General features: G+C 36.2%; 1 pseudogene; it reads right to left on the bottom strand.

The window, feature by feature from the left end:
* Window positions 1-67,156: 67,156 nt before the first annotated feature.
* On the bottom strand, window positions 67,157-68,037 carry LOC103656994 (annotated as a pseudogene).
* Window positions 68,038-144,179: the final 76,142 nt, after the last annotated feature.

The following is a 144,179-nucleotide window of genomic DNA, read 5'->3' as shown; positions in this document are numbered from 1 at the left end:
TTCAATACTGTATCCTTGCATCTAATATTTGCAAAATGCACTATGACATGACGTGGCGTAGGTTTGTCGTGGTTGAGCTTGGGAGGGGTCCTCTCTGCCTCTTGGACACGAATGTTTGTTTCCCTCGCTAGAGTAGGGAAGTTTTCAGCTACAATTTGTTCAAATATCTCTTCTAGACCTCTGTTTTTCTCCACCCCCTCGGGGATGCCGATGATTCTAACATTGCATCGTTTCATTGAGTCAGTAATCTCCCGTACCCTACATTCGTGGGCTTGGATTTTTTTAAGACCATCTTCTATTTTCATTTTTTCCTCTATTAACCCATCCTCCAATTCACTAACCCGTTCCTCTGCTTCTGCGACCCTGGCCGTCAGAGCCTCTAGTTTTGCCTGCATTTGGTGCCTCTTCTGAGAGTCAGAGCAGCAGTGGCCGAATCTCAGCCTCTGTCTCAGAACAGAGGGATCGCGGACCGTTCTCCACTGATGTTCTCGCCACTTTAACTCTGTTTCTGTTGGTGCTGCTCAACCCTGCAGCATCCCCGGATGTGCTCTCCACACCCGGTGTCCCAGCCCTCACTTCCAGGGCCGGCACATCTCTGTTCTTTGTGTTTCTAACACCACCAGCCGCCAGCCGCCCCCGCGTGCTCCTGGAGTCACCAGTCTCAGTCTGGTTCCAGTGAGCACACCAGAGCTCTGTGAGAAGTCTGGTCGCGAGCGTTCCCACCTCACGGTTTCAGTCTGCTCTCTCTCGGGTGCTGTCCGCGAGTCCGCCCGCTCCCCCGTGCAGGTGGCTACTGCTTCCTGGAGCCCAAACTCGGCGGCTCCCTCTCCCTTCCATTTATCTTCCGATATCTCTGCATGGTTTCACGGTTCCCCGCTTCGTACCTCAATACTCACCGCTGGAGATGTTCATTTGTAGAGATCCAGATGTATCTTCCTGTGTCTCAGGCTGATTCCATGGATGTTCAGCGTGGCCTGGTCCCTATCCAACTCTTCTCAGGGGACCGGCTGAATAAGGGGTCCCCTACTCCTCCGCCATCTTAACTCCGGTCCTGGAATATATCAGTAAAGTGTTTTTAGATAATAGCTTTTCAGTGGAATTTGAATCACTCATATATGATTTGACATATTAAGATATGACATGTACACTTTATAAGACTTTGTTGGCTTTTCATTAGGGCTCACTTGTACCAAAATTGGATTTATTCTCTGGATCAAGAACGGTTTTTTAAGAGGTAATAAAATTCGAATTGTCTTCAAGCTTTTTTTTTTTTTAATTTTATTTAATTATTTGAGGGAGAGAGAAAGCATGCACAAGCAGGGTGAGGGGCAGCCGTAGATGCAGACTCCTGCTGAGCAGGGAGCCTGATGCAGGGTTCCACCCCGAGACTCCAGGATCATGACCTGAGCCAAAGGCAGACAGATGCTTAACTAACTGAGCCACCCAGGTTCCCCGTCTTCAAGCTTTTTAATAAAGGATAGGAATTTGAGGGGGGGGATAGCCTATTAACAGGTCTCCTTGTTAAAACAAGAAGGTACTTCTGGGAAATTAGAAGTCAAATGGCATTAATATAGAATGCTTATGAAGAGTGGTAGGATGATGCCAAAAAGTGGGGCAGAATAAGAAACAGAAGTGTCCTGAAATTTGTGTGGACGTTTAAGTGACATCCTTGGGTTCCCCGCTTGAGTTATAAATCAGTTGAACGACACAATGGCATCAGCAGAACTGAATTTCTACTTTTTGATAAAACTCACAAAGGATAAAGTGACATGGAAGTGTGGCAATAGGGCCTTCCTGTTACTGGAGCATAGAATTAGGCAGACTTACCTATTCTCAATTAGCACTCAATAGTTGTAGGCCATCACAAATGGAGCCTTGCTTCTGTGAAACCTACTGCAAGGCAAAAGAAATATTTCTGCCTTCTGAGTCCCATTGAAAAGGATGAGGAATGAACGGAACCTTCTCAAACATTCCAGTCAGAAAATGAAGATTAAAAAGTGGGTTAAAAGACCTGGAGTGTTTTAAAGACTAGAGAAATAGAGAGGGCAGGTTTAAGCAAGATTTAAGAGAAATCTTTAATCTGTAACATGGTCAAACCTTGTGTGTTGACTTTCTCTGCCAAGTAAGACTGACTTCTACCATAGGAGTCTGAGCTTTGTTAGATGTTAGTTGGCTTAGTGGGTATTACAGAAAAATTTCTCTAGATATCATTTGACCTAGAGGAGTTTCTGGGAATGCCTTTTTACCTATTAGTTAACAAAAAAAACCCTGTAATTTTTCATTGACATTTTTTTTTTGTTCACAAAATCTTTTCTTTCAATAAGTGTCATTTTAAAAAATGGTGTTAACAAGTTGGAAAAGATAGTCCTTTTTATAGTTCAGAGGAACTGTCCTTCTTCTAAAATGAAAACATTGTTAAGATTTTAGATTATTATATAGAACAGATCAACCATCTCTTCGGTGTACGGATCCCTTTCATAAAACCTATGGTAGTTGATTATCCAGCTTCTGCTCATATAATTCTTTTGCACAGCTGAATTTTTTATATTGAATCACAACCTACATTCCAATTTTATCCAGTTTTACTCAGGTCTACCTTTTTATACTTTGATCTACCTCTTTTGACTATTTTTAAATATTTGAAGACAGCCGTTGCATCATGGTGTCACACCATCGGGTCGTCTCTTCATTGAGTATAATGTTCCTTTACCTCTGCTGCTACTCAGGCACATGGCCTTCAGTTCTGTCAGCTTCTAGAATGTACTAGATAAGTTATTATCTATAAAAAAAATTCTTTAGCTAAATTATTTAAGTAAAGCCTCTGGTATTGAAGAATTATCCTTGACTTCTGGGCTAAAATGCAGTTTGTGTAGAATTACTTGCTTTGTTTTCTCCCATATTTAAAATCAAAATAATTTTGTAAATGCATAGATATAAAACAAGCGATCAGTTTTGTTCTAGACTGTAGAAGTTTTGATCAGCTAAATAGTGAATGAGGCCTGAGACAAAATAGCTGTAAAAAGGGTAATTTTGTGCTTCTTCCACAACTTACCTATTCTTCAGAGATATAAACTTCTTTCAGTTAGAAAGCCAGTAACACATTCTCTATACTATGAAAACTATAAGATGAGCGAGGTCAATTTACTTCTTCCCTGTTCATCCCTACAAATTTTTCTTTCTACGTCTATAATATGCATCCTTATCTATATACATTCTATGACTTTCTAGTTAATGAAACATGGCCACTGGTGAAGATGTCAGGCAGGAGGGGTACAGTGATCTGGAAGATATAATGCATCATAGAAAAGGCAGCCTTTTGTGCTCTGTATTTTTGGAGTTGCAGAAAAACTCTAAGTATCTAGCAAAAGTATCAGCCTCCATCCATGAACCTGTAGAGGTCAGTCTGGCAAACTCTCCTTTCAGGCAAGGCAAATAATCATGTCTGATTGAAGTCCTGCCTACTGAGAAGATACAACTTTATAGTTTGCCTTCATGACCTCTCCAGAGTGGGGCTTTTAAGATGTAGTTGTCCGGCGTATTGGCCAGCATATCGTGTAGAATGATCTCTAAATATGGCCCAAATGTTTGTTTCTTAGTCAGTTGGTCATGGGGTACTCTCCATGTCAACATCGATGTAGTTTTAGGGAAAGGAGTTAAGAGATAATATAGTGAGAATAGGGTCTGTGGACTCATGCAACTTATTGTGCATTTAAGATCTGCTTAAGCATAATTTTGCATATTCTACTTTCATTTGATGGTGAATGTTGCTGTGTAGGCCCAAATTTAAGGTATGGTTATTCACAGAATATCCAGTTCATGATGGGAATCTCAGGTCACATGGTAACTTTGCAGGCTGTGGCCAGTCAATATCTTATTAAAGTCCAATAGTATGGCCCAAACTGTTTTTTTTTTCCCCCAAAAGAACAGCTAAATCCAGAGGATAGTAAAGCTTTGCTTAAAATCCAGTAGCTCTGTACTGTGATGTATGTATAGGGGCCTGATAAAAGCTCTATACCGCATTCCTGTCTGCCAGAGACTCTCTAAGGACCACTGGACCATATGATCCAAGTCAGAGCAGCTCTGTGTCATCCTGGAAAAGTTGCAGTACTTTATCTTGTTCTGCGTGCCATTCAAAACTTGGCTTATTTGGATAAAGGATCAGAGCAGCATCCCAAATATATGTTCTCTCCATAATCTAAAGATGCCCATTAGACACTGAGCTTTTTTCTGAGTGAAAGGAAAAGTGTCAAATACAGCAATTGGAACCTCGCTCAGAAGGGATATAAGCTAAGAACTGATCTTTACAGTTCTAAATGGTAGAAAAAAACAAAGAGAATAATATTTTGTGACATGAAAATTATATAAAATTGAAACTTGTTTCCATAAATAAAGTTTTACTGGAACATAATCACATCCATTGTTTCTGTAATCTCTATGGCTGCTTCTATATGAAAACAGCAGACGTGAGTGGTTATGATAGAGATGATATAAGATGATATACACAATATTTATTATTTGGCCTTTTACAGAAAGAGTTTACTACCTCCTGCAATATAAAATTATAGTCTAATAAATCTGGGAAAACAAAATGAAATGGGAAAAATTCTGGACAAATATGAAAATTGAAACTTAAATAGGAAGTATGAAACTTCAAATACAAGACGAACAAATATAGAATAAACTGAGAAATATTGTCAAGAAGTGTTTTCTGGGGCGCCTGGGTGGCACAGCAGTTAAGCGTTTGCCTTCGGCTCAGGGCGTGATCCCGGCGTTGGGGAAGCGAGCCCCACATCAGGCTCCTCCGCTATGAGCCTGCTTCTTCCTCTCCCACTCCCCCTGCTTGTGTTCCCTCTCTTGCTGGCTGTCTCTATCTCTGTCGAATAAATAAATAAAATCTAAAAAAAAAAAAGTGTTTTCTAAATAAGGCTCTGGATTGATATTGTTTTACAGGTGACTCCGTTTAACATTTAATGAATCAGATAACCTTCCTACCATAAAACATAAAAAGGTAACATATATAAAATATAAACATAAATATTAAGTATGCTGGTAAATAGCAAATATTAAAATTATCCCAGTTTTATAAAGTGAGTATAATACTGTATCCAAAATGAAAAATTGAAAACAACTTAATGTTTAAAATTAGAGGATTGGGAATGTAAATTCTATTGCATTAGTTAGTTGGGAAACTATTACATAGTAAAATATAGGTATTAATATAACCATACAGTATATAAATTGCTAATGATACAATATTAAATAAAAACAACAGGGTATAAAATTGTTTCTACCCTACATTGCCTCTCTGTATAAAACACATAGGGGAGACTGCAGGATTTTGAATAAACACACCAGTGCTTATACTGATCTTGTTAGTGTAATGAGATTATATGAGGTTTTGAAAAAAATCTATTTGAATAAATCTTTCATAATGTGATTATATTCACTTTGTAATAAAAGGAAATTTTAAACTAAATCCATCACTCATGTAATTTTTATATGAATTACTGATAATTAATTCACCTTTATTTTTTGGACTATATACAATATTTTACTTGTCCTACCTAAATTGCATCATGCTAATTTTGGCTTATCCTTATAGCATATTAAATATTCTTTCCAATGGTGAGTTAGTTGATGATATTAACTTTTATCCTTATGACATTTATAGATCTCATCAATACATTTTCAATTTTTTTTATCCAAATTGCTTATAAAAATATTTACTATTAAAATCAAACCACTGTCTTAAAGTTCTTGATAAACCTTCTAAATATCAAATACGGTAGATTAATCTCAGTTCTCATTTTCCTATATTATGGAGCATTGACCTCTGTCTCCTAAAATTTTCTTTCCACTTGAGCACAGCTTGTCAGCCTGTCCTAGTTTCTACTGTTATTTCTGCCACTTAGATGGAAGCATTCACTAAGGTTGTACATCTTCTAACCACTCTTCTTTTTCTGTTATTTATGTTTTTTGAGTGTCTTATTTGCTTTCATTTCTAAACATCACCTATGTGAAGATGACTCCCAAATATCTATTTGAGGTCTCTCCCTCTGAGCTCTGGATCTGTATTCATAAATGTTTGCTTGAAATCTCTACTTAGTAGTTCTGCTGGAACTTAAATTCAGCATTTCCCAAAGTGTCTTTATTTGTTGATAGCACTTTTATTATCACCTAACTTTTGAGTCATATTTGCCCTTTGTCCATTTTCCCTTATTTAATTAATTGCCATTTGGTGTATTCTATTTATTTATTTTATTTTTTTATAATAATTTTTTATTATGTTAGTCACCATACAGTACATCCCTAGTTTTTGATGTAAAGTTCCGTGATTCATTACTTGCGTATAACACGCAGTGCACCATGCAATATGTGCCCTCCTTCTATTTAAGCTGCATTTCTTGGTCTTTCTACCCAGACAGACAGTATGCAGAGTTGTTAGGGGCATGACAGACTATTGAGTTTAAGTTAGAGCTTGAACTACCACAAACTAGGTGTGTAACTTCAACAATTTTCTTAAGTTCTCTGTGTCTCAGTTTGCTCATTTGTAAATTGGGAATAGTAGTATTTTTAGCATGTATCTCATAGGATTATTTTGAAGAGTAAAAGATAATATATGATATGTGCCTAGCAGAGTGCTTAGCATAGTAGTACTCAATAAATATTATTTCCATTCCAAGTGCTATACCATTTCATTTCAGACTTTTTATTTCTAAGGTCAACTGTTATTGTATTTTGTCGCATGATGGATAATCTGGCTTCTGTAGAATATATATATTATATAATATATATTACATATGTAATATATATTATTTTATTTGAGATACAATTTTAGAGTTTTATGAAATCCACTGAATTCTGCTAAGATTTATGCCTCATAGGACTTCTGATTAAGTAAGTGGAAAAACTGCTCAGTGGAAACATTCTGTTCCTGTCCTATAGTGGGGCATTTAATGTGAGACCAGCAGGTTAAGAAGAAGCCTCAAAAAATCCAAAGACAGATGTACAGTTTAAAATGAAAAAAACAAAACAAAACACGAGTGCTCACGCAATGTCAATTCAGGCAAAATTAGTTTGGGGAGAATTTACAGATCAGAAAATCTCATAACAGGAAAACGGGAAGCTGTGGTGTAGCCTCTGGACATCTCTGCAAGGATTATTTGGTTAAGCAACAACATCAAGTAATTCCTCTCTGTAGAGTCATGTGTACTCTGGATCATGATGTACAGCAAGAGACAAAGAGTTCCCTTTTCTGTTTTTCTTTCATCTGCAGACAACCATTTTTTACCTCAGTTAAGCCACTTGCTCAGAATGAAAACATCATCTATATAATCACTTTACATGCTTCTTCTGCTCATTTGTAAATTGTTTATTTCTCTAAAAGACGTTTATGATATTTCCCTGTTCTCACTGCGTATTTAATACTACTAATTTTAAATGGTTCTATTTTGAATTTCTAACCAAATACACATTTTAAAAGGGTGATTAAAGCATAGAGAGAGTTCCCACAGTTTTTAGTTTCTTTGCATCATGGTTTCTTTTAAAATGGTACCTGGGAGATACTGAGTTTTATTGTAATCTAATTCCTTTGTGCTGTGACATATTCTTGTTTGTTTCTCTCAAAGTTATAAAAGATTTATCCATATGCCAAAGAATTGTGAAGTATTTTATGGACTTTTCAGGAAGAATGATTTAATATTACATAAAGAACATAACTTTGTAAGTTTATAATAGGCCTGTAGCAATAGAATTAAGTTTCTTGTGGAAGTGGTGACAGGTCTCATTTCACACAAATAGACCAGAGCGCACCTAGTTAAAATACACTACATTCAGGACAGGGACCAAACACTGCCCAGAACAGGCAGAGAGTCTCTGCAGACAACTGGCCTGAAGGATAAAGTGGCCAGGACACAATAGCTCAGCACATGCAGTACACATTGAAGACACTTCCGGAAGTGCCAGGATCTGCAGAATAGGGGATACCACATGGCAGGGCACTACAGGACCTCTTCTTCATAAGACCATAAGGCCCTCAAAAATAGGAGACATAGCTGAATTTCCTAAAACAAAGAAATAGGCATAGAGACTTAGACAAAATGAGAAGAAAGAAAAATTTATCCCAAATGAAAGAACAGGACAAAGCCACAGTGAGGGATCTAATCAAAACAGATATAAGTAACATGCCTGATAGAGAATTAAAGTAATGTCATAAGGACATTCACTGGACTTGAGAAAAGAGTGGACAACATGAATGAGACCCTTAACACAGAGATAAGGAATAACAGCAGAGATAAAGGGTATATTAAATGAAATGAGAAACACTCTTGATGGAATGAACAGCAGGATGAACGAAGCAGAGGAACAAATTAGTGACTTAGAAGACAGAGTAATGGAACGTAATCAAGCTGAACAAAGGAGAGAAAAAAAAGAATTATGCAAAATGAGAATAGACTTAAGGAACTCAGTGATTCCATCAAACGTCATAACCTTCATATTACAGACCCTTTAAGGGGGCAGAAAAATTTATTTCAAGAAATAATAGCTGAAAACTTCCCTAATCTGGGAAAGGAAATATATTCAGATCCAGGTTGCCCAGAGAACTGTCAAAATCAACAAAAGCAGACCCACACCAAGACATATTGGAATTAAATGGGCAAAATATAGCAATAAAGAAAAAATTTTTAGAAGCAGCAAGATGAAAGAAGACAGTAACTTATGAGGTAAAACCCATAAGACTAGCAGGAGATTTTTTTTCAACAGAAACTTTGCAAGCCAGAAGAGAGTGGCATGATATATTCAAAGTGCTGAATGGGAAGAACCTGCAGTCAAGAATACTCTATCCAGCAAGGCTATCGTTCAGAATAGAAGGAGAGGTAAAGAGTTTCCTAGACAAATAAAAATTAAAGGATTTCATGACCAGGGCCCCTGGGTGGCTCAGTTGGTTAAATGGCTGACTCTTGCTTTTGGCTCAGGTCATGATCTCAGTTGTGAGATCAAGCCCCACTTTGGTCTCTGGACTTGGCATGGAGTCTACTTGAGATTCTCTCTCCTTCTCCCTCTGACCCCCCCACCCGCCTCAAATAAATAAATAAAAATATTAAAAAAAAAAGTAAAAGAGTTCATGACCACTAAACCAGCCCTGCAAGAAATATTAGAGGGGACTCTTCTGAGTGGAAAGGAGAGAATGGAAGTGAGAGAAAGGTAGAAACACAAGAGCAGTGAAAATGAACATTTCTGTAAAAAATCAGTCCAGGAACTTACAAAAGGATGTAAAATATAACAACATATACTTAATATGGGGAGGAGAAAGTAAAGAATGGGTTCAAACTTAAGCGATCATCAACTTAATATAGATGGCTATATGCAGAAGAGGTTATATACAAATCCAATGGTAACCACAAATCAAAAACCACTAATAAATACGCAAAGAATAAAGAGAAAGAAATCCAAATGTATCACTAAAGAAAATCAACAAACCATGAAAGAAAGATAAGATTAGAGAAAATCTTCAGAAACAAGCACAAAACAAATAATTAAATGGCAATAAATAGATATCTATCAATAATTACTTTTTATTAAGCTTTTAATTTTAATTCTAGTATAGTTAACATACTATTAGTTTCAGGTGCACATTATGGTGATTCAACAATTGTATACATTACCTATGCTCATCATGATGAGTGTACTCTTTAATTCCCATCACCTATTTCATCCATCCCCCACCCTCAATAATTACTTTTAATGTTAATGGACTGAATGCTCCAGTCAAGACATAAGGTGAAAGAATAGATTAAAAAAACAAGACCCACCTCTATGCTGTCCACAACAGACTCATTTTAGACCTAAAGAGACCTACAGATTGAAAATGAAAGATGGAGAAACATTTATCTTGCAAATGGGTGTCAAAAGAAAGCCATAGTAGCAATACTTATATTGGACAAAACGGACTTTAAAACAAATACTGTAACAAGAGACAAAGAAGGACACTATATAATAATAAAGGAGACAGTCCAACAAGAATGTCTAATAAATATTTATGCACCCAACATAGGAGCACCCAAATATACACAACAGTTAATAACAAAAAGGAACTAATTGATAATAATATAATAATAGTAAGGGACTTTAGCACTCCACTTACATCAATGGACAGATTGTTTAAACCGAAAATAAACAAGAAAACAATGGCTTTGAGTGACACACTGGATGAAATGGACTTAACAGATATATTCAGAACATCCCATCCTAAAACAGCAGAATACACATATTTTTCAATTTCACACAGAGTATTCTCTAGAAGGGATCACATATTAGCCCACAATACAAGCCTCAACAAATTCGAGAAGATCGAAGTCCTATCATGCATCTTTTTTGACCACAGCACAAGAAACCAGAAGTCAACCACAAGAAAAAAATATGAAAGACCACAAAGACATGGAGGTTAAATAACATGCTACTAAACAATGAATGGATCAGCCAGGAAATAAAAGAAGAAATAAAAAAGTATATGGAAACAAATGAAAATGAAAACACAATGGTCCAAAACCTTTGGGATGTACCAAAAATTGTTATAAGAAGGAGGTGTATAGCAATATAGGCCTACCTCAAGAAGCAAGAAAAATCTCGAATAAAAAACCTAACCTTACACCTAAAGGAGCTAGAAAAAGAACAGCAAACAAAACCTAAAACCGACAGAAGGAAGGAAATAATAAAGATTAAAGCAGAAAGAAATTATATAGAAACTAAAAAAAAAAACCAAAAAACAGTAGATCAGGTCAATGAAACCAGAAGTCAGCTCTTTGAAAAAAAAATCAATAAAATTGATAAACTTCTAGCCAGACTTACCAAGAAAAAAAAAGAAAGGACCCAAATAAATAAAGTCACAAATGAGAGAGGAGAAATAACAACCAACACCACAGAAATAAAAACAGTTATAAGAGAATATTATGAAAAACTATATACTAACAAATTGGACAACATGGAAGGAATAGATAAATTCCCAGAAACATGTAAACTACCAAAATTGAAATGGAAAGAAATAGAAAATTTGAACAGATTCATAACCAGCAAAAAAATTGCATCAGTATTCAAAAAACTCCCAACAAACCAAAGTCCAGGACCAGATAGCTTCATAGGCAAATTCGAACAAATATTTAAAGAAGAGTTAATACCTATTCTTCTCAAATTATTTCAAAAAATAGAAAAAGAAGGAAAACTATCAAATTCATTCTATGATGCTAACATTACCCTGATAACAAAACCAGAAAAAGATACTACAAAAAAAAGAGAATTATAGAGCAATATCTCTGATGAACTTAGATACAAAAATCCTAACAAAATACTAGCAAACCTAATCTGACAATACATTAAAAAAAATTATTTGCCACAATCAAGTGGGATTTATTTGTGGGTTGCAAGGGTGGTTCAGTATTCAGAAATCAATCATCTTGATACATCACACCAATAATAGAAAGGATATGAACCATATGATCATTTCAATAGATGCAGAAAAAACATTTGACAAAATACAGCATCCATTCATGGTAAAAACCCTCAACAAAGTAGTATTAGAGTGAACATACCTCAACATAATATGGGCCATATATGAAAAACTCACAGTTGATTTCATCTTCAATGTAGAAAAAGTGAGAGCTTTTCCCTGTAAGGTCAGTAAGAAGATAAAGATGTCCACTCTTACCACTTTTATTTAACATAGTACTGGAAGTCATAGCCTCAGCAATCAGACAAGAAAAAGAAATAAAAGGCATCCAAATTGGTAAGGTAGAAGTAAAACTTCCACTATTTGTTGATGACATGATACTCTATATATAGAAAATCTGAAAAACTTCACCAAAAAAACTGCTAGAACTGATAAACAAATTCAATAAAGTCTCAGGATACAAAATCAACATACAGAAATCTTGCATTTTTCTATACCAATACTGAAGAAGCAGAAAGAGATATTAAGAAAATCCCATTTATAATTGTGCCAAAACAATAAGGTACCTAAGAATAAACCTAACCAAAGAGGTGAAAGACCTCTATCCTGAAAAGTATAAAACACTGATGAAAGCAATTGAAGAGGACACAAAGAAATGGAAAGACATTCCATGCTCATGGATTGGAAGAGCAAATACTGTTAAAACGTTGATATCACCCAAAACAATCTGTACATTTAATGCCATCCCTATGAAAATACTAACAGCATTTTTCACAGAACTAGAACAAACAATCGTAAAATTTGTGTGGAACCACCAAAGACCCCAAATAGCCAAAGCAACCTTGAAAACGAAAAGCAAAGTTGGAGGCAACACAATTCCAGACTTCAAGTTATAATAGAAAGCAGTAGTAATCAAAACAGTATGGTACTGGCACAAAAATAGACATAGAGATCAATGGAACAGAAAATAAAATCCAGAAATAAACCCTCAAATATATGGTCGATTAATTTTTGACAAAGCAGAAAAGAATTTCCTGTGGGAAAAGGTAGTCTCTTCAACAAATGATGTTGGGAAACCTGGACAGAAACATGCAAAAGAATGAAACCAGACCACTTTCTTACATCATAAAGCAAAATAAATTCAAAATGGATTAAAGACCTACATGTGAGACCTGAAACCATAAAAATTCTAGAAGAGAACATAGGCAGTAACTGCTTCAACATCAGTTGAAGCAATGTTTTTTTTTTTTTCTTTTTAAGATATGTCTCCTGAAACAAGGGAAAAAAAATAAACTATTGGGACTACATCAAAATAAAAATCTGCACAGTGAAGGAAACAATCAATGAAACTAAAAGGCAACCTATGGAATGGGAGAAAATGTTTGCAAATAATGTATCCAATAAAGGGTTAGTACCAAAATATATAAAGAACTTATACAACTCAACACCCACAAAACAAATAATCCAATTAAAAAATAAGTAAAATACACGAACAGAGATTTCTTCAAAGAATACAACCAGATGGTCATGAAAACACATGAAAAGATGCTCATCATCAGTTAACATCAGTGAAGTACAAATCAAAACTACCATGAGCTGTCACATCACACCTGTCAGAATGGCTAAAATCAACACAAGAAGCAACAGGTGTCCATGAGGATGTAGAGAAAAAGGAACCCTTGTGCAGTTTTGGTGGGAATGCAACTGGTGCAGCCACTGTAGAAAACAGTAAGGAGGTTCCTCAAGAAGTTAAAAATACAACTACACTATGATCCAGCAATTACACTACTGGGTATTTATCCAAAGAATACAAAACAGTAATTCAAAGGGATACATGTACCCCTATGTTTATAGCAGCATTATTTACAATAACCAGGATATGCAAGCAGCCAAAGTGTCCATTGATTGATGACTGGATAAAGAATATATATGAATATATATGAATATATATGAATATATATATATATATTCACATACAAACTTACATACATATACACACCATGAATGTTATTCAGCTGCAAAAAAGAATGAAATCTTGCTATTTGCAATAACATGGATTGAGATAGAGTATAATGCTAAGTGAGATAAGTCAGCCCGAGAAAGACCATATAATTTCACTCATATGTGGAATTTAGGAACCAAAACAAATGAGCAAAGGGAAAAAGAGGGAGAGAGACAAATCGAGAAACAGACTCTTAATTATAGAGAACAATTGATGGTCACCAGAGGGGAGGAGGATGTGGGGGGATGTGGGGGGGTTGGTTAAATAGGTGAGCTCACTTGTCATGATGAGGACCAGGTTATGTATGGAATTGATGAATCACTATATTGTACATCTGAAACTAATATAACACTGTATGTTAACTAAAAAAAAGACACAGAAGACATGGCTAGTTTGCTCTATCAAAAAAATGTTTAATGTCTTAAAAAATGTATTGAGTATATGTGGGTTGGCTTAAATATTTTAAAGACACTCCCCATACCTAATCTTAATAGGGTATAATAAATCCATGAGATTTGAGGATTTTACAGTTAGGGAGGGCACCTCAGGTGTGATTTCAAATGAATATTTGTGTAGCCACTGATGTAGGAAAATCTCTGATTTCCTGATTTGATTGTAAAGTAAGAGAATCTTTTCTCTGAACTCTTGTGTCCGTGATGAGTGCATGACTGGCTGCATGGCCATGTGACTTGTGTATTCATGTAAGGCTCCGTGCTTGAAAGGATTCACATTTGGTTTAATGTTTTTGTTTCCATTGTGAAATATAATTTTTGAAGAAGGGATCCTTCATTTTTATTTTCCTGTGGACTTTGTTAATCATTTAGCCAGTCCTGTCTGAATCAACATTTCATGCAAGTTACCCGAAAGGACAGAGCTGGGACTCCAAGTTTGCACAACATGTTGGAGGAACTCTTGTGTCTGCTTATGTAATGAATATGTATACGTGGGCAGAATCTGGTTTGAAATTTGTTTCAGTTAGAACCAATGAAGTTGTGTTAGATAGTCACCTCTTTTCCCCGTTCCTAAATGTTATTTTCTACTCAAAAGAAACTAAGAGTGTACAGGCCAAATTGGCTGAGGTCAGCACAACAGTGTCATCTAAGTTTCAAGGGCCACATCACTCATCATAGCATGGAGAAATAAAACTCCTGATACAGAAACTTTGGTAATTTTGGTGCATTTGAACTTTTATTAGAGTGTTCTTATGCTATCAGAAAACCAAGTAAAATCAGATTACAAAAATTAATTGTTTTACTTATTTTGCTAAAAGCTATAATTTTCATCTTATTCCTTAACACAGTATCTTTGTATACAGTTAAACTAGAAACAGTGGTTTGGATTGTGTTTTTAAATAGAGCACACAATTTTTGAAAGGATCAGTTTATAGATTAGGCAGTACTCCTGAATCTCAGCCTTTAAGGCAAGATTTAATTTAAAACCTTGTGCATAGAGGCCAATTACTGCCCAGTAACATTGATTGAGTGATGGTCTGACAGCTATCCTGGGAGATGAGGCATTAGTTTAAAATTTTAAAAAAATTTTGTGTAAGCCACATTTTGTTCCTCTTGGTTATGACTGTACTTTTCTTTTGATTTGCAGTTAGAATGTAGACATATTTTCCAGAATGAAAACTCAGTTTGCAGTGGGATGGCAAAGCCTCCTTTATGGAGAAGTATAGCCTGGGGACTTATAGAGGCCTGCTTTAGGCTAGACTGGAAATAAAAAAGATTATGTTTTCTGGCCATTAAGGAACATTCTATTGACTCAAATCTTTTGATCTTATTGTGAAAATGTTTAATTCCTCATTCCTCAAAACTACTAGGTGTTGTTCTACCTGTTGGTTGTTGATGCCTTTCTCAAGTACTTGTTGCCTCTTTTGTCTTTAAACATTTTTTACCCTAGTGGAATGAAGAGCAGAGAAGAGATGATTGGCATAGACTTGCTCTTTCACAGGTTTACTTAGGAAGCTAAAACAAAATTAGAATATTTTAAAATGTAACCCCCTCCCCCCCAAACTGCCCCAGTCTTTTCCTTTATCAAGGGCTTTTTAGCAATGGGAATGTGATGATTGCAGTGGGAATGTGATGATTGCAGTGGGAGAGGGCCTGATGCAGCCCTGACTGGCATTAGGAAATGCTCAATATGATCCACAACTCTTCCCAGCCCTAAGATCTACCCAGCATTTGTCCAGGAGACTGTGACTGAATTTAAAGGAAGACCTTCAGCAGCACAGATCATTTCTTTCTGACATGATGAACATAAGAAATCGTTATTATTTATTTATTGTATTTGTTGCCTATTGTATGAGATATTTCACTCTTAAATAGGTACTTCATTCTTAAACTAAACAACAACAGGAAAATGAAACAAAATTCAAAACAACTCAACTTTCCCAATTTCTTCTCTTTTGGTTGGTGTTATCATGTTGGGTTATGGGTATGTCCAGTTATTTAGAATAAAGCATACTCTGGGGGGTGCCTGGGTGGCACAGCGGTTAAGCATCTGCCTTCGGCTCAGGGCATGATCCCGGCGTTATGGGATCGAGCCCCACATCGGGCTCCTTCGCTGTGAGCCTGCTTCTTCCTCTCCCACTCCCCCTGCTTGTGCTCCCTCTCTCGCTGGCTGTCTCTATCTCTGTCAAATAAATAAATAAAATCTTTAAAAACAAACAAACAAACAAAAAAACATACTCTGCATTTTATAGCTAAAGCTATTTTTTTTTTTTTTTTTTTGGTCTTTAATCAGCTTCTGTGGATTTTAAATAACAGCATTTCATCCTTGTGTTCTTATGTTAGCTTTAGAGGTAATCAGTACTGGAGTTTTCCTTCCAAAATTCTTCCACCACTAAAAAGTCTATGAAGTTTATTAGACCTCATTCAAAGGGTCATGCAGAGAGGAAATAGAGTGCTTTATTTTAGATAAGAGCCACATATTATCATAAGAAGAACATGTCACATGTTGCATCAGCATTTTTAATAGCAATAATAAATATGGCAATAAGTCAGTGTTGAAAACATAATTTAATACTGGTAATTATATACCCACAAACCTCATCAAACTAGGCTCATACTTTTAGTTCAAGCATGCACATTTGTATCACTAAATGACTGTGGGTTTTCAAATATTCCACCAGAAAAGTATTTTTTATTCCAATGCTGTGTTGTGTCAGGTCAAAAGACTTTCTTCAGTGGTGCATTTTATTTAAGAGAAACCTTAATAAATAGATTTTATGAGAAAGTCACAAAGCTGGATGTATTTAGAAGTCTGAACTGTGACCAAGTTAAAGGAAGGAGTCTGTAACCATCATATAAATGAAAAAACACGATTGTACAATCTTCATGGCCTTCATAAAAGTGTTTTTCCTAATATTGCAGCTTTTGTGCCTTTTTTTAAATTTGAAAAACTATAGGAAAATGTAAAGAAAAATACAGTAATGAGTTTTTCTAACTGGTCATTTTTATCTTTGTGGAAGTTAAGATTAAAAAAGAGTAGAGAGGGGCGCCTGTGTGGCACAGCGGTTAAGCATCTGCCTTCGGCTCAGGGCGTGATCCCGGCGTTATGGGATCGAGCCCCACATCAGGCTCTTCTGCTATGAGCCTGCTTCTTCCTCTCCCACTCCCCCTGCTTGTGTTCCCTCTCTCGCTGGCTGTCTCTATCTCTGTCAAATAAATAAACAAAATCTTAAAAAAAAAAAGAGTAGAGAGGAGATATGCTGTTTTTGGTTTTAAACTTTTTATTTTGAAACTTTTGAACACTGGGAAAAGTTGCAAGGGTAGTACAAAGAAATCTTGTTTAGCCTTCATCCTAATTCCCCAGTTGTTAACATTTTAGCACATTGCCTCTTCTATCTATGTATCTGTCCGTGGGTTCTGTGTATCCATTTATGAATGTTTGTATGTATGTATCTATCATCTGTATTATTTTTTTTTACTTGAGAGTATGTTGCAGATGTGATGCTGTTATTCCTAGGTATCTCAGGAATAGCTGTCTCCATCCTGCTCTTCCATAACACAGTGTATATTATATATCAAAATCAGAAAATTTATATCAATACAAGAATACTTTATAACCCCAAAATACAAACGTAATAAAAACAAAACTTCTGGTAGAGGAATCAGTTCAAGATTAAGAGTTTCACTTCATTTTCATGTCTCTTTATTTTCCTTTAGGCTGGAGTAGCTCTTCAGCCTTTCTTTGATTTTTGACCTAGACATTTTAGAAATGTACAAGGCAATTATTTTGTAGTATATCTCTCAGTTTGAATTTGTCTAATGTCTCCCCATATTAGATTCAGAATATACATTTTTGGGCAGGAAAGTTACCGAAGTTATGCTGTTTTCTTCACTGTGCTTTATATTGGGAAACACATAATATCAATTTGTGCCATTACTAGCAATGTTAATTTAGTGTCTACCTGGTCTGTACTCTACAGTTTATTTGTCAATATTTTTTACTTATTAATAATTAGTATATAGCAAGCATTTTGTGGGATATTTTGAGTCTGTGTAAGTATTCTATCTATTAAAGTTTCATTAGATTTGGTATCTTTTGCTGATTTTTGTCTGAATCAATTATAAGATGGTTGCCAATGCATGATTTTTTAGTTCTATTATTTCTTCTATAATTATTAGCTGGAATTCAATGAAAAGTAAAGCTTGCTTTCTCACTCTCTTTCTTCCTTTCTCTCTCGTTCTTTTTTTCCTTTCTTTTCTTTCATCAAAATGAACTTTACATTCCTATTTTAAGCAATAGGGTAAGATCCTATTATTTATTTTAATACTCTAGTCACGTCACCACTACGACAATCAACATACAGAACATTTCCATCACTCTTAAAAGTTGTTTCTTGCCCATTTGTAGTCAGCCCTCTCACTCCACAATGCACTTTGGCAACCACTGATGTGTTTTGTTACTATGGTTTTTTGCTTTCATATCATATAATATATGGTATTATATCATATAAATGGAATGATACAGTATGTAGCCTTTTGAGTTTGTCTTCTTTCACTGCACATATTACATTTGATACTTATCTATGTTGCATGTATCAGTAGTTCATTGTTTTGATTGATGAGTAGTATGTTATTTCATTATGTAGAAATACCACAGTTTATTTACCAGATAATGGTCATTTGAGTTGTTTCCAGTTTTGGGAAATTATGAAGAAAGTGGCTATAAACATTTGCATACAGATTTTTGGTGGACATATGTTTGTACTGCTCTTGGCTAAATATCTAGCAGCAGGATTTCTAGTCATATAGTAAGTATGTGATTAATTTTATGGGAAACTGGCAAACTTTTAAAAAGCTGTGTCATTTTACATTTATAATAGCAAAGTATAAGAGTTCCAGTTTCTCTTTATCCTTGCCAGCATCTGATAACTGTCATTTAAAAAAGGTAGCCATTCTTTATTTTTATTTTAAATGCATATACTTGATCAGGCAGCAGACATCTGATGATGCAGCCACACTCCCCTATACAGTGGACACCCTCAGGCCACCTCAGTTTTCAGAGCACAGACTTGAAATCCACATACTAAAGCTTGGAGACCTTCCTCAGGAGAGCTGCTTAAACAACTTAGATTCTCCTTTGGTACTCGGAATTCAAGTTAATTCTTTGGACTTGATTACGTGTAAACATCCTATAACACGGCAGTGTGCAGCTTAAGGTCACATGTTCGGAACATGGTTGAGTTCAGCTCCAGGCTTGTCCACTTAAATTGCTTAGTCACTGTAGGCAAAGTTACCTAAATTCTCTAAGCTGCAGTGTCCATGTAAGACGGGGATAGTGGTAATACCTACCTCCTAGGATTATGTAGTGGTATCAAATTGTAGTTTTAATTTTCCATTCTCTAATGATTAATGATACAGAACATCTTTTCATGTGTTTCTTTGCCATCTGTATATGTTCTTTGGTGATGTGTCTGTTAAAATCTTTTGTCTATTCTGTATTGATTTGGAATTGTAGTCTTTCTTATTATTGAACTGTGAGAGATTTGAAAAAAATTCTGGATACTGGTCTTCTCAGATATATATTTTGCAAATATTTCTTCATAGCTTGTGGATTGTCTTTTCATTTCCTTGACAATCTTTTGAAGAATAAACAATTTTAATTTTGATGAAGTCCAATTTATTGAGTTTTTTTTCTTTTATAATTTATGCCTCTTATGTTCTGAGAAGTTTTGCTTACTCCTAGTTTGCTTAGATTTTCTTCAATACTTTCTTCTAGGATTTTTGTTTGTTTTGTACAATGGTGCAAGGGGTGGGTTGAAGATAATTTTAAAAAATTTACATAGGGCTGTTTACTTGTTCAAGTGCTATTTGTTTTGATCTTAAGGATAAACATTCAGTTTTTCCTATTAAGGATGATGTTAACTCTAGGTTTTATGTAGATACCTTTATCAAGTTGAGGAATTTCTCTTTATTCCTAGTTTTCTTAGAGTTTTTATCATGAGTGGGTGATGTATTTTATAGAAACACTTTTTCTGCCTTTATTGAGACCATCTTTTCTTATTTAGTCTGTTTATAGGATGAATAACATTGATTGGATTTCTAATGTTGAACCACCCTTGCATTACCAGCAAAAACTTCACTTGGTTATGATATGATTAGTTTTATATGTTGCTGGATTTAATTTGCTAGTATTTTGTTGTGATTTTTGCATCTATGACCATGATGGATAATGGCCAATAGTTTTATTATAATATCTTTGTCTCGTTTTGGTCAGGGTGATATTGACTTTTAAAATGAGTTAGAAAGCCTTGCTTTTTTTTTTCCTTGAAGAATCTGTGCATAATTGATATTATTTCTTTCTTAGATATTTGATAGAATTCACTAGTGGAGCCTTCTGGGCCTAGAGAATATGGTATCTATTAGTTATGAACCACATGGAAAATAGCAAAAGTCAAAGGAGTTTAGAGAACCACTCATCTTTTATTACTTTCAACTTGTTACTAGAGATTTTTTGCGTATGTATTCCTGTGCTTCCATCTCCTGGACTCTGGGCTACTATTATTGTCACTATTTCTCAAATTATCTTATAGGTATTTTCATTAATTCTGTCTACCAGTTGAGGTTACTGCCAGCTATTTAGTTTATTTGGATTAATTCTGTACTTCTCTACCAATTACTGAAGTTAAGCAAATTGCTCATAATGACAAAACAACTACAGTGGAGATCGTTTTTAAACATTGGACTTTGAGTTCATTCCAGTAGAAAATGTCATCTTTCTGATCCAAGAGCTACTTAATATGAGTTAGGCCTTTGTTCCTCTTCACTTATATTGGATAATTTCTAGATTTTGAGGAGATATAAGTAATTTTTTTATATCTGCATTTTATGAACTAGAAATTGCTCCTGCATTACTAGGTGAGCCTAGCTTTGTGTGTATTATCTCACGTAACCAATTTCCCAAAGAAACTGAACTCAGAGAAGAGCTATTTGGAGAACTGTGTTCACTTGCATGAAATTGAGGTGTTTAATTTTTGCATGATAAAAACGGCCCTTTAAAATGAACCCATACGTTGTTCTGGAGACTCATGATTCAATGGCAGTAATTGTAACTGTATGATGTAAAATAAGATCTTGGTGGCACTAAATACATAAAAATATTTACTTACTTCCTTCATACTGTTAGAATAAACCAAAAAATTTAACTCTGAGGTTTGGCTTTGAACAAACTGCTCATTTAATATTGGAATGCATGGTACTGCTCTTTCCTTCACCCTTGGTGTTTTTTCTTCAATGTAGAGAAGAATGATCCAATCTTTATTATTATTATTATTATTATTTTTAATATATCTTTGTAACAAAGAGTGAGGCAGGTAATACTTGGCAGAATATATAACAATGACTTAATAACTATATCAAATCAAAAATGCCATGCAGTGATTCTTGATTCAAAAACTCAATAAAGGCCCTAGTTTGAAAATAGTAGACAAATCCCTTTCATAAGCATGAATTTTCATGTAATCCTTGACAACATAGGTTTATTGGCAATAAATAAGCTTGAGATAAATGGATAAATTAAAATAATTTTAATAAATGAAATGTTAGGATGAAAATCTGGGATAATTTTCCTAGTCTCAGTTCAATCACTAACCATCAAAGCAACACCATGACAATGCTTTGATCAAGTTCCTAACTATAAATTAAAGGAGAAGAATGAATGTTACTCTCATTGTAATAAATATATTTAAGAAATTGTCTTAATAGGTGTAAGGTGTTATTAAGACAGCCAGGTCTTATTATAAAAAATCTATGGCCATGTGAATAAAGGAGGAAAATAGTAAAATGGTTAATTCTAAATAGTTTTTAGTGGAACTATTACTCAGTTCATAAAGTAAGATAATTAATAGGGATTGTAGATTTCAGTGCTCCCTCTTAAGTTATAGGGAGAGATGAGAAGCATTTTGGGTCTTCATCCATCAGCTTGGATCCCTAGTCCCAACCTAACAGAAGAACAAGAAAGACCCACTTCCTTTATCACTGCCTTAGAATCCTAGCCAGATAGAATGGGGCCAGGTGGAAGAAATATTTGTGTACCCCACGGTTCCTTAAGGCTCCTTGGTATTTGGCTTTGTAATGGCTTACGTTATATTGGGGGTGTGAGATTTGCCTTATAAAGTGCTTGATTTAACCATGTCCTGAACAAAAACCAAATGATAATAAGAGGAATGAATGTACTCAAGGATGCAAAATTTTGCCAAAAAAAGAAAAAATTAACTCTGCTGTGACAGCAACAATTTTTTTTTTAAAGGATGTGATATTGTTCCTACACATCAAAAGATAAATAAGATAAAATGGTACTGGTGAAGGTGTTTCTATCTGTATGATTTGGGCCAAGTTTCTTAAACTTTTTGTCTCAATTTTCTTATGTGTATTCTGAAGCTTTTGAACTTCCTCATCTCTGTGGTACTCCATGATCTGAGCAGGCCGTGATTCTGTTCTTTAAGAACACAGAACACCTTAAGAGACCTTGGGGATTTGAGGCGAGAGACATGGGGGTGTGACTTGGTGCAAGGAATAAGACTGAGTACCAAAGGGAAAATATATTGTGCATGAAAGACCTGGATTTGTGGCTATTTTTGCTGGTCAGTAAGGGAGGAAATTCTTACAGGGTAGGAATTTTCTTTATTCAGACCACAATATGGATGTCTTAAAAACGCAATCATGTTTGGAAGATTTATATTCTGGTGAAGAGAGAAGATCAGATAAGTACATGTGTATGACTCCAAATGAAATGTGAAAGGAAAAAATTATTAAAGGTCGAGTCACCTTCCCCATATATTATAATAAAGGTAGTATTGGGAGGGGAATCCAACTGTATTTTAGGAATAAGAAACAAGAAGCCACATTCCTAGACTTAATGTGTATAAATACAGTGTAGAAGGGCAGTTTTTTTGTATACTTGACAGTACAGTAGGGGTCCTAGCTGGAGTTCATTCTTGATGGTAGCTAATTTAGACATGTCTGAGCTTCTTTGGGAAGAACCTGGTGGGATTTGCCTGCCAGGTGTTTCTTTATAAGGGGAATTTAGAATTCTTTTTGAAAAGAACCCATCCTGAGGGAAGCAGTCAGCCAGATAAGCTAACCCAACCATATCTCAGTCATTGGAGTGGGGACGGGGGTAGTTCTTTTATGTGTTTTGGTAACCCTTTACAGAGATACATTTCTGGATGCAGAAAAAAATGAAAAGAGCTGTTTTCACTAAAATCTGTTTATGATATGAATGTTCAGTGCAGCATTAAGTGGGTTGCATTGATGAGATGTTACACTGAAGAGGAAGAGACACATTCTCCCTAAATCATCTTCAATTAGAATAACTCCTGTCAATCTGTAGCTTCAGTGGGTGAGGTGAGGTGGGTGAGGTGAAGATGCCACAGCATTGTAGAGGTGACAAGACAATGCAGAGGTGGCTAGTGGGAAGTCCAGAAGGGACAGTAATGGAGGTAACTGATAAACAAGGTTGCAGAGCCAGAGGGAGTTGACTGATCTCAGATACCAGATGTATAAAATGCCTCAAACGTAAGAATTAACAATGATACCCGGGGCGCCTGGGTGGCTCAGTCGTTAAGCGTCTGCCTTTGGCTCAGGGCGTGATCCCGGCGTTCTGGGATCGAGCCCCACGTCAGGCTCCTCCGCTGGGAGCCTGCTTCTTCCTTTCCCACTCCCTCTGCTTGTGTTCTCTCTCTCGCTGCCTGTCTCTCTCTCTCTGTCGAATGAATAAATAAAATCTTTAAAAAAACCAAAAAACAAAAAAAACAATTATATCCAACTGCAAGAAAAGTAACAGAGGTTATTAATGGAAATAACAAAGTTTAAAATAAAGATATAGAAAATTTATAAACAAATGATAAAAGGCATAATTAGAGCTAAGAATATTAGAGAAGAACAAGATTATTAAGCAATAATAAAAGCTTTATGTATTGAGATTTTATAGCTGTCAGTAGAAAAGAAGTGAGCAGCATGTTAGGATTAAGAATGAAGACAGAACTTTAATTATATCATCCAAAGACAAAGAAAATAATTTCTATAAAACATGTTTTAGGAAAGAATTGTGATGAAATGGAAGAATGAAAAGGCAGCAGTTGACAAGAAACTCCTAAGCACCAGGCATTGTTTTAAAAACTTAAAATAATATAATGCTAAGTGAAATAAGTCAATAAGAGAAAGACAACTATCATATGATTTCTCTCATCTATGGAACATAAGAACTAGGAAGATCGGTAGGAGAAGAAAGGGATAAAGAAAGGGGGGGTAATCAGAAGGGGGAATGAAGCATGAGAGACTATGGACCCTGAGAAACAAACTGAGGACTTCAGAGGGGAGGGGGGTGGGGGAATGGGATAGGCTGGTGATGGGTAGTAAGGAGGGCACGTATTGCATGGTGCACTGGGTGTTATACGCAACTAATGAATCATTGAACTTTATATCAAAAACCAGGGATGTACTGTATGGTGACTAACATAATAAAAAAATATTATTATAATAAAAAAAACTTAAAATATATTATTTCATGCCATTTTTTCATCAAACTATTTGCTCTAAGCACAACTACTAAATGTCAAACCTGGATTTGAACCTAAGTTGTTCTTCCTCCAAAGCCAATCTTTCTCTCCCCTTCTCTTGGAGAAAGAATAAGGGCTTATGCTAAAGTTTTAGTCAAAGGCTAAAGATAAAAGTGATCTAACAGCAGGCATCTTAGTTAAAGAAGTGAGTAGTAGCACAATCATGTTGTTGAAGAGGGGAAATGATTCTGGTTCTGATGTTCTCATTTCTGAGTTCAGAAAGACTTTTGAGGTTTGTCTAAACAATTTCTTGGCTGCTGTTTTCACTGACATATGGGAGAAAGGTGAAATAATCAACAAAATGAAGTCAGGAATTTCAACCAAATATATTTTACAATAGGGAAAAGGGAAAGAATTAGAAACTAAAGGACAACAGCATCATCACATGCCAATCCTGATTTCTCTAGGGATCTGGTTTTAGAGGTAAGCAGAGAGAATGCAACATGGGAACCTGCAGAGAGCCAGTAAGGGTTTTTGAGCTAAAGATTTACAAATGGGTGCTCTGTGAGCTATGCTTAACAGAAAGGGGCTAGATGAATATTTGGTTGTATATAGTAAAAAGCTTTTTTTGAGACATGCTTTGAAGAAATTATGTGCCTGTTGAAAAAACATAAAAAACTTTACAAGTCATTGTAATCAATTTTACCACATTGGGTAAACATTGACAATTTGATTCCAAAAAGAGCTATGAAGAGTTAAGAAATTTCAGAGAAAAGGAAAAAAATGTTTTTCACTTACTCTATAAGATAATACCACAAGGGACACCTGGGTGTCTCAGTTGCTTAAGGGTCCAACTGTTGATTTCTACTCATGTCATGATCTCAAAGTCGTGAGATGGAGCACCAGGTTAGGCTCTGAGCTCAGCATGAAGTCTCCCTCTCTCTCTGGTCCTCCTCCTGCGTGCACACTCTCTCTCTTCAACTAACTAACTAATTAAATAAAATCTCAAAAAAAAAGATAATACCACAAGACTTGGTGATATTGGTGCTAGGATAGACTAATAATTCAATGGAATAAAACTGAGAGACCAGAAACAGACCGTACTTGATTCACGACAAAGGTGTCCCTGCAGAGGAGTGGGGAAAAGGCAATTCTTCATTAAGTGATGTCAGGTCAGTTGGATACCCATATGGAAAAGAAAACAAATTTGATTCTTAAACTATATAAAAAATCAATTTCAGGCTAATCAGCCTGGTTGATCCAAAAAGTAAAATAATAAAGCTACAAGAAGATAGCAAAGACATTTATTTATCATTTTAGATTAGGCAAAATTTTCTTAAATAGGAAACAAAAGATCTAGTCATAAAGGAAAAAGATTGGTAGATTGGGCTACATTAAATTAAGAACATCTGTTCATTAAAAGATATCAGTAAGAAGTGAAAAAGCAAGCTCAGAGTGGAAGAAGATAATTGAAATATGTTTGACAAAGGTCGTTATACATATAACTGACAAAAGGATAGATATTTGCTATACATATAGTTGACAAAGAATATATAAAGCACTCTCATGAATCATGAAGAAAATCAGACAATTGAGTAGAAAAATGGGCAAGATAATGAGCAAGGACTTCACAGATAAGGTATCCAATTGGTCAAAGAACATATGAAAAGATGTTCAACTCTTTTAATAAACAGAGAAATGCAAATTCAGACCTTAATGAGATACCTCTAACACCTAGCTGAATGGCAAACAACAAAGAAATAAACATCCATAAAACTGTCAATACTTAGTGAGGTTGTAGAGCAACTGGAACTTTTGTTGTTGTTAGTGTAATTTTGGAGGAAACTGGAAGTATCTATTAAAATTTAAGACACATTCCTATGACCTAGCAATTCCCCTGCTAGGTATATATTTAATGGAATTGTGGACACATGTACATCAAAAGACAAGATTTTCCATAGCAAATATTCATGATAGCAAACCTTGGAAACAACCCAGATGTCCAGAATGGATAAATAAATGGCAGTATATTCATGGAGTGGAGTAGCATATAACATTAAAAGTGATAAACTACTGCTATATGTATCAACATGGATAAAGCTCAAAAACATAATGTGGATGAAAGGAGCAATTCTGAAAAGACTATATAAAAGAAGCCACATAGAGTTCAATAGCATTCACTACTAATTTATGATATTAGAAGTCAGGACAGATTTCCTTGAAGAGAAGGGCAGGGTGGTAATTGGGAAGAGGTGAGACTTCCAGGGTGCTGGGAAATTTTTTTCCCTGGGTAGTGAGCTAGAAGTAATAACATTGTGATAATCCAGTCATATTTATACCGAGGATTTTTGTACATTTATAGTGCTAGGTTAGTTATATTTTATTAAAAACTTTATTTAATTTTTAAAAGGACCCTAACAAATCGTAACAACATTCCTATGCTGGTGGGGAGGGGAGAGGAAGAATTAAAATGACGGAGCTGATATCATCCTGTCATTCTGTGAATGCTCTGAAGTTCCCTGTCAGAAAAGGAAAAATTTAAATGAAAAGAAGTATAAAGCAGGAAAAGAATGGTCATAATACAGGTGGAATTTAGTTGTTCAGATATTTTCATATGCTAATAATGGGAGAAAAGGAGTTAGTGTTTAAAATAAAAAAACGTCCAGATAAACCTGTAGCAATTGTCAACAAGTTCCTAAATATATCAAAAAAAGAATAACATAATCATATTAAAAACATAAAGTATAGGTTAGGGTAATAAAAGTATTTGGAGAACTCTTTAGGAGAAGGTTAAGAAGATTGACCTAGTGCCAGTTCTTATTGATTTGCCTAGGTTATGTCTGAGCCTAACCAGCAGAGTAAGTGGTTCTGTCTTTGGGTATTTTTTTGGCTTCTGCTGACAGTGGTGTAATTTATGACTGTTAGCCCCAGTTTATGCCCCTGAACATCCCATTTCCCCTGTAAACTGTTTGGGCTTGTCTTCTCTAATATTTCTCTTCCCAGGAGTATAGTCACTCCATTTTGGGGCCCATTAGTCACCACTGGCTAATTTGTAATTTTGAGAACCATCAAATTGCATAGAACTCATCTCAACAGGAATAGCACCTGTAGGGAATCTCTCTACACTAGTAATTTTCAATCCTGTTCTATTTTTAAAAACTACTGGGAAGGGAATGATTCACTGGAGTGAAAAGTTTCAAAAACAGAAAAAAATCAACCAGTGGGAACAATGGAATGAGGAAGATAAAGCAGTGAAGATTGCAGTCTGAAGACCTAGTGTTGGAAAGCAGGGATGTACAGCTGGAGAAATGCCAAAGGAGGTTGAAGGCTTATATGATAAGAACAATTATCAACATAAGGCTTAATACATCAAAGGAAAGCTTTAGGAGTCTGGAAAAATTGAAGAATAGGATAAAGCAGAGATGTTGTATGGGTTGTTCCATTATAACAAATTGCTGTTTTCAAACGACCATATAATTAGGAATCTTCCTCAGAAAGTGTAGGGAGAATCAGACACAGCCAGTGACTTGGGAGGAAAATAGGTTAAAAAAATTTTTTAAAGATTTTATTTATTTGTCAGAGAGAGACAGAGAGAGAGTGCGCGCGGAGCGCAGCACACAAGGTAGAGGGAGAAGCAGGCTCCTCGTTGATCAAGGAGCCCATTGTGGGACTAGATCCCAGGACCCTGGGATTATGACCTGAGCCAAAGGCAGACCCTTAACTGACTGAGCCACCCAGGTGTCCTGAAAATAGGTAAAGTTTAATTGCAAAGAATATATTTCTTTAAAGGTAGAAAAAGAATCAGAGCTATGATTTCTGGGCAGCAAAAATACTGAGAAAACCATACAGAGAACACGGTAATAAAGAGGAATGCTTTGTATTTGCATAACGCACAGAATCTCTATCGTATTTTCGCTTCTACTCCTTTGCAGTGTTTTAGGCTTATAATCCCTCACCTCATGAAGGTTGGCTTTGGAAGTGTTTCTATCTGCAAAAGGAGTTAAGCGATGGTAAAACAATGCAGCAGAACTGCCTGAGATTGAGTAATTCTGATAACCTCCTAGCCTTGTTACTTTGGGGAACATATTTAACCTCTCTGTGCCTCAGTCTCTTTAACTATAAAGTGGAGGTAATAATATAATTTGATTCGGGGTTTTGTCAAAATTAAATGTTATTTAATTATTAAGAGCTCAGCTGCTGTTAGTTGTTATCATCCAAAGCTACACTGCTCATTAATGGCACAGCTTGGACTCCAGTCCAGTTTTTCTGCCTCCAAATCCAATGCCCTTTCCTTGATACCTTTTTACCTTTCCTCCCAGTTGAGTTAGAATCTGTGCCTGCAGCCAAATCGAGGTCCTGAGAGTCAGAGACAAAAAGTAAGAGGGCAGTCTCTGAGGGATTGGTGCAGAGATGAAGCATGATTCAATTTCCAAGTCCGTTGATACAGATTAGCAAGCAACAGTCCAAAAGCATGTCTCAGAGGGGCAGATAGAGTGCAAGAATCAACTCTAAAATGTATGTTCTATAATGGAGATCAGGTAGGATAGTGATAGTATTTTGAGAAGGGAGACTAGTAAAAATCCCTCAGGCAATGTTGTATTTTATTACTGTTACTTTTTGGCAGTGGGGATTCAATTTTAAGTGTTTATGGAATAATGATCTACTTGCCTTCTACCTTTGGCAACTGTGACTACTTCACACCTTTCCTGCAGGTCCAATCTCATCTCCAATCTCTGTGCCAATTGTGGCCCTTGCCAAGGAGATTCTTATGAGTCGGCTAACTAGTCAAGTAGCATCAAGTCCTTCATTTAGGTAGACACAATCTGATGCTGTGCTTTGTTTCCCAAACAAAGCCCTATAATACAATAGTTGCTTGAGATTCCATAAATTTTCTTGAGCATGGTCAGAATCGATGCTAAACCTGAACTCTTGTTAATGAAACTAGGTCCCTGCTGCTTGAAGCTGTCCCTCTCTGAGGTGAAACTCTGCACCTTTTCTGTCTTGGAGCTCGGTCTGTCATTTGCTACCTAACCCACTGCACTGCTAGGACTGCTATCTGTTGCTTACTCATTTGAGCTTGTGGTTATGCTGGCCTTTTATTTATTTATTTTTTGGTATCTTGGGTCTGACTTTCTTGATGAGACCTGTCATACTGCATATTAAACATTTCTTTAGTTATGACACACATGATGTATTCATCTTAGAAAATATCTCTTAGCTAACACTAAACATTTCTATGACCAGCCTCTTTGCTTATATCCATTTTCTTATTTAATCTTCCCAACAACCTGTGATGTAGGTACTATATATATTTTTAAAGATTTTATTTATTTATTAGAGAGAGGCAGACAGAGATAGTGAGAGAGAGAGAGCACAAGCGGGGAGAAGAGGGAGAAGCAGGCTCTCTGCTGAGGAGGGAGCCTGATGCAGGCCTCCATCCCAGGACCCTGGGATCATGACCTGACCCAAAGGCAGACGATTAACTGACAGAGCCACCCAGGCGCCCCTAGGTACTATATTGTTAGGCTCAGTTTTCAGATGAAAAACTAAGGCTCACAGAGGTTAAGAAATTTCTAAGGTCAAACAGCTAATGCATGGGAAATCTGGGATTCAAAACCAGTAACTCCAAAACCTGAGATCTTAAACATTATGCTTTATGTTGATGGTAAAAGAAATAATAAAAGAGGGAGCATGTGAAACAATTTGGAAAAAAGCTGTTCTGTAAAAACAAACTATTATTAGTAGTATTAAAACTGGATTTTCTATCTTGAGGTTCATTTTCCACCAGAAATATCAACAAGAAACTGTTTGAGTTTTTTTGAGATTGTCCTGTGTGTGCAAAGAAGATGGAGACAATAAGACAGGGAAGAACTTAATATTTTTAGAAAAATATTTTATAGTTAGTATGTAGGATGCTAAATGAGAATTCTAGAGTGTGGAATGACCCACCCTAATCAAAGATTGAGATATAATCATTATAATCATATATAAGATATACAGGTAGTCACAGCCAACATTGACCAAGTATGGGAAGGGATATTACAAAATGTACTATATTGAAGATCATAAGTTATAGAGAAAGTCATTGGTCATTAGTGACTAAGTAAGTGGTAATATTAAATTGTCTTATGTATCTCATGTAGCCTTCTTAAACTTATTAAAGGGAGACCCTTAAAACAGAAAAAATAATATGAATAATAATCTGCTGTTTCAGAATCTGAGGTTTCTCATGAGAGACAAACATAAGTCTTATTTATTCTATTCTTGTTCACAGTTTTGTATAGATAATCCTTTTTCCAAATTCTGGTGAGCGATTCTAAGATGGGCAAGATATCTTTTGAAATATGTTGGGGTAGCTGTTTTTTGTTTGCTTGTTTGTTTTGTTTTGATTAGGGTATATTTCTTCCTTAAGTCACAAAATTACAGTAGGTCATGCCATAGTTCAAGCAGCTTTTGGGCCCTGATTTTAGTGTAACTAGCAAACCCTCTGACGGGGTGTGACAGTTCCTAGAAACGTAATGCAGACTTAGGTAATCAGCCAGTCATCTTTGCCATTTTAACTTTGCATTAATGCTCCGGGCACATCTTCCAAGTCATGCGGTGGAATATTCTTTGAGCATTTATTCTCATAATAGTCTTATGTAACTAAATTCTTTCTATCCATTTTCCTCTTCCATTTTAAGTAAGAAAATGAATACACAAGCTCTGTGGCACCCAGGTATAGATTGGAGCTATTTGGGGTCCTTTTTTCAACTTTAGGCCAATTGATCCTTTTTAGTCATCTTTGGCTTTATCTTTTGTGGCCACATCTGTATTGTGCTAGGCTAGATGAGGAAGTCTGTTTTGTTCCTCTTCTTTTTTCATAATGACACTAATATTTTCTTCCATTTATGGATTTATTCTGATGCAGGGATAAAGCTGAGATTTATTTGTTTGGTGAGAGGAATGTTTGGATCCCTAAAAAATAAAGCTAACTTATTTTAAGTAATTGTTTAAGTCAGCTTAGGCATAAGTTGCCATATGGGCAGGGAGGTCTAGGTAGATCCAATGGCACTTTCCTCAGTACAGGCAACAACTATTTTAAGATGAATAGGGCTGGGTTTGAGAATGAGAAGTAGAGAGTGCAGTGGTTTATACTAACAAAGATTTATCTCTTTGTCTGAAACTACTATTCATATGTAAAATAAAAAAAACCAAAAACCCCCAGTAAATTCAAAGTGGAAAATAGAATACTTTTTGGAAAGTGAAGGAATAATAACTAGTTTGAATCATCATCTGTGTAGGTGTTATGGAAACTTTTCTACCTGTCCCTGCCAATGAACATGGAATCTGACAGCAGTGCCCTGTTATTCTACTCCCAGCCCACTCTTGAGAAGATACTGCCAAAGATCTGGGTCAGGTCTTTGGAAAAAGACACATAGGTACATATGTATTGCAGGTAACTTAATAATAACATCTTAGGAAGAGAATATAAAAAAATGTAATGAAGAGGAGACTGTATTGACATTCTGAATCAAATAAATTAGTTCTTGGCTGGAGACATTGAACATACTTTCCAGTATGGCCCAACCCAAGATGTATTACCAAATCCACAGATGTGAAAGGTCACTGTGGTCATCCACTAGGACAAACATAGATCCTCTGCACATACAGTTCTGATTAGTCAGGGTTTCAGGGCAGGGCACCAGTCATTTTTACTTGATGATGATAGTTTTACTCTATGGGGGATGCTGTAGCTGCTAGATGGAGAAACAGTGGAGAGAATTAAAGGAAGAGGCCCAATCTCTGAATGAAATGTGTAACCTGTTTTTTCAGAAATTCTTTATTAGTGTAGTTTGCACAGAGTGCATTAACTGTCTCTTTCTGAAAATTATGTAAGTGCTATGTTGAAGGGTAATTTACCCTATGTTGAAGGGTAATGAAGGAAATATGTTTTCCTAAGTCGGAACTCATCCAATTTGGTGCCATCTTCTCTCAACCTCTTTGTGCCTTAGAATGGACAAGTGCCTTCCAATAAAAGCCTCTGCTCCAGCAGGTGGGAATTTTCAGGGTGTCTCTCAACAGGCCACATTCATTCTCATCTACAGCAAACCTTTTTGAGTTAATTTATTGCCTTTCCAATTTGAGCTCTGCAAAGAGAACTGGGATTTGAACCTAAGCCTGTCTGACTTTGGCAGACTAAATAAATAAAATCTACAAGTCAGAAAGACTTGAGTTAGAGACTCTGTCCTGTCACTAGCTAGTTGTATCAGTTTGATCAAGTTATTAACTCTTCTGAAGCTGTTCTTTTTTCTTTAAATTTGTTTGTGATAATAGCTTGAAAGCTTGCAGCTGGAATAAAATGAGATCAGAAACATGAAGTACTTGCCATGTGCCTGGCATATAATAGGCAATAATTAGTAGTTAATATTGCTGCTTACAGAGGATCTTGTAAATATAATTATTCTTGAAGGTTGTGTTTGTTTTTTTGTTTTTTTTTTCTTCCCTGCCCACACCATATAATGAAATCTTTAAACTCAGCAATATTTTCTGTTTTTTAAAATCTTAATATTGAATGGTTAGTATATATAAAACAATGTAAAACTAGGCATTATGAAGATAGGAAAAAAAAGAACGAAGGGTGGGATGTTAAGAAAAGTGTGTCATCTTATTTTTTTTTTTTTTGTCAGAGAATGAGAGCGTGTAGGGGGATCAGCAGGCAAAGGGAGAAGCAGCCTCCCCACTGAGCAAGGAACCCAGTGGGGACCTCGATCCAAACACCCTGGGATCAGGACCTGAGCCGAAAGTAGACGCTTAACCACCTGAGCCACCTGGGTGTCCTGAAAGGTATGTCATCTTATCTCCAAACTTCAGATTGAGTGAAATTTAGGATTTTGGAAAAAAATTTTAAATATTGAGAATAAAGTTTTGAGAGACATCCCATGTTAGATTTATGGATGAAAGTTTTAAGATTTGCTGTACACCACAAATTCCTTTGGAAGGCAAGGTTGTTGTTGATGGCTTATATTCTTTGCTTAGATTTGTTTTCAGTCTGAAACTTCATAGGGGACATTTAATAACCTATCCTGTGAAAGAAGCCTTGCCACTGGGCATTCTGTCTAAATGGATGCGTTCCATACTTAGTGGGGATTTTTAGGTGACTTATTGTTTTGTCAATGTTATCTATTGTTTTCTGTAGTCCTATTGGCTTATATTTGGTTACTAATCCTATCACATAGCAGTAGCGAGACTTTGAGTAAGTTACTTAACCTCCTTTATCCTCAGTTGCTTTTTTCTCCAGTTATAAACTGAAAATAACAGTACTTACTTTGCCCTTTTGCTGTGAAGATTGAATGAAATTAAAGAGGATGTGAAGCAGAGAAAGTAAAAAAGTACATAGATCATGAAATATTAAATAGGTGAAGGTTCTTACACCTCTAGAATATAAGCAAAATATAGAGTACCACATGCACCTGGCTATTGGTTGCATATTAATATAAATGTTAATTCTTATCAATTTCAGTTTATAAGATACTATTTTAGAAATTGTGATATTTAAAACAACTTTTCACAGGTAAAAGTTGAATAGGATTATTAACTTTTTGAAAATTCTTAGGAAAATTGTGTAGAGTTAAAGGAGGCTGTGTGTCCTAATAATAGTTAAGGAGTCAGGAGACTATTCAGGCGATTAAGCAGGAGACTGTCTTCTGCTTTTCTGAGCTATTTAATTTTTGTGCTTAAATTGGGTTAAACTAAAAAAAAATGTGATTCACTACAGATGACAGACTGAGCCAAAAATGATGCATTTTTACTCTCTAATTGATGCATTATTTTAACTCAGTCTTTAAGTCTTCTGGAATCCAAATATTATAAATTCAGGATAAATATATTTTAAGTCCTTGGAAACAATTTTATGCACATGTTTTTTCTTTCATATGTGCAGTTGGGACTTTACAGTCCTTATTTCCAGCACTTGTTTTCGACATTTCTGTGGTTTTGTATTGCACTCTACCAGATCTGTGGACCGAGAAGAATTAGTAATAATGACTATGGTAGAAGAGCCAAAAGGAGAACATTTAGCTCAGGGAATTTGTGAAATGTTCTTTATCTGAATGTGTGCCTTCGGCTGGAATATAACAAGCATTGTCAGGAGTCGATGTTGATGTATGATTTTTGGTGCCATGTTCTGTTAAGCAGGATGGAATAAAAGAAGTAAAAATAGAATAAAAGTTTCTATTTGTTTAGGGACAGGGCAGGACTGTGTAGTGTGTGTGTGTGTGTGTGTGTGTGTGTGTGTGTGTGTGTATTTCAAAGGCCTCTGGGCAGGCTTGTAATATTGGTGGGTGGAGCTGAGTTTCAAGTTTGGTAGTGATAACTTGGTATCTCCTCAAACACTGAAAAAATGGGAGCTGGCAGATTCCAGTTTTGTTGTTGTTGTTATTTTAACTATTAGCAATCATTTGCCGTGAAGCGAAAATTTTTCTGAAAAAAGAATTTGATGTTTTAGTATCCTCTAGGTCTCCTTTTGTGCAATGTGATGAAAGTTTTGATCAGTTTGATTTACCACTTGATTTTCAATAATGCAAAAAGATTTTGAATCAAGTTGAACTAAGGTGAAATCAAGATAAATTTATTGAAGGTCTCTCAGAGAGTTGGGAGATTTTTGAGATCAGGTAGAACAGTTGTCTTATTTTGCAGCTGAGAGAACCAAAAATCAAAAAGGTTGAGAGAATTGCTCTAAAATACTGAGCTAGTTAATGACAAAAATTCATCTTTTAATAAAGAAAAAATACACTATGACAAAAATTCGATACATTATTGTGGGAAAGAAAGAGTATCTATACTTACAGGGTCTGTGCTACCTTGAAAATATATATATTTATTACTTTGTTTTCTTTACTTTTATTGCTTTTGTAATTGTCATTGGAGTCCTACTTCAGGTAAGCATCCTAAACTGCCTCAAACACAGAGGAGAAACATGTATACAAGGGGTAAGAGATTTAGGAGAAGAATGAAGTGAGGTGAGGAAGTATAAGGTGTGGGTGTCAGTGATAAAGTGATTCAGTTTCTGATAACATTTTGTTGCTAACAAAGCTTATGTGCTGATAATCCTTTTTATTTGTGAAGAAATTGGGGCACATCCTTACATATCTAAAGACAATTTTCATTCAGTAATTCATGCCAATATTTTAAATCTCTTTGATGCCATTTTCAACAGCACACTTAGAAATTTAAAACCGAATCTGTTTTTCTTTTCTTTTACCTGTAGATGGTAGTATTCTGTTATAGAGAGAAGTATCTTTTTTTCTTTATGATCAATAATTATAATTGTCAGGCAAAACATCAAGAAAGGGGTTTAAACAAAAAGAAATGTTTTGCTTAAGTAGTCATCTCCCCTGTATAATGGCATTGTGCTGAAATAGAAGAAAAAGTTGATAAAGAATGGTGATATGTTCAATAAGAAGACTACAAATAGCACTACTGAATTTCTGCCTCTCCTCTCATATATTACCTGACCTCTCACTCCAGAGCCTAACATACACCTCAGTTAATAGACTTTTAACCCTGGGCAGGAAACTGTTACTTTGTTCTGAGAGCAGGTATAGAACTATCAGGTGACTCCACTTAAAGAAGTGTGGTGGCCAGAGAAGAATTATGACTTCCTTTACTTTGTGGCCCTGGTGAGAACTCAGGAGGTAAACCTAAAAAATGAGTGCCAGATGGCCATAGAAAAGATGTACTTGGGGTCCACGGCTGTATAGAAACTGTAGAAGGAATGCCTTTGAAGTTGATCATCTACAAGCTGGACTCTGTATAGCCCAGGTCTCTACCCCCATGGGGGCGGGAAAATTTGTTCTTGCATAGTTGTCACCAGACTAATCTCTGTATTGAAAATGAGCTGACTCAGTCGAGGCAGAATGGCACCCAGAAAAACACTTGTTGTTGTATTCACTCAACTATGTCTGGGTACAGTCTTCATCCATCAGTGAAGTGAAGAATTCTGGAGGGCAGGAAAGACCTGCTGAGACTGAGGGCCAGGTCTGCATCTGTGCAAGCCAAGGAAAACCTGGCAGGGCCCCACATATGAGGGATTAACACTGGCCCTGAAGGACAGGGCTCTTGGGGCTGAAAATGGTATAAACCTTAGCCAAAAAGCAAATTGGTTGGAGTGAAATAGTTTGATATGAAAATTTAATTGAACAAATGTATGTGTGTATATATGTATATTTTCAGCTACTGTCACTATATTCTGGGGTGTTAGTAATGTAGGGAGAGGCAATGTGATTAAGAGCACAGGCTGTGCTATCAGACTGACTGATGACATCTCAGCTCCACCACGTATGGTCGAACTGTCAGTATGGCCTTGAGTTTGTGGGTTTGAATCCCAGCTCTGTAACATTACTAAACTTGTAACTTGGGTAAGTTACTGAGTTTCTCATCTGTATGTGCAAAACACATCATGGAAAGTACTTAGAATTGTGCTTATACATAGTAAGCACTCATAATTCACATAATATACCTATTTTAGTGAACTTTGAGCCAGATATTACTCTAAGTATATTACATGTATTACCAATAAATGTGTACTATTATCATCATAGTTATTCTTTGGGTGCCCAGTGATTATATTTTGAAATGCTTATTATCTTTAAGTACTTCTCTATTTTCCTACTTTTTTTTTCTTTTTATTTCTAATTCATTTTCAGCCTATGATTTCTGCTATGGTTATTTATAGTAGTAAAGGAGTTGAAATAACTTAAGTATCCAGACATTATATATTGGTATTGGGGTTTAATATTTCAAAGATGGTATAGTTTGGGTAAGAAAAATTGAGGATTGCTATATACTAAGCACTGCAAGGTAAGTACATTTATCATCCCATTTAGAAAATGAGGTCTTTAGAGAACCTAAAAAAGTTAATAGCTCATTACAAAGCTGAAACTCCTGATGGAGCTAGCATTGTATCCGAATAGACTGGTTCCAGAGAAAATGTTTGTGTATGGTCATGGGACATATAAAGCTAAAAGAAAAAAGTGCAAGTCATTGAAGATGAAAAGATCAGTAAGTGTGAAGATAGGGCATGATGAGGTGTTCACGTGGATGTTGATGTCACTCCCGACTGATGGTGGATTTAGGGAAAGGGAAACAGAAGACAGAGGTTAAAGTTTTGATACCTTGATACCTACATGGGATGAACCAAGAGGTTGGTGAGTGATAATAACAATGATAAATGGAGGGTGATAAACTACTACATTATCGAAATAACAAGCTATTATTTATGGAATCCTTATTATGTGCTTGGCTTTGTATGGAACTTTTGAAAAGCATTGTCTCAGGATGACAATTCTTTGAGGAAGATACTATTATTATTCCCATTTTCTGGATAAGCTAGCTCAGTTTTACAAAAATTGAGTGAATTGCCCAAGTGTCCTGTTTCAGGCCATCTAGGATATCTCTGTGAAATGATTTTCAAAGAAGCTACCCATTTGTCCATTCCATTTGTCTGTCCATTTGCTAGGTATTAAGCTCTAGCAATATTTGCTGGGTATTAAGCTCTAGGGGTGGAAAAGTACTTTAAATCTTGGTCCCTGCCCTTGAGTCTGATGGAAAATAAGGATATGGGGACAATTAGTAAAAGCTATAGTAGAGGTGTGATTTAATTGTTTTTAAAATGAGGGTGTTGTGTTGCACAGTCTTTAATATTTCTTCCAATTCCACCTATGTTATTGTACAATCAACAAGAAGTAATCAGTAAAAAACATAAGTATACACAGCTTGGTAATATAAAACTTGAACCTACTTAACTGTTGTTAGCATAAGACTATCCATTTTCTCAATGCTATGCAGTCTGGCAAATTTGGCAGTCAAGGAACTCAGCATGAGGCAGCTGGGCATGATTTTGGATGGGAGACTCAAATTCAATGTTAGTGAAGTGTTTACAGTTTGCATGTGCATTGCAGGTGTGTGACATCACTTCCTATGACTGATGCAAATGCTGGGAACAGTGGCAGGAGTGATAGCCTGCCTTTAACCCTTTCCAAACAAGCCATCTTGTGGGCAGATGTTGACCACACCTTTTTGCACATCTTTCTAGAAGAGCCTGGAGATGAGCCAGTTTTCACTGACTTGGACCTTGGTATTAGAATGCATAGCTGCTAGTCCATAGTCTCTCATGCTTCATTCCCCCTTCTGATTACCCCCCCTTTCTTTCAAGAAACAAACTGAGGGCTTCAGAGGGGAGGGGGGTAAGGGAATGGGATAGGCTGGTGATGGGTGCTAAGGAGGGCACGTATTGCATGGTGCACTGGGTGTTATACGCAACTAATGAATCATTGAACTTTACATCAAAAACCAGGGATGTACTGTATGGTGACTAACATAATAAAAAAAATATTAAAAAAAAGAATGCATAGCTGCTGAACGTCTTCAGGAAATGGGGGTAGGAAATCAAGTGATTTCTTTTAATGCCTCAGGTGATGAAAATGAAGGGAAAATCAGCATTATTGTCTTGCTTAGGCTATAATTAGAACCAGTTGTTGAGATTGTATGATGATTTGAAATTTTTGAGGGATGGGTAGTGGAAATAGTCTTCCTCTGGAGGAGGAAGCCCTGTTAAAGAAACAGTTTCCCAAACTACTAGTGTAAACAAAATTGCAGAAATATTAAAACTATTTAAAGGAACAACATGTTTTCATTTTTTCCTTGCAAATAGTCCCCTTGTTTATTCACGCAGGCTTTCTATTGACATAAGGGAAGCGAACAGAATAAGAAGTTATGGTAATGTAAAATTACCTCTACGCAGTTATTAAACAGATTATGCTTTTGATTTTTGCATGTTCCTCAGTGTTAAATCAGGCATTCGATACAATGCCTAAGCAATTTAGAATCATGACAAAAAGGTTGCTAGGAATTGGCTAAGGATTTTTCATATTGCCTGTATATATACTTTTCCGTAACATATGTACATGTACATGTAAGTGTAAACTAAAATGTAAATGTAAATTTTATATGAATAAAAGTAATAATACTTAATTTATTTTCAGGTAGCCTGTATTTTAGGCTTTCCAATAATTTGTAACTTTCCCTCTCTTTAGTTCATATTATAGAGGATTTATTAGGCTGATACTTTTTATCCTGGACATTTATAATGTTTCAGGTAGTGTTGTGGCTGTTACTTTTACACACAACTCTAAGGTAGGTGGGTAAGAGGGTCATTACTTGTGGGTTATCACTGGAGAAGCCTGAGGCTGGTTCTGAGGACTCAGTTTATTATTAATCATTATTTCTGGAATCATAAGGGCTACTTTGAACAATTGGAGGAAAATGGTGTTTGAAAATAGACTCTATTGAAGAAAATGAATAGCCATATTGCAGCTTGATTCTTCTTCTTCCCATATCAGAATTGATAGTCTCTGTAGGTGTCTATTTGGATCACATTATCTATGAACTGCCTTTGATGAAATTGCTAGCTCTCTTGCAGCTGCAAGTGCTGATTATTTTGCTTGGATTTGTAGCTCTGTGATGTTTTCTGGCATGCATGATTTTGTAAAAGATTTAGACATAGCCTGCAATTTTTTTTTTCAATTCTTAGACAGTTCTGATTGAGTAGGTCTGATTAACATCAGTTCAGAAGTTTGAAGCCAAACCTTCACAACCCTGCTTTTGAAAGGTGTTGAGATTTGTGGGAGGGGAGATTACTTTTAAGGAAACTAAGCTTCCTTATGTTTCAGATTTGAAGATGAAATGAGATTGTGTCTGTTAATTTGCAGAGCTTTACATACTATAGAGACAAGATAGCAGAAAGTAGGATATAAATTTTTTTAAAGCAATTTCATTTCACAGTATTAAACTGCAGTCTAACAGCAGTGCTAGAAAATTTAGATGACAACTTCATTTTTCTAGTTCAACTTACCCATTTCTCCTGTTCATATGATACATGCCATAGGAGTTAGTTTTGGAAAAATGCAAGAGAAACCTTAAAGGAGATCTCTCTATTAATATCTTAGGAAGATATCCACTTCTAAGATGTTTTTCTGTGACAGTTTGTGTTTATGAGCAGAGTCTGTGACACTAACATTGGATCTCCTTCCATCATGGCTGTGATATGGCATGTCTGAATACACAACTGAAATTAGAATGACTGGTGAGTGTACCTTGGAAAACTCAGAAGCCAACTGGAGATCCTGCTACAGCCAAACTCAGGCAGGTTACCTTTTTAAATCAAAACCGGGTTACCTTTTTTAAATCAGAAAATTAAAATGACATGTACTGGCTCTGCTGAGGAGCTTTGGCCCCCTCTTACTGGTGATTCATAATCATGCGTCAGGGAGGGACAGAGCAAAGGTGATTGTTACTGGCTGTATGGCATGTTTTTTCATTGTCTTTTAAATATTTTGGAAATAACTTTTCTTTAGAGTGATGAAATTAAAAATACCCCAGATGTACAATTTATTAATCATTTTTTTATAACTTTTTATTTTGAGATTCACATGCAGTTATGAGAAATAACATAGAGAGATCCATATACCCTTCACCCAGTTTCCCCCACTGGTAGCATCTTGTTTAACTATAATATAATACCATAACCAGGAAATTGACATTGATCTAATCCATCAGCTTTATTTAGATTCCTCAGTCTTAAATGGATTCATTTGTATGTTTGTCTATGTATGTGTATTTAATTTTATTTAGTTTTATTACAAGTGCAGATTTGGGTGATCACCATCACACTCAAGATAAAGAATGATTCTATGATAAATATCCTTAGTGCTAGTTATTAATTTTTAATGGGAGATGTACTCAAAAGATTTATTCACCAATATGAATAACTTCTCTGAGGCTATATTGTATCTAACATAGTTTTGAAAGACACTAAATGACTAAGGAGACAGAGGAAGTTAACCACACTAATTCCAAGGAATAAACTGAAATTGTGGGAGCTGGTCTCGCTGTGGAGTTCTCTGGGAATACAAACAATGAATTACTGTGCTGCTTTAGAAAGGGGAAATTGCTGAGCAGTGAGTAGAGAAAGATCTTAATGGTATCTGGAACAAAAAATAAGGCAGGGCTTTAAGGACACAGGTTAGTAGGTCTTTTGCACAGTGTTAACAAAAGGAAGTTAAAAATTACAGGCTAAGATTCTTTTGTGTAAAAAAGGAGAAAAGCAAAGTCAGCAAGAATAAAAAATATCATTACTGGTCTGCACTCTGTGAAAAGAGCTTTCTCCCCCTGGGAAAACAATAAAAAATTATTTGCCCCTGTATCAAATTCAGGACCACTTACTAAAATGGCTAGCTTGGCAGAGGCTGCTGCTTAGCTTAGAGCTCAATTGTGCGAGTCACTTGTAGCTCAGCATGAACTCTCCTCATCGACAATAGACATTTGTGTTCACACATTTGAAAATGAACTTACACAAACAAGTGCAATTTATACAGTTTCTTAAAGCCATAAAACATTGACACTTTTAAACTAATGGGCTTTGGGTTATACTCAAAATAAAGCTTTGTGTTCTTTGCTGCTACCCTTTATATCTAGGGTAATGAAGACCATCTATAAAGTGAAATTGTTAATAGCAGAAAATTGTGAGAATTCAATCATAAAACTGCATACTGGATATTTTTTCCTTCTTTTGTCCCTTTGGAATTAAAGATATTCCTTTTGTTTGGAATTGAATGGTGGTTTAGTTATAATTTAAATTCTGTTCTTTTCTACCAATAGGTGGAAGAGACTGTCTGACATACTACTAATTAAACTACTTTTAGAGTTACTATCTCATTGATCAGCTGTACTGAGATTTACCTTTTAAGACCTGGAATTTACTGCTAGATCTAAATGGTAAAGGTCTAGGGAAATGGATGAGCTTGAAATATACCACGTAGGATGTTTTTTTCTTAGAAAATGCTAGAACAAATCACGGACACTTGAGGTTCAAGGCCTCGAAGGTTTCACTTCTGTTGTGTTAGCTCTACCTCATTTCTTATGCTTGCCTCACCCCTCTACCACAAGTCCTTATAGCCTCTACCTGTAGGCTCACTCATTCCCACTGTCCTAGGCAGGTAGTTTATCAAGGATAATAGTAGCTTCTAAGAATCTGGAGGGGAATTGAGTTTTTATATCATTATAGACATTAAGTCTGCAGTAGCTTTGTGGATGTTGAGCTCCTAAGAATCTCCTCAGGCTAGAACTTGGTTCCGAGGGGTGAACCCTGGGTTCTGTGCTACGCCTTAGCTATAATTCATCCTTCCTTTAAATCACATTGGCCTAGTTATAGGGACTGGTCTTCCTCTTGGTCTCTGCTTCTGAGAATATTGTTTAGACTTTCCATTCAGAGGTTTCAGGAGCTCCATGTCCTTATTTTGCCTGTTTTGGTTCCTCTCATTTGGGATTGGAGTCTTGTTCTGCATATCATCGGGGAGGGGGGAGGGTTGCTTTGGCAATTTCCCCCTTAAATCCAGTATCTATAGTAATACTACTGTCTAGTTCTCTATCTTTGTTTTAAAATGTTTTGGTATAAAGAAACTGCCCCCCCCCCTTTTAAATTAAGTTTTTAATTCCAGTATAGTTAACATACAGTGTTATATTAGTTTCAGGTGTACATCTTTTTTTTTTTTTTTTTTTAAGAAAAGTCCAGATTCTCTTCTAGGAATAATAATGAATATATGGAATATGTGTGTGTGTGTGTGTGTGTGTGTGTGTATGGTGTGCAATAGAAGAGTGCATATATCTATATATAGTTTTTACTAAATGTATATAGTTTTTATTAAAAACATATATAAGTTTTATTAAAATTTCAAAACATAAATAGTTCTTTGAATTCCATGTATGAATCTCACAGAAGTCTGTGAAACTCAAGTCAGTAATTCCTCAGTTTATTCCATTAATCTTCAGATGAAAAATTCAGGTCCTTAGGAGGTCATAATTGAGTCTTTCTTGATGGCTTGCCTAGGTTTATAATGTTAACAATAAGCCTTTACTCAGAATGCTGGATGACAGATCAGTTGACTATTAAAAGAAGCAAAAGTCTGTAAACTTCACTTTCAGTACTAATAATCAATAATGACTTCACTTACTTGATCATCCTTTCTTTCTTGCATCTTTGGTTTTAGCTTTTGACTTTTTCCTATACCTATTCTGTTTGCATTGATGGACTGATATTTATGTGACCTCTTTGTTGTGGTCTTTCCAGTCATTCCTATTTGCAGCAAAACTTTCCTCCTTACCAAAATTACTGTGGGCTAACAGTTGACCTCAAATAGTGGCAGTGGCTTATCTAATAGTATATAAAACCAGATCTTAATTATTTAAAAATGCACATTGTTGGATAATATGACTCTTATTATGCATCTGTATTAGCATGGGCTGTCATAACAAAATACCACAGATTAGGTGGCTTATACAACAGAAACTTAGTTTCTCACAGTTCTGGAGGCTGGAAGTCCAAGATCAGAGTGCCAGTATAGTCGAATTCTGGTGAGGATTCTGTTTCTGGCTTGCCGAAAGGCTTGCAGCTCTGCCTTCTTGCTGTGTCCTCACATGGCAGAAAGAGAGAGGCAGGAAGTTCTCTGATGTCTCTTCTTATAAGGGCCCTAATCATATGAGGACCCCACCCTCATTGCCTCATCTAAATCAGATTATCTCCCAAAGGTCTCAACTCCAAATACTATCACACTGGGGTTAGAGCTCCAACATATGAATTTTAGGGGGACACAGTACAGTCCATAGCAGCATCTCTGAGAGAGGAATATAGTGAAAGGCATATAGTGACCAGCTGTTCAAGGAAGACTGGTCCTCTAGCTATGGCTCATGTGCTTAGGCATGTAGGTAAGAAAAGGAGCAGGTAAAAATCACAGATGGGTGGGGAACAACCAAGAAATAAAACAGGATTTCTAGGGGTAGAATTTTATTGAACACTCATATCTGTTTGAAGAATAATCTTTATCGGAATCCAAAGCTGACAGATTGGGGACCCAACTAGGGAAAGGCTCTGTTCCTCTAGAGGTGAAAAATGTTATTTTAGTAAGTTGCTCAGTTTTGGATTTAGGATGAAAGGTAGGAGAGCAGTTCTAAGCATTGGCCTTGAGTGCTACTGAACTAACAAAGAGTGGTGAAGACAAGTGATACTTGAAAGGGTTTAATATTTTAAACTTAGAACAATCTACCAAGGTGAAATTTGCTTACAATTTATCCTAGCATTATATACTTAGTGCCTTGGAATTATCTCCTGGGTAGCCTTATATATGAATTTGCTTAGACTGCCCTTTTGTGAGTCTTAGACCTCACTGGATAGCAGGGAGAATTCATGCTGCTGAAAAGTTTGAGTTTGATTTGAGATGCAGTCATCATGATGACTTTTTGCTTGTTATCACAAAGTTGTTGACAGAAAGAGATCTCAAGACAGTGGCAGACTAGAAAGCACACTGGGATGACCCAAAGTAAGGTGTTCCTTTGCGTCTTAGAAGAATGGTATTAAATTATGATAACGATTTTAGCATTTTCTTTTATGGAGATATTTTCTGTAAGATTGAAAAGGCACCAGCCTAAGAAATGCAAATCCAGGGTTTTGGCTGGCAGACTTTCTTCCAAGTCTCCAACACTGGGGAGGGAGTGGTTCAGAGTACGAACCCAGTGTCAGACAGTTAAGAATGAATTTGGCCCTGTCATTTATGAGCTATTGTGACCTTGGGCAAGTTACATGAACTTTTTTAGTTAAGCTTCGGTTTCCTAACAGTGCTTGTGAGGATTGGTGACAAAATGTAAAGAAAGAGGTGAGTATAGCACTTGGCACATTTAAGCTTTACAAATAATACCTGTTATCACACTGATAATTCATCAATGTAATTATTGACCGTCAAGGTTGGAAAGAGTTTAAAAATCACTGTCAGGCCTGGTTTTATTCTGCAAACTGTATTGCTGACTTGTAATAACTAACTTCCCCTTTCCTCCTACTAATGGTTAGTCATGATCCTCGACTCTACTTTCTCAAAAGGCCAGGGAACAAAAGTAGATACGAACATTTTCCCCATCTTTTTCTACAATAAAGATTCCTGTAAAATTAAAAAAACACCTAAAGTGGAATTCAGATGAGAAACAGCAGCATACATTCACCTTTTGGGGGAACTATCAATTAATTTTGGTTGAGTATGTTTTAATTAGACCTGGACATTACAGGGCTTATTTTTGTTTACAATACTAAATTGAGTCAAGATGGAGTGAATTCATTAGGTTTTATTTTATTCAGCCCATTATCCTTTTTTTTTTTTTTAAAGATTATTTATTTGTTTATTTATTTGACAAAGAGACAGCCAGTGAGAGAGGGAACACAGGCAGGGGGAGTGGGAGAGGAAGAAGCAGGCTCGCAGCAGAGGAGCCTGATGTGGGGCTGGATCCCAGGACTCTGGGATCATGCCCTGAGCCAAGGGCAGACGCTTAACGACTGAGCCACCCAGGCGCCCCAGCCCATTATCTAAACAGAGTTCAGTTATTTGATTTGTGTCTTGAATCAGGAGTTTTAGGCATAAATTTAGAAATATTTCTATATATTGCTATATTAAGCAATTTATGTCTGATGGTATACTATCCTACTAAGAAAGAATTAAAATCCAAGAACTTGAAGGAAAAGATCTCTACCTGGCTCCATGCAGAGAACTTATGTTTTTAATGGCACATTTAGATAAAAGTTGTAAAGTAGGATTTTACTCTGAGAGGATGAAGTACCCACGGCAGCCACTTCTAATAGTGGGTATTATGACCAAATCTGTATAGTAGCCAGACCAAGAGAGGCAAAAATGTTTGCCCATGAATAAGGAAGGATAGTTCTGTTTCATTCTGTCCTTTTCCTATTACTTTCTTCCATATAGATGTGTGGCCTCAGATTAAAATTCTACTTCTATTATACTGTATATGAGTCTAATGAGACTCAATAGCTCTGTTGTGCATTATTTTCTACACATCTGTTAGCCACAGTTCCTAAACTTAACTTTAAAGCTTTCTCCTTTGCTATTAAAGTCCTATTCATTTGCAATTTTTTCATAACCCAATAAAACCACTCTTTTGCAGCCCAAATTTAAGTTACTTTTTGTTTGCCTGTGGCTGATTTTGCAGATAAGCTGAGTGGTCAGCTAACTGTTAACAGGTTATTCTAGACTCTGGATTCATAGTAATTGCCTAAAAACGCTAGATGGCACAGGAGAGATATAAATGGATCAAGGAGAGAGTCCAGCCCTCAAACTTTATGTTTTTAAAGAATTCTTAGGGTTAAAAAGAGCAACATTTTAAGATATTCTTGTATGTTCTTTGTTATTAACTTTTCTATTGTTGTTTTGAGCTTTATCCTTGGATTTTCAGAACTGGGTGATGTAAGGTAAAATTCTCCTTTCTAGCTTGAAAGCAAATACTTAAAAAATTACTGGTTGAGTACTGCTTTTATTTCTTTTCTTTAATTTATCATAGAAAACACATATACATGCTATATATATAATAATATATGTGTTTGTTTATGTGTGTTTATATATGTGTATGTTATCTTTATGATGAATTAAACATGTGCTGTTCCAGGAAACGTGGAGATAATGCACACCATGGTGTGTATAAACATGCATGTGACTCAACTTATTGTTTTAATTATGTGACTCACTAAATAGAGTCGAATTATGAGAAATGCTTTTGTAAGAAAAAACATCTAACTGTAGAAATTAGTGTTATGTAATTTCTATTTTCTCTCAGCTTGTAGTGAATACATGTATCCTAGGAAGTTCCATATGTATTGTGTTTATTAAACATGAGGTTAGTTTATTATTTCCTTTAATGGAACGATGACAAAGTATGAACAGGAAAGTATATTTAGTAAATACTGAATATTGGGATTCATAGCTAGTACTGATTACAATAGTACTATTAACCTTAGTTATAGAAATTCTGCTAATTCATAGGGAACATTATGCATGTTTAAACCATGGACTAATCAATGATTTGCCATTGAACAATTTCTCAAATATAGTGGAGGAAAGCTATAAAAAGGAAGCTTATAACTGGTCATGCTAAAAAGAATATTACTCAGCCATCAAAAAAATGAAATCTTACCATTTGCAATGATATAGATGGAACTAGAGGGTATTGGGCTATAAACGAAATAAGTCAATCAGAGAAAGACAAATACTACATAATTTCACTCATATGTAGAATTTAAGAAACAAAACAGATGATCATAAGGGAAGAGAGGGAAAAATAAAATAAGATGAAATCAGAGAGGGAGACAAACCATAAGACACTCTTAACTATCGGAAACAAACAGGGTTGCTGGAGGGTTGGTGGGTGGGGTGATGGAGTAAAACTGGTTGATGGACATTAAGGAGGGCACTTGATGTAATGAGCACTGGCTGTTATATGCAACTGATGAATCACTAAACTGCCTCTGAAACTAAAAAAAAAAAAAATACTTGTGTAGAGAAAGCTGGCATGACTATCAAAGAATGAATAGGTTCTCATTAAGAAATAGATCTGGATTATTTGAGTTTTTTAGAAAGTTCTTTGTCAGTTACTGGTCACTTAAAACTTATAGAAGCTGTTTTTAACATCTTGTTCTCCAAGCCTTTCCAATGAGTAATTGAGTTTACTGGAACCTAATATTGTTTTCTTATTTGTAATACGGAGAAAATAACACCTACCTTGAAAGGTTGTTTTGAGAATTAGTGGTAATGCATGTAAACGTATATCAACTTAAATAACCTTAGGCTGCACAGATTAACAACTTTATTATTGAGTTATGTAATTGAGAAATAAACAAAACTAACTAGAAACACAGAACTACCATATCATCTCCAATTATAATTAAAAAAAAAAGATGTGAGTCCACATATTTCTCACAGTCATCTGTAAAGAATTGACCTGCAACTACTTTTAACTTTTCTGTATTTTATTTTGGAAGATATAATTGTACAATACTCATAAATCACATGTGAGGTAGTTACCATATTTTAAAAATCATAGTTATTAATATTTTGGTGGAGATATCTTACTGTACTGAAGAAAGTATGTGTTTAGGGTTCCACAGACATGGGTTCAAATTCTAGTCACAGTACTTATTAACTAAGTAATCTTGAATACTTAATTCTCAGAGTCTTATTTTTCTCATTTGTAACCTGGCATTAATACCATCTTATCATACAAGGTTGCTATGAGCTAAATAGGATTTCTCAACCTCAGCACTATTAATATTTGGGGCTGAATAATTCTTCATTGTGCAGATCGTTGTGGGGGCTATCCTATATTCATTGTAGGATGTTCAGCAACATTCCTGGTGTCTACCTACTAGATTCCAGTTGCACCTCTCCCACAATTGTGACAACCAAAAGTGTCTCTAGACATTGACAAATGCTGAGAACTATGTTATGTAATACACGTTACATAAAACTCAGTAAATACTCAAGTAATGATAACTATTATTGCTTTTTAGCTGAGCAATCACTCACAAACTTTGACATTAAAGATCTCATTGGAAATTGACAGAGTTAGCCAAGTCATTTAATTTAGGGACCTTTGAGATGGGAACCCAATAAGGATATTTTCATGAAGTTACTGGCTTATACTTGTGGGTTAACTCAATGAATCACTCCATTCAAAACTACTTTAAATCAGTCAGTTACAAAATGTAGATGTATTAAATAATCAGTAGAGGCAAAATTATAGTAAATGTCACTTTTATGGAGCCAAATCCTTAAAGGACATGTATTAAATAAAGAGACTGATCAGACCTCTTTGTGGGCCCATTGTCAGGATGCTGAACAGTAAGGAACTGAGAAGTCCTCTTTATCTCTCTGGATGTATGGCAATCACTTAGCAGGCAACTATGTATTGCACTCTAATTTCAAGCACTGTGTTTAACCCTGTGAGACATCAGTGCCATTCCTTAAGGAGTCTAATGGGAAAGGTAGACAAATAAACCAACAATTCAGTAAGATCTGAAACATGGACTGCATTTTTTAGATGATCTCTGAATCCATTAGGAAAGTGAGGGAAAACCTCTTGAAGAAGGTGAAATCTGAGCTAAATGGTGAAATTGTAATGGAATTAAGCAGAGTAGAAGTAGGAAAAATGGAAATGATGTATGTATAGTAGCATCTGAATAGGGTGTAGAGAATATGACATGTTTTACTTTATTCAAGGAAATCAGTGTCTTAGGGGAAAGATGTGATTGAAGGGTCATGTGGTTGGTTCATGAACTACTTCATACACATTCTAAGGAATTTGGAATTTTATCAGGAAAGCTCTAGTATCCATTAAATCACTATAAGCTGAGCTTTGACTTCATTTAATTTACATTTTAGGTCACTATCATGTATATGTAGGAAGGACTGGAGGGGGAAGACATCCAAAGAAACAGGGAAACTACTTAGGAGACATTGTAGTAATCCAGATAAGAAATGAGGAAATCTTAAAGCTTTGGTAAGAATAGAAGAAGGCAGAACTAAAACACATTTAGCAGGTAACTTGAGAAGAATTATTTATCAATTGTAAATGAGGAATGAGGAAAATATATTGTACTTAGAATGAAAGCTGTGGTTCTGATTTGGGTGGTAATTTGGGTGGTAATTAGAGAATGGTAATTTCAATTTCAGAAATAGGAAGTAGAAGGGAAGATGCTGGGTTTGTAGTGGTGGAGTACTATGACGGAGACAGATGTTGTGTTCAGCCTTGTTCATAAGTATGAGTTGTCAGTAAGATATCTGAGTGGAGAGTCAAATCAATTGATAGGTGGCATAGGTTTAGAACTAAGGGAGGAAGTCAGCCTGGAGATAGAGATACAGGAATTTTCAGGGGATAGATAGTAATTGATGAGTTTATCAAAAGAATGAAGACCAAGACTTGGACTTAAGACAAATCATAGGCAATGTGAGTGCTTAGGGTAAATAGAGAAATTAGAACTCCCAAAGTAAACTGAGAAGAATGATGATAGAAGACAGTAGATATCTATAAAAGAGTAGAGTCAGAGAACTCAAAAAGAGGAGGAAGTTTAAGAGAGTATATGCCCATTGAACTGACATCATTTGTGCTTGCTAGGGCAGTTTGAATGAGAGATCCATAGTACGGTAGAGGGGCCTGGGGACAAAATATGGATAGTGTTTTTCAACAGTTTTAATTTTGAGTATGTTCAGTTTGGGTTATTGCTTTCTAGCTTCTACAGGCTCCATCACTTCCTACTGTCTTAGAGAAGGTAGAAAATGGGGCCAGAGACTACAGATCTCAATGATGTTAAATAATAAATATACTGGCATTAGGAGACAGAAGGAAGAGCAGACCATGCATTTTGATAGTATCTAATACTAATATCTGATAGAATAGTTGTTTGAATGTTGACTGAAATAGACACATGGATACTGTCTAAATAGAAGTCAGGAATTTGAAGATCTATGTAGTAGTGGAACTACCAAACTGAAACAGGCTGGTAAACTCTCAAGATGTCAGTTTAGAAGAAGAAATTTCTAGGGAATTAAAAAATAATATGTTTTATTGTCTGTAATTTAAAACACAAGCATAAGCAGTGTTGTATGTATGTGTGTGGGTGGGTGAAATGTGGTTAAAATGTAAAAGAACCAAATAAGGAATATATATGTTTTGAGGGGAGTATTGGCAAACACTTGAGAGGCTCCAATCAAATTCCCACACTTTGGAGGTGTGTAAGCCAAGTTTTAAGCTCTCTTCATCTCAGATCAACACCAGATGGTCTGGTGATTAGTGCACTGGATGTAGAAATGTTTTTTCATGGGTAAAATTAGTTATGTTCAAGATGTTTATCTGTGATTGGCTAGGTATATTGGGTTGAGACTCCTTCATAGACAGGATTTCAGAATGTAGTGTACTTGACAGTCTCCATTCCTTGAGAATGGGCCTCCATACCAATGATAATTGGTATAAGGACACACATCAGAAGGATTTTACTTTTTGCCCAACTCCTACTGGGTTAGCCGAATCCTGCCTGTAGGATATTGCCTTTTCTGCCTTGTGTTATCCCTTTATGCAGGATACTGTTGAATACCTGAAACTATAGAGAGCTGGTACTTCATTGAGCTTATAAAAATAGTTGCATTCGTATTTTTGTGGCTTCCTACCATTAAAACTTCATGTGTGTGGCAGCATTTGGTCTGAAACTACTTGTTTATGGCATTATTATATTCAACATTAAGGCTGAAAATGAGGAAATCTATTAAAGCTACCAATATCTATCCAAAATAATAACAGTAAGTGTGGATTACCAGTTCAGGTCAGTTTGCAACCATCTGATACTCATTCTTCTGAATGTGATAATGTAAAATTGCTTATTCCTTCAAAGCTATGTGAGAAAATTTTGACAAGTCAGTGACTCAGCTGTGATTTGCATGTATAATAGGCCAAAATAATATTTACTTCCTGAATAATAATAGTTAATATTTTCTGAACACTGCTCTGAGAATTTACACGTATACATTTTTATTTAATCTCCACACCACTTTATGAAGTGGTTAAAACTATTATTGCCATTTTTTGGATGAGAACATTGAGGCACAAGTGACATTAAATAGCTTTTGTGTTCAAGGTTACACAACTAGTAAGTAATAGGTCTGAGATTATGAGCTGAGGCAGTTTGGTTCTAGAAACCATGCTCTTAAATATGTCTGTATTAGTTCTGTAATTAATTCTCTAGATTAAATAAGATAGTTTATGTGAGAAATACTTATTAAAGTATCTGTCACTAGATAGACACTCAAATATTGGTAAAATATGAATTGGTCCTAAGATGATGCAAACTTCATATATATTTATGTACTTTTTTGTTTTAATGGACCTGCATTTATGAATTAATCACAGCATTCATGTAAAATGTATAAGTCTGATACTAGGAAATTACTAAGATAAACTTAGAAAGATACTTACGGAATAATGCATACTTCCTTAACATGCTTTAGAATGCAAACTTATCATACATGTGTTACATCCATGTTTTACTTTGGTATTATTATTTTTCATAGATCCAATAAAACTTTATTTTGAACACAGTGTTTCCACAGTTAAAAAATTCAAGTATTTTAATAAAATTTCCTCACTTGGCAATGATTTTTATTCCAAAAAATTTTCTAGATCAATTAAGAAAAGAAAAATCAACTTACCTTTTAGTTAGAAATTCCAAAAAGCAATCCTGACTTTTCTGCTAATTGTTGATCAGACCTTGAGAAGTATAATTGGAAACAAGGTTATTTTTTTCTGTATACTACTTTCACATACTAATTTTTACTGACTGAAGTATTTTCTTGGCTAGGTTTCATTGGAACTAGGCAAGAGATTAAAGAGCTTTCTTTTCTTTCTTTTTTCTTTCTTTCCTCCCTTTCTCTCTCTGTTCTTTCTCTCTCTCTCTCTTCCTTCCTTCTTTCTTCCTTCCTTTCTTCCTTTCTTTCTTTCTTTCTCTCTCTCTCTCTCTCTTTCTTTCTTTCTCTCTTTCTCTCTCTCTCTCTCTCTCTCTCTCTCTCTCTCTCTCTCTCTCTTTCTTTCTTTCTTTCTTTCTTTCTTTCTTTCTTTCTTTCTTTCTCATGAACAGAAAATGACAGTGTTATTTTCCTGGGTACGTATCAGCTCTAGCTAAGCCTTGTGAGATTAAGAACTCAACAAAGGAAGATAAAAACATTGCGTCTCAGCTGTAGAGTTTCCACAAATGTGTTCAATTCACCTAATAGCAGCTCAATAGAATGGCCAGGGGAATATGGAGGAGAAATGAGATTTCATTCTGAGTTTTAGAGGCAGGAGGAGAGAATGTTTGTTCCATGTGTTCACTCTTTGGAAAGCAAAGGATGGTCTGTTTGTCATTAATATTAACATGAATTAGTGTTGCTTACTTCCCATCGGAGCCCTCATGATGTAAAGATACAGTGGGCCAAACTTAGTCTCAAGAAAGATGGGTAAGTATTTCAGAAGAGCGATGAACCTAGCATTTGAAAAATGTAAACAGGGATGAAATAGCAAAATCTATAAGAATGAGGGAGACTTTTTTCACCTCTGCCAATGTACATTCAGTTGAGGTACATTTTATGTGGGAAACACAGTGAGGAAAATAATAAGAATTGGAAGGGTTTTCTGTATAAATGGAATTGATTTGCTGTTTTTTAAAAAAATAAGTCATTGTTATATCGTAATTTTGGCTCAGTTTATAAAGTAGGATTTCAAAAATAAGTTTTTTCCTCGTACATTAGTTGGTTATGTTAAATTCTATAAACTAATAAGGAGAACAGATCTTTAATGAAGCAGTCATTTAAAGACCCCACATCAAGGTAGTTTAAAACTGTAGAAATGAAAATAAGCAATAACTTTCACAGTATATACTGTCATAATGTTAGCTACCATTTATGATTATAGTTACTATAGATTAGCTATTGTTTGTAATTTTTTCAGGAGTTATTCAATCAAAGCAACCCTATTAATGTCCTTCTGACTTTACATTTGAGGAAACTGAAGGTAATAGTGATTAACTTTCCCAAGATTTCATACTTAACTTGTGGATCGAGGACTTAACCAAACACACACAATACTGCTTTCCTTTTACACAGTGTTGTTTTCTGAACAATTTTTTTGTGAACTTTTTCTGTGTTTTTCTGCAAGATGTAGAACAGATGACTCCACAAGACTGAATGCTCTGTTCTTGAATTTGAAGCTGGTCACTTAATTTTTATGGCATGTGTAATATATCAAGTAGAAACTTGACTTGTCAAATGTGTTTAGTAAATGTTGTTGGAGGATTATCATAAACTTAATCCTAGTCATATCAGGATTGAGACTGATTATATAGATTGTATAACTCTGCCTATTGAGCAAAAGAACTCTTGATAGACTCTGAATGTGAAATATGTTATGATTAGTGCTTTTTAAAAGTGATTTTTCTAAAAGTCCAAGAGTTAAGGTGGAATGGTAGATAGAAAGAATGGGTTATAAGTGACCATAGGATATGCTCTTGGGCTTTTTGGACTATTGAGAAGCTGTGACCAGAGGGGTTGATTATTTCAAATAGAGTGAAAACTTCTCTTCAGACTGATATCAACCTCTTGAATTTGTCTGCAAATAAAAAAAAAAAAGGCTATTTGGGAGTAGAAGATAATGAAGAACATTGACAATGACTAATACTAGCTAATTTTCAAAGTTAATATTGTTGAGTGCTTACCCCTTATCAGAAGCTAGCTCGGCATATTCTATTAACTTTTTAAAAGTCTTTTAACAACTTAGGAAATAGGTACTATATTTAATCCTTCTTCCATAGAAGACAAACTGAAGCACAAAAACTTTCCCAAGGTCATACTTATTAAGAAGGAAGATCAGAGGTAGTTTCCATTCAGGGACAGCAGCATGCTTTTCAATCTTTTCCAAGGGCTATACTCTCTTGCCTTTTGTCATAATATAGTCCAAAGGATTTGGAGTGTCCGGACATTCCACAGAACATCTTGCTATGTCTTATTGGTCTACTATACTGATGGTATCATAGCAGTTGAACCAAATGAGCAAGAAAAGGCAAGTACATTGAAAGACTTGATAGGCAGAGGAAGGGGAGGAACCCTATAAAGATTCAAGCACCCGTAACATTAGTGAAGTTCTTTGGAATCTTATAGACTGGGGCATGTTGCCACATTCCCTCCAAAGTAAAGGACGGATTATCTGCATCTTGTCTTTCCCTAAGAAAGAAACACAGTGCTCCATAAACCCCTTGATCACTTTAGGCTCCTGTGGCAAGGAGGCAGTAAGCAAGAATGGAGTCGTCACATAGACAGTGGTAAATGATCCCGTTCATCAGGAAGAGGTAAGGTTGCTGCTAGACGACTTGGGAAGGGAATAATATGTTTGGTATTTAGGTGATCCATTTGGACATCTCTTGGTGCTCCCGTGTCCCTCAGCCATAGCTTGAGGACAGCATGCTAACTAAGAATCCAGACCCACAGAGATGAAGGTCTGAGTCCTTATACTATGCAGTCTGTCTACTCCATGCTCTCAAGTGTCTCAATGAAAATGGCCAGGGGATTGTGGAAGAAAAATGTGATTTCATTCTAAATTTTAGAGGCAAGAGGACAGACCGTTTGTTCTATGTGTTTACTTTTTGGAAAGCAGGGGATTGTCTGTAACTAGAATTAGCATAAATTAGAGCTACTAGCCATGGATGAGGGGAATCTAGAAAGGGAGATGGAAAAGGGGATATGCCGATTAATAGTTATAGCTTTAAGAGATGTAATGGTAGGGGCTGCAGTTGATTCCAGTAAAACACTTCTCTGGTAAGTTTTCTCAGAAAACAAAACCAATCAGAACATGGGAGGGACTGCTGGGTGGCTCAATCAGCTAAGCGTCTGCCTTTGGCTCAGGTCATAGTCCCAGGATTCTGGGATCGAGTTCCACATTGGGCTCCTTGCTCAGTGGGGAGCCTGCTTCTCCCTCTGCCTACTGCTTCCCCTGCTTGTGTGTGCTCTCTCTCTGACAAATATATAAATAAAATATATATTTTTTTCTTTTTTTAAAAAGAACATGTTGGAAACTCCTTCCAAATGGGGTGAACTTAAAATGAGAGGGAATCAATATGAGAAGTGCAGTGGTACAGTGTAGTGGATTCTGTTGTTCTCCACCCAGATTTCCAGACTGATGAGTCACAGCTCTGTCTTCCCTCACTGAGAATTTCACCTAGCCCCAGGGGACTGCCTAGTCCAAGGCTATTCTACAGAAGATTTGGTTTGTTTCTACTATACAATGTTTGGGCCTCAGCTAGGAAGACTTGAATTCTGGGGATGATTCTGTGGCTGGGGTTTGGGGAGATTTGGAGGCATCTACTTTCTTACATCTGGAAGTTGATGCTGGTTGTTGGCTGAGATCTTAGATGTACTGTCAGCTGGAACATCTACACTGTCGCCTCTCCATCTGATCTCTCGAATTCCTCTAGTTGGAACTTCACAGCTTGGTAAATGGGTTTCAAGAGTTACTATCCCAAGAAAATGAGGGCTAAGTACTTGGCATTTTATTATCTAGTTTTAAAAGTCACATACCATCAATTCTGCTTTACTCTAGTGGTCAGGGAAGTCACAAAAATCTATTCTACTTCAAGGGGTAAAGGATATAGACTCCACCAATTGATGGGAGTAATGTCGATGTCACATGTGAAAAGACCAAGGAGGATGTGAGATGTTGTTGTAGCTATCTTTGAGAAATACAATCTGCCATGTCAGGGAAAAGACTAACTATGTCTCTTGTCTGTGCATTCTACCTTTTGAGCATATCTGTGGTGTATTAATTTTCTTAAAATAATATCTTGAACAAGGCAGTTTCTTAAAAAACAAAAACTAAACAGAACATAAAACTATCAAAGTCACCTTGCTGCTTATTGAATGAGGCCCAAATTCCTTAAGTTACCATTAAAAATCCTCCAAAATTTAACATAATCCCTTTTACTCCTTACTTCCTACTACTTTCAGGAATATCCTGTAGCTTATGACTGACCTATATACATAATTTACCATTGCCAGAATGTGTCCTGAGCGTCTTTCACTTCTGTATCTTTGTACATGCTTTTTCCTAATCTCAGAATTCTACTAAAGAGGTGCCTTCAGTATTTGTCTAATGAAGTCCTTCTTATCTTTTAAGGCCTTTCCTTCATGCCCAAACCAGCAGCGATTACTTCTTTCTCTTTCAAGACTACTACAGCATTGGTTAATACCAATCATGAGCATTTCTCACACTGTGCTAAACTGCATGTTATTTTGGGAGGAGGCTGTGCTTTATTGTGATTTGGTTAGATAGTTAATGCTATTGCCAATGTAAAAAGGATGTCCTTTCTCAGCAAAATTCAGAGGAGAGACCATACCTTTCTCCCACCTTATTGCTTCTGTGATCTAGTTATTTATCACAATATAACTATATATAAAAAAGCTAAGTGCTTTGTGTTGTCTTATTTTTTCCAGATTTCAAAATACTCAAAAGATTAGCTCATCTCTTATTGGGTTTCCAGAGTACCCAGAGTGTTAATATGGAGATATACAAACTATTTGATTATGTTGATGAGCCACAGAGTAACTATTATGAAGGAAAGTCAATTGGAATAGGTGACATATTAATTTCCGGGGAATAATTTTTCAAATGTATTATGCACATATATGTATATAAACATTTTTTTTTCAATTTCACAAAATTTGTTGAAGAAAATAAGTTTAAACAGTTCAGGATTTTTACAGCTTTAATTTTGCTAATATGCTTTGTGACTCTCTAAGAAGAATCTATAGTAAGGCAGCATTATCTAAATTTGTGTAGTGTACCCCTATGAAATTATGGGCCCAGAACTCTCTCCAGGAATTACTTCTTACATATAAAGAAGTGGCCATGTTACACTGTGCCTTTTGTTGTTTTGTCTAAGAGAAGACTTGACTCAGCAGGGCCAGTAAGTATTTGTTCCAGGATTTCTGAGTTTGGAACTGAAAGAGAATGGAGCCAATCTTGCTTGGGTTCCTGGACTGCAGGTAAATTATAACTCTTGGTAGCCTTCCTTCCCAGCATGTAGAAGTGAAGGGAGACTGGTTTTTACTAAGAAAGAGAGGAATTAAGCAGGAAGGAGGGAAAGAGAATATGTCCTAAGAGCATTTGAGTCCTTAGATCTTGTTGCTTCTGAGTCCAGTCACATTCCTGACCTTAGATTCCATGTGACATTTCATACTCCTTATAAATATTCTCTACTTTCCCTAATTTAGTTATTTTTCTTTCTCCACTAACAATCAAAAGTACAGTTAACCCTTCAAAAGCAGGGGTTTAAACTGCATGGGTTCACTTATACAGTATAGTACTATAAATGCATTTTCTTTTTCTTATGATTTTCTTAATAACATTTTCCTTTTTCTAGCTTACCTTACTGTGAGAGTGTAGTAAATAATTCATATAATGTACAAAATATGCATTAATTGACTGTTTATGTTATTGGTAAGGCTTCCAGTTAACAGTAGGCTATTTAGTAGTTAAGTTTTCGGGGAGCCAAAAGTTCCATGCAGATTTTGAACTGTGTGGGGGTTGGTGCTTTTAACCCTTGCATTATTCAGGGGTCAACTGTATTCCAATTAAAATGCCATACAGCCCTTTTTTTCCAGAGCATTTTATGGGGTAATGATACATAAAACCCACTTTGGATAAGGTGGCTATCAAATGGTAAAAATTAGAGAAAAGGGGCAGCTTCTCCAAAGCTCAGTCGGTGACAGATTGGACAAAATTCTGGTTCATCTAAATTCTTAATCTGTAGCACATTATCAGTTTTATATTTATATGTACATGTTTTAAGACATAGTCATAAAATTTCAGAGCTGCAAGGGTCCTTGGAAATATTATTGGACCGTTAAATTTTACATATAAAGAAATGGAGGTCCAGAGAGGGTCGGTGTTTTACCTAAGATCACACAGATAAATAGCAGTGCTCTAAACCACACATTTTCCGTACGTAGTGCTCCAGGGTAGCCATATTACTAAGGACTCTATGCAAAGACACTTCAGTGAATCTTTCCACATCTTGCTTGTTTGCAAGGAAATGATGTTGTGCAACTTATTTCCCTGAACTTTCTATTTCTTGTTTCCCCCTTCCTGGATCATGGTGATACCTTCAGCAGACACAGAGACGGAAACCACAAGTTGAGATAGAGCTGCCCCAGCAGCAGGGTCCCTGAACAGCCTCACAGAGCAGAACCTTTGCCTGTCCTGGAATTTTACATGAGAGAGAGACCAACTTTTGCTTTGTTTGAGCCACTATACTTCGGCTCTTTGTTACAGCTGTTTATCCTATACCTTAGCTCATATACCTCCAAGAATAAACATGAGGTTGTTGTAAGATTGAAATAGGTAAGTAGAGTAAGAAATGAATAACACAATAGCTTATTATTCTAATTTTTACTCAATACCTGGCCTCATTTTATAACTGATACTTCAAAGTCTATCCTTGGTTTCTGAGCTCATCTTTGTGTATTTTCCTCCGTAAATAGTTGTATCCATGCCAATGACTGTAGACCAAGGCTATCCCACTCTAAACCCATCCTAGATATGGGAAACCTTGTTTGAGTCAGAGTCCTAATTTTCAAGAAAGTACATATATGGAGTTATAGAGGTGATACTAGAATCCACATCTCATTATATCTTGCTGTCAGAGAGAAATTAGCTCAGTTTGAAGACTAAACAATTGTGCTACTTATTTTGTGTTCGTCTTTCCAGTTGTTGTGGTATATTTATGAGACGAATACATGTGTTCATTTAGTACCTTGCCAGAGATCTTGAAATATGGGCAAATCTCACATTGGGAGGTGAGAGAGTGATCTGCCTGCTTAATTCTCCAACAACCACCAAGAAGTTTACAGATTAGGGGCGCCTGGGTGACTCAGTCGTTAAGCGTCTGCCTTTGGCTCAGGGCGTGATCCTGGAGTCCTGGGATCGAGCCCCATATCGGGCTCCTCTGCTGGGAGCCTGCTTCTTCCTCTCCCACTCCACTTGCTTGTGTTCCCTCTCTCGCTGGCTGTTTCTCTCTCTGTCAAATAAATAAATAAAATCTTTTAAAAAAATAAGAAGTATACAGATTAGTGCCGAAGTGAACAGTGATTTTGTATCTGGAGTGGTGCCAAAAAGGTCATGGTTTAAGATGATAAATTCATTTAAGTTCCTGAAGTATCACTAGTTTTCTTTTTTACTAATGCCATTTTCAAAATGTGATATTCTGTTCCTTCCAACAAATCAGATTTCAAAAAGGAAAGAATAGTGAAGACAAAAAAAGAGAGCGGAGAGAGACAGTTTATATCCTTAGTGAAGTTAGGTTATATTTTATTTTTGAATTTTATATGGGATCCAAAGTGCCTTTGTACCAACATATAAAGCAATCTGTTCTTTTGTGATTGACTAATTAATATCACACAGTGGTAATGATCAGGAAGACAAAGACACCCTTAGAAATAGGACCTGTTAACCTCAACAGAGGATGCTGGCTTTGCTTGAAAACTCAATGGTTAGAGAATGATTACTGGAGAAATGCCTCTTAGTCTTGAGCCAATGCAGATCTGGATAGGGATATATAAAGACATTATTAATTTGGATGAAAGTTTTGTTTTTGCCAGTATATCTTTTATTTGGCTCCAGATGAGAGGATTGTTCAGAGCTTTTCAAAAGACCTTTAGTATGCTATTTATTAGAGAAACATTCATTTAATCAAATAACACTCACTTTATAGAGGAAGAAATATTCCTCTGCTTTGAGGGCCATAGGTCGTACATTGGAGTATGGCTTTGGTCACTGACAGTGCTGACATGATGGGGATTTTTTTTTAGTCCTTCCCTTATGAGGATTCTTTTCTGTAACCTCTGGCTGCATTAGAAACTTCACTGCTTAACAGAAACAATTGTTCTTTGTTCTTGTGGCCAAATGAAAGCTCTTGTTTTTCAGTCCAGTTCTGCTGGCAGGTTAGATGCAATCACGGGTGTCATCAAGAGGAGATGAGAATATGCAGAATACAACCACTTGTTGTTTTTGGAGGCAAAATGCCCACTTTTTTGGCAAAGTCAAGGCTAAGCACATGTGAGAGCAAAGAAGGCTAAACTACGGATCTTTCAATATGATGGGTTAATGCTTTGCACAAATTCAAAGTGATGGTTGAAAGCATCAACATTTCTGACCACTTTCCTAAGACAGACACTTATTCAGGCAGACTTAGACATTTTTACATGTCTTAGAAACTCTGAACTCAAATATGATGCGTTAAATACATTCGTAATGCCAACACCTTAGTGCTTATATATTTGTTCAAGAATCTTTCACTTGATGTCTTCAGTTAAAAAAATCCTGCAATAAAATTATTTGGGGAGGAAAAGGGGCTAAAAGTATGTAGAGAAGTCTCATTTGTTGTGGGTTTTAGGATTTGTAACGAGGTTGATATCACATAGGGCTAGGTCTTTCCCTTTCCAGAAACACTTCATTTTTCATCATATTGATTTCCTGCTGTTAAAATAGCTCTCTGGTTCTGTGGTCATTATCCATGAATTATCTCCATTAAAATGCAGTGGTTCCTACTTTCTTGTGGTAGGCAAAGGCTAGGGTATTGGGAAGATTCACCTTTGTGTTTATAATTCCTGATTGTACTTAAGAACAGAAAAATTAACAGAGAAGCTAAAATCTGACTTGGGAAAATATCATCATTACCAAGACATATTGTTAGAAGCTGTATGTCTAGTGTCTTTAAAGATATGTGGGTGGTGCAAATGCAGAGAGAAGACGGGCTGAATCAGTTGCTGTTCTAGAATGCAAGCAGTCAAGGGAGCCATTGGAGAGAAGGGAAAGTCATTGGGGGAACCAATGGAAGAGGAGCTTTGAAGGAAAAGAAAATGGCCATCCTCATTAAAGCGCAGTGTTGGAGGTCTAGGAAGAGACTCTTATGAGAACTGAGAGAGAGGAGTCTCAGAGGAATTGTTAGGCATAAGAATACTCTCAAGCAGAAAAATTTAAAAAGCATACATTTAGCCATCTGGAGTTTTTAAAAAAAGGAACATTTAATTCTGTATTTTGAAAAGAAAGATTTTACTTTTAATGAGAAGCCTGCATTTCATCTTAAAGGAGGAACACATCTTCAACTTAATTATTCTCCACAGAAAAAGCCTCTTTCTGTTTGTCTTTGTATGCTTAGTATACACTAAACACACATGTTTCAGTACAGTCTTGTCTGGCATGACAGACATATACATATGAGTAGATGATGTTATGTGTGCTCTCAGGGATTTTTTTTTTATATATCTTAGGTCATGGTTGTAATAAACAATATTGAGTTGGACCAAACCAAAAATTCTAGTCCTCAAAATGCTTCTCTGAAAGCACTGATTGATGATATCTGCTGTGGAGACAGTATTTCCAAATCTGCTAGTGCTGCTGAGGAAAGTATCATGCTTATTGCTAGGCAAGTAATAGCCTCAGGAATCAGATAATTAGTGCCTATCATGACATTTTAATCTGTTAAATTGGTCCAATGGTACTTGTTTTATAGGATTGTTGTGAGGATTAATTGAAATAATGCATATGAAAGTGCTTTTAGAAGGATTAGATTTCTATGCAAATGAATAGCACAAGTAAAAGTTGTATAAAGGATATTATGATATGTCAAAGTCTGTGGGAGAGCATATATATAGTATTTATGCTAAACTTTAAGTCAAGGACTGGAAAAATATGTTCCAGTCTCTGGCAGATGTTCTTAGATCAAATGATGTTTTGGTGAAAATTTATGTAAAATGTTCAGCTGATGGAGGATTAAACATGAAAGGACAGTATAGTGGTTTTGCTTTTGGTTAAAAAGAACCATTTATTCAAGATTGTGTGTTATTTTAGTCATGTGTTTTAGATCTGGTAATGGATATAAAGGGAGTTTCAGAAAAGGCTACTAAACTATTTACATTTTGAATGTTTATCCTGGATTCTATTAGGATTTCAGACATTTTACAATGAAAATACAAACAGTATATGGTAAACTACAAATAAGAAGTTGAAAAAAATTATACTTAAGAAAAAATTAAATAAAAAATAGAAATCAAAAGAGAAAATAAATGAATATAGCTAGGGCTTATAGAGTTGCTGTGGTTATACCACAATTGTTATGTAGTTTTTTCAACTTATAAAGTAAATGTAATGAATGTTTTTTAATAGAAAATGTGAAAACACAGAAAACTATATAAAATAAAAAATAAAAATCTCCTGTATTTTTTCTAGCCAGAAGTAACTATTAACATTTGATATGTATCATTTCAGCAATTTCGCTCCCTATTAATACAAACCTAATTTTTATATACAGATTTGGGCTTGTATTCCACACATTGCTTTCTTCATACTGCAATATATCTGACCATTTTCCATTCCCTTGAAAATTCTTTGAGAAATGATTTTTTTGGCCTGCATAACCATTACACAGATAACCATAATTTACTCAACCAGTATCCTAGTACTTAAACATATATTTTTTCTCCAAGATTTTGCTATTATAAATGGCCCTCAACATACTTGTGTATAAATCTTCATGTCAAACCTTAATAATTTGCTGTAAAACATTTCTGAAGACAGTAGAAATTTTTACTGGGTCACAGGTCACAACTAATTTTAAGGCCCTGACATCCAGTTGCGTGAATTTGAATATAGGGTCTCCAACTTTATGGCTCTGTGACTTTAAATAACAACATTTTTGTGCTTCATTTTTTTGATCTGAAAATTAAGGACTATCTTAATACCTTCCTTATACGTTTGCTGTGAGGGTTGCATTTGATTAATTAAGAGTACTAAATACTGTTTGTGGCATTCAATGTATGTTAGCAGTTATTATAATTATTGTATTTCCAAATTGCCCTTTAGAAATGTTGTGTCACTTGTAAACTCTTATCATTGATTTTGTAGCACACATTATAAAAATTCTTTTTTGTTGTTGTTGAAGCATAGTTGACATACAATATTATATTAGTTTCAGGTGTACAACATAGTGATTTGACATTTATATACATTATAAAATCATCACCATGATGTCTAGTTACCATTTGTCATCATACAAAGTTATTACAGTATTATTGGCTATATTCCCTATGCTGTAGTTTACATCCCTGTGACTTACATATTTTATAAGCAGAAGTTTGTATCTCTTAATCCCCTTCACCTATTTGGCCCATTCCTCCCCAGCCTTCTGGTAACCACTAATTGTCTGTATTTATGAATTTGCTTCTGTTTTGTTTTTCTGTTCATTTGTTTTGTTTTTTAAGATTCCTTATATAAGTGAAATCACACAGTATTCATATATTTGTCTGATTTATTTCAGTTAGCACAGTGCCCTCTAGGTCCATCCATGTTGTCATGAATGACAAAGATTTCGTTCTTTTGTATGGCTGAATAATACTCTGCTCTGCTCTGTGTGTGTGTGTGTGTGTGTCTAACATCTTTTTTTATTAAGTTTTAAATTTTAATTCTAATACAGTTAATATACAGTGTTATATTAGTTTCAGATGTACAATATAATGATTTAACAATTCTGTACTTCACCCAGTGCTCATCACAAGTGTACTCCTTAATCCTCATCACTTATTTCATCCATCCCCCACTCACCTCCTCTCTGGTAACCATCAGTTTGTTTTCTATAGTTAGGGGTTTGTTTTTTGGTTTCTCTCTCTCTCTCTCTCTCTCTCTCTCCTTTTCTTTTTTCCCCCTTGTGTGTTTTTTTTTCCTTAAATTTCACATATGGGTGAAATTATATGGTATGCATCTTTCTCTTACTGGCTTATTTCACTTAGCATTATACTGTCTGGCTCCATCCGCATCATTGCAAATGGCAAGATTTCATTCTTTTTTATGGCTGAATAATGTTTCATTGTATAATACCACATCTTTATTCATCTATCAGTGGACACTTAGGTTGCTTCCATATCTTGGCTATTATAAATAATGCTTCAGTGAACATAAGGGTGCCAGTATCTTTTCAAATTAATGTCTTTGTTTTCTTCAGATAAATAACCAGTGGAGTTGCTGGCTCACATGGTAGTTCTATTTTTGATTTTTAAAGGAATCTTCATACTGTTTTCTATAGAGACTGTACCAATTTACATTTGTACCAAAGTGCACAAGAGTTACCTTTTCTCCGCATCCTTGCCAACATTTGTCATTTCTTATTTGTTTTTATTTTTTGATATTAGTCATTCTGACAGGTATGAGATGATAGCTCATATGGTTTTAATTTGCATTTCCCTGATGATTAGTGATGTTGAGCATCTTTTCATGTGTCTGTTGGCCATCTGTATGTCTTCTTTGGAAGAATCTCTATTCAGGCCTTCTTGCCCGTTTTTTAATTGTATTGTTCTTTTCCTTGGTGTTGAGTTGTAGAAGTTCTTTATATATGTTGGATATTAACTCCTTATTGGATATATCATTTGTAAATATCTTCTCTCATTCAGTAGATTGCTGTTTTGTTTTATTGACAGTTTCCTTTGCTGTGTAAAAGCTTTTTAGTTTGGGGTAGGTTTAGTTTGTTTATTTTGCTTTTGTTGACCTTGCCTAAGAAAATTATAAATTTTTAGTACAGTATTTAAAGATTCTTAACATAGTCAATATGCTAATCTTTTGTCATATATGGTATACATTTTGTTTTTCATCTGCATTTTAACTTTTTTATATATTTATGAGTCAAGTCTTTCTTCATAGTCATAAATGAATGCTTGTCTACAAATACTTCAGAATCCAAGAAACACACAATGCAATTGACATTTCTTTGTGAAAATTAAGGACCTGAGACAAGGTTCAGCATATATTTATTTGTCCATGAGGTGGAGAAATCCACTCCATCATGACCTGTGAGCATGGTGAGGGTATTTCTTAAGAAATATTGTGAATGGGTTTCAGAATTTTAATCAAGGTTTGCTTAAATCTCCAAAGTTCTACCTCCTAAATTAAGGCTAAGGTGATTGTGATCTGGAAATTTTTTAAAGAATTTGTAAACAGTTTCCCACCTTCACTAAAAATAAAAATCTCTGTTTATCATTATAAAAGATCAGTTTTCTTTCGATGTCATTTGTGATTTATGACAATTACACTATATTGACAGAATTTTGGAGTATATCCTATTTTCTGTGGTATAAGCCAAATATCTAAATTATACAAAAGTTATTTAGAAATATGTGCTTTTCCAAATTGTGTCTGATTTTTCAGAATTTGTGACCTGCTCTGACTCTGGCACTGGTGTTAAATAACAGGTTTTGTATGAACATCAGTAACCAAAAATCTTTATCTCATGCAGAATATACCACAAATGATCCAAGGCTGAGGAGAAATCAATGAAGCTTTCAAATCTCTTAAATAATTTTGAACCAACTGTGACACCAGATGACAATAAGTGTAATACACTTAAGAGAAGAGTAGCTGTGCTTGAAGTCTTCTGCTTGTAAAACTTTGGTCTCTAAACCCTGATATACTCTGAAAGTGTTAGGAAGAAACTTGTGTAAAATTTACATGTGGTACTCAATAAACAGATTGATAATTATGGGACAATGAGGATTGTCACACAGATATGTCTTTATCTGAACTCAGATTGCATTTGTGATTATTTCCAATCTGTTTAGGATTTAATTATTGTCTACTTTTTTTTTTTTTTAAAGATTTTATTTATTTATTTGACAGAGAGACAGCCAGCAAGAGAGGAAACACAAGCAGGGGGAGTGGGAGAGGAAGAAGCAGGCTCCCAGCCTAGGAGCCTGATGTGGGGCTTGATCCCAGATCGCCAGGATCACGCCCTGAGCCAAAGGCAGACGCTCAACGACTGAGTCACCCAGGCGCCCCTAATTATTGTCTGCTTTTTGACTTCCATATGCCAGTTTCCGTCCAACTAGAGTGGAAGCTTCCAGAGAACACTTACCACATCTTAGACTTCTTTTGTGTCCCTGACATTTTTAATAGCCTAGGACACCTATTAAGTGGTTAATAAACCTATCAACTAGTTAATAAACCTATCAACTAATTAAAATTCTTTTGCAGATGTTTGCTATCATTTTCTTTTTTTAAGTTGAAATATCATTTGTTTCAGTGGGAAAAAAAAAGTGATCCACTTTATGTGTCTACCTGCCACAAGCCTCTGGGCCAAAAAGACTCAAGAGCAGTGACACTTTCACCAAGGTCATTCCCACATGCAACACCCACTGGAAGCAGGAGGTGGGGAGACAGCACAACCCCACCACAGTTTCTTCATACAATGAGGCCTGCTGGGAGAACATAAATGGGAAACTACAGAAGTACTGAAGAACAAGAAGAACAAGAAAATAGGCAGAAGGGAGGAAAGGAAGAGGTGGTCTGAATTTAGCAAGGTCAGTTAAGGTCCAAAGTTTCAGAGGGACTGAACTTACAGAGCGAAGAACATCCCAGAGACAGGATACCATGAAGGGTTATTCTCATGCACAACCGCAGCTCCAAATTTCAGCCCACAAAATTCCCACTTTGAAACTCTGTGTTGTCACGGCCCCTGATGGCCTCCACTGCATCCTCTGCCTGCTCCTTGGAAGGCATAATCTTTCATAATGTCACATTTGATGACTGGACCATATGCCTCAAAATTGGCCCAAAGCTATTTGTTGATACAGGTGGGACTAATGTTGCCCACATGCAACTCTGTGGAGGTTTTATTCTCGTTCTTGTTGGCTTTCACATTGATGTTCACCCTGTGCAGCTTGTAGGGTGCAGGTTGCGTATGGATCCTCAGCTGTTGTCTTGTCCTCTATGTGCCCAAAGCCATAGTTCTTTTTTATTTTTTTTAAGACTTATTTATGTATTTGAGAGAGCGGGAGAGAGAGAGAGAGAGCAGGAGTGGGAAGGGCAGAGGGAGAGGGAGAGAGAATTCCAAGCAGACTCCAGCATGCAGCGAAAGTGGGTCTCCATCCCAGGACCTTGAGATTGTGACCTGAGCGGAAACCAAAAGTCAAGGGCTTAACTGACTGAGCCACCCAGGCACCCCCCAAAGTGGTAGTTCTTAATGATATCATATTCTAGCACCTTCCCATACTGCTCAAAGAGTGAGCAGATCTGGTCTGTGGCCTCCTTGGGCAGGTTTCCAATCAACAGCTTCATCTTCTGGACCCGGCCCACAGGGAACTCAGCAGGGGCTCTTCCTTGCGGTGTAGACGTTTCTGACAAAACGCTAAAATGGCAGCAGCTCAGCAGTGACTCTGGATAGAAGTAGCTATCATTTTAGATGGGTGAGTAATCAGGTAACCCTGAATTTAGATTACACAGTGACATCATTATCAATGCAAGAAGCAATGCCTAAAGCTGGACCAGTTAGGCCATTGCTCTGTACTGACATTGGGCCCATCATAGGGGAGAAATTAGATACTTTCTTACTGATGTTTGGACTTGTCTGTACTTTAGTCTTCTGTTGGAAAGAATGAGAAGAGCAGTTTTTTGGAATTGTTGAAAACCTAGAATTAAAAAAAAAAAAAAGAAAACCTAGAATTTTAGCCTTAATAAGCCTTATAGTCTGTTGTCTTGGAATTTACTCATTTCTCTTTATAAATAAACACCTTCTATCATTTTATTATTACTAAATTTTTAATACTTTAAGAAAATGTATCTATTTTCCAAATTGGAACTTGAAAACCACACTATTCGAAAAGAATTTTTGACAGATTAAATTTATCTCTTTTCAGGTTGATTGAAAGGAAGAAATTAGAGTGCTGGCATAGCAGAACGTGAGGCTTTCTAGAAAATACAGTAAAGAGCTGTAGCCTTAAGTGTGTGTGTGTGTGTGTGTGTGTGTGTGTGTGTGTCTATTTTGTGGGAATATGGTTGGGAAATATGTTGGATAACGCCTCTAATTTCCTTCCAGTGTTAAAATTTTAATTTTATGATGACCTTAACTCCTACAGCTGACTCAAATAACTTTAATTACTCAGAGATGTTTTCCCATTCTAAAATGGAGAGATTGAATGGCTAATCTGCCTCTGTTGGAAACAAGGAAGACCATACATGTGTAACTTTAGAAAATGATAAAGATGTAACTAACAATGCTTTTATTATCGTTACTGTCTTTGCCCTTATGACTCACACAGGTTTACATATATTTAAAGTAGTCACCTCATACTATAAGTCAGTAATATAAAAATCCTCATATTCTTCTCACAGTGACTTGATTTATGGTGATTATGCCTAAAAATTATACATGCTGATGAAATTTCAGTGTGTGCTCACTTGTAAGCACTAGCCCTAAAGAAACCTGTTTCTCACTACCTGGTAAATGTTTCCGAACAGATTATTGAACTACCAACAGCTGGACTTGCTGACAATAACTAGGAACTTCCAAGCTCATTATGTGTTCAAAAATACAGCACTTGGCACCTTAAGAACCGCTAATTATGCCCAGATCCTAATCTTAATTTTCCAGTTTATTATGATTTCTTCATTATGTCCTAACAGTCTGACTAAGCAGCTTATCTCCCAATATTTCCACTTGCCTAACAGATGTTCTTTTTAAACAGATGTTGGCACTTCCTGGGAAGGAGCCATTCCCATTTGAAGAGAAGAAATGATAATTTGCTTAATCTTGTGTAAAGCTTTAGGGGGAAGTATCGTGGTGTTCTGTCCAAATCCACCTCCTCTTCACCCACTTCCAGTGGAAATCAAAACAAACAAATAAAAAAGTCAAGGTAGCTCTGAGTTTCTTTCTTCCTTTCATTTCTTTCCCCTATCTCTTCATGTTTCCCTCCCTCTAGTCTTTCTTTTAAAAATAGTGTTTTTATAGTTTAAACTGATTGAAGAGTTCAATTCATAATTAAAAATCTAATTTAAAAGTTGGAAAATTATACTGCAATACTCTCCTCTTCAAGTGTGTACAATCGGTGACAAAGATAAAATAATCTAAAATTAATTGAGCTTATAGTTTCCTTTATACCTCCATGACTTATGTAGAGTGGGAAATCCATGACAGATACAGAAAACTAAGAAATTTTCTATGAATTCTGGGAATTTTGCAATCTGTATAGGCTTTTAGTTTAATGTTATAGGAGAAAATAAATCTGGCCCTAAAGAATTATCTACCTGCTTCATTCATGGGTAGAAAAAACTAAAGTTCTGATAAATCCAGTGATTTACTTAAGGGTATGAAAATTCGTTGTTGGCAGATCTACAAGGGAAAACACACTTGTTTCCCAACTGCTTAAAAATCTTATTTTGAAATTGATGAGTTATAAGAATTGATAACAGTCTTTCCCCCAGTTCCTAGAAGGGTGTTCAATACATGGTATGTGTTTATTAAATATTTACTTTTAAGCAAATGCTTTTGTTTTACTAACAGCTTTCTTGTTAAGAAGCACTATTGAATCACAGTTATGGATGATGGTTCAGGTGCCATTACTATCTAGGTTCAAATTCTGGCTCCTTCATGCGATAGCTATGTTATCTTGCACAAATGTTATAAATTTTCTGTGCTTCCATTTCCTAAATTTCTGCAAAATGAGGATAATAATAATATCTGCCTCATAGATTTTTATGAAGAGTAAAGTAAAGTACTTGGAACGATGCTTGGGATAAATGGGAGTTATTATTCTTGCTTTATGAATCAATAAAATGCATTTTTATAGGAATGAAGATGTAATTTTCCTTTAATGAATGTCATATAAAAATCCAGGCATAAGCATATAATGGAGGTTATGAGGATGGGATGGAGTGGGGGTGAATTGCTTATTTATTTTACAAATACATCTTTATTGGCAAAACCATTGACTGTAGGTTTCATTTAGTTGGAGAGCATTTTTGGTGAGTCTGTTTGAGTGCCATTCTTTATATTCTTAGTAACATAATAACATAATCCAAAATCTAGAAGTGACTTTAGAGTTCCTATTGGTCTGCTTTCATCCTACAGAAATATTGGTTATGTCCCACTCTACAGAAAAGTTCGTATAAGAAACTATTGAGTCAAAGAGTAATTATAAATAAGAAAAAAGCAGATGAGACAAATTTAATGTAACTTTGGATTGGATGCACCCTATTGCTGGGAAATTAGGAGAAGAGAGGTTTTGCACAGACATCCTTTTCTCTCTCGCAACTCTGTCAGGATTTTAAGAGGACATGTAGAATTTTAAAGAAAGAGATTAATGTTTCTGTGAAATTAGTTTATTTTTTTAAAACATTTATTTATTTATTTTAAAGAGAGAGAGAACAAGTCGGAGGGGAAGAGGGAGAGAGAGAATCTCAAGCAGACTCCATACTGAGTGAGGTGCCTGATGCCGGGCTCAATCTTGTGACCATGAGATCACAACCTGAGCTGAAACCAAGAGTTGGATGCTTAACGGACTGGACTACTCAGGTGCCCCTAGTCCATCTGTTTTTAAGGGAGAAGCTAAATATGGATGCTTATCATCACAAAGTAATTTATTATATCATTTTTGCCAACAGGTAGGCAAAATGGTTAGATATTTTACTGTACAGTCTAAACTCTATAAATTGTAGAGGAAAAGATTCACAATAGCAGTGGATCAATGAGTAAAACAATCAATTATGCCTTGCTCTTTGTGTTTTAAAAATTTTTGTATGCGGGACGCCTGGGTGGCTCAGTTGATTAAATGTCTGCCTTTGGTTCAAGTCATGATCCCAGGGTCCTGAGATCAAGTCCCGAGTCAGGCTCCTTGCTCAGTAGGGAGCCTGCTTCTCCCTCTCCTTCTGCCCCTTCCCCTATTAGTGTGTCCTCTCTCTTTCTCTCAAGTAAATAAATGAAATCGTTAAAAAAACTTTATATGCTTTTAATAAAAGTATGTTTATTGAGGTATAATTACATATTATAAAACTTAATCTTTTTTAAATGTATAGTTTGAGTTTTGACAAATGTACACTGTCATGCCATCACCATTTCAGTCAAGATATAGACCATTCCCACCACCCTAAAGATCTCCCTTGTGACCATTTGTGGAAAACCTCTGTCTCTCACTCCCAATCCCAAGCAACCAATGATCTAATGTCTATCCCTAAAGTTTTGCCTTTTCCAGAATATTATATAAATAGACCCATATAGTATGTAGTTTTTGGTGTCTGGTTAATTTCACTTAGCATAATATGTCTGAGATTTGACCATGTGATTGCACATATCAGTAGATTGTTCCTCTTTGTTGCTGAGTACTGTTCCATTTTAGATGGACCTGGATTTGTTTATCCATTCACTAGTTAAGGACGTTTGGATTGTGACCAATTTTTGGTGATTATGAATAATCACATATGTACATATGTTATGTGAACATATATACATTTTCATGTATGTTTTCTGTTTTGTGGGGTAAATACCTAACAGTAGGATTCTTAGGTTGTAAGTATATATTTTAATTAATAAGAAACTGCCTAATTGTTTTCCAGAGTTGGCTGTACCATTTTTTTAATAATATTTATTTTGTTATATTAGTCACCATACAGTACATCCCCAGTTTTTGATGCAATGTTCCATGATTCATTACTTGCATATAATACCCAGTGCACCATGCAATACGTGCCCTCCTTAATACCCATCACTGGCCTATCCCAATCCCCCACCCCCCTCCCGTCTGAAGCCCTCCATTTGTTTCCCAGAGTCCATAGTCTCCCATGGTTCATTCCCCCTTCTGTTTAGCCCCCCTTCATTCTTCCCTTCCTTCTCCTACCAATCTTCCTATTTCTTATGTTCCATAAATGAGTGAAATCATATGATAATTGTCTTTCTCTGCTTGACTTATTTCACTTAGCATAATCTCCTCCAGTCCCATCCATGTTGCTGCAAATGTTGGGTAATCGTTCTTTCTGATAGCTGAGTAATATTCCATTGTATATATGGACCACATCTTCTTAATCCAGTCATCTGTTGAAGGGCATCTCGGCCTCTTCCACAATTTAGCTATTGTGGACAATGCTGCTATGAACATTGGGGTGCATATGGCCCTTCTCTTCACTACGTCTGTATCTTTGGGGCACATACCCAGTAGTTCAATTGCTGGATCATAAGGTAGCTCAATTTTTAACATTTAAGGGACCTCCACACTGTTTTCCAAAGTGGCTGTACCAACTTGCATTCCCACCAACGTAAGATGGATCCCCTTTCTCCACATCCTCTCCAACATTTGTTGTTTCCTGCCTTGTCAATTTTTGCCATTCTAACTGGTGTAAGGTGGTATCTCAAGGTGGTTTTGATTTGAATTTCCCTGATGGCTAATGATTTTGAACATTTTTTCATATGTCTGTTAGCCATTTGTATGTCTTCATTGGAAAAGTGTCTGTTCATATCTTCTGCCCATTTATTCATTTGATTATTTGTTTCACGTGTATTGAGTTTGAGAAGTTCTTTGTAGATCTTGGATACCAGTCTTTTATCTGAAGTGTCATTTGCAAATATCTTCTCCCATTCCGTGGGCTGCCTCTTAGCTTTTTTGACTGTTTCCTTGCTTTGCAGAAGCTTTTTATCTTGGTGATGTCCCACAAGTTCATTTTTTCTTTTGTTTCTCTTGTATTTTGAGATGTGTCATGAAAAAAGTTGCTGTGGCCGATGTCAAAGAGTTTGCAGCCTATGTTCTCCTCAAGGATTTTGATGGATTCCTGTCTCACATCGAGGTCATTCAACCATTTGGAGTTTATCTTTGTGTATGGTGTGAGAGAGTGGTCAAGTTTCAGTCTTTTGCATGTAGCTGTCCCAATTTTCCCAGCACCATTTATTGAAGAGACTCTTTTTTCCACCGGATTTTTTTTCCTGCTTTGTCAAAGATTAGTTGCCAATGAGCCAAGGGCCCATTTCTGGGTTCTCTGTTCTGTTCCATTGGTCTATGTCTCTGTTTTTGTGCCAGTACCATGCTTTTTTTTTTTTTTTTAAGATTTTATTTATTTATTTGACAGAGATAGAGACAGCCAGCGAGAGAGGGAACACAGGCAGGGGGAGTGGGAGAAGAAGAAGCAGGCTCATAGTGGAGGAGCCTGATGTGGGGCTCGATCCCATAATGCCAGGATCACGCCCTGAGCCGAAGGCAGACGCTTAACCGCTGTGCCACCCAGGTGCCCCTCCATGCTGTCTTTGTGATCACAGCTTTGTAGTATAGCTTGAAGTTTGGCAACGTGATGCCCCCAGCTTTGTTTTTCCTTCTCAACAATTCCTTGGAGATTCGGGGTCTTTTCTGGTTCCACACAAATTTAAGGGCTGTTTGTTCCAGTTCTTTGAAAAATGTTATTGGTATTTTGATCGGGATGGCATTGAAAGTGTAGATTGCTCTGGGTAGCATAGACATTTTAACTATGTTTATTCTTCCAATCCATGAGCATGGAATATTTTTCCATCTTTTTGTGTCTTCTTCAATGTCTTTCAAGAGTGATTTGTAGTTTCTAGAATATAGATCCTTTACGTCTCTGGTTAAGTTAATTTGGAGATAATATATGATTTTTGGTGCTATTATAAATGGAATGGATTCCCTAATTTCTCTTTCTTTAGTCTCATTGTTCATGTATAGAAATGCAACTGATTTCTGAGCATTGAATTTGTATCCCACCACATTACTGAATTGTTCTATAAGTTCTAGTAGTTGAGGGGTGGAGTCTTTTGGGTTTTCTATATAGAGTATCATGTCTTCTGAGAAGAGAGACAGTTTGACTTCTTCTTTGCCAATTTGGATACCTTTTATCCCTTTTTGTTGTCTGACTGCTGTTGCAAGGACTTCTAGTACTATGTTGAATAATAATGGTGAGAGTGGGCATCCTTGTCGTGTTCCTGATCTTAAGGGAAAGGCTTTCAGCTTTTACCCGTTGAGAATGATACTTGCTGTAGGCTTTTCATAGATGGTTTTTATGAAATTGAGGAATGTACCATCTATCCCTACACTCTGAAGTGTTTTAATCAGGAAAGGATGCTGTATTTTGTCAAATGCTTTTTCTGCATCAATTGAGAGGCTCATATGGTTCTTGACTCTTTTCTTGTTGATATGATCTATCACACTGATCGATTTGCAAATGTTGAACCACCCTTGCATCCCAGGGATGAATCCCACTTTGTCTTGATGGATAATCCTTTTAATGTACTTTTGGATCCTGTTAGCTAGGATCTTGTTGAGAATTTTGGCGTCCATATTCATCAGGGAAATTGGTCTGTAATTCTCCTTTTTGATGGGGTCTTTTCCTGGTTTGGGGATCAAGGTAATACTGGCCTCATAGATTGAGTTTGGTAGTTTTCCTTCTGTTTCTATTTTCTGAAACAGCTTCAGGAGAATAGTTATTGTTTCTTCTTTGAATGTTTGGTAGAATTCCCCAGGGAATCTGTCAGGCCCTGGACTCTTATTTTTGGGGAGGTTTTTGATCACTGCTTCAATCTCTTCATAATTAATCGGTCTGTTTAAATCATCAATTTCTTCCTGTTTCATTCTTGGTAGTTTATAGGTTTCCAGGAAGGCATCCATTTCTTCCAAGTTGTTTAGTTTAATGGCATAAAGCTGTTGATAAAAGTTTCTAATGATCCTTCCTGTTTCATTGGTGTTTGTCATGATCCCTCCCCTTTCATTCATAATTATTAATTTGGGTCCTTTCTCTATTATTTTGGATAAGTCTGGCCAATGGCTTATCGATCTTATTTATTCTTTCAGAGAACCAGCTTCTAGTTCTGTTGATCTTCTCTACTGTGCTCCTGGTTTCTATTCATTGAGCTCTGCTCTAATCTTGACCAACTGCCTTCTCGTGCGTGGGTTAGGCCTGTTCTTCTGTTCCAGCTCCAGCTTCTTGAGGTGAGAATATAAAAACTGCATTTTAGATGTTTCTGTTCTTTTGAGTGAGGCTTGGATGGCTATGTACTTTCCCCTTAGGACCGCCTTTGCAGTGTCCCATAGGTTTTGGACCGATGTGTTTTCATTCTCATTGGTCTCCAGAAATTGTTTAAACTGATTTTTAATTTCCTGGTTTACCCAGTCATTCTTGAGCAGGATGGTTTTTAGTTTCCAAGTGTTTGAGTTTCTTCCAAATTTTTCCTTGTGATTGAGTTCCAGTTTCAAAGCATTGTGGTCTGAGAATATGCAGGGAATAATCTCAGTCTTTTGGTATCAGTTGAGACCTGTTTTGTGACCCAGTATATGGTCTATTCTGAAGAAAGTTCCATGTGCATTCAAAAAGAATGAGTATTCTGTTGTTCTGGGGTGTAGTGTTCTATATATATCTATGAGGTCCATCTGGTCCAGTATGTCATTCAGAGCTCTTGTTTCTTTGTTGATTTTCTGCTTAGGTCATCTGTCTATTACTGAGAACGGAGTGTTGAGGTCCCCTACTATTAATGTATTATTATCTATATGTCTTTTTATTCTGGTTAAGAGTTGGCTTATGTATCTAGCTGCTCCCCTGTTGGGGGCATAGATATTTATAATTGTCATATCCACTTGTTGGTTACATCCTGTAAGAATAATATAGTGTCCTTCTGTATCTCTCACAACAGTCTTTATTTAAAATCTAATCTGTCTGATATGAGAATTGCTACACCAGCTTTCTTTTGAGATCCATTGGCATGAAAAATGGTTTTCCATGCCTTCACTTTCAGTCTTGATGTATCTTTAGGTTCAAAATGAGTCTCTTTTAGACAGCAAATGGATGGGTCATGTCTTTTTATCCAATCTGCAACCCCGTGGCGTTTTATGGGAGCATTTAGGCCATTCACATTGAGAGTGATTATTGAGAGATATGATTTTAATGATGTCATGTTGCCTGTGAAGTCTTTGTTTCTATAGATTGTAAATTTCTGTTCTCTATCACTCTTGGGCCCTTTTTACTTTTATAGAACCCCTTAATATCACCTGTAGGCCTGGTTTGGTGGTTACGAATTGCTTCAGTTTCTGCCGATCCTGAAAGGTCCTTATCTCTCCACCAATTCTGAATGACAGCCTTGCTGGATAAAGGATCCTTGGCTGCATGTTCTTCTCAGAGCTTTGAAAATACCCTGCCAACCCTTCCTAGCCTGCCAGGTCTCTGTAGACAGGTCTGACTTTATTCTGATATTTTTCCCACTGTATATAAGGATTTTCTTCCCCCTGGCTGCTTTCAATACTGTATCCTTGGATCTAATATTTGCGAATTGCACTATGACGTGACGTGGTATAGGTCTGTTCTCATTGACCTTGGGAGGGGTCCTCTCTGCTTCCTGGACACGAATGCTTGTTTCCTTTGCCAGATTAGGGAAGTTCTCAGCTACTATTTGTTCAAATATCTCTTCTAGACCTCTCTCTTTCTCTACTCCCTCGGGGATGCCGATGATTCTGACACTGGAACGTTTCATTGAGTCAGTGATCTCCCATAATCTACATTCTTGGGATTGGATTTTTGAGGCAAGTTTCTGTTTTAACTTTCTCTTCTACCATCCCATCCTCCAATTCACTAATTTGTTCTTCTGCCTCATTTACCCTGGCTATCAGAGTTTCTAGTTTAGACTGCATTTGATTCATAGCATTTTTAATTTCTGCCAGACTCGCTCTCATTTCCGCCCTTAGAGAGTCTATATTCTCGTTAATATTTTCATTAATTGTTTTTTCAAGCCTACACATCATCTTGACCATTGTTACTCTGAACTCCATTTCTGACAATTTGGTTATATCCATATCTATCAGTTCTGTGGCAGAGGCCACAGACTCATTATCTTTTCTTTGCTGGGGGGGGGATTTCTCCTCCTCGTCATTCTGATGAGGAGAGGATGCCCAGAGCCCAAGTTTTTGACCAGGACACAGGCAGTGTGCACTTGTTTTATAGGGACCTTAGGGATGTCAGCTTCCTGATTTTTCAGCCTGCCTTCTCGTGAGGGGCCTGCTGCGCTGATAGGCAACCCTGTTTGGGTAGAGTTCCCCTGTCCCCTGTGAGGGGGCTGGGGATGGGCACAATGTGAGCTGGTATTTCCAGGCTTTTGTTCTCTGGCGGCTTTCCCTGGTGGTTTTCTGTGCCTCTTCTGAGAGTCAGAGCAGCAGTGGGCATGTCCTAGCCTCTGTCTTAGAACAGAGAGATCACAGTCTGCTCTCCACTGAGCTCCCTTGGCCACTTTAACTCTGTTTCTGTCAGTGCTGCTAAAAACCCTGCAGCGTCCCAGGATGTGCACCCCACAGCCTGTGTCCCAGCTCTCACTTCCAGGGCCAGCACGTCTCTGTCGTTTGTGCTTCTAACACCGCCAGCCACCCCCAGTTCCCACATGTGCTCCCTAGCTCCCTGTTTCAGCATGGTTCGCATGTGCTCTGGAGCACCAGTGTTCAGTCTGGTTGCACGCGCACTCCCGAGCTCTTGGTTTCAGTCTAGTTCGAGCGTGCGCTCCGGAGCTCTGGTTTTCAGTTTGGACACACACGCGCTCCTGAGCTCCCAGTTTTAGTCCAGTTCCAGAGAGCGCTCCAGAGCTCCGGTTTTCAAACTGGTCACGCGCGTTCCCGGGCTCACGGTCTCAATCTGCTCTCTTGTGGGTGCCGGTCCATGAGTCCAGCCCGCTCCCCAGCGCAAGTGGCTACTTCTTCCCGGTGCCCCAGAATGGAGGCTCCCTCCCCCTTCCGTTTATCTTCCGATATCTGTGCGCAGATTTATGGCTCCCTGTTTTGTTTTGTACCTCAATACTCAGTGCTGGAGATGTTCATTTGTAGAGATCCAGGTGTATCTTCCTGCGTCTCAGGCTGATTCTGTGGGTTTTCAGGATGGTCTGGTAGGTATCCAGCTCGACTGAGGACCAGCTGAGAAAGGGTCGCCTACTCCTCTGCCATCTTTAATCCTCCTTGCAGAAAGTGGTTGCTTTTCTGTTCATAGAGTTGCTGCTATTCTTTTCTTCATTCTCCAGTTGAGTTTGTAGGTATTCAGAATGATCTGATAGCTATCTAGCTGAATTTCTGGGACCAGATGAAATTTAAGCCTCTTGCTCCTCCACCATCTTGGACTCCTCCAGGCTGTACCATTTTTATTCCTACCAACAATGTAATGTATGAGTTTCAGTTGCTCCACATCCACACTGGCACTTAGTTTTGTCAGTTCTTTTTTTTTTTTTTAAGTTATTCTTCCGGAAAGGTATGGTGTCTTATTGTGTTTTGAATTGGCATTATCCCTAAGGACTAATTATATTGAGCAACAATTTTATATATATTTTTTCCTTTTGTATATATTTTTTGGTGAATTCTTTTTAAAGTTTTTGCCTATCTGTATTGGTTTTTTTTTTTTTTTGTCTTAATAAGTTGTAGAAGTTTTTCTTTTCATTTTTATTGAGAAATAATTGACATACATCACTATATAAGTTTAAGGTGTACACTGTCATGATTTCATTTACATGTATTTGAAATGACTACCACAATAGGCTCAGCAAAGATCCATCTTCTCAGATAGATACAATAAAAAAAAAAGAAAGAAAAAATAAAAAAAGGAAAAAAATCTTGTGATGAGAACTCTTAGGATTTACTCTCTTAACAACTTTCCTGCATATCCTACAGTAGTGCTAGCTTTAGTCATCATGTTGTCACATTACAATAATTGTACTTATTTATCTTATAAGTGGAAGTTTGTGTCTTTTGACCACCTTCCTCCAGTTCCCCCTACCCTACCCTCTGCCTCTGACAACCACAAGTCTGATCCCTTTTTCTGTAAGTTTTTTTTCTTTTTTTTAAGATTCCACATGTAAATGAGATCATATGGCATTTACCTTTCTACCTGACCTATGTCACTTAGCATAATTAGCATAATTCCATCCATGTTATCACAAATTGTAGGATTTCCTCATTTTTATGATTGAATAATGTTCCATTGTATATATGTGGATGTGTAGAATGATAAACATACATATCTCGACTTCTTTATTTAGTCATCCATATATATACACTTAGGTTGTTGTATGTCTTGGTTATTTTAAATAATGCTACTATGAACACAAGGGTACAGATATCTTTTTGTGTTAGTGTTTTCATTTCTTTTGGATATATTCCTTGAAGTGGAATTGCTGGGTAATACTGTAGTTCTACTTTTAAGTTTTTGAAGATCCTCCATACTGTTTTCTGTAGTGGCTGTACCAAGTCACTATTGCCCCAGCAATGCAGAAGGGTTCTCCCTTTCTTGACATCTACACCAGCATTTGATCTCTCCTGTCTTTTTGATGATGGCCATTCTAACAGGAGTGTGGTGATATCGTGATTTTAATTTGTATTTCCCTGTGATGTTGGGCATATTTTGATGTGCCTTTAGTCTTTTGTATATCTTCTTTGGACAAATGTCTATTGAGGTTCTTTGCCTATTTTTAAATTGGGTTTTTTTTTTTTTTTTTGCTATTGAGTTTATGAGTTCTTTATGTATTTTGAATATTAACCCCTTATCATATATATGTTTTGCAAATATTTTTCCCATTCTATAAGTTGTCTTTTCACTTTGTAAGTGGTTATTCTTCACCGTGCAGTATTTATTTAGTTTGATATAATCCCACTTGTTTATTTTTGATTTTGTTGCTTGTGCTTTAGGTGTCTTATCCAAAATACCATTGTCAAGATCCATGTCTTTATTCCTATGTATTCTTCTAAGAGTTTCATGGTTTCAGGTTTTACATTTAAGTCTTTAATTGATTTTGTGTTAATTTTTGTGAGTGGTATAAGATTTGGGTCCAGTTTCATTCTATTACATGTGAATGTGCAATTATCCCAGCACCTTTTATGGGAGAGTCTGTCTTTTTTTCCATTGAGTATTCTTGAGTTCCTTGTCAAATATTAGTGGACTGTACATCCTTCAGTTTATTTCTAGGCTCTTGATCCTGTTCCATTGGGTCTATTTTTCTGTTTTTATGCCAGTACTGTGCTATTTTGATGGCTACAGATTTCTAGGTTAAAATCAGGAAGTATGATGCTTCCTGCTCTGTTTTCCTTTCTCAGGATTTTTTTGGTTATTCAGAGTCTGTGGTTCTTTATAAATTTGAGGGGTGTTTATTTACTTCTGTTAAAAATGACATTAGAATCTTGATAGGAATTGCATTGGATCTGTAGATGTATGTCTTAGGTAGTATTAATATTTAACAATATTAATTCTTCCCATCCACAAACAAGAGATACTGTTCCTTATGTTAATTTTGTATCTTGCAAACTTATTGAATTAATTAATGAGATCTAACAGGTTTTTTTTTAACTTTAGGGTTTTTTATTTTTAAAATCATGTCATCTGCAAATAGAGATAGTTTTAATTCTTCCTTTCCAATTCTGATACTTTTTATTTCTTTTTCTTACCTTATTGCTCCACCTAGAACTTCTAATACTATGTTGAATAGGAGTGGTGATAGTGGACACCCTCGTCTTTTTCCTGATCTTAGAGGAAAAACTTCCAACCTTTCACCATTGAGTAGGATGTTAGCTGTGGGCTTGTCAGTTATGGCCTTTATGTTACGTGAGATATGTTCCTTCTTTGCCTAATTTGTTAGATGTTTTTATTATGAATGGATGTTGAATCTTGTCAAATGCTTTTTCTGTGTCTATTTAGATGATCATATTCTTTTTTTAATTCTAGTAATGTGATATATCACATTGATTGGTTTGCATGTTTTGAATCATCATTGTATTCCACGGATATATCCCATGTGATTATGGTGAGTGATCCTTTTAATGTGCTACTGAATTTGGTTTGCTAGTATTTTATTGAGAATTTTTGCATCTATCCATCAGGGATATTGGCCTGCAGTTTTCTTTTCTAGTAGTGTCCTTTTCTGGTTATGGTATCAGGATAATACTAGTCTCATAAAATGAGTTTGGGAGTGTTTCCTCTGCTTTGATATTTTGGAAGAGTTTGAGAAGGTTTGGTGTTAGTTCTTCATTAAATAATTTGGTAAAATTTACCAGTGAAGCCATCTAATGCAGGGCTTTTATTTGTTGACAAAGTTTTGATTACTGATTCAATCTCCTTACTAGTAATTTGTCTATTAGATTTTTAAAAGATTTTATTTATCTGAGAGAAAGAGAAGGGGGCACAAGTGGAGGGGAAGGGAGGGGCAGAGGGAGAGGGAGAAGCAGATTCCTGGCTAAGCAGTGAGCCCTATGTGGAGCTTTTGATCCCAGGACCCCAGGATCATGACCTGAGCCAAAGGCAGATACCCAGCTGCCTGAGCCACCCAGAAATTTTCTGTTTCTTCCTGATTTAGTCTTGTCAAGTTGTATGTTTCTGGGAATTTTTTTATTTTTTCTAGGTTGTCCAGTTTGATGGCATATAGTGGTTTCTGTTATAATCCTTTGAATTTCTGTGGTATCAATTGTGATTTCTCCTTTTTCATTTACAATTTTGTCTATTTGGGCCCTTTCTCTCTTTACCTTAATTGGTGTAGCTAAGGGTTTGTAAGTTTTGTTTATCTTTTCAAAGAACCAACTCTTAGTTTGGATAATCTTTTCTTTTGTTTTTCTGTTCCCTCTTTTATTAATTTCTGCTCTAATCTTTTTAATTTACTTTCTTTTGCTAAGTTTGGGCTCAGTTTGCTCTTCTTTTTCTCATTACTTAAGACATAGAGTTAGGTTGTTTATTTGGGATCTTTCCTGCTTCTTAATGTAAGCACTTAATGCTATGAACTTCCTGTTTACAACTGCTTTGCTGCATCCCACAAATTCTGGTATGTTGTGTTTTTGTTTGTCTCAAGCAACTTTTTAATTTCCTTTTTAATTTCTTCTTTGATCTATTGGGTTGTTCAGAAGAGTGTTGTTTAATTTTAATATGTTCATGAATGTTCTAGTTTTCCTTTTGTTATTGATTTCTGATTCATGCCATTGTGGTCAGAGAAGATAATTGGTGTGATTTCAGTCTTCTCGAGTTTGCTAAGACTTGTTTTGTTACCTAACTTATTGTTGATCCTAGAAAATGTTCCATGTGTACTTGAGACAAATGTATATTCTTCTGTTGTTGGATAGAATGTTTTGTATATGTGTTAGGTCCATTTAGTTTATAGGGCTGTTAAAATATTTTGTATTCTTATTGATTCCCTGTCTGGATAAAATATCCATTGTTGAGAGTGAGGTATTAAATTCTCCAACTATTATTGTATTACTGTTTATTTCTCCTTTTAGTTCTGTTAGTTTTTGCTTTATAGATTTAGGTGTTCCAATGTTGGGTACATAAATATTTGCAGTTGTTATATCTTCTTGATGGATTGATCCCTTTATTGTTATATAATGAGCTTCTTTGTATATTTTTACAATTTTTAGTTTAAAGTTTATTTTGTCTGATGCAAGTATAGCTACCACTCCTTTTTGGGGAGTTGCCATTTGCTTGAAATATCTTTTTCCTTCTCTTCACTCTCAGTCTCTATGTCTTCAAGGCTAAAGTGAGTCTCTTGGTAGGTAGCCTATTGTTGATCTCATTTTTTAGTCTGTTCAGCCATTCTGTGTATTTTAATTGGATAATTTAATCTGTTTATATTTATTTATTTATTTATTTATTTATTTATTTATTTATTGTGTGCATAGTGAAGGAGAAGTGATGCATAAGGGGTGAGGGTAGAGGGAAGGGAGATGAAGTGAGGGTGGAAATAAGGACAAGGTGAGTCAAGTACAGCCGTACTCCTCAGGAAGTTTGCATTTAAAGTAATTATTGTTGGGAAAGGACTTACTATTGCCATTTTGTTACTTATTTTCTGGTTGTTTTGTAGATCCCTTTTTCCTTCTTATCCTGTTGCCTTTTTGTGTTTTGATGTCTTTTGGTATCAGTATACTTTAACTTCTTTATCATGGTTTTTTGTGTAATTACTACAAGATTATTCCTTATGGTTACTATGAGGCTTACATAAAGTATCTTAAGCTTATATCACCCTATTTTAAACTGAAGCAAGTTAGCTTCATTAGAATTAGTATACTTTACAATTTTATTTTAGGTTACTGCTGTTACAATTTACATGTTTTTTATATTGTGTAACTAATAACAGATTATTATTGTTATTTTTACTGCTTTTTAGAGTTCCAAGTGAATTATGCACCGTTATCAGCATATTGCAGTATCTAACTGTGGCTATATATTTACCATTACCAGTGAGCTATACCCTAACTTTTTGTGTTTTTAATGATGTTAATTAGCATTATTTTACTTCCACTTAAAGACTCTCTTTAACATTTCTTGCAAGGCAGGTATAGTGGTAATGAACTCTCTCAGCTTTTGTTTGTTTTGGAAAGTCTTTATCCCTAATTTCAATTCTGAAGGACAGCTTTGCCAGGTATAGAATTCTTGGTGGACAATCATTTTCATTCAACATTTTGAATATTATCCCTTTTTCTCCTGGTCTGAAAAGTTTCTTTGAGAAATTTACCTTTAGTTATGAGGGTCCTCGTGTATGTAACTCTCTCTTTCCTCTTTCAGGCCTTAAAATTTTTTCTTTGCCTGACTATTGACAATGTAATTATGTATCTTGGTGTACCCTTTTTCATGTTTAACCTATTTGGCATCTTTTGGGCCTTGTGAGTCTGGATATCCATTTCTCTTCAGGTTTGGGAAGTTTTCAGCCATTATTGCTATACTTTGTGCCTTATAAATTCCATAGCCTTTCTTTACCCTTTTTCATTTTTTTTTCTCTTTGCTCCCCTGATTGGGTAATTTCCAATGTCCTATCCTCCAGGTCATTGATTCTTTTTTCAGCATGACTGAGTCTATTTTTGAAACTCTCTATTGAATTCTTCAGTTACTGTATTTTTCAGCAGTTATTGTATTTTTCACCTCCAGGATTTCCTTCCTTCCTTCTTCCCTCCTTCCTTCCTCTCTTCTTCCTTCCTTCCCTTCCTTCCCTTCCCTCCACTCCCTTCCCTTCCTTCTCTCCCTCCCTCCTGCCTTCCTTTCTGCCTTCCTTCCTTGTTGAAATTTTCATTTTGTTCACGTATTATTTTCCTAATTTTGTTTGGTTGCCTGTTTGTGTTTCTTATAGTTCACTAAAATTCCTTAAGAAGATTGATTATTCTGAATTCTTTGTCTGAGAGTTCATAGATCTCCATTTTTTTAAAGGTTAGAGTTTTATTAGTTTCCTTCGGTAGAGTCATATTTACCTGATTTTCATGATTCTTGATTCCTTACCTTGATATCTGTCATTCGAATAATTGGGATCCTCTCTGACTTTACAGATTTGCTTTGGCAGAGAGTTTTTCACCAGTCAGCTCAGTTTGGGTTTCTGAATATGTCTTCTGTTAATGTCTTTGGGCTGGTGGGGCCTGCTATTATGGTCTATTTTTGGAGTGAGGCAATTTTTCAAGCTCTGAGGATAGGGATGGGGTTGTGTCTATAGCTGAGAACAGTTGGGTAGGATTGCTGGCTTGGTTCCCTGTTCATGTGAGACTATAGGATGAGCTTCACAGTCACTTGGATTATCTGGTAAGGCTTACTAGATGTTAGGGACTGGGTACTATATTCACTAGTAGATGGGGGTAAGAATTAGCTGCACTGTTCTGTCAGGGCAGCAGGATAGGACCCAGGGCCTATATAGCTCATTGTTTAGGCACCTGAATCAGTGCAGAGTGTGCACTGAATTCCCTATTCAGGTGAGGCCACCAGTTTTGCTCTGCAGATTGGGGAAGCCACAAGCTGTACGCTCCAGCCAAGTGCCAGTGAACATAAGACTGTTGCATGGGCTATGTATCTTCCCATGTACTTTGGTTAGGTTCCCTGGTTTGTCAGGCTGAAGGTTGTATTTTTCAAAGAGCAGAACTATGAATTAGATTCCTTGCCTGGATGCAGTGGGAGAAGCAGCTCTAAAATCAATAAAGTTCTTTGTTGTCTTAACTCAAGCCAACCTGCACCCCAAGTTCCCTGATGAAACAGGGACACTGGCTTGCTTTGCAGAAATTATCTCCTGCTTTTCTGGTCAGATGGGGTCCCTTGCCTGTTGGTAGCATAGTAATACTCCATGCCTCATACTGGCTTTTCTTGGGCGGGGGCAGTGGGGACAAGTTTGCTTGCCTGCTTGCCTCCCTCTTGTTTCAAACACTGCTGGGCCAGCAGAGCTTCCAGAAGTTGTTTCCAGCCCTTCTGGTCATATGGGGCTAGAAGACACACTCTGCAGTGGATTAGTCTGTATTTCAGCTTCTTGGGCAAACCAGGCTTCTAGGGCCTACAAAACTTATTATTTGAAGATCTGAATCTGGCAGATCTGTACCCTGCCAAATTCTCTGGTAAGAGTATGCCATTGACTTGATTCTGCAGATGAGCAAAATTGCTGGTTGGGATTATTAACTTGGGTACTGAAGGTATCAATTCCATCTGACAAGATCCATGTGCTGATTATCTCAGGTTCCTCCCTGCCTTCTCTCATCATAGATTTCCAGCAGTTGAGCACGACAGATTCCTTTGTAAGCCTGTAGTGCAAGATCAGATTAGGGACTCCAGCAAAGTGGCACAAAGTTGTGGGGGGTGGGCTTGTTGTACCTACTGGGTTCTTTTTTTTCCACTGGAGAAACTCGAGGCTCAGGGGAGACCTCTCTGCATGGTGCTGCACTGGCCTAGGGAAGGAGCAGTGTGGTCAATATGTAGGTGCTTCTCTTATTCTAATGCAGTCTGTCTTGGTCTATGTGGTGCAGGGGTATACTTTAGCATCATCCCTGTATTCTAGGATTCTCTCAGTGTTGTCTTGTTTTTTTCAATAGTTGTTGTTCTTGTGAGGGAGAGTGAAGTTGGGAACAACCTATGTCACCATCTTGGTGACAACACTCCAAGATTTTTAGAATATATTCTAGATTCAGGTTTTTTATCAGATGTGGGTATGGCAAATATTTTCTTCCTGACTGTTGGTTATGTTTTAACTTTTAAATTGTCTTTTGAAGAGCATAGCATAAGTTTATAATTTTTGTGAGGTCTAATTTGTCATTTTTTTTTCTTTTATGGTTCAGGTTTTAAAAAAATAATTTAGGTCTACAATTCATTTGGAGTCAATTCTTATAAAAGTTGCAAGGTAAACATGAAGATTCTTTTTTTTCCCCTTGTGTCATATAAATGTCCACTTGTTATGGAACAATTCTTAGAAAGAGTATCCTATCTGCATTGAATGATCTTGGCACCATTTGTCAAAAATAAAGTGACCATATCTGTGTGGGTCTATATTTAGGTTCTCCATTCCATTTTGTTGATCTGTAGGTCTAATCTTTATGACAGTATCACACTACCTTGATTTCTATAACCTTATATAAATATTAAAGTAGGTAGTATGGATTCTCCAAATTTGGTTTTCTTTTTCAAAAATTTTTTTTTACCTATGCTATGTCCTTTGCTGTTGTATAAGTTTAAAATCAGCTTGTAAACTTTTACAAAACAATCTGTTGCAATTTTGTTTGGGAATATGATAAATCTGTTGGTTGATTTGGAGAAAATTGATCTCTTAACAATATTGAGTTTTCCAATGAATGAACACCATATGTCTCTCCATTTATTTAGGCCTTTTAAAATTTCTCTTGGGATTTTTTAAATAGTATTCAGCATAAAAATCTCACACTTATTTTGCTATATTCATCTCTAAGTATTTCTCATAAACTATTTCCAGGTAACAAATACCTCGTGATTTTAGAGTGTAGTGGTCATCAGGTATGCTCACCAGTACTCCAGTTCTCCTTTTATTGGGCTTATGTCATGTTTGTCTTTCATTGCCTCTTTGAAGATATGGCTTGTGTAGGCCACTAAAACATTTCTAAGTTTAAGTCTAAGAGTTAGTGAGCAATTCACCCCTTCATCTTGCCCCCCCACTATGAAAAAATTACAGGAAAAATGATGCATGTTCATGATATGCATACTTGACAGGGTGACTGGAATGTAGGGTACAGGAAATGTGAGGAAGCCTGGAAAAGTAGTGATCAAGGTCATGATGACATTTAGTGCTGAGCAAAAAGGGTTTGAGCTTTATTTGAAAAGTAGTGGAGGAACTTCTAAAGGTTTTGTGAACAGGGGAATGAAGCTAACCTGTAGAATGGCAAATCTAGGATAGGAAGGAGTAGATGGAAAAGGAGGAAGTACTAATGATGGAAAGAATGTTTAGGAAACTATTCTACTAGTTTGTTGAGATGAGGAGAGTCATCTGTGTTTGTAATAGAGCAAACAGAAAGGTCAAAACTAAAAAGAGTCACTGCTAGAGAAAAGATAAGAATTGATATATAATTGAATGTAGTAAACAGAGAAGAGAAAGAACCTTTCAAGGAAAACCTTCTGTGGCAGTATTGTAGGTAACTTTTCTTTTGGTGGCACTCTTTGGAAAATATTCATGTTTACCATATCAATATGGAGGGATCTATCATGTAATAATCACCTTGTAAGAATTTCTACTTTTGCTGAGATGTGAGATGGGGTTCATACTTTCTTCATGGGATGGTATGGAGGGAAGGAAGGAGAGTGCTAAAGAGATTCCAAATTCCAAGACTCAATAAGAAATAACTTCCTGACTTGGTAGATAAAAGTAGTGAAGGTGTTTTGTGTGATATGCTCTTTTACTTGGCACTTCAAGTACTCTGTGAGCATTCATGAGCTGGCTGTCCCCGGAGTATTTCTAACTTTGAATCTAGGACCTCTTATGAGACTGAGTTTCATTTTTCTTACTTTTCTAATCAGAGCTAGAGGGTAAGTTTTCAAAGACTTCATTGGCTTGCAAACGTAAGAGACAAACTGTGGACAAAACTGTGTTTATTCTCACTGGAGAATGAAAATTTGGTGCTTTCCCAACCTTGCTTTTTCATGTGAGAGACAAACATATTTTCAGTTTAAGTGTCCTTTCCTTCCCCTGTTCTGCTCAGACTCTGTAGAGCTTAAAACTGGATTGCCTGTAAGAATGATTGTGACCTGCTGCCAGTTTTCTGAACATCAGTTTTGCTGTCTGGTGCATGGAATTTCCTCCCTAGATTTTGGAATTACAGAGTTCTGGTAATGCCCCAGAGTGGAGTCTTGCTGCACTTTATCCATTTTGCCTCATAGGTCCCTGTGCTTTGAGATACATTCATGCACAATGAAGGAGTTTTCACATATCTTGTATTATTTTCCAGTTAGCCTGGAAAGCACACACATCTAAAAGGCCCTTCATTGCAGTTGCCAGCTTTGTCAGCACTGTATGCCCTGAGGACTGATCTGACTGCCACCAGTATGCTGCTTAGATTTGGCTTGGGGAAGCCATGTCTGTTTTACATTTTTAAAATGAAGTTCTGTAGTATGTAATGGGCAGTAAAAAATGTGGTTAGTCAAGAATCTAAACATACCTATTAGATAAGAATATATGAACACTGGAATCTACCACAGCCATGGAGCTAAATCTAGTTGCTTTTCCTCACTGCTGAAGAATGTATAAAGAATGACTTTGGAAGTACCCTAGCTAGGAGCTAGTAGTTTCAGATAATCAGTTCTCATCATAATAAAAGTAGGTCTTCTCCCTTGCCTTTGCTCATACAATTTAGTGATTAATATTAATGAAAAGATATACAGTGAAAATAGTGTCCTCAGCTGTTGTTAAAATCTGTTGTCAATCTAGTATGTTTTAAAAATTGAAGAGAGGACTGCAGCTGTCTCCTATGTCTGCCAAGAGCTATCCAGACACCATGGTGGACTTAGCCACCTGTAGGCCAGGATTTTTCATGAACTCCCTCTTCCTATTCCTTCCATTTCTGTTATTCTTCTTGATCTCTGGTCTCTCAGTGTACCTTTTTTTTTTTTTCATTTAGAGCAATTTTTAAATTTCATTCCTTTTTCCCTGACAAAATGATAGTGATTTTATCTCCTATCATATAGAATTCTTATGAGAAATGAGCTGTAGGTGCTAATTGACCTTGATATGTTTATTTGTCCATTTTTGGTTTTCATTTCAATAGTATATTTATGTCTTTGGGTGAATTTGGGACATTAAGGTACCACTTAGGGTATTTTTCCTGAAGCTCCTGAGCTACCAAATTTCCCCTATCTAGGAGTGGACATAGCAGTCCCAAGAGTCTTTCATCAATATAATAACTCAATGCTAAAAATGACCTATTTACTACATTAAGCATTGAGGAAAATGGAATGAAAACTGACATAGAATTTGGTTCAAAATATAAATCTAATAGATGTATATATTTTTGTCAGTGGAGACTGACAAAAGAAGATTGTTTCCTAGAGATTATTGTGGTTATTTGACTTTAGTTGAGAATATTTTTAGACTCTGTAAAGTACAAGTGATATAAACTATATGCATTTGTAGATCCAGAAGCCATGCTATCAGGTTTCAAGTGTCTATTCATAGGAAGAAATATGAACTTCAATGGAAGCTTTCATGTGAAGAAGCAGTTTGGATGAACAGAAAAATGATGGACTAGAAAAGGCTGAATTTAAGGAGGAACAATAGTATACCACCACTTCATTTTTCATAAGGGATCATTAAGAGATGTTTAAAAAAATAAAAATTTGAAGTTAGAATTTCTAGACACCTGAATGTTGAATATGATTTGGTGACATAGATTCTTTTGGTATTATCCTAGTTGGTAGATAAGTTAGATAGCTATAGATGTAACTTTAACACTTATAATGATATAAATACTTCTAATGCTTGGTATTTTTCTAGTAGGTCTGGTAGATAATGGAAAATATCTCTGTAGGACTGAACTTACAAGACTGCTTAATTTATATGAGGGAGTAACTTAGGTGCTGGGAGAATCTGGTTTTCATTTTCCCCTCTTGTTCCTGTATTGTATATCAATGTAGAGGGTATAGTTCACCACTCAATTGGATACAGTCCCTCCCCGGTGGGTTTAACACTAAAAATAAATAGATTTCCAATCAGCATGTGGTGCTGTTCATTCATAAAAGGAAAATAATTTCAAGTAGGAGCATGTGTCTGTGCAAACTCATACTGCTGATATATATATATATAGCACATGTTTTTTATTGCCACACAGGGATACAAATGAGAAAATTAGACTATAAGTCTTGATTAAAGTTTCATTATATGAGCATTAAAAAAAAAAAAAAAAAACAGTGCCCATGAAGCAACATTCTGACATTTTTCCCTGGCTTTGCTATCCTTTTGGGTAGCAACATGTTCCCTCTGTAACAAACAAGCTTGATGCTATTAGTGCCACAGGCTCTTCCCATGTGGTATAGATCTGTCTCATTTCTCTGAAATGTATTCTCTTGCATTCTAAAGTCTTTCCTATATTTCCTCTGAAGAAATCATTTCTAATTTAGAAAACTTTGTAGATGGAATCCATATATCGTTTTACTATTTAGTGGTGAAGGAACGCTCTTCTTTGGATACTGGATAATAATAGATTTTGTGGGTATTTCAGCAACATGGCTAGATTCGCTGTGAAAGAATTGCTTTCATGCTGTTATTTGAAAGAAGAATAACAGCCTTTGTTACTGAAGGAATTGCTTCTTTTCTCAAAAATTCTGATGTATCTAATTGACTCTGAGGATATTCCCTTTCTGTCCATGCTGAGATTCTGCCTCCAGCACATATGTTGAGACCACAGATGTCCACTACACCAAACCAGAAGCATTATTTTTCAAATAGTTTCTTACTTTCTAGCGTCAAAATTGAAGATATCACAAATAAAAACTCGGCTTTGTATAATAGTTTAAAAATGGAGAGACATTTCTGGCAAAGATGGTATTCTACATTTTGAGCATTTTTAGGGGAGATGAGAAGCAGATTGTCATTGATTATTCATAATATGTTCTTAGAGAAGAGTTTAATAAGCACAGTGTTCTAGAAAACACAGCTTTAGAAGGGTCACGTTGCCTGGCCACATGTTACATGTTAAGGAGAATTAATACGATTGGAGATAATTTCTGCTATGGTGTTACTGCTGCTTGTTAAAGCAAGAGCTGGAGGGTATGTGAACTAAATGTTCCTTAGTTCACAGGGTGGTGCATGATACATTTTCTTGGCTCTCAGCACAAAGTCATAAATTGACTGAATGAGCTGAAAAAGAAATCCAAAAGAATTTTCAGAGGGCAAGTACTTATTGGGGGCTATTCTTGATCAGATGGCTACTTGGCTGTATTATTTGAAGAATATCACATAATCTCTAACTGCTTCAATTACTTCATAGGTCGTGTACAACTCAGTCTGTGTCTACATGGCACCATTGCAGCTATTTATTTATTTATTTATTTATTTATTTATTTTTTTTTTTTTAAAGATTTTATTTATTTATTTGACAGAGATAGAGACAGCCAGCAAGAGAGGGAACACAAGCAGGGGGAGTGGGAGAGGAAGAAGCAGGCTCATAGCGGAGGAGCCTGATGTGGGGCTCGATCCCGTAATGCCAGGATCACGCCCTGAGCTGAAGGCAGGCGCTTAACCGCTGTGCCACCCAGGCGCCCCACCATTGCAGCTATTTAAAATCAAAGCATTGTCTCTTAAAATGAGTTCAAATGATTCTGTCTTTCTCTTGAGTTGACAGGTTTGTTTGAATGCTGTATAGACAAAGTCTCATTTATCAGCAGTAAAACCTCATCCATTTAAACTCTGCTGATACATAATTTGTGTTGTTTTGACTTGGATGGATCCGTATGCTAATAGCATAAACTAAATGAGACTGTAGAGGAGATTGAATCAAGATGGAGAAATGAGCACATGATTTTATATTCTCCTCCACCTCAAGTTCCTAGATTAAACAGAGAAAATATTTAGATATTTTAAAATAATAAGTCCATAATAACACTATAAAACAAAGAGAATGAGTATAATAAAACATGAAATTAGTTGACTGAGGAAACTACAGCCCGCAAACTGCACAATAGGATCATGCAAAATATATGGGGGAGATTCCTAAGGGGTCTCTACATTTAAGAACTTCTGATCTAAGGGACAGAGGAATCCCTGAGGGAAGGTCAAAGCAGTTAATTGGGATGTCATCCTGGGGCAAGCAGATGAATTGTTCCACAACCAATTCTAGAGTTCCAAGGCACTGATATTTTTTCCTAGAATAGTGAGTGTGACATTTTGGATCACAGATTCAGTCTGGTCCTTGGTGGCTTATTATAGCCAGATAGGATAGAAAGCCTTCACTCCTGGGGGTGCCTGGGTGACTCAGTTGGTTACATGTCTGACTCTTGATTTTGGCTCAGGTCATGAGATGGAGCTCTGCGTCGGGCTCCTCGCTCAGCAAGGAGTCTGCTTGAAATTCTCTCCTTCTCCTTCTGCTAGTCCCTCCCACATGGCTCGCTCTCTCTCTCTCAAAAGAAATAAAATCTTTAAAAAAAAAAAAAGAAAAAGAGAAATTAAAGCCTTCACTCCTGTAAAAAGGCTTGCTGGTACTTCCTTGTTGGGAAGATTGTCCTACTCCTTTACCATGGTGGCAAGATACAGATCATAGTAAATAGAAATAATATTTATAAACAGGTGAACAAGGATAATCAGATAAAATCTTAAGCATGCATCCAAGAATCATCATGCATTAGTGGCAGTGAACTAAATAAATGTAATACCCGAGAAAAGAAAGCCAATGAGGTACGCAGAAAAGGGCTTGGAAATAAGTATAAATAATACTCCCAGTGGGATGAGAAACTATATCTCATCTATGAAACAAGAAATCTTGGAGATTAAAAACAGTATAATTGATAAAGAATTGAATAGATAGATTTAATAGCAGGTCTACATGACTCAAGCAAGAATTAATGAGCTGTAAGATTAAGCAAAATAATTCCAGCATATAGTATAAAGGGACACATAGATGCAAAGTATGAAAAAAACCTTGAGATAAGCATAAGTTTAAATATCAATATTATAGAAGTTTCTGAAAGTGAGAGATAATTGAAGAAATGATAGATAAAAAATTCCAGAGATGAAGATAATTATGAATTTTCAGATGACCTATGTGAATGAGCTAAGTGAATGAAAAAAGACCCACATGCAAACAGGTTTAATGTGGTGAAATCCCAAAACTAAGGAAAAAATGTATTTCTTATGATAAATGGAAATCAGATTAATGTTCGATTTCTCATTGGAAACATTGGGAACTGGAAGGAAATGAAGAAATATCTTCAGAGTTTAAAAAGGAAATAATTTTAGATCCATAATTCTATACATTCTTAAGCTAGTTTATAATTTGTGGGGGTAAGGAGTTAATTTTTTTTTCCAGATGTGCAAAGGCTCAGGATGTTTATTATAATCACAGAAACATTCTAAAAGAAGTACTAAGTAACAAAGAAAAGATTGTTAAGCAAAGTGAAAGAAAAACACAAATACAAAGGGCACAAGAAATAATGATAATAATGGTAAACTATTTAAATAGTGTTAAAATTGTACTCATGACTGCTTAAAGATTTATTTAGCACATACTGTTTTTCAGGTATTTATTTATTTATTTATTTATTTATTTATTTATTTATTTATTTTAGAGAAAGAGAGCACTAGTGGGAGGGGCAGAGGGAGAAGAAGAGAGAATCTCAGGCTGACTCCACACTGAGCACAGAGCCCAATGCAGGGCTTGAACTCACAACTCTGAGCTCTGACCTGAGACAAAACCAAGAGTCGGTCACTTAACTCGACTGTGCCACCTAGGTGCTCCCAGGTACTGTTTTAGAACTAATAATTGATAGAATGTTTAAACATTCATGTTACAAATGTAAGGAGGAACATTGGTGTACCTAACATTAATATGTATATCTCCCAAATCACCAAAGGAAAAGAATAAAATGAGAAGATTTAATCAATCCAGAAAGAGTAAGAAAGGTACATGGGAAGCATCCAGAGGCATGGTTTACTAAAAATGACAACAACAAAACAAGATGGAGGGAACAAGTTCAAATATACTGAAATGTATTGTCATAATCACATTAAAGTTATAACTGCATTAAAAGATTATAATTCTCCCATTTAAAGATGAAGACTTAGGTTTGGCTAAAGAAGAGATCAGTTTATTTGATATGCCTGACAGCCTTGTATTCTTCTTCAGAGTCATTCAGATGTTTCCTTCCCTCTGAATATACCACTTATCTCTGTACTAACTCACTGCTACTGCCTTTGTGGAGTTCAGAGAAAGAGGGATGTCTCAAAAAGAATTGTAATGTGGCTTTTGCCAGATGGAATGGAGTGTAATCCAATACACAGAGATCCATAGAGAGGCCAAAAAAGTTTTTGAGAGAGCAACAAAGTATCATCAGCATGGATTAAAAGAGACAGTGACTCTTCAAAATATTTAACAGGACTTTTTGATCCTCTAACTTTCTACAACCAGGAAGCAGGCTGAGAAGGCTGCTTATCGACTGATGATGGGATATTCCCCAATGCCTTCTTCAGATATGGCCAAGGAAGAGGAAGGACATCCTAAGAATGGATCCCGTAGCCAAGGAAAATAATGGACTTGGAAGCTTCTCCTAAGAAGTGGGACTTGGACCTAATTAAGACACATTTTCTGTGCCAGGGTAGGGGTTCCTGTCCAGAGTGACTTAGAATAGCTATAGACCAGTGGCTGGTATTTGCCTTCCATTCTTCCCCTTTTGAAATGGTAATGCATATTGCAGTTATCTTGTCCCATTCCCACCATTTATGTTGGGTGTATGGAATAGGGGAAGTAGATATATTGTCTGTATAGTTTCACAGGTCTTTAGGTGAAGAGCAACTACACGTGGATCCAAGGTAGATCACAAGATCTGGGACTTTATGCTTAATGCTATTATTGAGACTTTCTGGCATGTCTTAGAGTGGTAAGTTTTTTTTCTGTGTGAGGAAGTGAACATTTATGGCCAAGTGGGTGGGCTGTGGTACATTGGATAATTGCCATCAATTTTCACTCCTTCTCTGTACCATGCTACCTTGCAGTACCTTCTGGAGGAGCAATCATTGACTTTGGACTCAGTACAGACTTAGTTAGCTTTGTTAGAAGTGTGGTAAAAACAGAGGGATTAAATGTGCTTGTATTGTTTAAATGGCTTCTTGCATTTCTTCCATCTGTCATGAGAAGAAAGTGCCTTAGGCAGGTACTGGTCCTAGAATGAGACATGTAGAATGATCTCTGAGCGCAGACCATAATCTTGTGGGTTGAGAATATCCCAGCCAAGTACAGGGTTGTACAGCCAAACTTCAGACCCTTGAGTGAGAAAAGAGAGCTTGTTATATAAGGGTGCTGAATTTTAGGGCTGATTATTATACAACATTATTGCAACAGAAAGCAAATATGATGGAGATTGGTTAGAAAAAGTAATTAAAGATATATCTGTTAAGATGGGCTTGGTTTTGCTGTGACAACAAGCAATATCTCAGTGGGTTATGTCCACAAGGATTTATATTTTACTTATGCTGCGTGTCCACTGAGGGTTGGCCGTGGCTTTACTTTTGGACCCAGGCTGATAGAGCAGCTTCAGTCTGGAACATTTGTAGTCTCATGGTGAAGGGGGAAAATGAGGATGGCAGAGCATATGCTAATTCTCAAAGCTTCCAACCAAAAGTAACCAGTGACAATTCTGTTCATATTTCACTGCCATAGGAAGTCACATAGCTACTTCTAAGGTCAACAGTGGGGAAATGTATAATCCTTTCATAGGAAGATCAGCCATAACAGGTTAATAACAATTTAAAAAAAAAGAAAACTATATTGTTGTTGTGCTAAATGCAGTCTGTGTCACTTCTGCATAGATTCTGTAAGTTGGTATAAAAACATGTTGGTTATTATTGTGATTAAAAGAGAAAATATTTTCTATAGTGAAGTAACTTCAACTTTTCACATACTCGCAACATGTATCATGGCATGTTCCACATTATGTTGAATGTTCGGTGATTGAAAGTAAAATCCTCAGTGTGCCCATTTGGCCTTTAAAAGCTTTCTGAATTCTTAGGATTTATCAATTGCTTGATTTCTGTGGTAGAAAGAGGACTGGTTTTTGGGTATGCAAATTCTGATCTCTTTTTTCCTGTTGTTTGAACTCTTTGAATCTGTTTTCTTAACAGTAAAATGGGGAGAATAATAGCTATACTTCTTTGAGTATCTGTGAGGATTAAAAAGGTGTACTTTAAGATGTCTGATGATTGGGGTATTCAGTAAATGATAATTACTACTGTTACTGCTTTTCTTGGGGTATTATTCCTATCCAGGGAATTTCTTAGATAATCAGCCCTTTGCAGATTAATTCTTGATTATTCTATTCTATATATGTGTTCTATATGTACTATTCAAATAGATGACAGTAACATGAGTCTTTTTTAGTATAGTGGTACCCAAGGCCCAAATAATGGCAACCAGACCCAGAAGTTTTGAACTATCCATCTATTTATTGTTATTGTTGGTAAAATTAAGAAATTTAAAATACTTTTCAATAAAAATAATTTTTATGGAGACAGTCATTTGGAAACTACATTATTATTAGGAGAATGATATATTGGACCAGTCATGAAATTATGTTATCATAATTATCCAGCATCATTCCAGGGAGTGTACTCAGTAATACATCCTTTAGAAGGCAGCAGGTACTGTTTTCACAGCTGGCATATGTAAAATGTTGTCAGGATCCTTAACAGTGTTGTTTCTTCTATTTTTCTATTATTTGAGCTCTAGGCAATATATACTATAGAATTCAAAATCTAGAATGTTTTTGCTCAAAAGGAACCCCTAAAATCCCAGAATGCTAAATCTTCTTTGAACTCAGGGGAAGATTCACATGGACAATGCAACATGAGAAGAACTATCTATTTTTTAGGAAGGCAAAAGATTTGCCCAAGACTTATGAACCTTTGCTCTTTGGGACAAGATGTGATAAGAGCTGGGTTACCTCTGGAAAGACTTTTCATGAAATCAGCCAATCATGTACTACTCAACACTGTGCTGGGAGGTGTGGGGTGTACGGAATCATGAGACTTCATGGACTCCATCTTTAAGTAGTTTCCAATAGATACTAGAAGTTAGAAAAATACATATGTAAAATTATGATGTAATACTGTGTCAGACTAAGCATATGTGCTGTAAAAATTCACAGAAGGGTACAATGAAGATTTGAAAGAGAAATGAAATATCAATTTAGCCTTGAACAATCAAAAAATGTTTCAAATTATGGGAAGATCATGAGTAATGATTGGGAGGTGAGGAAGAGCTTGCTTTGTAAGAGTGAACAGACCAGGGTGACTAGAACAGGGCTGGGAACTTAGGGAAATTCATCTGGATAGTGTATCTTGAGAGTCACATAAGGTTTTAGAATTGATTTGGAGATACATAAAGAGGAGAAGGATGGAGTGAAAAGTGCAGTGGTGTTGAAGGCAGGAAACCTAGGATCCGATTTTTTTCTATTATTATTATTATTATTATTATTATTATTATTATTATTATTATTATTATTATTTTAGAGAGAGAGCAAGCATACATACATGCTCGCATGCTCCTGAAGGAAGAGGGGGCAGAGGAGGAAGGAGAGGAAAGGGAGAGAGAATCTGAAGCAGACTCTGCACTGAGCGGAGAGCCTGTCCCAGGGCACAATCTCATGACCTGAACTGAAACCAAAGTCTGATGCCCAACCGTCTGAGCCACCCAGGTGCCCCTTTGTTCTCCCTTTAAGTGGCTTAATGATTAAGAATACAGGATCTTTATTGTTATGGAGTTCAAGAGTAGTGGCAAACACATATATATGAAAACAATAATTCTCAGATAAGTACATATTTAAAATTATGATAAAGTCTGAAGGATAGAAAGAAGGTGAATTTGAAGCACAATGAGCAGAGAAGGGCAGCATGAGACTGAGGAGTTAGGTCTTGGGCCGGAGTCAAGTTACATGTAGGGGCTTTCATGCTAAGAGTCACGGAAAAGACATTTTCTTTACATTAGCAATGGGTAATCTGTTTAGTTTTGCATTTTGTCATTGTCATTAAAACTCCATTATTAGAGAAGTTTTAGGCTTACAGCAAAATTGAGCAGAAGATATAGAGATTTCTGACGTACTCCCTGCCCCTACACATGCGTAGCCACCCCCGTTGTCAACATCCCCCACCAGAGTGAGACATCAGTTATAATTGATGAACCTGCATTGACACATCATAATCACTCTAAGTTCATAGTTTACATTAAAGATTTGCTGTTGGTATTGTATATTCTGTGGGTTTGGACAAATGTATAATGACATGTATCCATCATTATGGTATTATACAGAGTATTTTCACTATCCCATAAATCCTATGTGCTCTGCCTATTTATCCTTTCCTCCCTAATTCCGAATCAGTGGTGACCACTGATATTTTTACTGTCTCCATAGTTCCCTTTTTCCAGAATGTCATATAGTTCGAATCATATAGTATGTGGCCTTCTCAGATTGGCTTCCTTCACTTAGTGATATGCATTTAAAGTTTCTCCATATCATTTCATGGCTTGATAGCTCATTTCATTTTATCACTGAATAACATTCCATCATCTGGATATACCACAGTTAATTCATTTACCTACTGAAGGACATCTTGATTGCTTCCAAGTTTTGGCAATTATGAATAAAGCTACTATGAACATTCACGCACAGGTTTTTGTGTGGACATACATTATCAGCTCCTTTGGGTACCTACCAAGGGGCTGGATTGTATGGTAAGAGTATGTTTAACATTGTGAGTAATCACCAAACTGCTTTCAAAGTGTTTATACTATTTTGCATTCGCACCACCAGTGAATTAGAGTTCTTATTGTTCCTTATCTTCCCCAGCATTTCGTGTCATTAGTGTTATGGATATTGAACATTCTAATAGATGTGTAGTGGTATCTCATTCTTGTTTTAATTTGTGTTTCCCTGAGGACACATCTTTTCATATGCTTGTTATATGTATATTTTCTTTGGTGAGTATGTGTTCAGGTCTTTCATCCATTTTTGAGTCAGGTTGTTTGTTTATTGTTAAGCTTTAAGAATGTTTTGTATATTTTGGATAATAGTCCTTTATAAAATGTCTTTTGCAAAATATTTTCTCCTAGTCTGTGTCTTCCTGCTTTTGATAATGTCTTTTGCAAAGCAAAAGTTTTTAATTTTAATAGTCCTGCTTATCAATTATTTATTTCATGATCATGTTTTTGGTGTTTATTAAGCTTGCAATTTTGAAAAAGCATTCTGGTTGCAATATGAAGAAAAGTTGGGAGGGAGGGAGATAAAACTGGTGTAGTAAAAATGGAATGCCATTATAAGTATGTAGGGGAGTTCCACAGAAAGGCAGAACACAACACCTACTTGATTCTACTTCCTTGTGACCAAGAAGAGTATGAATTAACCTGCAGACCACTAAGGCAATGTCACATTTCTCTATGGTCTACTTCAGTACAAAAGGCATCTTGACAGAGTTTGGAAAAAGCAAAACACGTTTATTCCTATCAGGTAATATATGCTTACATTAATCATTGTTGTCTCTGTTCCTTTCTCCAGAAGCTTTAGCAAATGATCAGAAACTCTTTTGACTCAGTATTTTCTTTCTTTCTCTTTATTTTCTTGGAATAATGTCCTATTTCTAAAATATAACAAAAATTAAAATAAACATGCAGGTATGAATAAAGAAGCAGACTTCCAAAGTAGGATTAGGAGTCATAGGAGTCTCACATTTTAAAAATAGACTCATTATCTTCAAACATGCTCTGTCATACTCACATGTGGTACCAGGCAATGCCGTGATGAGTTGTCCCATCACGTGTGCTCCAGCCTTGGTGGACACACACCAGACGCACATGACTTTTGAATCATGCAATAATTCAAGAGGCCCATTAGGTCATTTCGAGCATTCTGCTGCCAGGGTTGCATTGTTCCTTTGCTAAGAGCTGTAACCTCCTGGCCTAGTTGAGATTTAAACAGCTCATGTGAAACAGCTCTTCCCTCCTATTAGGGTCCCTCTTTATCCTAACTGAAGATTATGAAAAATTTTTTTCATTCTTTATTCTTTAAGGCTTTTTCTTTTTCAGTTTTCTTTTTCATAATCCCTATATAGAATTTAATCTAATTCTTTTATATTTTGGCATGTCTGAGGCTTATGCAAAAACAGGCTATTGCTATTTTCAGCAAAGCATGTCAAGGGAGTTTGCCTTTGAAATATTCCATTTGCTAGATGGTCATAGGATCTGGCCCATTGTATCAGTATTTTATACCAGATAGTCCTTCAGAGCTACTCAGAAGCCTTCTGTGTCCCTCCTGTTCACCTGCACACCCAGAGCAAGACTACTCACTCACATTCTCCCTTTTGTAAATGCATCTTCTGGAACTACTCTTTAGAAAGCTCTTCTATCATGGGTAGCCAAAATGAAGCTGTTTATGAAGTGGGGTCCATTTCTCTATTTTAGATAAGTGTAAAACACCACACACTTCAAAAATCTACAGCTTCATCCTGCCCAACTTGATTTGCTTGGATAACTTTTATATTCTATTCAAAAGAGATATGTGTGTCTTGGAATAAAAATTCATCAGTTCATGTGCACTAAAAAGAACATTGGTATGATGTTTATTGGTTTGTAAATCTGCCAGAATGTAAAGAATGAGGTGTTGCTTTCATGTTGACCATCATTTCTATCCTTAACAGAAAAGAGAATGGCATTTCTGCTCATCAGTACCTATAACAGCAAGTAGTTCTGTATTTAATTTTGGCTAACTATATAAGACAATATTTTGATATACTTATCTTTTATATATCAATTTCATCACCATATGAAAAAGTATATAGACACCTTATTCTTGTGTATTCCTGAAACTTATCTTTCAGTCAACACTCTTTGAAAATATTCTTCGCAGTGGACCTTTTCGAGGTCAAACATTAAAAAAAACACATAAAAACTTAAGTTTTGACTTTAGACCATTAGTGGTTTGTTTTCTCTCTTTTAAAACTAGGAACTCTTAGTTGAGCTTGTGTTTAGTTATCTGGTTCTGTGATATTTTGAGATATTAGTCTGTGAGTTTTTGTCTTCTGCATTTTCCCCCTTCATCCCATTACCTACTTCCCGTGGACAGTGATTATGTAATGCCTGAACTCAGGGAGGCCTGTGGCAAGACAATAGAAATAGTCCACATGTCTTTAAGGACTTAATGGATGGCAATTACTGGTTATAAAGTAGTTCTCTTAAAGAATCGTGAGATGAAAATGATTTCCCTCTGATGTATCTTTAACATTTACTTAGAGAAGGAAAATGGGAGGGGTGTATGGCCCCAAGAACATAGCAGAGCTGCCTTGATTTTTGACTGCCTATGGGGTGGATCTAAGGGAGTAGAGACTTTGTAGGGTATCCAGTTTGGCAAGACAACAGGCAGCCTTGCAAAAGCTTTCCAAGCATGGCAGAAATTATCAGAGGCTGCTGGATATGAAGAGGCTGAGAGAGTCATAAGACATCTATCTCAGTGCTAATCTGGGTGTACCAGACCCACTAATTTATTTAATAGGCTCTATAGGTAACCATAGCTCCCCAACATCTTGGTGCTACATCAGCCCTTTGGTATAGCATCTCTAAACATAGGCATGGGCCATAGAACTTCTTTAATGCCTGACCGTAAGTTTCCCATTGGCTTATGGGGAAGCTTGAAATGTAAATTAAGTTGCTTTATAGAAGAGTTGATTATTTCTCACATGTTTGAATTTGTGGCCTGATATTTATATTCTCTACATATATGAAAAGTGTTCTCTTGTCACTACTCCTATTAGAAGAATCTTTTTCATGACACTTCTCCAAAGGCAAAAGAAACAAAAGAAAATAATGAACTTGTGGGACTTCATCAAGATAAACAGCTTCTGCACAGCCAAGGAAACAGTCAAAAAAACTAAGGCAGCCCACAGAATGGGAGAAGATATTTGCAAATGAAACTACGGATAAAAGGCTAGTATCCAAGATCTACAAAGAATTTCTCAAACTCAAAACACGAGAAACAAATAAGCAAATCAAAAAATGGGCAGAAGATATGAACAGACACTTTTCCAATGAAGACATACAAATGGCTAACAGACACATGAAAAAATGTTCAACATCATTAGCCATCAGGGAAATTCAAATCGAAACCACATTGAGATACCACCTTACACCAGTTAGAATGGCAAAAATTGACAAGGCTGGAAACAACAGATGTTGGAGAGGATGTGGAGAAAGGGGATCCCTCTTACATACTGTTGGTGGGAATGCAAGTTGGTACAGCCACTTTGGAAAACAGTGTGGAGGCCCCTTAAAAAGTTAAAATTGAGCTACCCTATGATCCAGCAATTGCACTACTGGGTATTTACTCCAAAGATACAGACGGAAAAGAAGGGCCATATGCACCCCCAATGTTCATAGCAGCATTGTCCACAATAGCTAAATTGTGGAAGGAGCCGAGATGCCCTTCAACAGACGAATGGATTAAGAAGATGTTGTCCATATATACAATGGAATATTACTCAGCCATCAGAAAGAACGATTACCCAACATTTGCAGCAACATGGACGGGACTGGAGGAGATTATGCTAAGTGAAATAAGTCAAGCAGAGAAAGACAATTATCATATGGTTTCACTCATTTATGGAACATAAGAAATAGCAGGGAGATAGGTAGGAGAAGGAAGAGAAGAATGAAGGGGGGTTAAACAGAAGGGGGAATGAACCACGAGAGACTATGGACTCTGGGAAACAAACTGAGGGCTTCAGAGGGGAGGGGAGTGAGGGACTGGGATAGGCTGGTTATGGGTGTTAAGAAGGGCACATATTGCATGGAGCACTGGGTATTATACGCAAATAATGAATCATGAAACACTAGATCAAAAACTAAGGATGTACTGTATAGTGGCTAACATAATAAAAAAATATAAAAAAGAATTAGTTTAAATCTTATAAATGCATAGCCTAGAGTCTTAAAAGATATCAAATATTGCCAATATGTCCTCTTTACACATTTTGTACTTAGTTATTTTAGTTTTCTTTAGGAGAAAATAGGAAAGAAAGCCACCTTTCCTTCCTGTCCTGTATAATTTCTCTGTAATTCTGGCTGTAGGAAAGCCAGCAGTGGGAACAACTGCCATCATTGGAGCCATCATCTTGGAGCATCAGTCTTTAGAAAAGAGGCAGAAGAAAGCAGGTATTATTTCTAGGCTATTTTGACTTCTGGCTTTTTAGAGAATTTGTTTTTTAGGAAATCATTTTTATCCATACATTCACTAAGAAAATCCATGATTTACTGATTATTTTGGTTGAACTGGCATTTTAGTGTATATTTTCTAATGTATTTTTTTCTTTCAAGTTGAAATGTGTGTGTGTGTGTGTGTGTATGGCATAGTATTTTCTTTCTGGCTCTTCTCCTTTCTTGTAGCTTTAATGCAAATGGAGAAAGCTCAAGGAAAAATGAAAATTGAGGGAGACAGCAATTATTGGCTTCTTTTCTTTTTTATATTTAGAGTGTTGACAAAATGTGTAGAGTTTTGGATAGGTCAGAATGTTCTAACAGAATATTTAGTTTAGGACTTGACTATGCCAAGTCAAAATCTGGGCAATTTCTATTTACCAGGTGACAATATATGCTTGGATCTGGCTACCAATTCAGCTTGCACAGTAAGCCTTACCAAAGAAGGCCTTGTCTCTAGTACTATCTTCTCAAGAGCCATATTGACATAAATTATAGAATGAAGGACCATTTTGGAAGAATTTTCTGTTGGATGACATGGAAAATTATAAGAAAATTTTTGAGGGGCACTTGACAGTGTCTTCTCCTTCAGCCCTATGTTATTGTGGTTATTGACATCAAACTGTTTTGATTACATGTGTTTGCTCATATGTACTCATGCACATACATTTGTGTCTTTCATAAGAAATCCCCCAAAGAAATATAAAACAATAAGGAACATAGGGCCAAACAGTTACTCCAGAGAGAAAAACCTAGAGGAAAATGAAGTAGAAGCTTTCAAAAGGAGGGAGGGCTACAAGTAAGGATTGTTAGATTTACCAAATAAAAGATACAATTAAATTTGGAATTACAGGTAAATAATGTATATTTTAAAAATATAAGTATGTCCCAAATTTTGCATGGAACATAGCTATAGTAAAAAAAAAAAGTTTTCATCATTTATTTGAATTTCAGATTTAATGGAAACCTGTATTTTTTCTGGCAACTATAGTACAAAGTAGGCATGGTTTGTGGATCCTCTTGTGGGGTAGAGGGGAAGTGGCTTCCTCAGAGAAGTCAGATGCAGGGTCCAGAAATAGTGTCTAGTCCCAGTAAAAATTCAAGAAAATCCTGCATCCTGGGAGGAGTATGGGTGAGGCCTAGTATCCTAGTTATTTCCTGCTTTGAAGGAATTTCTCTGGATTCTCTCTCAAGAGAAAGAGGTCAGTGGATTGGTAAGCAGAAAAGCAGAAGCTGATTCTTAGAAATTAACATTTAATTTAATTTAATTTAATTTTTTAAAGATTTTATTTTATTTATTTGACAGAGATAGAGATAGCCAGTGAGAGAGGGAACACAAGCAGGGGGAGTGGGAGAGGAAGAAGCAGGCTCATAGCGGAGGAGCCTGATGTGGGGCTCGATCCCATAACGCCAGGATCACGCCCTGAGCCGAAGGCAGACGCTTAATGACTGCACCACCCAGGCACCCCGAGAAATTAACATTTTAGAATCGTTGAACACTGCTGGCTAATTGAACATTTAAAAAAAAAAAAAGACCATTTTAGAAGGAAAGAACAACAACAATCCAAAGGTAAAGAGTTTTGAGAGTGATAGAAAACCTGATGTGAAGAATGAGCGGAAATTATGAAAATGCCCACCTTGGTTATTACTGAATCCCCATCTTAGCTCTCTATTCCATGTGCTTTCCTGGAGACAAAAGGAAGATGTGGATAGAACCGGATTTCCTAAACTTGGCAATTAAGAGTGAATGGAGAGAGTCTGGGATTTCTTTTTTCTCAATTATTTTCTTTGCATTCAGGTATATTTATACTCAGTACGTATGTGTACTCCTGTAGTGAAAAGTAGTATAAATGTAGCTTTTAGCTTGGTGATTTAAGTAATAACTCTAAGATTAGTGAAGAATGTAGTATGCATTTTAAACGTAATGTAGGCCAATATTTTGGTCATTTTTATTTCTCAGTTGCATTTCCTTGTTTTTTACTCTGGATTCTGCAAACGTATAATTCATAGTAATTTAAATTTTCTTTTGATGTTGATCTTCATTGGCTCTTAGTTTAAATACCAAATATTTCACACACCACAGATTCTTGTTTTAATCCATGAATGTAACCAGCATTTCATATTTCCCTTCATGTGCTTGCTATTAGTAAGCCTCCAAATGCTGTTCTCAATTACCACAGATATGCTAAGTGTATGTATAGCAGAAACTTGCTAATTTGTAACTTAAAAGCCTGGAAAACAATGGGCTTAAATTAATTGGGTATCTGGTATTTTTTAAATTATAAAACAATCGAATGTTAGCTAGGTTGGAAAAGAACAATTACTGTGCTTTATATCATGCACTATTTTATATGAACAGATCATGGCTTACCTGAGACTTCTGAGTTAGCTCAGAACTCTAACTATGTGTGTTTGACAGCTATGTATTTAGGTAGTAGTTGTAGGTCAGTTTGCCAGAAGTCAACTTACTGAATGACCAATTCACTGAATTACAAGAAGAATTTCTTAGAGTTGTACTTTTTCCTGTGTCTCTGCTCTTGCCCTTGCCCCTACATTATATGCAAATGGGTGTTTTCCCTTAAGTGCAATTTGCTGAATTCTCTGAGTGCACTTATGTTTGCTCTTGCCTCTGGTGGCAAATGGTTAAGTTGGACATTTGCATTAAAATATTAGGCCAAAACATTAGTTTGGGCCTTTGGAACTCAGGAATGGTAAACAGAGCTAGAAAATAATGTTGGCTGGATGAGGAGGCCTGGAATCTGTCTTTGCCATTAGGGAGCTGTGTGATCTTGAACAAACAATTTATCTTCTAAAGGCTTAGGTTTCCTGATCTTAAGGTGTTATCAAGTGTCTCAACTGCGAAATGGATCTGTGGGAAAGAAGTGGACTTGCATTGTGCATACAGTGAACTGAGGAGAGCTTGTGGTCCCCTTTACCTATGGAGAAGTGTGTTATTCATGTAAATAGTACCTGTTGTATGTGTGCTGATGGACATGGCTCTCAGAAGTTGAGGACATGGCTATCAGATCTCTTCCAGCCCTGATAGTCTATGATTTCATGACAGGCAGGTCTGGAACTGCTGTTTTTGGTGTTGGGTTTCTGTGCCCATGATTTAAGGGAGTTTCCACTCGATAGTTCTCCAGGAGTTTTACAGTGAAGGTTTGAATAACATGCTTCAGCTAATGGGATATAAAAGCAGATACTTACAACAATTTTATTAATAAAATAAACTTTTCTATGTCAAAATAAAATTCTTTAACATATGTCTGTGTACCCTTAAATCATTCATTTATTCAGCAAACATTTACTGTGTACCTGCTATATTAGTGTAGATCTGTAGCAAAGAGGATAAAAGTTTTCACGAAGAGCTCACAGTCTTTTAGGAAGATAGTCATGCAGTCAAGCAAGCAAGTGTAATAATAAGTGTGATAAGTCACAGTGTGATAAGTTCCTTGTAAATTATATACAAGGTTATATTGGATATGGCAAGTCTCAGAATGCTGCCACTCTACAACCCCTGTATGAGATTCTTTCACCATCGATCACATGCTGCTATCCACTGGATTTGCCACTCTGGCTTCAGCTGACTTGACCTGCCGCTAACACAGCATATCTACAATCTGGACAGTGTCCTGTGGGGCAGGGTGGTAGGAAAGAAGATCTCAGTAGAGATCGTGGTGCCTAATTGCATTGATAAGATCTTCTCTTCCAAATAGTTCGAACTCAATATATAGAAGAGGTGAGGCAGTTGATAATGGGAACAGAAGCTGGAATATACTGTGGTATAATAAAGACAGGATATGAAAAAAGAGCTTAACATATTCTTGTTTCTGAGGAGGATGAGATGACAAGTCAAGGAGCTGCCCTGGGTTCTCAGTGCTGTTCTGTTTCCTGAACAGCAAGTGCTGTCTCCCTGAGGCCTGACTGCGTGGGTATTCTGGCATTCCCCTGGGGCCTCTCTTTCTCATTTATATTCCTGTCCTTACAACAAATGCCCATTTATTTGTACACTGAGCCTCTCTTTTTAGCAATGTGAAGTACAGGACATAAAGGTACAATGAGATGATGAAAGAGAGAGCCCTGACTCTGCATCAGGAAGGACATCATAGAGGAGAATATGTTTCATATGAAACTTGATGGGCATATAGGGTAGACCAAGGGGAGGATGGGAGACCAATAGTGCAATACAGGGAGACAAGAGATCACAAGTCAAGTTCAAGGAACAAGTAGTAGTTTAGCATGACTGGTGCAGAGGAGCTGTGTGGGGGTAGGATAGGAGCATGGACTGTCAGGTAAGGATCAAATACTTCATTTTATACTGTAGGTAGTGAGAAGTGACCATGGGAATTTCCAAACAAGTAAATTGTAGCATGTGCGGGATTTATTAGCTAGGAATAAATCTGGGGGACAAAAGTAAGTTAGTGGGTTGTTTCAAGGTATAGATGAGCTCTCAGTACCTTAATTAGGGCAGGAGTAGTGTGTTTGTGGGGGGGGGTGCGTAATTTTGAAAGAGATTCTAAAGCAGTAGAATGAACAAGAGTTGGTAACTGAGTGGGTGAGAAGGAACCAGGGGTTTGGATCTGGGTGATTGGTAATGGTCAAGGTAATGGTTTCTTGAGCAAGAGAACATGGGAGAGAAATTTGAGGGATGAAGATAATAAATCCAGTTTTAGTTCTTTTGGATTTGAGGCACAAAAATGTGTTACCGTCTTTTGATTATGATGTCTAAACTAATGATGGATGACCCTAGACAAAGCAAGATGATATGGAAACAAATTATTTTAGGTTCCAAGTGAATCTGGCGTTGCCCTATTTTTTCTTAATTACCATTCTTTAATTATGGGGCTTTCTCAGCGTAAATTTACAGTAGTGAGAGAGAGGCTCTTCAGGGATTTCTGATTCTGTAGTTCTTGCCTTCAAGGTGACTCTGGGAGGCAGCTGGTTGGGGCACACTCATTTCAAGCTACCTTTCCCTGTTGAATGCCATCATATGCTATGCAAGACCATACAATCATGGGCAAGAGTGGGGGGCGGGGAGGAACCAAAACAATGGCAAACAAAAACTTCTTTTGGTTTTTAATTTCCTCTTGTTGCTCTCTCACTGACTCTAAAGGTAAGATAATGGTCTTTATTCTCCATCTTGTCTAGATTCTTTGACTCAGAGAGAAGTCGAGCTTGTTTCTGAAGGAAAGGTGCCTTATATAACTTTAAAGCGCTTACCCTTGTCTTCTCAGCTTCCTTTGTCCTCTCAATAGTTTTTAGGTTCCCTTAGTGGTTCTTTTATTATACAGTGGTGAAATTGTTTACCATTAGAAGGAGTTCAGTGGTGAAGTGTACCCAGGGCTCACTTAAAACTGATGCTGCATGCATGCATGAACTGCTTCCAGGGTTACTCACTCCTTTAGCTTTTGCTAAAGAATCTGTCAGTCAATGAGTAGCTGCTGACAGCAACTTTTTAAGACTCTTTTCTCTTATCCATAACACATTAAACACTTTGAAAAGAGATAAGCAAACGTTTTCTCACAGTCTGTTGTGCATGTTTCCTTGCTGCACATTTCAGTATAATGAAATTCATGTTGTACAAAGAGAATTTCAGTGAAATGGATCAAATTTCAGTCTTTACCATTTTGTCCATATGGGTATGGTTTCCTATAAATTCATGACGTATAGGGTTAGTGTGATTGTAAGTTTCCATTTTAAAGATTAAGGGTCCTTATTATGTTCCACAACTCAACTTAAGTTCTCCTTGTGAAAAATGTTATGTTTCTGTTTGCATCTATTGTCTTTTGTTTTGTTCATCTTCTCCATTATCAGTAATCTAGCATTTTGAAACCAGAAGAGCCATCACTAGTGGCTTTTTTTAGGGGAATACCCTCACTGTGATGCAATACCCAAGAAACTATGTGGAAATAGGCTTTATGATGATGAATTACTGTTGCAAAAAGGACTCAGTGACACTGATAAATATTAAAGAGCCACTCTTGCCCCCATGGAAACCATTTTATTTAGTTGCTTCTAAAATCTATTCTCTGTGCTTCTCTTCCCTTTTATTTATGAGCTGATTTACATGACAACAGAGTCTCTGGTCCTTGGGAGTATGTGTGCCCTTGCCCCTGTTCTCTACTTTGAGTTGTCACCCTCTTTTTGCTGAGAAGATGAGGGACAATGAAGTGAGGAGTAAATGGCTACTGGAGCAGATGAACTCTGAGAAACAAAGGTCCCCTTTTCATGCAAATGTCCATAGTAATTTAACATGAAGGAAGCAAAGAAACCAGGGTACAAGATATCAAGAGAACTAGATGGTATTCGAGGTTGTTCTCTGAAGCCTTGACATCTCTTTAAGAGTGTCATCTATCAAAGCATTTTTTCCCCTTTCATATAAAGTGGAAACCCATTTCCATTTGGAAGGAAACATGGAGGAACATAAAATCTAACCTCAATCATAGGCTCTGGGTGTACACTCTCACTACCAGTCCCCTCAATGTCATTTTTAACGTTGTCACTCATTCCTAACCAAAAAGAACATAGCTGTGTGTGCTTACAGCCCACATTATCCGCTCTGCCTAGGAGGTCTGCTCCTCTTCCTTTCTTACTTAATTCTTAAATTTTCCGCACCTTTCAAAGCTGAACTCAAACCCTGTTCTATCATCCTTAGAGTCTTTCTCTCCAGACCGATCATTCGTTTTTCAGAATTCCCATTGAATTTTGAATTAGTGTCTATCACTTAATGACAAATTTCTTTCTGTGAACTGACTTTTTTTCCCACCAAAATTTGTTGAGGAGAGTGACCATGTATTATACTGCATTGTTTTTTATCTATAGCTTTTGGTGTAATAGCAGATATATAATATGCAGTTCTTAGATGGACTAGCTGCCATTTAAGAATCATGAAACTAAGAAGGATACATTTATATGAAAGATACATCTGTCCACAATTGTTTTTCTTCTAACTTTAAAATTCATGACACCTCTCCTTAAAGATAAAACATGGCCTCCTTTTGATTAGTTCACTATTCAGGGATGCCATTGATCCCAGAATGGCCAATCTGTACATTTCAGTTAAAATAATTGTTAACTCAGAGACTGGATACCTACTGACATGTTTTTTTGTTTTGTTTTGTTTTTTGGTGGGATATATTATTGTTAATAATATTTATAATAGCAAGTACTCAGAACTTACCTTGTGTTCAGTACCAGCATTTTAATATAGGCTCATTAAATCCTCACAATAACTCTATGAAGTAAGTAGTATTGTTATCATCACCATTTTATAGAAAAGGAAATAGAATTTGGATCTCAGCAGGCTGGCTCTGAGGTCTGTGCTCTTAATTACTATTCTGTTCTGCCTCTTTTGCTGCCATTGGGTTTCCCTGCACTATCATCCTTTCTTGTGTATGGTGTCCCTCGCCTTCCCAACTCAGGGACCAGAGATCCCGAGACTGTTTCTGACAAGCCTTTTATATCTTAATACTCAGCACACAAAACTCAGGAATGGATTGAGTTGGATAACGAGGTTCACACTAAGTAGGTAGTTTAAAAATTAGTGTGAATGTGGTACTAATTAAAACATAAACAAAGACCAGTAGATCAAGTAGTTTGATTAGAATTTTTTTTAATCATCATTTCTTTCTGTTAGTTGTTAAATTATGGAATGGATGAGTGAAGATGAAAATATGTATATAAGTGTTTATAAAGCTAAAAAAAGGGGGGTGCCTGGGTGACTCAGTTGTTAAGCGTCTGCCTTTGGCTCAGGTCATGATCCCAGGGTTCCGGGATCAAGCCCCACATTGGGCTCCCTGCTCTGCTGGGAGCCTGCTTCTTCCTCTTCCACTCCCCCTACTTGTGTTTGCTCTCTCGCTGACTGTCTCTCTGTCAGATAAATAAATAAAATCTTAAAAAAAAAAAAAAAAAGCTAAAAGAAGGGATATATAAAGCTGCTGGGAGAATATATGATATAAAGAAACCAATCCCTGGACTTATTTCTCTTCATGTTATAGGGAAAGATTTCCTAATTGAGAAGGAAAAGATTCTTCTTCACTCTCATACTTATTTATGGAGCCAAACTTGTGGTCTAGGACTGAATTACTGTTGTAGTAGGGTCTTTAAATAACTTGAGGAACAAAGGTTTTTTTTTTTTTCTTTTCCTTAAGTGTATGTGCATGTGTTTGTATGCAATTTTAAGAAGGTCATATGAACCATTTATACTATAGATGTATTTTCTGAAGTAATATATGGTGAAATTAAGGCTACAACTCTGTCCTGTCATCCAGAGGGATGATAAGAGTTACAGGTGAGAGCAAACTTTGACTCTATGTCCACAGTGCAAAAATGTGATTCCAAGGGCATTCCTTGTGGAATTTCAGAGACTTCTGCCAGCTGTTCACTAGAGAATTAAGTCCAGTCATTCATAAATCAGCCGTTGTTGGAGCAGGAAGGTGAGGTGTTATATATCAGCCAGTATTATCATCCTTACCAAGTGAGATACCTGTCTTTCTAAATCTAAATAAAAGAAATCAAGAACAATAAGCACAAGTCTAGAAATTATGTATTTATCTGTCATATATCTACTGGGAACCTTCTGTTTATAAAGTACTATACTAAGTATGAGATAGAAAAAGAATAAATCACACTCTCCGTCCTTTAGAATGTCATAATCTGGGGCAGAGGAGGGAAGGAGGGGCAGGATGAGGGGAAATTTGAAAACCAGTATTACAAATTACAATAAACATATAAAATGATGTCTAGGTTGTTCAAACATTAAAGAACAAGATTGGAGAAAGGTTTTACAGAGCAGGTAACATTTTGAGCTAGGCACAAAACGAAAATTACACTTGGCTGGGTAGAAGCATGGAGAGGAAGACTTTCCTAGAGGGGACAGGTTACAGAAAGGCGTCAAGGTATGACAAAGTTGGGCTATGTTGCGGAACTGCAGTTAGGAAACACAAAATATGGAAATGCTCTTCCATTTTGTCATGGCCTGTAGTTCTCATTAATTTATGGTATTTGATATGTTTTTCTTTCTTTTTTTAAGATTTTATTTATTTAGTTGAGAGAGAGAAAGAGAGAGAGCATGAGTGGGGGGTAGTGGCAGAGGGAGAAGCAGATCTTCGCTGAGCAGGGAGCCTGACGTAGGGCTCGATCCCAGGACCCTGAGATCATGACCTGAGCTGAAGGAAGACACTTAACTGGCTGAGCCACCCAGGCACCCCTGATATATTTTTCTTAATTCATCTTTAAAACTTCCTTCTGAGATTGTGTCTTGGGAGTTCAGCATGACATTTGAGCTGCTATGCATGATAGGTTGGTCTTGGTGAAAGGTTGGCCTGAGTGTTTCTAGGGGCACATGCCGAGCACAGGGGTGCCTATGTTGTAGACAACAGATGATGAAGGAGAATGTATGTGATTGTTGGATCAGAGCTGTGGCCTTTGGCGGAGCTGATGTGCTGTTCCCTGTATGTCCATTGCTCTTTTGCATTTCTATGTATTACATTCCCTGTTCCATCTGCTTCAAATGTCCTTCTCCCCTTTTCTGCATGAGAAAGTCTCATTCTTGTTTTGAAATAAAGTGAAAATTAAAGGCTACTCTGTGGAAAAGATTCTCTTCTGATCTGTGCATATTCCGCACATACACTTGCCTTGTGCATGGTGGAGGAACATATATAAAAGCTTTTCTTTTTCATTTTATAGTGTAAAGTGTTTGAATTTATTTTAGTCATCAGAATTAGTCATGAGTCAAGACAACATCTGACTTTCAGAAACCACAATCATCATGGTTTGGTAATAATTTCATCAGTATGAAGTGTGTGTGTGTTTGCGTGTATATATAGAGGGAGGATATAAGACAGTAGGTTTTTCATTCACAAGTACAAAATAACCTAAGGAAAAAACATTCTGAGATTTTACCCTGCAGTTTTTTTCTCCCCAAAAGCCACCGTATTCCCTCAAAATCATCCTTTGCAGAATGCTTGACAGGATGCTTGATGCCCTGCTGCAAGCACAGTCAATGCAGACACATTGTCTGTGGTGTTAAAGAGGCAAATAATATGGCCATAGCCACAGGTTTAATCTTTCAGTTGGCATCTGAATATAGGCAGTTGTTTTAGAGTAGTAATTAGCTGAACCTTCTGGGAATTTCTTTCCAGAATGCATACTAGTCCTTATGTGTCTCATTTTTTTGCTTATGCAGGCTGTCTTGTTCATCTAAATAAATATATATGGTGATTATCTGGTTTCTTTAGGACTCCTACTTTAATTTTTTTTTTTTTTTGAGAGAACAAGTGCGCGTGTGCATGAGTGGGCAGGAGGAGGGACGGAGGGAAAGGAAAAGAATTCCAAGCAGGCTCCACACTCAGTGAAGAGCCTGACATGGGACTTGATCTCACCACCCTGAGATCACGATCTGAGCTGAACCCAAGAGTTGGATGCGTAACTGACTGAGCCACCCAGGCACCCCCCCCCAATTTAATTTAGTTGACATAAAGAATGATGGTCATGCCTGCAGTCTGCACAAAAGTCAAAGATATGATGTAACACTATGAGGATATTTATTTGGTTTCTGAGGTTTATTTTTAATTTACGGAAGAATAGAAATTCAGATACATTTTTAGATTATAATGTGCTTATACCTGAGGAGATAGACTCTAGAGATGTATATACATGCTGGCAAAAACAGAAAAGACTAATTTGAGAATTTGCTTGGTAGTGAAGTCCTACTTTGATCCTCTAGTAAAATATATACTGAACTTATTTGTCCATTCCACAATGTCTGTCATAAGATGACATTCCAGCCTTCAGATTTGTTTTTTGTTTTAGTTTTTTCACCCTTGCTCATGAAGACAGCCAAAATATTCTGTTGGGATTGTTATGCTGTCTCTTCAAAGAGTGTAGAACAGGCAATCGGCCTAGAAATATGTGGATATACCAAAACTGCGCCTTATCCCTGGTTTCTTCTTACTAATAGGAATTAGTACATATGTAATTAAATGGACTATTCATAAAAATTACATGCATTTCTTCTTGAGTATAAACATCTTGAATTTCCTCAGTTTTTTGACGCATAGTGGTTTTCCACTATGATATATGCTTTATAATTTTCAATTCTTTACTTATAAACAAGAGTACTATGGAAAATAAAAGGGTCAAAGAAACATTTGAAACATTCTTTGCTCAGTTTATGGTGAGAGTCACATCAAAATGCGATAGGCTGTCCTTGCACCACTTGGGAGTTTCCTGTCCACGTAACAGACATATCTCAGTGGTAAATTAGATTACTGTGTGGATGATCTGACTTACTCATTGAAGGAGTCAAATTAATTGATTCCATTGTTTAGCCTTTGTGTTCATAGGATGAATTATAACTAGAAAAGATTTGCCATCCAGACGCCCTCTCCTACAATGCTATAGGCAATCCTGACCAAGCTCAGTAGAGGATAGTAGATCTCTTCAGGGATCTTTTAATGGATCTGCCAATTCCTCCGTGTTCTTTGTGAAACATACTGATCATGGCCCAGACCATGTGCAAGCTTCCTGCAAGCTGGCTCCTCTGTGGTGTTCTTATGTACCTTTGTTCCTATAAATTTTAAGTTATTACAATAAAGAGTCAGTTGTTTTATTCACAGTTAAGGTGCTTGGGAAGCAGATTCTGAGATGGAGATTGGCTTACCGGAAGTTTGTTAGGGAGTGCTATTAACATCTGTAGAAGGTGAGGGAAGGAAGCAGGCTTTAAGCAGAGGGAGAAGTTGGGCTACTTCGCAGTCTCAAAAAACCTGTGGTCCACCTCCACAAAAAAAGTGAATCTAGAATGTCTTTTTAGAGATTTTTCTACTTGGGGGCTGGCAGGCCCAGACAGACTTTACCCCCCTCCTGCCCCCCCCCCCCCGCCCCGCTGCTGTCTTGACTGGTCACTGGCTGTGGGCTGCCCCAGAAATGGCTTTCTCTTTAGCACAGGCAGTTCCCAAGGAGGGCTGGCTGCTGGGGGCTGTTTGTACACACTCCCAGGAACTGGAGGAATAAGGCCTTTAGTCCCAAAGGGGAGTCTGAACAGCATATTATAGATTTCACTAAACCTGTAATACAGATGGTGGTTATTGTCAGCACCTTTGTTTAGTTAAACATTATTTAAATCTACATAAGATACATTCAGAAAAAGATAATTTTTTTCCATGGAAACTAAATTGATTGTGTTTTAAAGAGAAAAATTAAAGTGTTAAAAATAAAATTAGTTGCAAATTATATAAATATTTCTGTTTTTGTAGGTTATAAATGAATCTTATAAAATGACCATTTTTTATAGGTCAAAATGGTTAAAAATCGACCATTCTATATGGAAAACACTAATATAAATGGTTGGAAAATGTCAGAAACATAGAAGGAGTCCACAAGCAAGTTATTTTGTGAGATTCTTCTAGTTTTAATTTTATTTAACAGAAAATGAAACTGAAAATTATAGACTCAATGGCATGGGTATAGTTTCTTGAAAAGATGTAGTTACACCAGTCAGTGACTTATAATCAGAGGAAATCCTGTGACCTTACATCAAACAAATGGTCAAGGATGTACTCTTAAGACCTTTCAAGTTAAAATGAAACTGCTATTCCTAATCCTGCTGATAAGAAGAGGGCTTCTACAGTCCTAAGAGTCTCCTCCCAAGCCATCTGTGGGGTTTGGAAATAATCTTACTACCCTAAAAATGGGATTATCTTTTGCCTTGGGTGACTGTGACACCTTTACACAATAGAATTCTGCATTTTCTTCTTCAAGTTAAAGGCCACTCTGAGAACCAGGAAAGCATCCTAGTTCCTGAGCCCCCTGCAGCTTGATAGAATTCTAATCATCAGTCTTTGGCTGTCTGCTTACTTTTGTCTCCTTTGCTGTCTGTTTCTTCCTGGTGTCTGTGTTATTTTCTGTTCCTTCCAAGTTGCTGATTGATGTACAATTTCAAAATAGGAATGGCTCCAGGATCTGTGTAGCCTAAAGTGCATGTAAGTTAGAGAATTCTAAGAAAAAGAATTCCAAATTCCAAATAAAAAATTAGGTATAAAGTGATTATTTATTTACAATGAAAAAATCACAAAAAGTTATTAAGAAAACTTACAAATAGTACAATCATCCTCCAAATTCAAAAGTATAATATTATATTTTTATTAATTGTCTGTCATACCTCTAAAATACTGTTTTCTTACATTTTATGCTTGCATATACTTTGATCACTTTTTCAAATGAAAACAATTTTGTAGTACTTTTCATAGAGGAAAATAAAGGGTAATTCAATCTTTCCTCTAGCGTGGTTAATATATATTATTGACAATTTAGAAGAACTTTCATCTTTACAAATCATTGTTGGTAATCTTTTGACAATGTTTAAGGTTGTTGTCAAAAAGAGGAAAACCTCTATCAAGTTTCATTGTTTAAGCTTTCTCAGAATAGAACAACTTTTTTTTGGTGCAGTATCTAATCTTAAATCCTTTGATTTCATAATCTTCATAACCAGTTTGTTACTGATGACATCATTGGAGTGTTTTATATTATCTGAATGTCAGCATTTTGTATAAAATTGGCAAACATAAGTATTTTTCCTATATTTCATTTGATTTATAGCTCTTTATTAATTGAAATTATGAGTCTGCATTGAAGCAGAGTTTACCTCCTATACTTGGCCCTGTTCCTAGTGTCTTCCTTTTTTTCCTACTTTTTCTCCTGGGATTTTGACATACCACTCAGCTGAGGACATATATAATTATAACAGAAAGTTTGTAAAACAATGAAAACTCAAGTAGATTCAAGAAGAAAAGTATGTGATGAAAGTATATTTGTTTGAAATGAAAATTTGTAGGAAGAAAGAACAACAAATAATATGTATTAGGAAATTATTGAAACTGGAGGACTATATCCCTCTAGTCCCTTACATAAAATGGTACTACATGGCATTACTAACATTCTTATCTGTTAACAGGTTAATGAGAATAAAAATCTTCTTCCACCTAAAACTGGATGATTATCATAATCTGGTTTGAGATTATTTAGTGTGAGTGAACAGAGTTAATTTCTCAGAACACTGTCAGAAACTATTCCACTAAGAATTCCAGACACTCTACCATGACATATGGACACTTTATTTATTTTAATTATTGGATGGGATGTTGCATGTCTAAGTCTTTATGTTATGTGCAAGTTTCTGTTTTACGTTTCTTTGGGTTTCGAGCTTCTCCATTGTTCTACTTTTCCCAGTGCAGTGGACCTTAGGTTCTTTAGCATCTGATACCATTCCTGATATTACTTGCATACCTTTTAGAGCTGTTAGACAGTTGAATTATTTGACACATATGGTAGAAACAATTTCAAACAGCTAGAGGTGGGCTGAGACAGGGTAAGTTGCTATATGTTATGTTTCACACATTTTCCCTGGTGTTCCCAGCATTCCAGAAGCTCTACTGAACCTTACTGTCTAGTACATGCTCATTGATGTGTTCAGAAATTGGAGGCCATTTTCTGAAATCTCACTGTCGGAATAGGAAAAATGTGGGACCCTAACAGGTGAATGGAGAAACATAGCATCATTATGAATGAAAAACTTCTTCATGTAAAATTGCAACTTGCAACTGCAGTGTGATAGCCTCTTTTTTCCTAATGAAACATGAGAAAATATTTGCTTAGTTTAAAAAAAATATTGCTCTTCAAAGAGCATTTCAAACAAACGTAAAATAGAAACTTTCACATTTATTCCACTACAAGTGTTTTTACCTTTGAAAAGTTGGTTACGATTTTTGTTCTCTGTCATTTGAACAATTGCATCAGGCCTCCAGAGAGACTTCCTTAAAGATACATGCCTGTTCCTAAGAAACTATGAGTCCATTATTCTCAAAATTTGGAACCTTGAATTAATCTTTTTACTTGGAAGATAGGATTTTTTCCCTTTCCCCATGTTTTAAAAGCAGTAACACCAATACCAAGTATATGTGTTTATGGTGTGCAGGTCTTTCCGATGAACCTATAAAAACCGAGGCCCCACATTTCCTTGTGAATTGATGATTTATTACTATAGTTGAATAGTTCTTTTCATTGGCGTAGGATTTTTTTTCAAGGTGTACTTGATCATGATTAATGAGCCTCACAAAATCCTAGAGTCTCCAAAATCCTAAGTGTGTGGCTTATCCTTAACAAGTGTTAATTACTTAAAAAAAAATTAATGAAACCTTAATTTTTAAAACTTTTATATAGTTTGTTCTAGAAAACATTTCTATTACATGTAGATAAAATTAAAGATAAGTTTCTTTTATTTGAATAACTTTAAATGATTTTAAAATGATAAATATACAGAAATAACTCATGAATTATGTACATATATAGAAAATTATATGTAACTACCCATTAAATTAAATTATACTCAAGAATAAATTTTCAAAGTAACTAGCCAATTATGCAGATTAGTGTATTCCAAATGATAACAGTCTTTGGTATAAAATTTCATTTAACTTTTTGTGGTCCCAAATGACAGTGATTCTCAGTGGGACTTTTTTGTTTTATTTTATCCTAAACCAAACACTGTTCTGATAGGTGTAATAAGCAAGAAGAGATTGAAAAATCACAAGCAAATTTGATAATTTATAACTAAGTTTACTTTCTGTATTTCTCTAATTATGTTAGTATGTATATTTCTTCATGGGAATATTTTTGTCTTGGAAATAAGTTAAATATAGAGTACTTCAGAAAAAAAGAGAGTGCTGTATCCTAAGAAATGTTCCTGTGATGCTAACATACAAAACACTTGGCTGTCTTTCGTTTACTGGTCAGATAGGTTACATAATAATATATCCCAACTGATTAGTTTCCATTATAGCTATTTAATTGGATTCAAATTAATAATTGATAGTCACAATCATATTATCTTATAGTCTAATGCTGCCATTGTTGAAATGATCTGCTGTAGTGTACATTTTGTCTGTCTCATTGTGAAGAAATGTTCTTTATAAAAATGACAAAGTTATAAAAAGAGAATTATACTTGGGAATTTTTTGAAGCTTTATTTTGTTAAATTTTGATTGTGCTCCATCTGGAAAGAAACACTTTTCAGGGTTTGCATGCTTGGTCCTTGGTGATTCTGCTGTCAAATTATGGAAAGCAAACTATGTGCTATGTTTGGGTGGAAACATTAAGCTATTAAAATTAGAAGAAGAAAGAATGGCAACAGGTTTGAAAGGATCATGAGAACATGAAGAAAGTATTTTATAAAAATCCTCAGTGGGGCCACTTAAATTTCAGCCATAATTATTAATAAAACTATCTGAGAAGTTGAAATTCAAATAAACATTAATTAGTACATAGTTTTTGAATTTCTATTTTGAGTATATAGCTGAACTGGACATTGGAAAAAAAAAAAAAAACAAGAGTGGTGTATATTATTGCATCTGCCTGTAGGAATTTAACATCCATTGAGTGAGGCAGAAGTAATCCATATAAAACAGCATAACCCACCTTTCATGGAATATATTGTAAGAATACATTTATTTGGTCAGCTGTTCTCACAGAAACCTAGTCTTTCAAAATATCAGATCATATCAATGCAAAAACAAGTGACTACTTGAGGAAATGCATGACGATACAATAGGAAGAATCTGGAATTAGGAGTCAAAAGACTAGCTGTGTCAGGTTCCTGTTCTGCTCAAAGTTACCTTCTTTCAGCCTACACCCCATGCCCCCTATTTGTTGCTATAGCAGCTAGCTGGGGCAGGAGTAACCTGACAAAAACTTCACCTCAATTGCATTGAGTATCTGTTCCCATGCAGCTCCTCGGGTGCCTCCACATGGGAGATATAGAAACCCACTCAACTACTCTGGTGGGTGTGCAGCCCTCAAAATGTGAGAAGTTAAAACTAAGTGGGGAACCTTTGATCAATGGGGGATGTGGATATGTATTTGTTTCCGCTGTCCCTAGAGTAGTCAATTCTGAGATGCATTCTTTACACACCTCAGAGGTACCAGTGGGATAAAATCCCTGTTGTTATCACTGAGACCAGCTTTTATAAGCCACCCTTGAAATTGCTTTCAGCTTCTTCTCTCCCTCACTACTACGACATTTTCTGTTCCTGTCTCTTAGGATCTATACCTAAAATAAATTACCTGCACACAAACCTTCCCCTCAGGTTCTGCCTTCTTTGGGAAATATAATGTAAGACACTGTTTTAGAGATTTACTAAGCGTGTGGACATGAAAAAAAAACAAACAAACCTCACTTCAAATCAGGAGGTAGCCTAGATTGCTTGGGTTCAGGCTCAAGGCTTGTTAGTGACTAGCTGTCAGACCTTAGGCAAATTACTTTAACTCTTCATGCCCTGGCTTTCACACCTGTAAAATGTCAGTAAAGTTAATGCCTGCATTATAAGGATTGTTGTGATGATTAAATATAATACAAATTCCTTAGCAGTACCTGATTCATGGTGAGTCTGCAATGATTTCATTCATGCAAAGCACTTATAATAATGCCAGGCACATTAGTGGTTTAAAATAATGCACATTATCTTAACAGTTAGGAGATCAAGGTTCCAGATTGCTGTGTTCCTTCTAGAGGTTCCAGGGGAGAATCTGTTTCCTTGCTCTTCCAGCTTCTAGGGGCTGCCCACATTCCTCACCTCAGGGCCCCTTCCTCCCAACTCTTCTATTGTCACATCTCCTCTGAGTCTGACTTTCCTGCCTCCCTTTTATTGGGTTTACCAGGATAATCCAGGATAATCTCCCCCATGTCAAGATCTTTAACTTAATCACATCTGCAAATTCCCTTTTGCCGTGTAAGGTGACATATTCACAAGTTCCAGGGATTAGGATGTGGATATCTTTGGGGAAAAATTATTCTGTCTACTACAGTTCTCAACAAAATTGGCTGGATAAATGCCTCTGAGCCCCAGTTACGTCATTTATTACAATCAGAATGGTTATAATCAGAATGACATGATATAGTAAGATTAAATAAGAACAGTCTATATTTATTATATAGATTTCTATCATTACAGAATCATGCTTTAGAATTGGGCTTTCAGTAATGTCTCTCAATCCTTATACTGCTTCATAGATAGCTTTATTCCACTTCATGTTAAGTTTGAGCCCTGGTCATACTAAGAGATTTGCAGTTTCCCAGACTCCCATGGTACTCACCACTAGCCCTTACTTTGCTGTGTTTTGTTATTTCTCTTTCTCCCTTAAAATGTTGTAAGCTCCTTGAGGGGCTGTGTCCTGTTTTTCAATGAATGTCCTGTGTGACCATGTCTAGAACAAAGTAATGATTACTAATTTCTGTTGAATGATGGCATGCTGACTGAATGTATTATGCATACATGAGAAAAGGCCAAACACACAGAATATCTAGAGGATAGTTATTAAATCTGAGATTGTTTCATCTATAACTCTTGAAAGGGTTGATCATAAATATTTTGCATTTAATCCACTAAACAACAGAGATACAGCTATCAATATTATATTACAATTGTTTTAAATATTTTGGTGGTAATATTTTGAATGAATATGCTAGAGAAAGCATTTTTAGAAAAGTATATACTACAAATCAGCCTTAATTGCTGTGGGCAGAACACTTAAATACAAGCCAAGGTCAACTTCCCCCTCAGAAAGCAGATACAGGGGTGCCTGGGTAGTGCAGTCCTTAAGCATCTGCCTTCGGCTCAGGGCGTGATCCCGGCGTTCAGGGATCGAGTCCCACATCAGGCTCCTCTGCTGGGAGCCTGCTTCTTCCTCTCCCACTTCCCTGCTGTGTTCCCTCTCTTGCTGGCTGGCTCTCTGTCAAATAAATAAATAAAATCTTAAAAAAAAAAAAAAGAAAGCAAACACAGAACTGATGATTTCAGAATTTTATTGTGTGAAGGATGGAGAAACAAGCCCTTTGAAGCCACTTATGTAGTAACATGCAAATGCAAGAAAATATCACTGCTCTACTCTTTATCTTCACAGCAAAAATATGCAACTGCATAGGCAAATTAGGTAGTGCTTAAGGCAGTCTGGAATTTTGCCCAGAGTGCCTCAGGTGACATGAGGTTTTGATGGTGCCCTGAAACTACATGCCAGAATGCTAGGAGTTTCCAGTCTTAATTTTGTAATGAAATTAGGTGTGAATGTGATGACTGATGTAATGTACGCAGTACTATCAGATTTATACTTGACATTAATATGTTGCTTCTGGGTACAGTAGTGACTCCCAATTTTCCCTGTCCCTTGGTCTGTTGGAAAGAAGCCATAACAACAGTATGATTTCAGGCCAAGGCTCTCTTTCCAGTTGCTGAAATGGCATATGGTATAGGACACTGCAGTATTTTGTGTGGTCTACAAATTCCAATTCAAGCTCTAAATGTCTTTCCTTTGCATTAGTGGTGTTGTTCATTATGTGAAAATAATTTTTGTGTAATCACTCAAGATATTCTGAGATTTACAGAATCATTGAAACCTTAAGATTTACTTAAAATTGAGGATAACAATTTAAAATACTTTAAATTGAGGACCAGTTTCACTAATATTGGTCTTCTGTGATGTTCAAAGTTCCCCAAATTAGAAATTTACACATGAGCAGCTGTGATGGTTAGTTTTATATATCAGCTTGACCAGGCTACAATATCCAGTTATTCAGTCAAACACCAGTCAAGGTGTTGCTGTGAATGTATTTTTTAGATGTGATTAACATTCACATCAGTAGACTGTATACAGAGGAGTATAGAGATATGGGAAAAATTGTGAAGAAGTGTGGGAAATACTGGCCTTTGTAATACCTGGAAGTTTTTATTCTAGAATTTCTACCTTTCAATTTAATATTTTAACTAATATATACAGGTTTTAAAATTTAAAAATGTGTATAAAAGAAAACTATGACTTGGATGTCAAGAGAGTTAAATATAATATCTGACAAGAAGATGACTTTGGAAGATTACTATAAAGTGTTATAGTGGTACCTGGCTGGCTCAGTCGGTAGAGCATGCGATTCTTCATCTAGTTGTCAAAAGTTCGAGCCCAGTGTTGGACATAGAGATTACTTAAAAATAAATAAATAAAATAAAATGTTATCAATTTGTGATATAGCTGTATAAAAGAATTAAGTATTAGAGTATGTAAATCTCAAAGCAATTCTTATTGATTCCAGTTGGAGGGATAAACAGTACCACGCATAAACTCATCTACACATATTCATTCACTCACTCAGTTGGGGGTATAAATTTACAGAGAATAGTTCAGTGGGTAATCAGGATATTTTACTCACTTAGGTCGAGTAAGGGAAATGTTTTCAAAAGAGTTATTCTTTAGTTTTAGATGATGGAGAACAACAGAAGAATAAACTAATCCAAGACAAAGACTATTTCAATAGGGAACTAAAGACATAGATCCCTTACTGATAATCAGCAATGTCTTCTTACATTTGTTAGGAATTAAAGTAGAATATTTATGGTTGTGTTATGTATAGAAAAATAATACAGTATAACAGTTTTGTGAATGAATTTTGGAACTAGGTTTGGATTTCGACTCTGCTACTTGACTCTGACTATGGAAAGCTTACTTAACCTCCTCATCTATAAAATAGGGATAAGTAACAGTAAATAATTCTAGAGGATTCTAAGGATTAAAGGACTTAACTATAAAAAAAATAAAGGAGCTACTACTGTATGTGAAGCCAATAGAAGAGTGGTTAGCACATAGTAAGTGCTCGATAAAATAATGATTCTCCAGTACTTTCATCTTCATATAGTTTTTAGCACAAAATCAAAATTTTTAAAAAGGCTGGGAAGGAGTTATTTTGTCTTAAAATTTTTCAAGTGCGACTAAAGCTGACAGTCCCCATATACTTGTGAAAGTCATCATGGTGCTATATTGACTAGAATGAGAAATGAAAGTGTCAAAAATGTGTTGCATAAATCCATCTCCATTTTACCCCTTAAATATGATTTCTGTAAGCTGTTGAAATTTCATAATTTCAATTTTGGGGTCCTCTTCCATGTTATTGCTTTAAGTGCTTATGAAATGCAGAGCAAGCAGAGCTGCCACAAGGAAGACTGAAGTAAAAGTAAAGGAGATTGACCAGAATTTTCAGGATGCATTAGACCTCAAAGACACCTAAAATAAATCAGTTCAGAGACAGGAAAATAATCTGGGTGCTAATAAATACGTTCTTCTTTATACTCAGAACACACATTCTGAACCTTCATTCATCCCTTCATGCAATTGTCATAAACCCATGAATAGTATTACTCTGCTATAAAGCTTTTTCTTGTGACATATAGGAGTCCACACAGCCTTTAAACACATGTCCCACTCAGTTCATTTTTATGGGAATTATTGCATGCAAATGAGGATGAATAATGCACATTTTGTTTTCATTTCTTGCTAGAGACCAGAATTCCTTAATATGAATTACATCACAAAAAGTAAACTTTAAATATATATTTTTTTGCCTAGTGATGACCACTTATTGGTTAGACTATTTTCACTTCATCTTTCTTCTTGACCATCTTTTGAATGGACCCAGTGTTTGTACCAGAATTTCTTTGGTCAGATCATCTATGAATGTATAATTCCTCACATAGGGCTTCCTGCCATCTGTTTTCACATTTTATTTCCCATGTATGCCTTCTTGTTCCATCATCTGTATTAGTTTTGAACTAATTCTTGAGTAAGAAGTAATGTTCTTTCCTGAGTGTATTCTGAATTGCTAAGGGTTTGGGTATTTGAAAAACCTCTTTTGAAAAAACAGTGAACATTATGTGTATTAGTGAAAGTTATCCTACTTTGAATATTTTATGCAGAATTGTTTTTGAGATTTAAGTTCAGCTAGTCTTAGTGTTTACTAGATCTAATTTAGAAGTCAATGTCTTTTAAAAAATATATGGGAGAATTGTATGTCAGTGCAATATTTGATAGCCATGATAACAAGTTCACAGAGAAAATTTGGAACTTGTGCATAAAGATTTCATAAAGAATCATGTTATATAAATAAGCTGATAACTAAGGTTTTCCTTCAGCCTTCATATAAAAGAGAAACAGCACATTGGTGGTATCTTCTAAGCATAGAGGTGAGTAGGTAACTGGAAGCGTTTTCACCTTTGCCTGTGACGTTTGCATTAAGAAATTAGAGCAACCTTAGTGATTAACCCTAAACATGTGGGGTAACAAGGCATTTGCAAGTCTATACTTCTTATTGAGTTATAAAGTATGTATTGTATATATGTTTAGTTACGAAATTTTCTAGGTCAGTTTTCAGAGTCTGCTCAGCCTTGGGAGACTTTTGGGGAAGTTTTAAGAGATGCTGATAAATTTAAGAATTGATGCCTTGACGATGTCTTGTCCTGCCTGGGTAGACTGGGAAATAATGGAAGTCAAGGACAGCATGTCCTCGTACTTACTAGAGATCCGATGGCTGCATGCCCTAGGGTTTTCAGGCTGAGAGAAGAGGGAGAAAAACATGAGTATGGTCTTGATCTTCTCTCCGAAAGGATGCCTTGGGCTTTTGAAAAGAAGACAACTCTTCCTAGGGATAATTTATTAAAGTTTTACATCCTTTCACAATGAAAATTAAAGATAATTTGCTCTCCAAGAGCTGTTAATTTTTGCCTATAGTGAGCGTTCATAAGAAAAGTTCTCATTAGACTGGGTCAGGTTTTCTGGGACCTGAACATAATCAGAATGCTCCACAGTGTTTGACGCCTGGATAAGAAAGAAATGTGAACATGGGGCGCCTGGGTGGCACAGCGGTTAAGCGTCTGCCTTCGGCTCAGGGCGTGATCCTGGCGTTCTGGGATCGAGCCCGACATCAGGCTCCTCCGCTATGAGCCTGCTTCCTCCTCTCCCACTCCCCCTGCTTGTGTTGCCTCTCTCGCTAGCTGTCTCTATTTCTGTCAAATAAATAAATAAAAAATCTTTAAAAAAAAAAAAAAGAAATGTGAACAGTTTGGACTGTTTGCGAGGCCTTTCACAACAGATAGTGCTGGAGGTAGGGGACTTTTGGAGCAACAATAGGAATGCCTCATGTAGGCATAGATTCTGAAATATAAAATCATTGTAGAGGTGGGAGCAATTTAGAAAAAAAAAAAAAGGATCCAGTCACGCTGGTTTCCATGAACCATACTGTGATGACTTAAGTGCCATTTTTTCCTGGTTAATTATGTGGATTTTTAAGAAAACACTGAATTATAAAGAACATATATTATTGCTAAATGGCATGGGTCTTGTTCATGTAGTTTATGCACTTGTAGAAAATAAAATTAACTCTATCCTTATACTATAAGAATGTCTCATTAGTAACGTTACCAACTCCAAGAAATATTTAATCATTTTTCTGTTGAATGAAGTTTGCCACATTACAACTTATTTCTGTACACCCGACTGCTCCATCTTTGAAAAACAAAATTTTTTTTAAAAAGGTCTTTTCTCCCTGGTGTATATTTTACTAAGCTGTTATATTAAACCTTCCCTGTGTCATATCTCTGCTGTCAGGTGATGCTAAAATAATAAAACTGCTCTGTGTAATTCAGCAAAATGTAATCCCTTTATGTTTGACTGAAGAGTCTTTAGAATAAATCAACAAGACATGTTACATATGTAATTATTTCAGGAAACAAAGTGGCCTGAAATACTGCCCTTTCCATTTACCCTCTTTCCTGTATAATTTCAGTTGTTTCCCAGTTTCATGAACTGGCAGGAGTAAACAGCTAAGTGCCTCCCTGCAGGGTTATAGTCTTGTTGGAGCTCTCATAACTAATGTGTAGAGTGAGGTTGCTAACTACTTATCTGCTGCTAATGGTTGTGACCCAGAGGAGTATTTTCATAAGATTTATATGTATGTATATACACACGTAAATACTATATATAAAGATACATATATTTTTAAGCTTTGTTGAAGATGTTAATGACACTTGCGATGTGATGAAGGGAGAATATACTGTGTGCTGCTTTTCATAGTGGTTGAGATAAATGACTATTACTCAGTCCTCAAATGCAAACCATCCCAATCTGAAAGCAGCTCTGCAGAAGAGGAATGTGCACCTCATTTTGGGGCAAAGAATTATGCAGAATGTGCCCAAGACACCTGCAGAAAATTAAAGACTTTACTTCTCTGTATGTGAAATTCTCATGAGGTAATTACCCTCAGTGTCAGACATAATACCGCTCCCATTAGACAGAACACATTGAGGGAAAATTGAATAGACTTTTTGTCGGGAGTGCTCCTAAGGATTAATAGGGCTGTCTAAAGCAGTAATTGGGAGGTTTTCCCCCACTTTGCATGCAGCCATCCTCACTTGTGTCTTTCAGGTTTATTATTAGGCCATTGCCATTCTATTTACCATGGAGGCACAAGCATCTTCCTTGTTAATATCTCCTGCCAGCACCTTTGTTTCTTCGGAATGGGCTGCTGCCTTTAACCACTTCCCCTTTTGTACTGGTCTTGCCTTGCCTCCCTTTATTTCTCTCCCTGGTCACAGTGCCAAGAGCTGGCAGGAAAGGGGCTCCTTTTCCATGCATCGCAAAGATGAAAGTGACCAAATAGGGCTTGATCAGCTAAAGCATCTCACTTTGTTCCAGGGCTCTTTCATCCTTCAGGGAACTTCCTCAGCGGGAATGGAGCTGAGAGCTAATCTTCCTAACTGTGTTTTGGCATCCGTAACACCAATATCCAGTTTATAGATCTATACAGCAAATGGTCTCTTTATTTGGATTTTTAGTATGCCTTTAATTATTGCATGGTAAGATTTCTAAGCTAAAAGGAGATTCAGAAATCTGTATCATATTATTTTCTCTGCTTCTCTGGTATATGGGGCCATGTTAAAGGATTCATACTAAATTGCCATGGATTAGATTCTATTTATCAGTGACAAAGTTCTGGTTCAGGTTAAAGTAAAAGTGGACTTAAAAGTATTACATGTACAATCAGGATTTTGTATATCAGAATGACTGGTTCAGGGTGTGTGTGTGTGTGTGTGTGTGTGTGTGTGTGTTTTGTCAGGAGGAGGGAGGGAGGTTGGGATAGGAAATGAGGAAGAATATTTAAGTGCGTTAATGATTTTGAGATTCCCCTTCTTAGATATTGTACTTGGAGCAAAACTTTTAGTTTACTACCTTTGCGTTTAAGTGCACATTTGAAGGCTTGTGTATCGGATGAAAAATACCAGAATGAAAAGTTTTCTGCTGGTTACACAGACAAATGCAATTAATTGTGCTGAAATAAATCAATGAGAATGAAGAGACACCACCTGTCCCTCATCCTTCTTTATTCCTAGGGGTCAATTTTGTGACTAAATAATGCTATTTCAACCCTCTCTAAGAACAGTTAGATGATTTAGAAGATTACTATTGCTAAAATGTTAATTTTAATGTATTTTATGTTAATTTAAAATATACTGACTTTTCTATTAGAAGAACTTAAAGACATTAAATATTTGATTCTGCTCAATTCTCATTATCTTCTACTTGTGTTTCTTACTCTTCTTACTATGAAGTCCTGAAAGTCCTTAAAGATACATACTGTCTGATCTCACTTTTGCATATCTCCTGCTTTTATAACACAGTAGACTTTCAATAAATACCTGTTAAGTAGAACCCTCCACGGTAATTGTGATGGTTTTCATAAATAATGTTATCAGCAGGTATGTAGATAACACTTTTAATTTAGAGGGGACTTTGCCTACTTTCCACTTTTATACCAAGCAATTGCTTTTTCTGATACTACGGGTAAAGAATAAAATAAAAATAATGACCAAGAAAAATTTTAGTTTTAAATATTGATCTTTCAAAAGTTTCTTTTATAGGTTAGTAGAATGATCAATCCCTGTCCTTCTGGCCAATTTCATATATTTCCTTATATATATAATTATTATAATATAAATTATATAAATATAAAATAACATAATAAATTATAATATATAACATATATAGGAATAGACATATCAATCATATATAATCATATAATTATATATATGTAAAATATATATAATTAATATAACTATGCTCCAGTTAGAGCAAAACATGGACATTTAAAACTATAAGAAATCTTTATTATAATAAAAGGATTCAGCATAGGCAGGTCTTGCTATACATTTAAATATAATTCAGTATATTAAATTTAGGCACAGAAGTATAAAGTACATAACACAATGCCTCACACTTAGTAGATGCTCACTAAAAATGGCAGCTGCTGTCACTATTTTTGGTACTAGTTCTAGGCATCCTGTGGTGTAGTGCATCCAACATTGTACTTTAACTTCTGCTCAGAATATGTCCTAATTCAGTCCTATATTATCTATCTGAGCTTGGGCAAAATTTTTACCTCTAAAATTAAAATTTTTCACCTCTGTGATATGTGAAATCATTTGATAAATTGTAAAATTACATAGTGGGAAAGTGTCATTATTTTGAGAATGTTGTTTTCTGGCCTGTTTTTTAAGACTACATCTACAGTATAACCCTAATATTTATGAAGCACATTTACCTGCTTATCTACTATCCTAAGATTCTTCTGATCTGTGGCTGGTAGATTTTTACTAGAATGTATCACAGTGAATTGTATGAGATGTCAGATATAAAGTTTATGGGACTGAGATTTTCAAAATGGCTGATTCAGATAAAGGCTTATTGAGCAATGCAGCTACATTTTTAGAATTTGTCAGTGCCAAGTGAATGTTGGTAAAGGAGCCAGACTGACAGATCCACAAGGTAATACCCCTCTTTATTACACCGGACATACTACATTTACCAGCCAGTCTTGGCCAGGAGCCTCTGTGCCAACCTGGCTAGGACCACCACAGGCCATGAATAGGCTGTTCAGTCAAAAGACCTCCTTGATTTCTGCCCTCCACTCCCCCGGGGCAGATTTTAAGCAAAAGCCTAATTAGTGTTCATGACACCTGCCCACCGAAGAATGATGGAAGACCATCAGCTCCTGTCTCAAAGATCACTGAATGTCTAGTAGGTTGTGAAAATATTTGGTCATGACTCATTCACCGCTTGGATTAGGTTCAAAGTGGGGAAACTCATTTCTAGTTTCTAGTCCCTTCAAGTAACCAGCTACCTTCTGTGAAGGAAATGCATAATACCACCTAAATCTAATCTTATACCCTCTAGGATTTTGGCTTTTTTGCAGGTTGACAGTTGTACACAGCCATATAAATAAATATTCTTTTACTATGGCAGATCTCTTTGCATGTGTTTGTTACGTGACATTAGTTTAAAAGATGAGGAAATTTTTAAGTATATTCATGTTGAAATATTCTTTTCTTCTTGCCTATGATTTTCACAAGGATGAAACATGACTTATGAAAACAGTAAACTTTTTCCCCATGAATACTTACAAAGTAAAGCTAGTAATTTTCCTCTGCTTTTTCTAAAAAAAATAGCAATTTTATTTTTTATGTGGTTTTTGAATCTTTAATTCATTATATTTTTGGAGGTGACATAAATAAAGCAACATGCAGAAAACATTGTGCCAATTTTTGTTAATACTTTGTTCAGTATTTTTTAATCCCCTGTATCCTCCTTCTGCTTTAGTCTATTTAGCCTTTTTTCCAAATTTATTCATTTGAGAGAGAGACAGAGAGAGAACACGCAGGGGGAGAGGCAGAGGGAGAGTGAGAAGCAGACTCCCCGCTGAGCAGGGAGCCTGATGTGGGGCTGGATCCCAGGACCTGGAGATCATGATCTGGGCCGAAGGCAGGTGCTTAACCGTTTGAGTCACCCCGGCATTCCCCCAGAATCTTTTTTTTGTGTGTGTGTGATTTTTTTTCCATAGTGGCCATTTTTGTTGGACTATTTTAGTTTTTTCTGAGCTATTTACTACTTCCCTATCTTATGTTAAGGGATTTAAAACGCAAAAAAAGTCAAACTCGAAATGTTCAAAGGGGCAAATAGTCTGTTGGTTAAAATATTTTTTTCTCATCAAAGATTCCATATCTTTTAAGGCACATGATATTTTCCTTAGAAACATTTAGAAAATACTTTATACACAGGAGTAGATAAATTCATATGTACTGTAAAATTACAATAATAAAAGAAACAGCCATGTACCCGTCATCCGGGTTAAGAAATAAAACATGCCTGTGTACACCTCCCAGATCACGAATTCTTTTCCCTCTGTGTTTTGTGTCCAGCTACATGTATATAACCTAACAGTATGTTTAGCTTACTGGTATTAAACTTTATGAAAGTGAAATCATAATGTATGATGTATGTTTTCCATGCCTTACATCATTTGCTTAACATTGTTCGAGATTCACTTTTGTTGCTATGCAGTAGTGTATCACTCATTTTCACTGCTGTAGGAAATCTCAAGGTATGAATGCACCACAATTTATTTCACCGCTCCACATAGCACACATAACAATGTAGCAACAATAGCTTAACACATTTTGTTGAACATTTGTTTTGATAAACATTTGTGGTTTGTTGTTAAGAACAATGCTGCTATGCACGTTCTTATACAAGTCTCCCAGTATGTAGATGTAAGATTTTTCTCTTAGGAGTAAAATTACTGGGCTGTAGCATATGCGTATGTTCAACTTTAAATGCCAAATATTTTCCAAAATGTTTGTACCAATTTACATAAGCACCAGCAGTGACTAAATGGACAAGTCCTCTTGTCCCACATTCTGAAAGAAATGGGTATTGACTCACTTATAAATTTTTACATGATATTTTACCTACCTCCTTGTGGTTTTAAATTATATTTCCTGATTACAAATGAGGACACATTTTCACGTGTTTATGATGCATTTGTTTCCTCTTGCAAAATGCCTGTTTATGCCTATTGCAATTTTTACTTTAGGTTGCCTTTTTCTTTTTGATTAATAAGAAATTTACCTATACTAAGTGCTAATCCTTGTTTACAGATTCTGCATGTATTTTCTTCCAAGTTACATCTTGTCTGTTTATTGTCTTCATGATATATTTTCAGAAATTCTTAACTTTAATTAAATAGCTGAATTTATCATTTTCTTTATGATTGTATCTTTTGTATCTTGTTAACGGATCTGTTCCTTCCCCAAGCTTGCTAATTGTCAACTAAACGTTTATAGATTTTTATTTTATAAAAAGGAAGTACTTAATATATCTGGAATTTCAGATTTGTGTGTAGTGTGAAATAAGGACCCTATTTTTTCTGGGGTTTTTTTGTTTGTTTGTTTGTTTGTTTGTTTTCAAGTGAATAACAACTCTCCCAGAATTTGTATTGAAGAGCCAGGCCTTTCCCCACCAACCTGCAATGTGAGCTTAGTTAGAAGTCATTTATTTTTGTGTGGGTCGATTTATTTCTGTTCACTCATGTTCTTTATCTTGATACTTTATATCTGTTATATTTATGATACCTTATAATAAGTCTTGATACATGACAAGTTAGCTTATTATTTTTTAGTCTGTTTTTGTTGTTTCTAAGCCTTTTTAATGACATGGATTTTAGAATTTGTTTGTTTTATCCCAGTAAAAACTCTGTTTGGAATTTGACTGGAATTGCTTTTAATCTGTAAATCAATTTGGAAGAATATGCATCTCAACAGTTCTTGATATCCCTATCAAAAAACATGATATGCCTTCCAAATAGAGAGGATCTTAAAAAGAACTTTCAATGGGGGTTTGTAAATTTATTCACACACATTTTACAGACTTTTTTTAAGGTTTACTCTCTTATGTTTCTTTTGTAGTTTTAAAAATATATATATTTTAAATTGGCAAATATTATAAACAAACAAAAATGCACAAAACGTAAAGTTCAGCTTAATTATTTGAAATACTAAGAAACCATGTGACCATCCACCAGGTAAGCACAGAATATTGGGAGCTCTCTTATGTACTTTGCTGGTCATAGCTCCTTTCTAATGCTTCTTTCTAGCTACTCTTCTATCTCTATTTTCTCCTTCATAGTTAAACATATGAAAAGCATTATCTAAATTTGTTGTTCCACTTCATTTCTTTGTTGATTTCTCAACCATCTGCAGCATGGCTTCTGCCCTTCTCCTAACTGCTGTCACCATAATTGGCAATGACTGTAAATCTAAGGAACATATTTTAGGTTTTATCATAATTTTTTTCTCAGGCTTGTATGATATGATCGACCATTCTTTTCTTCATGAAACTCTCTCTGATTCAAAGCTCAACATATGTTCTCCTGCCTACTGAGCCACAACTTCCTAGACTTTTTTTTTTTTTTTTTTTTTTTTTTTTTTAGAATTTTCATATTCTACTCAGTGGATTCTGTTCTGGGTTCTTTATCATTCACTCCAAATATGCAGCCTGGGTAATCTCATCCATTCCAGTACTCTCAATTATTATTGTTAGACTGATGACTCATCCTCATTTCCAATCTCCTGAGCCTCAGGTGTGCATACCCTATTGCATATGCCATAAGTCTTCTGGATGTTTCCCAGGTACCAAACACTCATTGTCCCAAGTTGAACTTACCATGTTTTTTCCTATCCTGCCATCCCTCTGCAGTCCCAATCATAGCAAATGCCACAACAACTCAGGCAGTTCCCAAGGCAAAAACAAAAACAAAAATAAAAAAAACCAAAAAGAAAAACAAACAAAAAAACTCCAAAACCCCAAAAATAAAACAAAAACCAACTAAAAGTCATTCTTGATTGCTTCTCTTTTTTTCTTCAGCCCCCAAATCTGATAAATTATTATTTCCTCTTGATTTTAATGCCTTTTGAATCTCTGTACTTAATTTCATCTCCACTAACATCATCCTAGATCAGCCTCCATCATCTTTTTCTTGAATTTCAATATGGGATTTCTAAGTGATTCCCAGCTTCCCACAGTCCTCATTCTTCCATTGTTGTCTTTCATCCAGCCAGAGTAGTCTTTCTGAAGAAAAATATGAACATCCTCCCCTTTTTTAATACTTGTGTTTGCTTCCCATTTACTCAATTAAAAAAAACCCAACCAACCAACCAAACAGCAACCAAAATCCTTTACACAGTGAACACAGACAAGTACAATTTGGTATCCTCTCCTCTCCCCATTTCCTCTTCATTTCCTCTTTTAAAAAATTTCCTACTGCCTCCCCCAACTTTCTACTTCATTGCTTCCCTAATGTTCTACATTTCCCCTCTCCTAAAACTCAGTATACTCTCTCGTATCTACAGGTTTACTTTTCTGAATCTCCTTTTATTAAGCTCTATGAGCAGGATTACCAAAGTAGTTTTTTTAAATAGGTTTTTCTAATTTTATTTAAATTTTACTTATTAAATACAGTGCAATATTGCTTTCTGGAGTGAGATTATAGAAGTTTTTAACAAAAATGCTAAACAAAATGGTTTTGACTAATGTTAAAAAAAGTCATGATGTGGAAAATTTAATGACAGTAATGTATATTTTATATTATAAACTGATATTTTGCCATAAATTGCATTGCTCGATTATTTATCATAACAATAATATACTTAATCTGAGAAAAATTCATTTATGAGTTTGATTTTTTTCTCTTTATTTTCTCTTTATTTAAATATAAGACCATGTGGTTCAAAATTTATACCTGACAAGCCTTTCTGTGAAAGCTGACCCACGTCCATTTGTTCACCATTATATGCTAAGTGCCTAACATAGGGATTGACAAGTATTAGGTACTTGTTAAATAATTGGAGTGTGAGTGAATGAATGAGAGAATGTAAGGGAGCAAGAAGAAATAATTAAGTATCAGTATTTATCTGGGGAAATTAGGAGGGCCATTACATGTTTATCAAGATCAAGCATACAGCAAAAATAGCAGGTGTAGTATATGGAGAAAAGTTTGGGGATATTTTGTCTTGGTCATTTTTTTTTAGAGTAGACTCCACGCCCAGTGTGGAAGCCAATGAGGGGCTTGAATTTACTCATAATCCTCAGGTCAAGACTTGAGGTGAGACCAGGAGTCAGATGCTTAACCAAATGAGCCACCCAAATACCCCTTTCTTGGTAATTTTTGACCTCCTTTTCAAAATAGCACTTCAGTGAAACTCTCACTTTTGAAAGAAATTATTTTGTTAAGAAGAATAGAATTGTTTTGGTGATCAAACTATTTATTTCTCCTGCAGCAGTATTCAGATAAAATTTCTCCTGTATCATGCTGGGCATCGACCACCTCTGCTTCTACCTGCCTCTACTGGTAACAATCACTACTGAGGCAACTCTCACTATTCTCTAGATCAGTGGTAAGCAAACTTTATTTGTAAAGGATCAGATAGTAAATATTTTTAGCTTTGTGGGCCCAAGGGTGTCTTCGCAACTACTCACCTTTGACTTTGTAGTGGGAAAGCAGTTATAGGTGTAAATAAGCGTGTGTGGCCATGTTCTAATAAAAAATTGTTTAGAAAAGCAGGTCGGAGGATGTATTAGCCCATGGGCCATAGTTTTGTAACCCCAGCTTTAGAGGAAATATTGAAGGGGGGTGGAAAGTTTATGAGAATAAGCCTAGATTAGAGCCCAGCTCTTTATTTGCAGTCATTTTCCTTCTTTTATAAAGGATGGGAGACAATGAACAGAAGGGCCTACGTCAATGGGAAGAGGAGGAATGCAGCTATACCTCTAGTCCCTATTCTGCACTGGTAGTTTCACCTAACACATGACTTCGCATTTCCAACCTCCACGGTGACACCTTTGACTTTCAGTTTGAAAAGCAACTGGTTTAGAAAAAACAGTTTCTTTGGAATAATGGTTTCAATATTTATTTTACATGAGCAAGATATGTTTGAGATAAATTTGGGCTACTTCCAAGGTAGCTCCAGGGACTTCTGTGGTAGATCTGTAAGTGTTTACAAGGCAGAGTTTGCAAATTATTTTTAAATCGGGAATAGCTTGGTAACTGAATGTTTCCTCATTGAAAGGGCACTGGATTTCCCCAAGAAAAAACAAGCACAGTAAGAACAGTCTGACCACTTCAACAGAATTTTAATAAGTTCCAGGATATGTGGCAAGTGTGGATATGGCAAAGAAAGCAGCCGTTTTTCTGCCATATGCTTCTACCCAAGTGCTATATGTGTATATCTTAATACTGTGTCATCAGTACTATAATCTAGTTTGGGAAAGAAATGTCAATAAGAAATCTTAAACTAAATTCATTTTTATGTTATAACATATTTTTGAAAAATTCTATTCCATGATTTTCTTGATGCAGTAAGAATTGAACTATTTCATTCAGGTCATGCTTGGCAACCTACTGGGACATTTTCCCAGCATTGTTTTACTCTACCCACTTGGGTTACATGACAGCCTATAGTAAGAAACTGGTCCAGTTCAAAAACATGATTTGTAAGTCTTCTTCAAGGGAACATCATTGGAGGCTGAGAGTTGTAAGGACTCAAGATTTTAAAACTGAGAAAAATAATAGGATAGTTCCTTTTTTTTTTTTTAATTTTAGATTAAGACTTTATCTTTTAGGGGAGTTTTAGCTTCAATGACAGTGGTTTTTATAATTTTAGAATTACCAGGTGAGCATGTGCGGATGCTTGGGATTTACGTCTAGAAATTATGGGAGTGTAAATTGGAAGAGGTGCCTAGGAATCTTCATCTCTTACTCATCACTGCAGATAATTCTGAGGCAGTTGTCACGAACTTCACTTTGAGAAACCTTGCTCTTAAAGCTTTCTTTTGTGTCTCATGGGTCTGTAGGAAATAGCTCATTGGGATAGAAATTATATATCACCTTTGGGTTGCCTCCAAAGTGTTCTCTGGTGTATGAAGAATTTTATGATTTGAGTTGTGCACTTCATTCAGCAAGATCCTACTGGCTCACACATTCAACAATAATACCATGGAAGCTATGCTGAAGAAGCAGATGCTTGGATCCTGCTGTTCATGTGATAGAAGTGATCGTATTCAGCAGCAAAATCCAGAGAGACTGGATGAAACCTAATCAGTCAAGTCAGTTTCCAGAAATATAATCCATTCCTAAGAATGAAGAACAATAGTATGCAAGTCATTAAAATCGTTACATCAGTCTAGCAATTGAAGAAGAGGTTTTTATGTTTCTGCCTTGTTTTATATATAGCCAGGGGTCTTAATCCTATAATTCTCTCCACTGACTGCCAAGACGATATTCTAAGAATGAATGGAAATGACATTTCATGAGTTTCACACTTGAAATGATTAAGCGTATTTGGTGATAAAAGCTAAATTATTAATAAACAAATAGTCCGGAGACATATACTATCGTGATTAAAGAGCTATTGTTATTTCCCTAAAAGCTCCATTGTATTCTTTGAATAATATCTAGTAGTAAATACTTAGGAGAAATATAGCTCATCAAATTATAGTTTCATATGCCTGCCTTCCTTTCTTCCTTTCCCCTCCTCCTCTTCCCCTTCTCTCTCTCTCTTTCCTCTTTCATACTTTTTCTTCCTTAAAATGTATGCACTTAAGGAACAGCTTTGTTTGATTTTGTAACGGCACGGGCTAGTGAAATTCTTTCTCTAATTTTGATCCTGTTATTGACTAGTGTAATTTTGAACAAATATTTTAGTTTGTTCATGACTGATTCTCTATTTCTTATCAAGAGTAAGATGATATTGGCTGTGCAGCTAAAGGTACATAGGCAATGGAAATAACATAGAAACCTTAGCTTATCCTAAAGTACTAAATAGGTAAACACGAACATTCCTATCTTCTATAAGAGATTATGTTAATTTAGAGTGCTTTTTTTTTTGAAATTGACTTTTATAGGATGGTTTAAATCACCCTTATATTGCTGAGGAGGAATTTGGTAAATGCCAAAGAAGAAGCCCCTTCCTGGAGCTTATATTGACTGTAATGGCGCCTGACCCTCTAGTGAATAACTGCCCATAAAAATAAATTGTTGACTTGTGAAGAGAGTATACTCTTTCATGGCTCTGGCAAGCTCTATAATTTATATCTGATCCACCTTAAAACTGGGTCTCTGCTGCGCTATCACAATATTGGCCAATCATTATTATTTTTAGCTCCTTAACAATATTTAGAAAATATTTAATTGTACATCATGCTAAAAGGATAGAATAATTTCATTTTGGCAGCACAGGCATAATTTGTGCTCATTAGATGCAAACTGTAAGAACATCTGTCAATTTTTCTTTGTTAATAAGAGCCCCAGCATTTCTTTCTGATGCTCTCAGGAGATCAACACACACCAGCCTCAGAACCTGCTTTGTGACTCCCACATCCGTCCTGTAAATTTTGCTGTCCAGCCTGTGACATTGAAGTTCTTCTAATAATTTATTGTTAAAAGGATATCAGGAAGAAGATAATGTTTAGATGAAGAAGACCTAGCCTGTTGAAAAACAACTGAATATTGTCAGTCACCATGTTCAAATTGTGTTAATCTAATGAAATTAGTATTAACCTCCAGGAGATAGAGCATAAGAGACTAGACCAAGAACCAGAGACCTGGCAAGGTCACTGACTGATGAGGGCAAGTAATTTAATCTCTCTGAACTTCATTTTTCCTGTCTGTAATTTGAGATAATAATGGATTTTTCTTATCAAATGAGGTAATCTGCTTTATAGTATATCGTGAGCTGTGAAGTGCTACAAAATATATGGAGTTACCATCCTTGGTGTTGAATTCATATTTGTTAGATTAAGAATGTTATGAATTGGAAACTTTAGTCTAAAAGTTGACCAGTTTCCAATGAGTGAATGGTTTACAGTTTATTTCAGCAAAAAGCTTTTTTCCCTATTGTTCTCTAGAGAATAATTTCTGCACATTTTTTCACTACCATAGAATACTGAGCAGTCTGGTAATGTGAAATACTTTATGATCAGATGGGTTATGCTGAGAATGTTCTCTTCTCTGTATGGACCAAGTCCTAACAGTGGAAAAAACCAAGTCAGTTTCATTTGATCCTTATGATAGTATTTCTCTGCTCTCACACCACATTCCCAGAAAATGATTGCTCCTCTGTTAGGTTGAAATAATAGCTAGATTAGAGATTTGCAAGTATCAAGGATAAAGTGTGCACAGTGGTTAAAACACTAATTAGTCTTTCAGAGAACCTTGACAAGAGATGATAAAACTAGGAACCCTTCTCTTCCTTTCTTAGCCTAGTCCATGTGAAAAATGTGCAGTTCACAATTTGGGATGTAGGATAGAAAAGAAAGGTGTATATATTTTGGAAAAGCTCCCCTGATACCTTGGTGATCCTCTTGTTAAGTCGTTTTCCCCTCCTCCTTTTTATTGTTCCTCTGTTCTGTGGCTATATTTCTATTTCAAAAATTTATAAAATACAAGTTTGTATCAGAGAGAAGGACATTCTCTCCAGTGAGAAACAGATGAGAAATTTGATAAGCATTTAAGAAACTGAAATTTGTTGAACCCTTGGTTCAGTACAAAGATAAATAGCAGGCAAATATGTTCCTTCTATTAAACCAAATTTGTAGTTTTTATTTTGCTAGGATGAGTTCAAGGATGAGAAATGCTAATGCCTGGATTATCAAAAGAGGAGATACACCTTTGGTCAGGATTTAAGAATTTGTGAAATCTGTGTACCTTAGTTATTTCCTTCCAACCCCAAACACTTGCAACCAAAAAGCAAGTAGTGTATAAGAAGAGAATTCACTGGGCACCACAATGTTTTGTGATTTTGAGTTGTAGAAAAGAGCTGAGATGAGAAGAATAAAAATGAAAGAAGAAAAAATGGTACCACTGTGGGAAAATAGACAAGAGATTTCTGCTTTCTGTTCATTTCATGATAAATGCTATACCATATGCCTATGCTAATTTCAGTGATCAGGTTAGTGTCATGAAATATGGATTCTGACAAGGATTGGGAGCTTGGCACCATGATGTTGATAGCAGGAGTTATTGCTGAGACATTGGGCTGGGAGCTGCAAGGAGAAGGGACACTTTCTGAATCCCTATGAAACATGGGTGTATGTCTGGGTATTTTATAAAATGGGATATTTCAGTTCTCAGATAAAATGGGATTCTGAGTTTCTGTATTCATTCTATGGATTTGATGTTTGCTTTGTTGATGACAGTGTCATTTGAAACTCCTTGTATAGTCTTATTTGACAGAAGAGGACAGTGTTGGCTACCTTGTAAATTACATTTTCTGGATGTCTTTTATAAGGTCAATATTAACAGAATTGAGATAAACTAGAGTGATCAGGGCTGTGAGGTTTTATGGTATAATTCTATAGGAAAGATCTAAATAATTAAATAATTGTACTTCCTTTTATTTCAAATCATTTAAAATGACTTAAAAACTACGGAAAGTAGAACAAATTAGAATCTGATAAAAGTATTTGCAAAAGAAGAAAGTAAAACCACTGTAAGGAAATGACTTAAGATGGAGAGGGAGTTGGCACAGCACAGAAATACTGATGTCAGAAGTTACTCAGTTGCTTTGAGTGAGTGCTAAATGTGGCTCTAACATTTCTAGTAGCCAATAAGAAATGTTTAGTTATTCAATTTCAAGTGTCCATTAAATAAAACAAAAATTCCTCAGGAGAACATTAGATTATAATAGAGCAACAATGAAAGAACTATTCTCTTTCCTTATCTTTTTTATTTTTTATCATTTTTATTTTTTTAAAGATTTTATTTATTTAGGAGAGAGAGAGAGAGAGAGAGCATGAGCAGGGTAGAGGGGAGAGGGAGAGGAAGAGAGGCTGACTCCCCAACGAGAAGGACCCTGGGATCATGAACTGAACTGAAGGCAGACACTTAATCGACTGAGCCACATGGGTACCCCACCTTTTTTAAAAAATAAAATACAATGTTATAGAACTCTAGTCTTCAAAATAGTCTAATATTTTATAATTTGGAAATCTCCAAATTCACTATATGAGGCTCTGATACCAAGACAGCAGAGTGACAAACTCCAAATCAGATATGCAGAATTTCATCCACATGTTAATTCTGGGCTCTATTATCATCAGTTATTACTAATGAATACCTTTGTTATTCCATGTTGTTGTGCAGTGATAAAAAATAAAATCCATACTCAAATTTGAAGAAATTGGTTTCAGTCATCCAGTGAAGGCTCATATTTTATAATCTCTTCTAATCTGGGAAGATATACAATATTTTTCTTTTTAAAAAAACATTCAGTGTTCTTCACCTGGATGGTTTTTTCTGCCTGACCCTCTGTACATTCATTTATGACTCTTTGCAGTGAAGGGCTGCGTGACATCTGTTTCAAATCAGATTCTCCCTAATTTTTATGTATGCCCTCTTGTTCCATCGTCTGCATTAAAATTCACAAGCAGACATGATCTATTCCACGCTGGATTTCATCTTTTGTACTACAGATCTATAAAACCTATCTTTACTGCCTTGTTTCACAGGTCTCTTCTGTAAGCATTTGTCTTCTTGGCATTTCATTCTTTCACCTTTGACCTGAAATCAGGCAAGTTTTGGGTTTTCCTTTTGGCGTGTCAATGGCTAAAGCATCTTTCCGTAAAGGAGAAGAGCTAATCAAGTTGGCAATCCAAGAGAGGTCTGCGTATTCTCACTTTTCAGATTTGCAGCACCTTCTCGTCGTTCTTCTAGTGCCTTTTCTTGTTTTAAAAATCATTCCCCTGCACAGTGAAGGCGTCTGGACTTTCTGAATAAGTGTCTGGTTGTATGTTGTGTATGTGTTTTCTTTTAAAAGGAGGCAAATTCCAATCCTTCTGCTGTGTTCATTCTTAGAGGATTGGTAAAATTCTTACTTTGAATGGAGTCATTCTTTCCCAGCAAGGTAAAGCTTTTGGAAATTTTGTTGGAAACATCTGTGTGACATCTCTTTTATCCTGGAAAGCAGCCTGCTCGCTCAGTGCTGAGGGATTTGTTTAATTAAGAGGGACAGGAGCCTGCTTTGAATTGCCAAGTAGTGCAGCTCTAAATTTTCTGGTCTTCTAGTAAGAAATCTGGTCTTTGCAGAACATCATTGAGAAGTAGAAGACAGGGTTTTACACTTTTCAGGGAATATCTTGCTATTTAGATGAGTGGGTTTTGAGATAATAACATAAGGAGCAACTCTGAGGCTTCTGTAACTCCCTTAGGGCTAGTAGATTGAGTGTACTTGAACAATAATTTGCTTAGCACCTACTATTTTTTTCTTAACTTTTGTCAGTATACCTATATTACTCATAGCTTACACTAATAGAGATGGTGATCAGTATATTGTTCATGACAGTTGAGTCCACAATCTAATAAGAGAGATATTATTGACCAATTAGAAAAAATGAATTGATTGTTTTAATGCTGATCTTTAGAAAGACCTTTAGTACAATGGTAGAAAACTACTCGACCATCTTCACGTAACAATCTTTTACTTCTTTAAACTTTGTTTTCCAGTCCCGTGGTTTGAAACATGCTTTGTGGAGGAGGATTACCAAATGTTTTGCAGTATCTTTGTTGTTCTCTCCATTTGTTCAAACATCTAAAAATTCTTTTGCATTTGTAGAATCAGTGATTTATAATGCTCTGGCTTAATCCTATTGCAAGTGGGTGGACAAATTAAAACTATTTTGGTTTGGTTTTTCATGTGGTCTCCAGCTATTGTTGTTACCTAGTGACAATTTTCTGTTATTCTTGCCAGGTTATTGGCATAACTTTTAACTGGCATACCAGTTAATGACAAATTATTATGTGGAATATTCTCTTGATTGACTGGAGTCTCAAACTATGGGCTTTGGGATTGGAAGATGTATTATATCCAGTTTTTATGCTAGTTAGGAATCATGCTATTGTTATAAATTTAGCCATCTTCCTTTCTTGGTCCATTCTTCTATATTTTTCTAATAAACATTTTTAAGAAGAAGAATATGATTAGAATCTATACCTAATCTTCAATATACAATTGTTCTTTTAATATGTTCTCTAAACCTTTACATATAGTTGTGACTATCTTGCTGACTAACAGGAAATATCAGGAATATAAGAAATCATGTAAGTGGTAATTGATTGAGTATTGAGAGATCATCAGTATTAAACGGGTTGGAAAACCATAGGCTGTGAGTCAAACCTGGTCCACTACCAATTTTTGTAAATAAAGTTTTATTGTAATGCAGCCACACCATTTGTTTATCTCTTGTCTATAACTGATTTTGTACTGTGTCTGGTAGTTGCAGCAAAGGCTGTGTGGAATGCAAAGCCTAAAATAATTATCATCTGGTCTTTGCCCTTGAGGACGGCTCTATTTATCTCTGTGCAGCTTGTCCAGTGCAATGGTGAAGTCAGAGTTCAATTTATTTTTCTTACAGTATCTGAACACTTAATTGCCTTTGACAAACTAGGATATATGAAAATCTAATATAATTTACAAAGTCACTGATTTCACATATATGAATATGTTTCAAACTCTTTATAGCTTGCTGTGACAAGATGGCCAACTCTTGAGTGATTTAGTATTTTGATACTCTCAGTATGTA

The sequence above is a fragment of the Ursus maritimus genome, unplaced genomic scaffold (genome assembly GCF_017311325.1).
Source record: "Ursus maritimus isolate PB19 unplaced genomic scaffold, ASM1731132v1 scaffold_11, whole genome shotgun sequence".
Lineage (NCBI taxonomy): Eukaryota > Metazoa > Chordata > Mammalia > Carnivora > Ursidae > Ursus > Ursus maritimus.
Note: the sequence above shows the minus strand (reverse complement) of the source record. Positions and strands in the feature narration are given on the sequence as shown.